General features: G+C 39.3%; 1 protein-coding gene across 1 annotated transcript; it reads right to left on the bottom strand.

Moving 5' to 3' along the window:
* Positions 1-52994: 52994 nt before the first annotated feature.
* LOC121381444 (gonadotropin-releasing hormone receptor-like) lies at positions 52995-134657 on the bottom strand. The gene is made up of 3 exons (XM_041510761.1): positions 133901-134657; positions 68891-69411; positions 52995-53992 (listed from the first exon to the last, which is right to left on the bottom strand). The coding sequence occupies exons 2-3, from the start codon at positions 69373-69375 to the stop codon at positions 53089-53091; spliced, it is 1389 nt and encodes a 462-aa protein (XP_041366695.1). The 5' UTR covers positions 69376-69411; positions 133901-134657; the 3' UTR covers positions 52995-53088.
* Between the last annotated feature and the right edge of the window lie 9522 nt (positions 134658-144179).

Here is a 144179-nt window from a genome sequence, read left to right as displayed (position 1 = left end):
GGCAGGATAGCACAAACCATGGCTTTTGTTGAACCAGTTATGGATCACTGGTCGGTGCAAGTGGTTTACACCTACCCATTGAGCCTTGCGGAGCACTCACTCAGGGTTTGGAGTCGGTATCTGGATTAAAAATCCCATGCCTCGACTAGGATCCGAGTACCTACCAGTACCTATCAGCCTGTAGACCGATGGTCTGCCACGACGCCACCGAGGCCGGTAGACTGGATTTGGTCTTCAAATAATTTTGAACGTACGAAAAAATATATATAAGGAAATAAAATGAAGTTGAACGTTGTACAAATACTAGCAAGACCAGACAAAACAATTAATATACAGCCACTAATATTTTATGTAGAACAGTATATTTAGTATTTAATTAAAGTTTCTGTTGGTTGACAACATCTTAAAATAACAATCGTCAAAAACTCAGGTTAAAGTCGCAGAACTACTTTCAACCCGTGAATATGGACACAAGCCTGTAACACATTTGAATACAGTTATAAAAGCGTGAAACAAGAATGTGTGTTGTTGAAACGGGGATATATCTTAAACGTAGACTAGAGCTTGTCTTCATAACCGTTACTTCTCAGAGTATTTACATTTTTTGAATAAGCAGAAACATTTCAGATGTACGAATATGGATAATGTAAACAAAAAATTATAAGTAATGTTTGATTTTAATAATAAAAAATGGCTCTAATTGTAAAAAAACCCAACCAAACCGCCGTAGTTTTTAAAAATTAAGATCTGTCACTTTAAGAGAATATTCATTTTGAAATGCGGTGTAAATAAAATTTCGTTAGTGACTGAAGAAACAGGTCAACTGGTAATTTGCATATGCCTAAGGGGTGTATACTACCAAATCAAATCCCATAGACGACAATAGTAACATATGTGGCTAAAACTCCTACCTGCAACGTATCAACCGACATAAACGCCACGGATATAAATACTACCACCCCTTACACTTAAAGTGAATCAGAAAAAAATGGGGGTCAAGCTGCTCGTTTCTGAGATAACGGGTAGCGTCTATGACTACCCTAGTTTCGCACAAAATTCGAGTACTTTTTTTTACAGGTACCCCATACATGTTTCAAGCACAAGGCTACTTGACACATTGGTACTAGATGAAATAAAATTGCACTTTTTCTTTACCCAGATGAAACTATTATTTTTTACAACCAACACACTCACATTTATAACCAATCACAGGACTTGTGGTGTTCACTTCTCTATCAAAAGTTGGGTGCACCTCGAACTTTGACCCAGCCGGAAGTTATTTGGTTTAGTACTACCTATACTGATAACATACATTTTTCAAAAAGTGTCCAGCTATGTGTCTTTATGACAACCAGGATCTGGTGTATTCTGACATAAACTGACAACCTCACTGAAACTGTTGTTTCTACAGTGCAACCTAATATAGTGTACACCTAAAAAAGCATATATATTGCATATAGTTTTGTACAAATGCAATATGTCATATTAAACAACAAAATGTTTTAAAATAAAACTCCTGAAGATATTTACTTTCAGTTGGGTGTGTGTACTCAGGTATATATGTAGAGACAACAAAGATAGTCAGAGTACCTCTACCCTTTAAAGAATTCCATTAAAACACATGCACTTGATTGACCCCTAGATTATGAAGACCTTAACAGGCATATCAAAGAAATATCAGTATTAAAAAAATACACTGCCTGAGGAAGGAAACACAAACATGACTGTACCTGTATGAAGTAATGACTTAATGTCCTGAACATTAGTGTTGGGAGGAAATCCTGTATGCTGGGTGTGGGTGTCTTCAAGTTACCAGGTGTGGGAAATTCAAATCCATCGACCATGCTGATTTTCATAATGAACCATCAAAACTATTGGCAGCCACCAATATTCCTGACTATATTTTATTTATAGCCTACTGTAGTTGGAGGTTTTAATAGTTGTGATATCTGGAATAATCATGCAGCTTTAACACATTTATTTAAGATTAATTACTGAAAAAAACTATTTTTAAATGACAAAATTACCCGAACATCTATTTTCTTGCATTATTTTCTAATCCGGATGAATACAATATGTACATTAGATGTATTCCTACAATCTGTAATCCAGCATTTTATTTAGCTAGTAACATTAGGTAATACAGCTTTAACAATAAAATAAATTATCAACTTAATCCAAGGCAGATAATCAAATCTGAAAAAATTGGTTCTGAATCTAGTATAATCTCAAAATGCTTTTCATGAGAGCTAACTAAGTGATTATTAAGAAGAAAAAAATGATCTGGAGATCTAAGGATATATTTAACAACATTATTGTTATGTACAAATAAGAACAGAAGGCACAATAGTGACAACAAATTTAATTATGTTTTTGGTAAAGTTTTTCTTCAAATTTACTTAAAATTTTGCATAAAACTACCCATTTGTCTAAAATATAACTCAGCACCCTATAAATATGTCAAAATGACAATAAAAATCAACTTCTTTACAAATTTGAGTTTTCAGAATTTCATACATAAAAAATTAACAATGTTAATGGAAACTAAAGACATTAACCCACTATTGGCACATGCTATTTTTAATATAAAAATAAATTGCTATTAAAATCTTAGTTCAGGTTGCCTATATATAATACCATATTTAAGAGCAGTTGTATATGGCAAGTCAAATACCATGTAAAAAGAAATTATTGAAATCTTTACAGTATGAATTATAGGCCAAAACCAACTTTTCTTCAGTGCTAACTTTGATTCAAACTCCATTCAGAGCCATGTACAGAGATTATTGTCAAGGTCAAGGTCATTGTGAACTTGCATGATCGAGTGATGGCTAATTAATCAACCAGTATAGTTTAATTAAATAAAATGACAAAATCATAATATTTTTTATTATGCACTGAATATGTGCTATAGGGTGTATACTACCAAATCAAATCCCATAGACGACAATAGTAACATATGTGGCTAAAACTCCTACCTGCAACGTATCAACCGACATAAACGCCACGGATATAAATACTACCACCCCTTACACTTAAAGTGAATCAGAAAAAAATGGGGGTCAAGCTGCTCGTTTCTGAGATAACGGGTAGCGTCTATGACTACCCTAGTTTCGCAAAACATTCGAGTACTTTTTTTTACAGGTACCCCATACATGTTTCAAGCACAAGGCTACTTGACACATTGGTACTAGATGAAATAAAATTGCACTTTTTTTTTTACCCAGATGAAACTATTATTTTTTACAACTAACACACTCACATTTATAACCAATCACAGGACTTGTGGTGTTCACTTCTCTATCAAAAGTTGGGTGCACCTCGAACTTTGACCCAGCCGGAAGTTATTTGGTTTAGTACTACCTAAGGCATTCAAGGGAAGCCAGTTTGACACGATGTTACAATTTCTCTGAAGACATTTAAAATACATCACGAACCTGTGGTTTGCCTAACCATGTTTTCAATACTGACCTCTGACTGTAACACAGTCAATATAGTAAGAATAACATACACAGGCGCGTCCAAGCTTCTAAGCGACTTTCCAAAAACGTACGATAGTTCACATTTTGTTACATTTTTTTTTTTTAAACATTAAAAAAGAGATAACATTCAGTAATTGTATCCCTGAAGTTTTAGAAGGATTTTTTTTCTGTTTCTTATTCACATTGCTTCCCTCCCTAATAGTTCCTAGATTCGCCGATCAACAGACAAAACCATTAGAGCAGAGCGATTTATTAATAATCGGCCATTGAATATCAAATATTTGGTAATTCTGAAACGTAGTCTCAAGAAGAAACCAACTGCATTTTGTTTTTCATTAGCAGACGGGGAAACACATACCACGGTATTTAATATACCAGCAATGGAGTACTGCTTGGGACAGGGAAAACCCATTAAGTCAGTCGAGGAGAATCGATCCTACGACCTAAATACCTAAGGCGAGCACTTTACCAACTAAACTGTCTCTCTTCTAAAAACATGGGACATACATGTGTGTGTGTGTGTGTGTGTGTGTATCGCACGTGTGTATATCTATGTATGAATGTGTGTGTGTGTGTGTGTGTGTGTGTGGTGTGTGTGTGTGTGTGTGTGTGTGTGTGTGTGGCGCTATTAACCGAGGTCCAGCACGTTAGTGACAATAAATGATCCTAACATTACTTCGTAATTTGCTCTGATGGGGTTCGCCTGCTACAGGCCCTTCTGAATGCAAAAAACGGCGAACTTGGACAAATATAGAAATAATGATTGATAATGGTCACAGAAGCCTCGAGCATGTAATTTAAATCTCACATACTGCATAGTGCATTCTGAGATATTGAAAGCACGTGGCATCGGAATGGCATAGAAAAAGTTAACAATGTATCAAAAGAAATTTAACTGACATTTAAACAGTTCGCTCATTACATTTACATGTATATTAAATATATAAATCGTTTTCCTATTTTATTTGGTTATCACTGGAACAACTACAGCAACACAAAAATGCGGAAATGATTTCCATTTTTGTCCTGTCTGTATTTAAAAGGAATGTAATAAATCCGTATTTCTATACTGCATTATAAATACTGTGGCGGTGTGGGTAAACCAATGTCCTGCTACCGACCACTGCACTGCTTGTGCTCCCTTGCACATACCGGCGCGGGTGCCCCCCCCCCCCCCGGTTTCCTGTCCTGAACGGAGGAGCCGTGAATGTCGACACCTGCGGCCATGACAGGCGTTTGCAACAACAGCTTGTTCTGAATCTGCACCTTAAAACCTATGACCTGACCTGACCTGGATAAGCCATGGTGTCAAAATGCATCTCCCTGTATTTTGTTTAAGAAAATTGACAATAATTTACGTTAATTCACTCATTAGTAACACATCAAAACAATAGCTTTTTTAAAAACTGAGTTCGATAGGTGACTTTAAAAGTTCTTGTCCTAGCTAGGGACCTGCTACCTTTCAAGGACGTTTCCTTAAGGTTCACGCACGTCTGCCAGCGGTGCTGCAGTGCTGAATCTCTGATGAAGAAGGATTGTGGAATGACTCCTCAGCAGTAAAAATTACATGGTCGGCAGCTGTGTAATGCCTGCCAGCTGGTAACTCCGTTTTTAGGTTAGGAACTAGGTGGAAGTCAGACGGTGCTAAATCTGTGCAATAAGGTGGGTGGTCGATATGCTGAAAGACACAGCCATGCAGTTCAGCCACAACGACCATCGACGTGTGAGCAGGTACATTGGCCTGGGTGTGCTGAATTAGTTCTTATATGTCGTTAAACATCTGTTCTATTCTATTATTCCATTCTATTCTATTCTATTTTATTCTATTATATGCTACTCTATTATATTAGTCTATTCTATTCTATTCTACTCTAGTCTATTCTATTCTACTCTATTATATTAGTCTATTCTACTCTATTATATTAGTCTATTCTACTCTATTATATTAGTATATTCTATTCTGTTTTACTCTAGTCTACTCTATTCTATTCTATTCTACTCTATTATATTAATCTATTCTACTCTATTATTTTAGTCTATTCTACTCTATTATATTAGTCTATTCTATTCTGTTCTACTCTACTCTATTCTATTCTATTCTATTCTACTCTATTATATTAGTCTATTCTACTCTATTATATTAGTCTATTCTACTCTATTCTATTCTACTCTATTCTATTCTACTCTATTCTATTCTACTCTATTATATTAGTCTATTCTATTCTATTCTTGTAAGATGCCATGACGACCACCGACGTGTGTGCACGTGCATTTCATGATGGAACTTCACACATTTCGTGACACCTTACTCGTGGACGGCATATTTGTCAGGATGTTCTGAATTATTTCTTGTAAGTGGAGTGGTGGAGTGTAATCATCTGAAGACAACGAGAAAAGATATACTTGGTAACAGAAATGTCGTACGATATTTTAAATTCCAAACATAATTAATTTCAAAGGTTTTAAAATACCGTTATTTCTATATAAAGTTTTAAAATAGACTTACCTTTATATTTGCATTGTATTATACTTTTCCCCACAACTCAGCTCTTTACAATGTGATTTTACACAATTATATACATTTTATTCTTACCTTTGCTGGACACCCAGTAGTCGATGCGTATTTTTTGTGCTGGGGTTTTGCTAAACTTTCATTCATTCATTCATTCATTCATTCTTGTAAGATGCCCACCTCACTAGCTATGCACGTACAAGGTGGATAACAGTCGGTCTTGCATAGACATGTCATGCACACGGTCCCTTCTTGGTTGGCCAATAATTTTCAATCATTCTACAAAATAGGAATCGCAATATACATATGAGGGTGGAACGTAGCCCCGTGGTAAAACGCTCGCCTGATGCGTGGTCAGTTTAGGATCGATCCCCTTCGGAAGCCCATTGGGCTATTTCTCGTATATCAAACGCCATGGTACTGGATGTCAAACATTTGGACATATAGTATTAGAAAGGAAACCTAATTGCATTTATTTCCATTAGTATCAAATTCATTTATTTACATTCACAGACAGGACATGACATACCACAACCTTTGATATATGAACAGGTATGTGTTATCCTGTTTGTGGGATGGTGTATATAAAAGATCCCTTTCTACTAATGAAAACTGTACTGGGTTCCTCTTCGAGACTATATGTCAAAATTACCAAATGGTTGACATCCAATAGCCGATTATTTATAATCAATGTCTTCTAGTGGTGTCGTTAAACAAAACATAAGTTTTTAACTTTAATAGGCATAGCAATAGTGAATCTGGCATTAGCATATTCAACACTGTATCACTGATAGATTCTTGGGGGTATGCATGTCTACAATAGTGAATCTGGCATTAGCATATTTAACACTGTATCACTGATAGATTCTTGGGGGTATGCATGTCTACAATAGTGAATCTGGCATTAGCATATTCAACACTGTATCACTGATAGATTCTTGGGGGTATGCATACACGACTCAATGTTTAATGCTTTGTCTACAAAAGCGAGTTGATCATGACTACGATATATGGTTCCAACGCCGTCTCTAAGAGGACTGCCACTTCTGTAGCATGTGTGTTTACGCACCAAAAGAAACTTTCTACAGCTTCCGGGAACTGATTTCTTTTTCACATACACATATATATGCGCGTGCGTGCGTACGTAGTTACATACATAGGTACTTACATACATACATACGTACTTACGTACATACTTACATAGATGTACATACATACATAGTTAGTTTAACTGACCTGGCTAAACGCTGAAGTCGACGGTGTTGTCTTCGTCAGGAAAGTAATACCTATACCTATAGTTCGCTTCCCGACGTCGTTGTGCTAGAAAATAAATCTTTAAGTGTTAAAGACAAAAGACTAGTTCACAGAAACAATGTAGAAAGAATAAACTGCATGGAATCCATACACATTAATTTAATATGTTCAACAGAACAAAGAAGAAAAACAAATTCCTAAAAATAAAGCATAATGCCCACAAAATAAATTAATTAATTAATTTATTAAATATTAAATAAATAAATAAATACATAAAATTACAAACAACTTAGTTCTTTTTGAATAAAAATGAAGAAATTAAAATTAGTTTGCAATATGTGCTATACCAGGAATCCACACTAATAACACAAAACCCAAATTGTGCAGATGAATCAAAACACGGCTTAGTAAATGCGATAAAATCTAATATTGGAAAGTTCAGAAACCTTTTCTGCTATTCTTATTCACTCATTGAACCAGGATAAACAATAATCTCTCATTGCTTCGACTACGAAAGAGAAATTCCAACCACCGGAAATAAAAGATCGGTTTCATCCCTTGATCTTTAGATATATCTGTCTGATGAAGCGGTCTGGTTCTATTCAAGACTACGTGATGAAAAGGGAACACATTTCATAGATTTACGGACTAGATGAAAAGTAAATGATCCGGCAGGCAGAGATGCATCGGTTTCATAACTTGGACTGTTTGTTCATGCAGAGTTAAGCAACACAGACATTTATTAGGTATTAGTGTTTCTGAAGTCGGGTTTCAAATTCGTATTCAACGTGAGCCTCCTTGACCTTGCCGACTGGCACAATCCACTTAGAGCAAGTCGTATGCAGGTTTCATTTCTCACGCACTTTATCTGCAAAAAATAAATTATAGGCAACTCGGAACAAAACCCTTAAAGTCACAGATCCTAGTGTCAACCTGTTAACATGGATTCATAATTTAATAAAAAATAAAAAATTGAGAGGGCGAATTTAGCTCAGTCGGTTGAGTGCTCGCCTGAGGTGCTTGCGTCGCAGGATCGAACCATCTCGACGGAACCATTCAACTGATTCGGGGGTTTTCTCGTTCCAACCAGTGCACCACAACTGATCAAAGGCTGTGGTATGTATCTTCCTGTATGTGGGGAAAGTGCATATAAAAGATTCCTTGCTGCATTAGAAAACATATAGCGGGTTTCCACTGATGACTACGAGTAATAATTACCAAATGTTTGACATCCAAATGCCGATGGTTAATTAATCAATGTGCTCTAGTGGTGTCGTTAAACAAACAAACCAACATAAATTTGGTTAATCTACACACCTGTAATACATCTTGATAAAGTTACAACAGCGTGAAACAAGTCTGTGAAGTTAACATAAGGTAAAAAAAAAAACCTAAAATAGACTAGACCTCATCCCCATAACCGTTACTTCTCAGATGTACGTGCGGTTTTTTTAAATTATGAAAAATGCATTTCGTGGTTTTACAAACATCAGGTTGACCGGAAATACCCCCAGATGTTCGGAAATGGATAATAAAAACAGTAAAATGTAAGCAATGTCTGATTAGAATTATTAAAAGTGACTCTAATAGTGAACAATACGCGGTAGTGTTTAGAAACTAGGGTCGGTCACTTTAACGTATTAAAAACTGTCTGTTTACAAGGCATGTTTTGTCAAAATCGTCATTGGTCCCATGGTCTAGTGGTGCAGGTGCTTCCTTGGGGAAGGAGGGACACGGTCTCCGATTCCAACAGCCATGACACAAGAAGTCAAATGATATATTTCTCAAAATGTTTCCAGCGACAAGTGAGTTGCACAGCTCCTCCACCTCCCCCACCCACCTCTCTATCTGGTTCCCTCGGGCATGATATACAAAATCGATATGCACGTATAATGATACACGAAACACACCGAAAGGACAGAAATGTTTGTTTTACAGAACCTTGGCACATCTTAAACTGTAGGTCGTTGATGTTTAACATAGTTATGTAATTGCAACATGAACATAAAGATGAGGATTTACTTAGAGAGAAGTGACGTGGAGACAGACATACAAAACAGAGATAGAGAGAGAGAGAGAGAGAGAGAGAGAGAGAGAGAGAGAGAGAGAGAGAGAGAGAGAGAGAGGGGGGGGAGAGGGACAGAGAGAGAGAGAGAGAGAGAGAGAGAGAGAGAGAGAGAGAGAGAGAGAGAGAGAGAGAGAGAGAGAGAGAGAGAGAGAGAGAGAGAGAGAGAGAGAGAGAGAGAGAGAGAGAGAGAGAGAGAGAGAGAGAGAGAGAGAGAGACGGAGACGGAGACAGACAGATAGACAGAGAGATAAACAGACAGACAGAGAGAGAGACAGAGAGAGACGTATAGAGAAAGAGAGATAAAGAGAGATATAGCTAGAGATGCGGATAGAGAGACATAGGAGAGGGGAGAGACAGACAAACAGAGAGCTATCTCTGCTTGACACCTAATAGCCGATCTTTATGTTTGTGCTGGGGTTGAGGAAAACAAATTAATCATCTTAAATGCACGTTTACATTCTTATACTAAATGGAATTTCTCAAACTCAAAATAATATGGCTTTTCACTAATCTTAACAAAAGAGCACATTGATTTATGCCAGACAGTTGAAATAGACAGGAAGTGTGACTCGGGACCGTGGCAAAAGAAAGTTAAAGTATATGTATTGATAAGGAAGATATGTCCAGGACAGGGATTGTCTTTAATGTGCAGTAATGCGTGAAATGTAGGTCGCGGTGACCTAATTGTAGTACACAACACACGGTCATCTCAAGTTCTACTTGCTTGCAAGGTTTGATGATTCTATATGTATTGACAAGGAGGATATTGCCAGTCAAGGATTGCCCCTAAATGTGCAGTAATGCGTGAACAATAGGTCGCAGAGACCTACTTATGGTAAACGACACACGGTCATCTCAAGTTGTACTTGCTTGCAAGGTTTGATGATTCTATATGTATTGACAAGGAGGATATTGCCAGTCAAGGATTGCCCCTAAATGTGCAGTAATGCGTGAACAATAGGTCGCAGAGACCTACTTATGGTAAACGACACACGGTCATCTCAAGTTCTACTTGCTTGCAAGGTTTGATGATTCTATATGTATTGATAAGGAGGATATTGCCAGTCAAGGATTGCCCCTAAATGTGCAGTAATGCGTGAACAATAGGTCGCAGAGACCTACTTATGGTAAACGACACACGGTCATCTCAAGTTGTACTTGCTTGCAAGGTTTGATGATTCTATATGTATTGATAAGGAGGATATTGCCAGTCAAGGATTGCCCCTAAATGTGCAGTAATGCGTGAACAATAGGTCGCAGAGACCTACTTATGGTAAACGACACACGGTCATCTCAAGTTCTACTTGCTTGCAAGGTTTGATGATTCTATATGTATTGATAAGGAGGATATTGCCAGTCAAGGATTGCCCCTAAATGTGCAGTAATGCGTGAACAATAGGTCGCAGAGACCTACTTATGGTAAACGACACACGGTCATCTCAAGTTCTACTTGCTTGCAAGGTTTGATGATTCTATATGTACTGATAAGGAGGATATTGCCAGTCAAGGATTGCCCCTAAATGTGCAGTAATGCGTGAACAATAGGTCGCAGAGACCTACTTATGGTAAACGACACACGGTCATCTCAAGTTGTACTTGCTTGCAAGGTTTGATGATTCTATATGTATTGATAAGGAGGATATTGCCAGTCAAGGATTGCCCCTAAATGTGCAGTAATGCGTGAAAAATAGGTCGCAGAGACCTACTTATGGTAAACGACACACGGTCATCTCAAGTTGTACTTGCTTGCAAGGTTTGATGATTCTATATGTATTGATAAGGAGGATATTGCCAGTCAAGGATTGCCCCTAAATGTGCAGTAATGCGTGAACAATAGGTCGCAGAGACCTACTTATGGTAAACGACACACGGTCATCTCAAGTTCTACTTGCTTGCAAGGTTTGATGATCCTATATGTATTGATAAGGAGGATGTGACCATGTCAAAGATTTCCTTTAATATGCAGTAATGTGTGGGAAGTAGGTCGCAGTGACCTAGTTATGGTATGCGACACACCGATATCCCGTAATTCTAATCAGGTGATTCATAAATACATGAACTGTATAAATGTGCTTTGTCACGTATTGTTGTCTATTAGTATATGAACAAACAGAACAATATGACAAACAGACGAACATTTGCGGAATGTTTTGACATGATTCGTAAACACACATTTTAGTTAACGAAAAGGTAAAACAAATACTAATGTAAATAGTACACAACCTGAATCATATCAATGTTGTTGTTTGTTTGTTTGTTTTTGATCAATGATTTTGCACAAGGAATCTGACAATGTGTTTTTATCCCATCGACTGACTTCCTTTTCAGTAAGTATTTAATATTTGAAAAAATGCGATATTTACACCTCGGATGCACGATGTTAACATTGTTATTATTACATTCTGGACCACCCCGTGTCCTAACGTTGATACTTGAATGATGTTTTTAAATTAACAACAGCTAATGCAACTAAAATGGGTTAACAATTGAACCATTATATATTTTGCTATCTAGTTTGCTTTAAAATTTGCGTTAATCACAAGTGACTATTTGAAGCAACACTAAATTACTAAACTAACGATGTAATAGAAAAAGAAAGAAGTTTTATAGTTGACGACAATACAATTTTACCGATCAAAATAAGTCTGACAAATTACACGAATTTCCTAATTGATCGCTGACATCAAATCTGACCACTATGTCTTGTCATTGTATTTCTATTGATTGTCAAAGTTCACAGATTGTGTTTATAAACAGTGGCGTAGCGTGGGTGGGGCCACAGGGGCGGTTGCCCTGAGCGCTAAGTTCGGGACTGGTGGAAGGGACTCAGTGTAGTGCCCTGAATTGTAATAAATTACCTGAATTGTAATACCTGTCTTGAAATGTAATAAAAACTTCCCTGAATTGTAATAAACTAGCTGACCTGAATTGTAACAAAGAATTGCCCTGATTAGAAATAACCAGAGCTGCCTTCAATTGTAATAAGATACCATCTTGAATTGTAATAACATCTTAAAAATCACAGCAGACTCAAGAATGTCCCTTTAATTTTAGTATCGTGGCACTTGGCACCTCAAGTGTAACCAGATAACATATTATTATGACTGTGATCTTTAGATTATTATTTCATAAGTATGTGTCATACGAAATGTTTGGAATGAACCACAAACCTATAAACATTAAATCCTGACATTGTCATGTTATCTTCTGGGGTAATAATAATAAGAAGAAAAATAAGAAGAATTCTTAAATTGCTTGACCAATTCTAACCAAATGTTGTGGGAAGCTTCTTTGGCAAATGGAGAAACGAATTTGTGATTTTGGGTATTTTGACCCCCAGGGGCCTGATGGGCAGGGCTCAAGAATGAAAAATTAAGTTAATTTTAAAAAAGCTTCTTCTCTACTTCAACCGACGCCTTATAACTGTAAATAAAATGTGTCGAGTGCGTCGTTAAATAAAACATTTAATTTCTCTACTTTAAAGCGACATTCCCTGGAATAGTTTTATTATTTAAGCATTTAGAACAGAAAATCCCAGTACGTTTGATGCATATAAGACGCCGCACTCCGAATTGGTTTCACTACACTGGCTTTTCCAAGTTAAAAATAAACCCAGTATTTTGAAAGTGGGACACTTTTGGTGGGCGCCCACTGGTCTAAAAATAGTACGGTTCGGCTATTGTTCAATTCAATTCAATTCTTTATTCACTCAGACCATATACAAGGTACATAAGGTAATATAATAATATAATATTTACAAAGTGAGCAAGTTACAAACAAACAGATAACATTTGGAGAACAAAGTATAATAAATAAATAATATAGTAAATACATGTACTCATTTTCCTTTCTAGATCACATTCTTGTTAAACCTTGTTTAATGTAATCACATAGTTTTATTAATACATGTTTTTTCTGCTTATTAAAAAGTATATTCATTTTGTTAACATTTGGCTGTATATAATAATAATTAGATAAATATAGTACTCTAATATCATTTAGTGCTTTACATTCAAATAAGAAGTGAAATTCGTCACCAATACAACCTCTATTACATATATTACATAATCTTTCTTCCTTTGGTAAATGAGTCCATCTTCCTATTTCAACGGGTAGTCTGTGGTTAGCAAGTCTAAATCTGATAAACAGAATTCTTCGTTTCAAAGGGAGTATGTTTAGATATGGTTCATATGAATGTTCATTTTTAAATAATCTATAAATGATACCTTTTGGTGAGTTTTCTAGAGAACTGTTCCATTCCTGTATATACATATCGCGATATATTCTTTCATTTTTTTGTGCTAAACATTTTCTATTGACATTAATATAAAAATTGGTTTAACCAAATATAGCTTAGACCAGCTAGATCTAAAATATTATTCACTTTACACAACCATCTAGATTTAAAAGTATCATTTTCATACAGACTGAACAGAAATTTGTATATAATTGTTGCATTACAAACACCGATCGGATTCTAGCAGTCAATTCCTAGCCACCAATTACGCTAGCAGCCAATTTCAGCAGACACTCATGTCGACGTTCTAAACATCGGACTTGTACGCCTTTCGATTGTTACCTGTATTTCACACTTTTAAACACACTGTTATGCTAATTTTTATTATTCACTACAACTTAAGAATTTTAGAGTTTTAAAGAGTATCTTTATATAAAAACAACACAAAAACAAAATAACAACCAAGACTAATTTTCACAGTCTTATATTCGTATAAATACAACTTAACCGTTTTATTAAGCACTTTTATAATATCTGAAGAATCACTTTAAAAATCCTTCTGCACTACGGTAATATAGAATGTCCAACTAGTTTCGTATATACCACACCACAACACACATTATAAAAGGCGTATGAGTCCGGTGTTTAGAACGTCGCCATGCGTGTCTGCTGAAATTGGCTGCTAGCGTAATTGGCTGCTAGGAAGTGGCTGCTAGAATCCGCTCGGTATTACAAAATATTGTTCTAACTGGCTAGTGAGCATTTGACGATATGCGTTAATGACGACAACTCGCGAGTGAATTAAAAGTGCAGTTATGCTTGTATTTGAACTTAGAACTTGATTGTATACGATTGAAACCAGACACTGCAGCTTTAAAAAATGCTATAAGCGAATAGTCTTTTTACGTGTATATGTAAATGTCAGTAGACGGCTTATCGAATTTGTGAATGTCTTTAATGTCTTTAATATAAAAATTAGGACAATTAAAAACAAAATCCTTCTCTTCTTCCAGAAATGCCATAACCAAATAATTTTCATATATGTAGAAGTCAATACATGGTTTATCTCATTTTGAATGTGTGTGTGTGTGTGTGCGCGCGCGTGTGTGTGTGTGTTGTATGCAGGCATGAATATATGCCACATGTAATCATGGTTGGTATCACAATACAGAGGAAAACAGCAACATGATCGATGTTGATAGTCGACCGATTAGTTGTTAATCTAGTCATAAGTCGTAAATCCGTCGTGACAGTTTTTGAAGAACAAAATATCGTATTAAGATGTTTTCTTGTTGAGAATAACACAGATGCACAGATCTTTTGGTACAAAATGTAACAAAATAAGAAAAACAAACAAAAACAAACACCCACCATCCGCAAAACAAAAACAAACCCCACTCCACTCCCGAAAAAACCCCGCCCCCCCCACCAAAAAAAAAAAAAAAAAAGAAAAAAAAAAAAAAAAAAAAAAAAAAATGTAGTCTTCTACCTTACACAGAGTAAAACTGAAAATAATCAATTTAAAATTAAAGAAAACTGAGAAATAGGGAGAAAAAACCCGCAAAAGACAAACGAGGTTAAATGACAAATAACTTGTTTTTTTCACAACGATCATAAAACCAGTGTTGAGTAAACACTTGCGTGTTTACCGGCAAATCATAAAACAACACTTGTTTCCTGGGGCCATACTCACGAGGTTTAGTCATTAACTGAGAACTGTTATCATAAACTGAAAGCTCTGTTGAAATACCATCTCGAAGCCCCGGGCGAAATATCTGGTGTCCTGACACACATAAGATACCTTAGTATATCATTAAGAGGAAGTAAGCAGCAATGCAAATACTTGGATCATGATAATTTACGTTTTAGGAACAATAAAGTAGCATTCACTGACCGGATTACAATTTGCAGGAAATTCCGAACACACGAACGTAAATTAGCTTTGTCATCCGTGGAATCTGATTTGGGATAATGCATCCTTCAAAACAGGGGGGGGGGGGGGGGGGGGGGGGGGGGGAAGAGAGAGGATTTAGCTCAGTCGCTTGAGGTGCTTGCGTCGCAGGATCGAATCACCTCAGTGGAACCATTCAATTGATTGTGGGGTTTGTTTTCTCACACCGACCGCGCATCGAGCGAGCGCTGTACCACTGTGCTACGTCGCTTGAGGTGCTTGCGTCGCAGGATCGAATCACCTCAGTGGAACCATTCAATTGATTGTGGGGTTTGTTTTCTCACACCGACCGCGCATCGAGCGAGCGCTGTACCACTGTGCTACGTCGCTTGAGGTGCTTGCGTCGCAGGATCGAATCACCTCGGTGAATCCATTCAACTTGATTAGGTTTTTTCTCGTTCCAACCAGTGCACCACAACTGGTCAATGGCCGCGGTATGTGCTTTCCTGTCTGCGGGAAAGTGCATGTAAAAATCCTTTGCTACTAATGGAAAAATGTAGCGGGCTTCCTCTGATGACTACGAGTCAGAATTAGCAAATGTCTGACATGCAATAGCCGATGATGAATAAATAAACGTGCTCTAGTGGTGCCGTTAAACAAAAAACCCTTTAATATCTAGACCTAGCTAAAGCTAATCACGGGTAAGTAAATAAGAACAAGAGCACATTAATAATAATAATAATAATAATAATAATAATAATAATAATAACAACAACAACATTGTTAACATTTGATCATTTTGACATATAGTCTTAGAGAGGAAACCGGCTACATTTTTCTTTAGTAGGACGGGATCAGTTATATGCACCATCCCACAGACAGGATATCACATACCATGACCTTTGATATACCAGTTGTGGTGCACTGGCTGGAACAAAAAGTAGGCAAATGGAACTCCGATCGCAGTCAATACTAGACCGACAGCGCATCGGGCGAGCACTTTACCACTGGTGTAGCCCCCCCCCCCCCCCCCCCCCCGCACCTAAACAAAAAAAGAAAAGAAAAAGAAAAAAGTAGAAGGCACATTTAAGCTACTTTTCTGAAGTGGAAATGGGTTAATGAATGAATGGATGAATGAATGAATTAATTAATTAATTAATTAATTAATGGATGGATGGATGGATGAAAGAATGAATGAATGAATGAATGAATGAATGTTTAAGAATACCCCAGCACGAAAATATACATCCGCTATTAGGTGCAGAATTGTTAGTAGAGACCTTTATTCCGTATAGTGTACTGTTTCAGGGTGTTTTTACCTTTGACGTCGCATGTTACAGCTATGATGCCACTTTGGGACGTCACTGTATTTGGAGGCGTGGCCACAAAAGCAAGGATGATTACAAAGGTACAACTATGGTATGATATTCCATAGTTAAGTTGTACCATTGCTAGATGAATCTGAAACATTTTAACTACACATTAGAGGTTTCGAAGTACAAAGAGCAACAAAACAAATTCTTACAAATGATAAGAGGTTTTTTTTTTAAATCAAAACTTAGAAAAGAAAGAAAAATTACAGGAAATGTTTTACTTAACAATGCACTCAACACATTTTATTTACGGTTATATGGCGTCGGACATATGGTTAAGGACCACACATATATTGGCAGAGGAAACCCGCTGTCGCCACTTCATGGGCTACTCTTTTCGATTAGCAGTAAGGGATCTTTTATATGCACCATCCCACAGACAGGATAGCACATACCATTGCCTTTGATATACCAGTCGTGATGCACTGGCTGAAACGAGAAATAGAAAAATTACAGAGACAATGTCTTTTCTTTTGCAACTGCACACTGTGTCTGATTAGTAAGATTAAAAGGTACTAAATATTAGCACACGTCTGAAAATATTTATCATGACAATTTATGTGTCCATAAATGAAACGGCTATATCGACCGCACGTTCAAATATCATCATCCATGAATTTATTATTACCATTATTTTTTCGGTGGATATTTTTACTCCGTCATTTTTCACTACTCTGGAGCATAATAATCGTAGTCTAAGTAACAATCGGGTTCTGCTTTTCATCACCATTAATACCCCAAAAGTGCAGATCGAACGAAATTCAATTTTAATAACAGACTGTTCAGTTTTACACGCATCCATGTTCCATATTAGAAACGATCTAAATTCGACTAGCGAGTTTCGTGAAGAGGCGCTATTCATGCGGATATCACTGCGCATGTACGTAGCTGTCACTTGTTAATTTGAGACACGTGACTTCGGGGAATCGCGAAGGATGTGCCCAATCAAGTCGTGTTTGAACCTTCGATGGATATAAGCACGAGTCGAATGTTTAATTGATTGAGAGGCGTGACTTCGTGATTGATGTGCTTAAGACAAAACGTTTGTTTTGTTTAACGAGAGCACTTGAGCACATTGATTTATTAATCATCGGCTATTTGGATGTCAAACATTTGGTAATTTTGATGTAATTATAGTCTTAGAGAGGAAACCCTCTATATTTTTCCATTACTAGCAAAGGATATTTTAAATGCACTGTGACGGTACATGCTCTTAATTTCTTTTCGCCTGTGGCGATATTAATTGTTTTAGAGGGCCGTGTGCAGTTCCAATATGCACTTAGCCCAGGTGGGCACATTGTTACGTAATACCTTCGCGCGACCGTGTATCCCAACATGCACTTAGTTCAGGTGTGGAGGCCATGTGGCCAGTAGTTACGTAATACCTCCGCGAGTGCGGCTTTTACAACCGTGATTTTGGCGACTAGGCGTCATTGAGTCTGGCGATCAAAGAGAAAGATATGCCGTCTTGGTCGCTGTGGAATATGACTTGATAGGGGGAGGACCGCCTTGTACCCCCAGGCGATATTTGGATTTTTTAATAAATAGCTAGGGTTTTATAGATATCTGGGAGAAACATATTGGAAGGCATCCAGGGGGAACGTTAGTCCGTTTGGACTTGGTAATTATATATTTTCTGCTCTGTTGTATAACCTTGATGTGATTGATGTGACTTTAAATATTTTAATACTGTATTATACCAATATTATTTAGACGGTGCTGCCGGTTATCTGACGCAGTAATACTGTAGGCTCACTGTTCTATATATATAAAGCTTATCCTGTCATCCTAGAGGACCTAGGTAAACTGTAGGTTATTGTCTTTATTGTGATAGGTACCAGTATTAATTCTGTGTTACAAGGTTACTGAATGAGTAGTTAAGTGTTAATTAAAAATTAACCAGTTAGGAATAGAGTTGTAATTCCTTTATTAATTAAGTTCTCCTGGAAGCGTTTCTCAATTATCACACGTTATTGAACGAGTAGTAAGGGTTAATTAAAAATTAACCAGTTAGGAATAGAGTTGTAATTCCTTTATTAATTAAGTTCTCCTGGAAGCGTTTCTTAATTATCACACGTGTGGGTGTTGTGTCACGGTGAAGTGATTAGCATATTGTGTAAACAAGACACCTAGATATTAACTAATTAAGTGATCAGTTCTGGGTTGTTATTATTTGTTGTTGTTAATTAACTACTGCGGCAGTACATTTGTCAGCGTAGGTTAATACAGATTCCAAAGTGTATTGTGTTTTTGTTGTGTTTTCTAGTGAACTAAACGTGCTATAATAATATATACTTTATATAAGATCTTATCTCTGATCATACCTAGACGAGCCAGCGGGGGTAACTGCCTGTTACAGAGAGATCTAATAGATATACAGTTAGGAGAGATATTTGGACAATCGTGTTACATTCAGTTACGGGTATTATAGGATCCCCGTGACATGCACCATCCCACAGACAGGATAGCACATACCACGGTCTTTAATATACCAGTCGTGGTGCACTGGCTGGAACGAGAAATAGCTCAGTGGGCCAACGGACGGGGATCAATCCCAGACCGACCGGGCATCAAGCGAGCGCTGTACTATTGAGTTACTGTCATGGTACAACACAGTTATATCGTAGTTTTTATTAATTCATTTATAATTATGGTCGTGTTTATGTCCAATTAGGTTCAACCGTGCTGTCCTGGGCAGACACGTCAGCTGTCTAGGATATTGGGTTACTTGTTAGTGGTTAGTCAGAAATAACTCGCTAGAGAATGGTTTTGATTCGTTAACTGTATACGCTGAGACAATCGACATCGCTTCATGCAACCATCTAAATACAGCTAACTCACCAAAACCATGCGATAACTATTACTTAAAACAGCGAACCGTCAAAGAAATGTTCAGTTTGTAAATAAACATATTTGCACTGAAGTCAGTCGGATGTTCGCAGAAGGTGTGAGTCCGCTTTGTAAGTAAGTACGAACGCGTCGTTGCTTTTTGCATGAATAGAAAATTGCAGAGACTGACGGAACAAACAAACAGTGAACAGAGACGACTTCAGTCCACGGCAAAACAATTACCATAGCTAATGGCGCTGTCATTTACAGAGAGGCTTCTGCCAGCGAGTAGTCCTAGATAAGGAAGTCTCACATGCGGGGGCAAACTGAGCATTTCCAGCAATCAGCCAAATGACTGGGGACACAATGCAACCTGTTAATTGAGAAATATTCATAACTAAATCTGGTCTAAACGTTAAGACTACACAATGGAAGTGTAAATTTGGAAGGATAGTTACTACCAAGTTCATGAATATTTTAGAGGCGCTATATAGCTTGGGAACTGAAGTTCGGTTAAAAAAGAAATATTTCTTTGACAAATAATGCCTTAGTATTCACCGGACTGTGCAGTACTTTTAGGTGACACAGTCATATTGCTTTAATGACAGTTTGAAGGAAAACAGAGAGAGAGAGAGAGAGAGAGAGAGAGAGAGAGAGAGAGAGAGAGAGAGAGAGAGAGAGAGAGAGAGAGAGAGAGAGAGAGAGACAGAGAGAGACAGAGACACACACACATAACAACACACACACATACGCGCACGCGCGCGCGCGCACGCACACACACACACACACACAATCGTGCTCTAGATCAATAGGTGCTATTCTTCAAAACTCGCACCACAACTCTGCAATCTGGATGCAGAGATCCCAGCCATCATTTCTTTCGCTAAGAATCTGATAATGTTGAAATATCGCGTAGTAGAAACATTATAGGTACTGATTTATAGTTTTCATATAAATGCTAATGATATCCAGGTGTTTTTCTCTCGCGGTTCCGATGTCTATTCGTATCAGATACGTTAATACGGATAAATATAATGCAATCATATCTGCGGAGAGGAAATGATTTCCAATCCGGGAGGTGTCTGCCGCTAGTATTGTAACAACCTACAGTTCTCTAGTGACTACACATCGGCAATAAAAACAATCCACTATGACGACGTCTCACATATGCCAACATTATAGGGATATACCAGCTATATATATATATATATATATATATATATATATATATATATATATATATATATATATATGTGTGTGTGTGTGTGTGTGTGTGTGTGTGTGTGTGTGTGTTTCACATGTGTCTACTTACATACACACAAGCATAACCACACACATGACACGCACGTATGTATGAATGTGAATGTATGTATGAATGTATATATATATGGATGGATACACGGATGGATGGATGGATGGATGGATGCACGGATGGATGGATGGCTGGCTGGATGGATGGATGGATGTATTGATATATCTATGTATGTGTGTATGGATGGATGGATGGATGGATGCATGCGTGTGTGTTTTCATGAGTCTTCCCCCTGTCTCGGTGTGTGTGTGTGTGTGTGTGTGTGTGTGTGTGTGTGTGTCTGTACGTGTGTGTCTGTACGTGTGTGTGTGTGTGTGTCTGTACGTGTGTGTGTGTGTGTGTGTGTATGTGTGTGTGTCTATGTGTGTGTGTGTGTCTGTACGTGTGTTTGTGTGTATGTGTGTATGTGTGTGTATGTGTGTGTATGTGTGTGTGTGTGTATATGTACGTGTGTGTATGTGTGTATGTGTGTGTGTATGTGTGTGTTTGTATCTGTACGCGTGTGTATGTTTGTGTGTGTGTGTGTGTGTGTTTGTATGTACGTGTGTGTGTATGTACGTGTGTGTGTATGTACGTGTATGTGTGTGTCTGTACGTGTGTGTGTGTCTGTACGTTTGTGTGTGTGTCTGTACGTGTGTGTGTGTCTGTACGTGTGTATGTGTGTCTGTACATGTGTATGTGTGTGTCTGTACGTGTGTGTGTATGTAAGTGTGTGTGTATATGTGTGTGTGTATGTATGTGTGTGTGTGTCTGTACGTGTGTGTGTGTATGTGTCTGTACGTGTGTGTATGTACGTGTGTGTATTTGTATGTACATGTGTGTCTGTACGTGTGTGTGTGTGTTTGTATGTCTGTACGTGTGTATGTGTGTCTGTACGTGTGTGTGTATGTCTGTACGTGTGTGTGTGTACGTATGTGTGTGTGTCTGTACGCGTGTGTGTGTATGTACGTGTGTGTGAGTGTGTGTCTGTACGTGTGTGTGTGTGTCTGTACGTGTGTGTGTGTGTACGTATGTGTGTGTGTCTGTACGTGTGTGTGTTGTACGTGTGTGTGAGTGTGTGTCTGTACGTGTATGTGTGTGTATGTACGTGTGTGTGTGTCTGTATGTACGTGTGTGTATGTGTGTCTGTACGTGTGTGTTTGTACGTGTGTGTATGTGTGTGTGTGTGTGTACGTGTGTGTTTGTGTGTGTGTCTGTACGTGTGTGTGTGTACGTGTGTGTGTGTGTGTGTCTGTACGTGTGTGTGTATGTGTGTGTGTCTGTACGTGTGTGTGTGTGTGTGTGTCTGTACGTGTGTGTATGTATGTGTGTCTGTACGTGTGTGTGTGTATGTATGTGTCTCTGTACGTGTGTGTGTCTGTACGTGTGTGTATGTGTGTGTCTGTACGTGTGTGTATGTATGTGTGTCTGTACGTGTGTGTGTGTGTGTGTATGTGTGTGTGTCTGTACGTTTGTGTATGTTTGTGTCTGTACGTGTGTGTATGTGTGTGTGTGTATGTGTGTGTGTGTCTGTACGTGTGTGTGTGTGTATGTGTGTGTGTACGTGTGTGTGTACGTGTGTGTGTACGTGTGTGTCTGTACGTGTGTGTGTGTGTGCCTGTACGTGTGTGTGTCTGTACGTGTGTGTATGTAATACATACATTATGTATTCACATACGTTTTGTTCTTTCCATTTCTGTTTTTCTTTGGGAATCACATCACAGTATTATTATGAGTTGTTTTGGTGATATAACGTTTTAATCCGTATACAAAATGTAGTAACATTGTACTGTCCAAAGATTTTTTGGTTAACATTGGGTCAACTGTGAGCACGTGCGAAGGTTTGAACAGTACACATTGAGTGCACAACATTTCATTTCAACACGATTGAAAAGCAAAATGTCGCAAATGTAACACGTTGATAGGGGTAGGGCTATTGCTCTAATTATGCAAGGGCAATCGCAACGTCGCGTCGCCCAGCAATTTGGGGTATATGAGTCAAAGGTAGGAAATGTTTTATATAACGACGCACTCAACACATTTTATTTACGGTTATATGGCGTCAGACATATGGTTAAGGACCACACAGACATTGAGAGAGGAAACACGCTGTCGCCACTTCATAGGCTACTCTTTTCGATTAGCAGCAAGGGATCTTTTATATTCACCATCACACAGACAGGGTAGTACATACCACGGCCTTTAATATGCCAGTCGTGGTGCAATGGCTGGAACGAGAAATAGCCCAATGGACCCACCGACGGGGATCAATCACAGACCGACCGCGCAACTTCCCACCCCTGTATTTGAAATATTTACCACCGAAAAACCCAACTTGCGTTTGTTTTTTCCTTGAGATATCAAAATATTGTTATTGAGGCTAAATCGGCATTTATAATTCGCGATTACGTAAAAAGGAAACTAAATGTAAAAACATTTTCTACTAATACAATAAAGCCTACTATAATACGTTCAACAGAAAACAATTTTATTTTATTTCGTTGTTTTTTTAAAGGTCAGTGATTTAACAAAATGCACATGACAACCTTTCAGAAGATAAAAAGAAGATTGTCACAAAGAGTGCCATGGACGATTCCATACTTGGAATTAATCCGAAAAGTAAAATCCGATGGGTTTTTTTCTTCCAACCAAAAACACATTTCGTTTAATAGGCCAGTATCCTGTCAACATGTCTTTACGTCATTAGTGATTATTTCTGCGCGTCAATTAAAAAGAGATATAACTTGCCTTTAGATGTAATTCTAGTCTGTAACCAAATCAAGAAAATAATATTAATAAAAAACAAAACAAAAACTTCATTAGCAGAATATATGAAGTGGCCTTTTAGACGATTCTTCTTCGCTAATTCTAAAATAGATACTTAATATGAAACAGTATGAAACATAGCCCAATCGTCACTCTAAAACAACCCCCAAAACAGTACAAACAAAAAGAACCATTTATCACCATCTTCGAAAAAACTAAATTACAAAAAATCCCCACCAAAAACACATCAATTCCCTCCTCAAAAAACTCTCCAAAACAAACAAACAAAACAAACAAAACAACCCCACAAACTCACCCCCCCCCCCCCCCCCCCCCCCCCCCCCATACACCAAACAAACAAAAACAAGACAGACAGATAGATAATTGATTAAAGTTTCATCTCATTACAATTACAATAAAATAAAGTGCAGCATATATATTCAATCAATATAAATAATAAAATTGTAATGAACCATTCTATACTGACTTATTAGTCACTATTCGCCAACAACTTAAAGGTTATCCCCCTAAAAAAATCCAAACCAATAAGCCCCATTCCTAAAAAACACACCCCAAAACCCCCAAACTAAACCACAAAAACAAAACAAAAAAACACGACATCGCCGAGGCCGATTATTTATTTTCGCTATATTCCTGTAACAGTAAGATGATCGTATTTACTCCTATGAACCATGAGGTGTGATGTGCGCGGATACATCCTATAGAAACACTAACACGATATGGTATTGCTGATGGACATCACGTGTAATATTTCCTAGGTGTCTGCTTCCATTCATACGTGCCAGCAGACGACAACGAAACGATTACAGTGCTCTGTAATGGATACGACCAATCACATCACGCCTTACGGAATGATTTGGTCCTACATCGCAAGTTGACTGGTGTTTCGTGATGAGAGAAAATTACACTGAAACAAAATTACACTGAATCAAAGAAAGTGCTACGGTATCAGCCATGGTCTGACAACAAGGAAAGAAAAAAGAAATCAAAGCTTATAAGTCGCATTTCTGTGCAAAAGAATCCTTTGAAGGTTAAGAAAACTTTGACCGTAAAGGGACATACCCTAGTTTTTAAGCACTACAGCATATTTTTGACTATTACAGCCGTTTGTAATCACTGAAATCAAACATTACTTAGATTTTATTGTCTAGATTATTCATTTCCGTACATTCGAAGCGTTTTTGGTTATCTTGGTGATTTTAATATCACAAAATGCATTTCTCATATTGTTATATGGAATCGAGTTTTAGTCTATTTTCGAGGGTATTTCACCATTTCAAAGTCACAAACTCATGTTTCAGACAATTGTAACTTTATCCAAATGTGTTACGTGTTTGTAGATTAACTAAACTTAATGTGCATTTTCATGGGCTGAATCTAGGGTCTGTCCGTTTACCTAGAGTCGGGGAGGGAGTGTACCCCGTCAACCACCGAACATACCGCCAAAAAGTTATTTTTAAATACAAAGTGATTGCCATTTGTTCTTTAATGCATTTTTAAATAGCAGTTAAGATACATATTCTGTCAAAAAAGAAACACATAGGTGATAGGGAAAGAAGAAAAGTGTTTGATTTTACAAAATATAGGGTTTTTTGTACAATGTTGCTGAATGACCATGTTTGTTAATGTTCCTGGAATGGGGAAGCATGCTCAAATGCACCCTAAAACAAATTTAACGCACGTTGTGGCATGCGTGAAATGGTCAGATTTTGGCGAATGCACGTAAAACTCGGGGAAAAGATTTGGGTAGTGATGGGTATTTAAAGCTGCAATGCTCGCAACTGCAGCACAAGATCGCTACATCCGGGTTCTGCACTTGCGTCACCGAACTGCCACAGCAACGAACACTGCTGGACACATACCTGGTTTGAGAAGGGTGTCTGCACAAACCATTCTGAGCCCACTTCGAGAAGCTGGTTTAAGGGTTAGGAGACCGTATGTTGGTCCCGTCCTGCGACATCAACATCGACATTTACGTGTTCGCTGGTGCACGAATGTACAGGGGTGGAACTTGGGAAACTGGCGGCGAGTATTGTTCAGCGACGAGTCACGTTTCCTTCTACAGCGACGTGATGGACGATAACCTGTTTACAGACGCCGCAATGAACGTTTTGCCAACAACTGCGTCGCCCAAGTTGACCGATTTGGTGGAGGGGGTGTCATGATGCGGGGAGCCATCTCATACACCGGCAGAAGTGAACTTGTGTTCGTATAAGGCAACCTGACAGCTATACGCTACCGGGATGAAATTCTTCGCCGTCACATGCTTCCCATTTTGGATCGACAGAGAGAACTCTTTCAGCAGGACAATGCCAGGCCGTGTACGGCACGTGTAACAATGGATTTCCTACAGAATGAGAACATTAATGTGCTGCCATGACCATCAAGATCGCCAAATCTCAACCCCACTGAACATCTATGGGACGAACTGGACAGACGTGTACGCCAGCGTGACTCGGAGCCTCAGACGCTTCCGCAACTGTCACATGCACTGCAGAAAGAATGGGCTAGGATTCCACGTGCCCGGATTCAGAGAATCATTCAGTCTATGCGAAGGAGATGTCGCGCAATGATTGCTGCTGCTGGTGGCCACACAAGGTACTGATTTCAGCGCCCTCGTGCAACGCCTCCACTGCCGTCAGTCTATAGCAAGAGAACATTGTCACATACTCATGTCAAATTTGATCATAGATAACGAAATTATGCCACTTTGTATTAAAGAGATAATTCCATGAATATTTCGCCTATGCGTTTCTTTTTTGTCAGAGTATATTTCGTCAGTTCTTCCATGCTCAAAAGTATGCTGTCAAAAGAAGACCTTATAGGAAGGAAATGTTTTATTTAACGACGCACTCAACATGTTTTATTTACGGTCATATGGCATCAGACATATGGTTAAGGACCACACAGATATTGAGAGAGGAAACCCGCTGTCGCCACTTCATGAGCTCTTTTTGATTAGCAGCAAGGGATCTTTTATATGCATCATCCCACAGACAGGATAGTGCATACCACAGCCTTTGTCACACCAGTTGTGGAGCACTGGCTAGAACGAGAAATAGCCCAATGGGTTCACCGACGGGGATCGATCCTAAACTGACCGCGCATCAAGCTGACGCTTTACCACTGGGCTACGTCCCGCCCCTAGACCTAATAGACACAGACCCTAGTTTCAAGCCTAGTTTTAAGTTTGGTCAATATACCAACCTGTAACAGATTTGGATAATGTTACAACATCGTAGTTCAAGCACGCTGTCCTGGGCACACCCACCTCAGCTGTCTGGGCTGTTTGTCCGGGACAGTGGGTTAGTTGTTAGTTGATTAGTGGTTAGTGAGAGAGAAGAGGGTGTAGTGGCCATGCACCTACTACTGAGCCCTTAAGAACCCGGTTGGAGCCGGTACCGGGCTGCGAACCCTGTACCTACCAGCCTGTAGTCCGATGGCTTGACCACGACGCCACCGAGGCCGGTTTTGCCTGTCTATAAGGTGCACGAGGGGAGTATTATTTATCAATTCCACTGAGCTACATTTATCAGGCGTATATTCGGGGGCGGGGGGGGGGGGGGGTAGGATTCGACACCCTGTTCAAGATTTGTTTTAAAACATATTTTTCAAGGAAGCATTACTTGATTTCCCCCCTTTAAACTTCGCTCGTCAACGTCTAGACCCTCCCCCCCCACCCCCCTCCTCTAAAATTTCTGCATACGCGCTTACAAATGTCTTTTAATTCAATGTTCAAATTGATCACGATAATAAATCGTCAATTTTCTCATACTGAAAATGCCGCAGTCTTGAAAAAAAAAAAAAAAACAGAAACAAAAACAAATCGAGGCTAGACATTGTCCTGAAGCAGTAATACATATTCATTAGGTCTGATCAAGGCTAACTAGATAAAAGTAAGACTTATCAGCGTTATTCGTTCGACTTATTGACAGGAAAATGGAATCTTCGATCAATTTTTAGATTTTTATTCTGATCATTAAAACAACCATTAGGCCTGATTGCTACTTTCCGCTACCTGTCGATTTTTTAAATGTATTTCCTAGACTGTTGTATTCACAACGGATCGCTGAAAATAGACGGAAAGAATTGTCAGAAGTGCGTCACTCTGCCACACGAATGCGTCAAAGAGTCGTATTAAGCATTCTTGATTGTCAGAAAGACATAACGAAACAATATGACAGTTAATCATTAACCGGTCCTTCAGTTTTTCTTTCAAACCAAGAGAATTAACGTGTTTATTATTTCTGAGCTGTCTTCTAGTGGTAAACAACTTCAAATAATTTGCCACTGGGATGTGGCGTAATAGTTTGTACAAGAGCACGTAGGAACCGGGGGTGGGGGTGGGATTGTGGTTTGTACCCCCACTTGAGGTTCATATCAAAATGTGTGATCCCACTAGAACGTCAAGCAGGACGCTGACCTAACACTTCGATAGTTTGTTTGCTAGTTAGCTCGTTTTGTTTAACGACACCACTAGAGCACATTGATTTATTAATCGTCTTCTATTGGATGTCAAATATTTGGTTTTTGATTGAAAACGTATTTTAGTGCTACAAAAAGGATTGGACACACGTGTGCCAACTTACTAGGCCCACTCCTATATACATACAATATAATGGCGACAAGTTATAATGTAATAGTAATGTATACATATAAAATTTGTATACAAATGTATTTTAATAACAATCAAATTGAGGAAAAGAGGATATTATGTACAACAGGATTTTGAAAGAAACTAGAAAAGAAACAAAAAAGTGCATGTGCCTTTAAACCATTCGACTGTTTGAATCAAAACGATGTGTTTGTTTCATAACATTTTGAACATACATAAATAGGGTTTTTTATTATAGAGATCACTTAAGGTATTTTGACCATATAAAAACAGTTGTAAATTTATGGTGCCTAATTCACAAAGGTCTCTTAGGCTCTGCTAGACAACAGAGCATACTCTTTGGAAATCTTTTAGCACTGCACTGCGAGATCGCAAAGTTGCGAGCGTTTAGTGAATTAGGCCCCTGCCTCTGTTGCTCATATCTTTTACATTGAAAAACCCAGTGAATATTGTTTTTTGTATAATATCCACAGTTACACGAAAGATGTGAATATTGTTTTCTGTATAATATCCACAGTTACACGAAGGATGTGAATATTGTTTTCTGTATAATATCCACAGTTACACGAAGGATGTGAATATTGTTTTCTTTATAATATCCACAGTTACACGAAGGATGTGAATATTGTTTTCTGTATAATATCCACAGTTACACGAAGGATGTGAATATTGTTTTCTGTATAATATCCACAGTTACACGAAGGATGTGAATATTGTTTTCTGTATAATATCCACAGTTACACGAAGGATGTGAATATTGTTTTCTGTATAATATCCACAGTTACACGAAGGATGTGAATATTGTTTTCTGTATAATATCCACAGTTGCACGAAAGATCTGTTGTAAGCCCATATTTATAAAGATCTGTATTTTAGGCACTACACCCATGTCGTAATCTTGAGTATAATATATTTTCTCTTCATTTCCCACACTACAAATATGATTGAACCACATCTACCGTTAGCATTACTGCTTTTTAAAGGATGATAGTGTTACAGAGTTTCTAATTACTGGATTAAAATTATACCAAAGATTAATTGTTGAATAAACTTGTTCTCGAAAACAGTGTTCTCGACATACAAGGAACTCTTTGTCCTACACTTTCTGGAATACAATCGGTCAAGAGATCGGGAGTCATTCTTTTCATTATTATAAACATAGTGCATAATGTTTATTTATTTTATTTTTTGCTTCGATAGTTTGTTTGTTTGCTAATTAGTTTGTTTTGTTTAACGACACCACTAGAGCACATTGATTTATTAATCGTCGGCTATTGGATGTCAAATATTTGTTAATTCTGACATATAGTCTTAGAAAGGAAACCCGCTACCTTTTTCCATTAGTAGCATGGGATATTTTATATACATTTGTACACCATCGCACAGACAGAATAGTACATACTACGGCCTTTGATATACATGTACCTGTGGGACGGGACGTAGCCCAAAGGTAAAGCGCACGACTGTTGCGCGGTTGGTCAACGATCGATCCCCATCGATGGGCCTATTAGGTTATTTCTCTTTCCAGCCAGTGCACCACGACTGGTATATCAAAGGCCGTGGTATTTACTATCCTGTCTGATGGATGGTGCATATAAAAGAACGCTTCCTACTAATGGAAAAATGTAGCAGGTTTTCTTTCTACTACTGTTTCAAAATGACCATGTGTTTGACATCCAATAGTGGTATTGTTAAACAAAACAAACTTTAACTTTTCGATATATGAGTCGGTTGTACTGGCTGGAACGAGAAATAGCCCAATGGGCTTACCGACGGAGATCGATCCTAGACCGATAGCGTACCAGGCTAGCGTTTTACCTCTGGGCTACATCCTACCTCCACCTAACACTTCGACGTCATCCGATTGTTGCACTCCGATCTTACAGGAATGTCAACCAAACGAGAACAGTGCTATAAATTAACACTTCGACGTCATCCGATTGTTGCACTCCGACCTTACAGGAATGTCAACCAAACGAGAACAGTGCTATAAATTAACACTTCGACGTCATCCGATTGTTGCACTCCGACCTTACAGGAATGTCAACCAAACGAGATCAGTGCTATAAATTAAACTCGATTATGGGTAATAAATAAGACATTAAAGAGACTTATGAGTTTTCTGCCATATGTTTCCAAATAATAAAATATTTGTACGACCAAAATTGCATACTAAATATGGTTTATTGTTTAGAATATCATTGTCTGTAGATACACACACGATTTCAATGAGGCTTGTTCACTTTTATTTAGTGCTTTAAAACCTAGGGAATAATCAAAACGTATGGTGAAGAAAATTAAATGTGAAACTGTTGGAGAATTAGAAAGTCCTCTAGGGGCGACTGCAAACTATAAGCCATACACACTTCAGCATAAACAACCGCCCCAAATAATCACTGGTTCCTCTACTACTTGTAACAAAACCAGGTGTACACTTTACTACTTACTGAAAACGCTGTCGACTTTCAAAAGTCAGCAGCCCAAAATTGCATATGAAATTCGGACAGACTTTAACTGTGATTATATCACCTGTAATTTATGTAAAAACAAAACCCCAGTATATAGGACAAACGCAAAACCAACTGAGAACTAGAGCAGTTTGTCACAAGCATGATATTCGGCATGAAGTCGTCATCCCTGTCGCCAATGACTTCCATCTACCTCATTAGATGAACATTTTGGAATAATTCCAAATGAATAACCCCTGATACTTGGTTTAAAAGACGAAACAGATCTCTTGAGACTTGAACGAGAGGCCTTTCGCATTCGTACATTACAGACACAAAAGTCATTTGGAATCAATGTAGAATCTGGTAAAGCCGTAGAAAGAGATAAAATAATGTTTCCAATAATTTACATTCGACGTAGCTTTGATATTGGAAAAAGTATGAAGGAGGAAGTTTTAAATCTGCATACAGAAAAAATCCAAGCCCCAAGGATATATTAGTCTCCACACGACTACCCTCCGCCTAACCCTCTTTGTAAGTCCCTAACCAAGTACATTTTTCAGCGGGTGGTTTGTTTGTTATTCCTTCTAACAATCTTCTAAAAATAAATACATCGTATTCAGCTAATACACACAACATAGTACTAGCCAAACAAATTAAAAACAAGACTGACCGCAAAACATATTTTGAATATCACAACGGTCAGTTTAAAATCAATTTCGAATCCCTGTGGCAAAATTAGGAAATAATAATGTTTTAGTTTTAAAAACAATTCGGAGCCAGTGCGTTCATTCATTCTTAAATATACACACACACACACACACGCACGCACATGCGCGCGCACGACCGTATATGTACGTACGCACACAATGAATGTACATACATACAGACATACCGACATACTTTAGGTTTTTCTCAAAACATGCTCTTGGTGATTTTCTCTAAAACCCAGACATGTTAATGTTCGTTTATATGTCGCAAATAAATTGTATAGCCAATCCAATGTCCCATCCTATGCCGATTTTTAGAGAATTTGTATATGACATGTGTCTGACAAGAAATGCTACCCCACAATCGCCTATGGTATCACAGTCTAGCTCCATCACACAAGAGGAGAAATCGAAAAACAATATTGTCCAGTCGGCACCATGCTGATTATGCCGTGATTGTTCAAATTGAAGTGTTGCAGCTCGGATCCGTTGTTCAAACACACACAAAGTGTGTTATGTCATTTATACAGAGTCGAAATACCCTCATTTACTTTTTGAAATGACTAGTATGTTTTTTTATTATTGTGAGATGGTCTTTATCCAGCAGGCAAAGCGGGTCGGGATAAACCAATTTCCTGCATATTGCCGTACACCTATTTATATTTATAAAATGCTATGTAATTCAGTGTTCTAATGGATTTCACAAACGAAACAGTGAAACACTCTAAATGTGAATAACAGTGAACTTAAAGATGAAGAAGAAGAAGAAAAAAAAGAAGAAAAAACCTTAGTCTCGACGGGGTTTTTTAATGCGGCTACAGACAATGATATTCTAAACAAGAAACTATGTTTAGTGATCGAATGGATTTCTTTTTCAAATTTGTGACACTACATACCATGGCCTTTGATGCACCAAAATGGAGCACTGGTTGGGATTGGATAAACCTGTTTCCATGAATTACGATCTTTCACACATTTCAGGCATGCCCATCACGGGTCCAGTCTCTGGCATGGCCATCACGGGTCCAGTCTCTGGCATGGCCATCACGGGTCCAGTCTCTGGCATGGCCATCACGGGTCCAGTCTCTGGCATGGCCATCACGGGTCCAGTCTCTGGCATGGCCATCACGGGTCCAGTCTCTGGCATGGCCATCACGGGTCCAGTCTCTGGCATGGCCATCACGGGTCCAGTCTCTGGCATGGCCATCACGGGCCCAGTCTCTGGCATGGCCATCACGGGTCCAGTCCCTGGCATGGCCATCACGGGTCCAGTCTCTGGCATGCCCATCACGGGTCCAGTCTCTGGCATGCCCATCACGGGTCCAGTCTCTGGCATGGCCATCACGGGTCCAGTCTCTGGCATGGCCATCACGGGTCCAGTCTCTGGCATGCCCATCACGGGTCCAGTCTCTGGCATGCCCATCACGGGTCCAGTCTCTGGCATGGCCATCACGGGTCCAGTCTCTGGCATGGCCATCACGGGTCCAGTCTCTGGCATGGCCATCACGGGTCCAGTCCCTGGCATGCCCATCACGGGTCCAGTCTCTGGCATGCCCATCACGGGTCCAGTCTCTGGCATGCCCATCACGGGTCCAGTCTCTGGCATGCCCATCACGGATCCAGTCTCTGGCATGCCCATCACGGGTCCAGTCCCTGGCATGCCCATCACGGGTCCAGTCCCTGGCATGCCCATCACGGGTCCAGTCCCTGGCATGGCCATCACGGGTCCAGTCTCTGGCATGGCCATCACGGGTCCAGTCTCTGGCATGGCCATCACGGGTCCAGTCTCTGGCATGGCCATCACGGGTCCAGTCCCTGGCATGGCCATCACGGGTCCAGTCTCTGGCATGCCCATCACGGGTCCAGTCTCTGGCATGGCCATCACGGGTCCAGTCTCTGGCATGGCCATCACGGGTCCAGTCTCTGGCATGGCCATCACGGGTCCAGTCTCTGGCATGGGTCCATCACGGGTCCAGTCTCTGGCATGGCCATCACGGGTCCAGTCTCTGGCATGGCCATCACGGGTCCAGTCTCTGGCATGCCCATCACGGGCCCACGGGTCCAGTCTCTGGCATGGCCATCACGGGTCCAGTCTCTGGCATGGCCATCACGGGTCCAGTCTCTGGCATGGCCATCACGGGTCCAGTCTCTGGCATGGCCATCACGGGTCCAGTCTCTGGCATGGCCATCACGGGTCCAGTCTCTGGCATGCCCATCACGGGTCCAGTCTCTGGCATGGCCATCACGGGTCCAGTCTCTGGCATGCCCATCACGGGTCCAGTCTCTGGCATGGCCATCACGGGTCCAGTCTCTGGCATGCCCATCACGGGTCCAGTCTCTGGCATGCCCATCACGGGTCCAGTCTCTGGCATGGCCATCACGGGTCCAGTCTCTGGCATGGCCATCACGGGTCCAGTCTCTGGCATGGCCATCACGGGTCCAGTCTCTGGCATGGGGTCCAGTCTCTGGCATGGCCATCACGGGTCCAGTCTCTGGCATGCCCATCACGGGTCCAGTCTCTGGCATGCCCATCACGGGTCCAGTCTCTGGCATGCCCATCACGGGTCCAGTCTCTGGCATGCCCATCACGGGTCCAGTCAGTGCCCATCACGGGTCCAGTCTCTGGCATGCCCATCACGGGTCCAGTCTCTGGCATGGGGTCCATCACGGGTCCAGTCTCTGGCATGGCCATCACGGGTCCAGTCTCTGGCATGCCCATCACGGGTCCAGTCTCTGGCATGCCCATCACGGGTCCAGTCTCTGGCATGCCCATCACGGGTCCAGTCTCTGGCATGCCCATCACGGGTCCAGTCTCTGGCATGCCCATCACGGGTCCAGTCTCTGGCATGCCCATCACGGGTCCAGTCTCTGGCATGCCCATCACGGGTCCAGTCTCTGGCATGGCCATCACGGGTCCAGTCTCTGGCATGCCCATCACGGGTCCAGTCTCTGGCATGGCCATCACGGGTCCAGTCTCTGGCATGCCCATCACGGGTCCAGTCTCTGGCATGCCCATCACGGGTCCAGTCTCTGGCATGCCCATCACGGGTCCAGTCTCTGGCATGGCCATCACGGGTCCAGTCTCTGGCATGCCCATCACGGGTCCAGTCTCTGGCATGGCCATCACGGGTCCAGTCTCTGGCATGCCCATCACGGGTCACAGTCTCTGGCATGCCCATCACGGGTCCAGTCTCTGGCATCCATCGGGTCCAGTCTCTGGCATGCCCATCACGGGTCCAGTCTCTGGCATGGCCATCACGGGCCCAGTCTCTGGCATGCCCATCACGGGTCCAGTCTCTGGCATGCCCATCACGGGTCCAGTCCCTGGCATGCCCATCACGGGTCCAGTCTCTGGCATGCCCATCACGGGTCCAGTCTCTGGCATGGCCATCACGGGTCCAGTCTCTGGCATGGCCAGTGGACTGACGGGACAGAAACTGTATCATAGAGCTACATGTCGCTCCTTTTATTTTGGGGCGGGACGTTTCCAAGTGGTAAAGCGCGGTCGGTCGTTGTTCGATCCCCGTCGGTGGGCCCACTGGACTAGTTTTAATTCCAGCCAGTGCTCCACAACTGGTATAACAAAGGCCATGGTATGTACGATAATGTCCGTGGGATGGTGCATATAAAAAGATCCCTAGCTGGTAATTGAAAAAAAAAACCTATTGCGTGGCGGCAGAGGATTTCCTCTCATTATCTGTATGGTCCTTAACCACATAACCATAATTGAAATGTGCTAATTGCGTCGATAAATAAAAATATTCCTTCTTTTTCTTCTCGAAGCCCAGTGGTAAACCGTTCGCTCGATGCGCGGTCGGTCTGTGATCGATCCCCGTCGGTGGGCCCATTGGGCTATTTCTCGTTCCAGCCAGTGCACCCACAACTGGTACATCAAAGGCCGTGGTTTATACTATCCTGTCTGTGGGATTGTGCATATAAAAGATCTATTGTTGCTGATCGAAAAGATTATCCCATGAAGTGGCGGCAGCGGGTTTCCTCTCTCAAACCGGCCTCGGTGGCGTCGTGGTTAGGTCATCGATCTACAGGCTGGTAGGTACTGGGTTCGGATCCCAGTCGAGGCATGGGATTTTTAATTCAGATACCGACTACAAACCCTGAGTGAGTGGCAAGGCTCAATGGGTAGCTGTAAACCACTTGCACCGACCAGTGATCCAAAACTGGTTCAACAAAGGCCATAGTTTGTGCTATCCTGCCTGTGGGAAGCGCAAATACATGATCCCTTGCTGCTGATCGGAAAGAGTAGCCCATGAAGTGGCGACAGCGGGTTTCCTCTCAAAATCTGTGTGGTCCTTAACCATATGTTTGACGCCATATAACCGTAAATAAAAAGTGTTGAGTGCGTCATTAAATAAAACATTTCTTTCTTTTTGTCTCTCAATATCTGTGTGGTCCTTAACCATATGTCTGACGCCATATAACCGTAAATAAAATGTGTTGAGTGCGTCGTTAAATAAAACATTTCTTTCTTTTTCTTCTTTTCATTTTAGAATTTCAACGTAGATTTTATCCACCTGATACCAGTACCCCGTGACTGGTATATCAAAGGCAGTGTCATGTGATGTCTTGTCTGGGAAAGTGCATTTAAAATAATCCTTTGCTGCTAATGTAGCGGGTTTCTTCAAAGAATATATATAAGAATTACCAAACGGTTGATATCCAATAGCCGATGATGAACAAACCAATGTGCTACAGCGGTCTTGTTAAAGAAACCCAACTTTTAACTTTGTAAATATAACCACCTGGTATTTCGTTATATACTTGTGTTGGAGTTTTACAAAAGTTCAAAACTCCATTTACAGAAATAATTGTTGAACTGCATAAATAAATATAACATTTACACTTCCTGTAACGTCAAATTACCTATTTTTCAGTTCTCCATTATTCGTTCTCATTCGAAAAGCCAGCGTTTTGAATTAAACATTTTGAAACAAAAATGCAATTAGCTTCCTGCAAAGAATGTTTAAATGGAATAGCGTCTGACTAGCAGCCAGTGATGTAGGTCTTCTTCATGTCACACAAATGTGAGCTTATTTTTACATAAACAAATTGAAATGTTCTGACACAACATACTTTGAAATCAAAGTAATCAAAGTATTTTATTTAAAATTTGGAAACACATAACTTTTAGGCTGGCTAGGCAATTCCCAAGATGCTTTCGGGCATCAGCTATTTTCCGACTTCCGGTAGTAGTTTCTACAGAAAACTAATACTTTCTATACCGCTTTTGACTGAAACATATTACAAAGATATAACTTAAAAGGGGTTGCATCAGGTTACTATGTTTCGATATTGTGGTTCTTTGGCGAGGTTTAGATAACAGTGTAACAGGCTAGCAGATGGGAAGCGGACTATGCTTCTGTAAGCTATCCAGATTAAAAAAAAGAAGAAGAAAAGTATGGTGAAGAAACACAAAAGACAAAAGAAAGAAAAAGAAACGAAGCGCGCCCGTTTATGTCAAATTACGCGCCTCGGTCTAAGACATGAATAATGTAGTGAACCGTAAACATTGCATTACAATTCTCTTAATAACAGGTATTTCAATGAGCCGAATCAAGACAAAATTGCTTCTGTTATCTTTTTGAAGAAACTAATCACGTTTAATACATATAATCAGCGTCCGTCTGGAAGTTGAGTACATGCCTTAAATACAACCTATCAAGTGATGGCCCTACAAAAATCAAACTTCCTTGTAACAGAAATACAGGTTTTTTAAAGTAAACATTTATTGGCTTTAAGAAAGCGTTCAGTTCTGTTAATAGAAATATATTGTGGAATATTCTTAGAAATAATGGAGTTCATGGTAATATGACAAATATGCTACGAGCTATTTATTCATCTGTTAAGGCTTGTGTTAGACATAACCCTAATATAGTTACAGATTTCTTTGACTGTCCGTCTGGTGTTAAACAGGGGTGTAAACCAAGTCCTCTCCTTTTTTATAAATGAATTGGCACATGAGGTAATAAATGGGGGTAAATTGTGGGTTCAGTGTTTGCCAAATTATATTAAACTTTAATGAGCTGTTTTTACTGTTATTCGCAGATGATATGGCTTTATTGTCACTTACTCCATCAAGTTTACAGGCACTAATTAATCATTGAAAGAGAGCTGCTGATAGGCTTTATGTGATAGTTCATTGGAATAAGACAAATATTGTTGTTTTTAGAAATGGTGGGTGCCAGTTAGATAAAAATGGAAATTTCGAAATTAAGGTGGTTAATAGTTATAGATATCTTGGTATGAATTTCACTACAAAGTTAAGTAAGCAATTTGTTTTGCATCATGTTGTGACAAAAGCAAAAGGTGCAGTTATTTTTATGTCTGCGTGTGTATACTGTACGCGTGTCTCAGTCTCTACCTCCATCACCTATCTATCTATCTATCTATCTATCTATCTATTTACCTACCTACCTAGATCTATCTATATATTTGAATGTCTGTCTGACTGTCTGCTGCCTGCCTGCCTGCCTGCCTGCCTGCCTCTCTATCTATATATCTATCTATCTATCTATCTATCTATCTATATCATCAATCTGTCTATCTATTTTATCAATCTGTCTATCTATTTTATCAATCTGTCTATCTATATTTTTGTGATCTCTGAGGTAAACTAGCAGTCTACAAAAGACACATAAGATCACGCGAATCAAGTTTTCCCTGCCTATTAAAACTGAACGATAACTCAAGCACCTACTGAACCTTCTCGCAAATGTGTACGGCGGGCTTAACTGAAAACGTCTATCACTAATGCCATATTCCGAAATGGCAATTAGTCCGCCGCGATTCTCGTATTGCAGGTTTGGCTGTGAGCGACATTTGGTGATCAAATTGCAATAAATTCTAATAGAGCTGAAGCCCGCTGAATATGCCGAAGATGCAGTAGGGTTTCCGGGTAATATGCTTTTGGAAAACCGTCAATAGTGCACGTTAGTTTTATTGACAACCTACTCATTTTCCCAGCTGTCTTAACAAACCATGTGTTGTTGAGGTTTGGTGTTTTTTTCGTTTCTTTGTGTGTAGGGGGAAACATGTTTTCACGTTTATTGCCTGGAGAGTGAAACATGTTTTTAATCAGTCTGTCAGTGACATACTTGTTTTTAAGGTTCGTGGTTTTTTGTGGGTTTTTTAAATGTTTGTAATGGAAAGCAATGTCGGTTTAATAGCACAACGGGACAGTGCATTCTTCCAGTGGTTTGCAGTTGTCAGACAAATTAGGAATAGTTCTTCCTTTTTTAAAGCATGAATTGAATTGGTAGTAATAAAACACAGCCGGTGGTTTACAGGCTGTTAAATCCTGAATAGCAACATGGAACGTTTCATATATTTTACAGACAATCTGATATAAAGTGTGTTTTGTTTAACGACACAACTAGAAAGCAGCTTTTATAAGCACTTTCTCACAGACAGAACAACACATACCACGGCCTTTGACATATTGATACACCAGTCATGGAGTACTGATTGGAAATGGACAAGTTCAGTGAATCCACCGAGAGGGTGAGGGCTCGATCCAAGCACCAAAGGCGATTTCTCTACCGACTAAACTAGATCCCGCTTCGTACACTCTGATCACAACGAACTTTAACCCCAAGTGACATTATTGTCTTCAAAACATAGCCCTGCACAAGACAGTTCAAAGGGACGGGACGTAGCCCTGTGGTAAATCGCTCGCCTGATGCGCGGTCGGTCTAGGATCGATCCCTGTCGGTGGGTCCATTGTACTAGTTCTCGTTCCAGCCAGTGCACCACGACTGGTATATCAAAGGCCGTGGTATGTGCTATTCTGTCTGTGGGATGGTGCATATAAAACATCCCTTCCTACTAAGGCCAAATAAAAAAAAGAGTTGGTGATCGTCCTTTTGATCACACAAATCAGGCTGTGTGTGTGTGGGGGGGTGGGGGGGGGGTGGGTGGGAAGGGTTTTGTTTGTTGTTTTTTTCTGTAAAAAACGTTATAAAACACTGGAGACCATTTTGTTTGCGGGAGTAGCAGCCAACAGCGCATGCGCCTGGATGTTGTAGTTCCTTCACTGGCTGCCAGATGGACCTGGTGGTGGTTTAACCCGTTACGGTGCTTACGAAAGTTGAATTGCTGCTATCTCGACGCATTTTTAACAGTTTTTAACCAAATAAAAAATAAAATTAATTCAGGGGCGGGCGCATTTTTCAGATACGGGCGGAGACCATCACCAACTCCTTTTTTTGTTTGGCCTAATGGGAAAATGTAGCACGTTTCCTCTCTAGGACTATTTGTAAAAATTACTAAATGTTTCACATCCAATAGCCGATGATTAATAAATCAATGTGCTGTTGTACTGTCGTTAAAAAAAAGAAGAGACAAAGGTAGTGCAAAGTGTGTAACAATCAGGTCGTGATTGTCCCTTTGTTAAGAGTATAGACATTTTTATTTTATTTAATTACATAACGGGGGTGGTGTGGTGGGGACGTAAACATGATTAAAATAATAGCCATTTTAATATTATCCTATTTATTACCCACGGAACCTATGTAGAATTATGTGAATCGTACCTGTTCACATTCGCAGCCAGGCCATGACATAATGATCGCCTTCTTGTGGGGGCGTTTCAATGTGATGCAGGTCACGATATTGCAAACCGCACGAGTAATAAATGATTTATCTCACATCAACAGCGGAGCTATCTTTAGTATTGAAGCACTCGCTCTATCTAGGACTAGACAAATTCAGGCCAGACATTTAAAAAATAAAATAAATAAATAACATCAGCTACGAATATTAACGTGGGTTGTAATTACCTTGGATATTTAACGTCAAAATTACAGAATACCTCGCTGCCCAGGGAATTAACTGGCATGTGAGACCACACCACTGTAACAGTAACTGAAGCCAATTACCGGATTTCGTTTCTGCAGTGAGAACTGATTTTAACTCTTACGCAATGCTGAAAGGGTAGCGTGGGGTGACTTATAATGAATTATGGTGAAAGCGGATGATTCCGGCATTAATGACAGACTATCAAATAACGAAATGTGTATTGTTTAATGAAATATGCCTCACTCTCGGCCACCCCAAGGATACACAGGCGCGTGTGCACAGATGTATGCAGGGGCAGGGGTGTCTAGACTGAAGGTTATTGAGTGTATGTGTGGGGGGGGGGGGGGGGGGGGTGTCCAATAATGCTCCTTTAGAAAATATTTTGATAAAAAAGGAGAAAATTTACTTGAGTAGGGATGTGTGTTTGTACGTATGTATGTACGTGTGTGTGGGGGTTGGGGGTGGGGTGGGGGGGGGGGGTCGGGGGTGGACCCCCAAATGTTTTACTTGCAGACGCGCCTGATAAGTCGTATTTTCATTCTCCGAGATAAAACATTAAGCATTGTATTCTGCTTCGATTTGTAAATAGGATACATAAAAAAGCAAAAACAAAACTAACAAACAAAACACAAAAGTGCTGAGACACCATATTAATGGACAACTAAACCGATTGTCGTTCAGTCGTACTAGAGAGCTCGCTCGAGGGGCCATTAAAAAACTTCGTATGCTAAAAAGCCGGGATTTATTGCTTCTTCACCTTTTGTACATTTCATTTTACCCCACCCACATGTACTGTTACGTTAATCATTCGCAATCTATATACATATATATATATATATTACCCCAGCGGTCACTCATAACAGAAACTATTTTCCATATTTACTCAGTGAGAAATATTCTGCATTGGTCTAATGAACAATACTATTGGACATTTTGACGCTTACAAACTAATCAAGTTGTCGGTACTAAATATGAAGTCATCACGATATGGCAAACACACAAAATTACGTCATGTAGTTTAAAGAGTTTGCGTTTACGGCTCTCTGTTTTTGGTGTTTATTTATAACAAAATATCATTTTAATGGAATTCCTTATAGATTTTATAGCAGAATAAAGAGAACGTTTGTTTTTGAAAATTATCTATGAACGTGATTAAATTACAAAGTTATATAAATTCTCAGAACAGTGCGTAGAGTGGTTTATATCGTTTCAATACAGGTTGGCCTTCGTGCATGTGCGTCGAATATAAAGGTGTTAAGAGAAAAATAGCTGAGATAATTAATAGAATAACAAACTCGGTACCAGATATTATCAAATTTATATCATATAATATCTTACATTTTCGTAAAGTATGTGATATTTTTCAGATCACATACTTTACGAATTTGATCACTTTGCAAATTAGATGTAAATTAATCGAGGTCACGGCACTAGGTTTATTGACATTTAAGCAAACGTACTGGATACTAGTTTGCAATTATGCATATTTTCCATCTGCTATGGAATTTAAGTTTATTGACAAAATGTTTTTAATTTTAAACAAATTTCATTTTAAATCTGTGATTCAGCAGACTCTTTTTATATAACACTGGTTGGTTTGTAGAAAAAAGAGAAAAAACCCTTTGCACTTTTGTCAGCAAATCTACCCTCGCCTTGCCTCGCCTCGACTCACCTGGCCTCGCCTCGTCTTGCCTTATTCGCTCTTAAATTTCAAATGATGATTACCTCGGTGGGAAAGTGCATATAAAATATCCCTTGCTGTATCAGGACAAATGTAGCGGGTTTCCTCTAAAGACTATGTGTCATAATGACCAAATGTTTGACTTCCAATAGCCGATGATTGATAAATCGTTAAACAAAACAAACTTTAACCAACTCTTTACATTGGGCCGAATTTACACGCGTATAAGGCATAAACAGGCTTTGTAAATTCGTTCCATTGTGTTTTAATTTAACCTTGCATTTTTAATTTATTGATCATCTTTTTTTCTTATACACTGTATATTATTTTACCTTTGTTTAGCAGCCAGTTGATGTTGGAGTGTCGTTAAATAATTCATTCATTCATTTACATATTCGTAGCTCCAGTCGTTATTGTCTGTAAATCAGTTTGGTAGAAAACTCGTATCTCTCTGTAAAACATGTGGGCTACGGATTTTAAATGGTAGACATTCTGCAGACATAAATGGAAATATCACGTTTTATAATGCAAATGGCACCATCCTTATAGATTACGTATTTGTAAACGATTCATGTTCCGACTTAATTCAAGAGTTTGAGTCGGGTAAATTTAATTGTTTTTCGGACCATTCACCTGTTGGCTTTACAATATGCTGCCCTGTTAAAGAAGACAATAACTATATATTTGAAGAACAGACACATACTATTAATGTAAAATGGAATGAAGAAAACAATCAGGATACAATCGTTGAAATTGCTGAACAGATGGACAACTTGATAAATATGTGTACGCTAAAAGAAACCAGCGAGGACAGCATATGTGTTGAAAAATTTACAAATGAATTAAATAACATTATTTTACCTTTTAGCTCCGTTAAAAGTAAAGGATTATCCAAGATTAAAGAATACAGAAAAGCTATTCGAATTTTCAACGCTAACAAAACAAATGCTAAATTTGCCGAACTTATCCGAGTGAAAAAATATATATAAAAATTGAATTTAAATTGAAAAGACAATATAAGAACCAACAGGGTAACATGTTGAATTATTTACGTAAATATAACCCAAAGCAATTTTACAAACATTTTAAGAAACGAAAACAAAATCACCGATCGGAGTTAAATAATGATGACTTTTTAAATAATTTTTGTAATCTTGCTACGAATAAACCTAACATCAGTCATGAAGTAGATGATTTTGTTTATCAAATTATGATGTACATACTAGTGACTCATCATTTAACGCATTAGACCAAGACATTACTGAAAAGGAAATTTCTGAGGCTATACACGGGTTAAAGACGATCAAAGCATGTGCATGTTGCAAATGAATATTGTATTAATTGTAAGAATATTCTAATGCCATGTCTACTCTTTTTGTTTAATAACGTTTTTCAATCTGGTCATTTCCCGTACGCTTGGCCATTTGGCTGTATAGTTCCTGTCTTTAAAAAGGGAAATACCAACGATACAGATAAGTACAGAGGTATTACTCTAGTTAGCTGTTTTGGAAAACGTCTATCTTAAATAATAGACTGATAGATTTTGACCAAAGAAATAACGTGATTACTGATGCAGTTTGGGTTTAGAAAACAGATGCCAATTATTGATGCTATTTTCATTTTACAGTACTTAATAGATAGAACACTAAAGTAAAGAAAACGTTTTTATTGTTGTTTTGTAGATTAAAAAAAAAAAGATTTTGTTAACAGGCAACACTTATGGTATAAGTTAATCGAACACGGTGTCGAGGGGGAAATGATTTCTATTATACCGTCTTTAGACAATGAGGGGCTGGACGTAACCCAGTGGCAAAGCGTTCGCTTGATGCGCGATCGGTCTAGGATCGATCCCTGTCAGTGGACCCATTGGGCTATTTCTCGTTCCAGCCAGCGCTTCACAACTGGTGTAACAAAGGCCGTGGTATGTACTATCCTGTCTGTTGGATGGTGCATATAAAAGATCCCTTGCTGCTAATCGAAAAGAGTAGCCCATGAAGTGGCGACAGCGGGTTTCCTCCCTCAATATCTGTGTTGTACTTAACCATATGTCTGACGCCATATAACCGTAAATAAAATGTGTTGAGTGCGTCGTTAAATAAAACATTTCTTTCCTTTACAGAACGATGTTAAATGTTGTGTCAAATATAATAGCATACTCTCAGATTTTTTTTTTATATGTAACAACGGTTTATTTCAGGGAGAAGTGTGTCAATGACTGTGAGATGCAATTACTATCAGATAATTGTCCTTATGTTGAAATACAAATGTTAAATATATTTTAATAAAGATTCCCGCACTAATACCGTACAACAATAATGCTCCCGTTCGGTATTAAACATTAAAGTGGTCACAACGTCTGTTGAATGACGTAACACCGTTTCTCTTGGTTGACAGCGAGGCTCCTCCTCTCTTCGTGATCACCAGTCTACGTTTCGTTCCACTCGACTCGTCAGATGCAAAACTTGCGAGTGCGAGTGTGAATAATTTGTACATGCTCATATACCACTAGAGTTTCGAGCATGTCCGTCCCGGGGCCTGTCTCTGGATAGCCAGGGGCTTGTCCCGGGACAGAAATAAAACAAGCGGACAATTTTGAAATTTACATCCAAAAATTAAATAGTGGGCCTTTAAAATTTTGATGCGCATCTCTAATATAATTAATAAAGAAAATTCTACTCATTAAATTTGGTCGTTAGATTAGATCGGGTGGTCAAAAACAAATTACATAAAATGGGGGGGGGGGGGGGGGGGGGGTAGAGTTGAAAATGGGCAGAATTTTGAAAATAGCAATTAGTAAAAAAGTTAATAGAATTAAAAAAAAAATAATAATAAAAAAAAATAAAAAATTACACGCCAAAAATAAAAAGAATTGACTGCTCGGTCGAATATTTATATAATTTGGAGCATTTTAGAAGGACAGTCCAAAACTAAATAAGAGAAAGAAGAGAGGATCGGACTATTTAATACTATTAAAAAAACGAAGAAGTAATTTCGACATAAACTTATGAACGAAGGTCTAAAAGTTTAAAGTCCGATATATATGTCCACGTGAGTGGCCTCGTTAAGGCCGTTAGGTTGGTTTCTACTTCGGAGAGGCTGGAGATTCCCGGAGTGTCGGCAGTTGGTCTTTTCGCTGACGTAGTGTCTGAACTACACTGGAGTAACCGGGGCCGCAGACTGCACTGATCATCTTGTGTATGGATCTGTTGTCGATCTTGGCGAACAAGATGCACTGTCTGTAGGTCTGGTCCCTCCGGTGCGTGACGACTACTCCACGTATTCCACTAAAGATCTCGTTGTGTAGCTCGTAGCTGCTGCCGTCATCCAGTGGTCTCCAGTCCGCGTTGAGATATCCTCCCCGAAGTCGTTGTGGATCCCGCGTGTCCCCCTGCATATACTGGTGCAGCTGGCGTCGAAGTCCGTTGATGGCAAGGACCCATTCGGCGTCGTCAGGGGGCGGGGCTACCGGCGGCGGCTTGGTCTTGGCTGGTTGGGTGGTCGGTGATGTCGCCTTCCGCTTCGCCGCCACAACAACAACATGTCGCTATGCCGACTCAACGGGAGCGGTCGGTATAACTGACCGCTGCACCGGAGTCGGCGTCCGGGGAGTGGAGGTCGGTGGTACCGCCCTTGGAGGCTGGCACATCGCGATGTCCAGGCTCGAATACGGCTGATCCGGGGATGCAGGCGCCGATGGCGATCGCGTCCTCTCCGGCGAACTCGGTAGGGGCGGCGACGCAGAAGGGACCGCCGCTGGCGGTTGAGCCGCCAGCTTTGTCCCCCCCCCCCCCTCCGAGCCGTCCCTGGCACGGGTTTCTTCTTCCTCCTTCCTCTTCCAGTCCCTCCGTTCCTCTTCTTTGGAGGCGGGTCACCGTATACCAAAGACACGGTCGCCCGTGTCCCGGTATAGGTAACCCGGAACTCCAGTAGAGCCCCAAAGCTGGCTATCAGTCCCCCCAGGTGGGGGGAGGGCAACTCGAGAGCGCACGTAGACACGTCTACTCGCATCGCGAAAACAGTTTGGAGTTCCGCAAAACTTGCACTGGATTGTGGATCACTCTCTTAGTGGTGTCAACGTTGGACTTTTCCTCTTGAACCTTTGAGAAGCACCTTGATTGGACGGCACAACAGTTGGACTCACCGGGGGTGTCTTGGGTGAGGGGTGAGCCATCCACGGGAAGTTTAGGAAATGGGTGCGTTATGATAGGCGGTTTTGGATGTAGGGAGTGCTAGGTCCCGTCCACCCTTTGGCTGGTCACACTGACGTTCCTTATAGCCTCTATTAGAAATTCGCGAGAAAAAATAGGCAGAGTTACGTCCCCTAACCACTTCCAGCGCGTTCCGCTTACTTCGGGTATAGCCGATGGTCACAGTTGTTTGTGAATCTTCATCTGAGATTTATGCATGCCAATCCCTGGCATCATAAATGTCCCCACCTATGCTTAAAAAATAAAGAATGATACAGGTAAAAAATTGCGTTTTGTTATAACTGAACATGTGTTAAATATAGGAGATGAATCTAGCGAGTTGTCACCCACCCTGATTGTTATGGTTTTCTTGCATGGGAATGTTTAATTTTCTGCTTCAAAGCTGCAATCTCGCCTCACATTAATTATCATAATTTCATTTAAACATACAAACACACCTGCAGTTTTAATTAATTGTGTGTGACAGTAACACCGTTGTAATGGATAATAGAAACATTATGTTTATAGTGCGTACGCATTTTTTCATACTATGGAATTTACAAGTTATTTATTTTTGAGCCGCTTGTTTTCTAAATTACACACAAAAATGGTATATTTTTGTTATTTCCAAAAAAAGTTTATTTTTATTTTTACGTTAAACCAAACTTAAATTATTTACAAAAGCAACTTTTTTGTAGGATGGGACGGACTATATGTAATATTCCGATCAGAACAGTCCCCTTCACCACGTGCTATATTATGGGTTTTTTTTTTTTTTCAGTGTATTTCTGGGGACGCATGATCCGACCCCTCCCCTCAAAACACCACTAGCCAGTAACACAATTTTCTGCACATGCGCCTGTTTGACTAAATATTTCGTTTGCTGTAAATTGATTAGGCCTATATACATTGCACTATAAAGTGTAAATTTTGCTGTAATAACAGCTAAATATATAGTTTAACCTAAAAACATCTACCTACAGTAACAGTACTTGTTTTGTTTACATCAAAATATCTGTGTAAACATATTTATGTTTGTCGTGCATGACGATTATTTAAGGTTAAATGTTAAAATGAAGACATTGTTCTATACATGATTATAAGCGTAAGTGGCAGGCAAAACAAAAAACCTAATATTTTTAAAATATCCTCCTCCTCAACAATTTTACCTCTCCCCTAACAAACAACAAAAAACCCCACAAAAAACCCCCAGTAACAACAACAAATCTGCCCCCAAATAAACAATAGCCTACAAAACAAGCCCACACACCAGTACACACGCACAACCAAAAACATAACCCAGACTAACACGCACATCTATGTACATATACCAGTGGCGTATGAATGTGGCAAGACGGGGGGATGTACGCACTCGCGAGCGCGCGCGCGCGCACACACACACACACACACACACACACACACACACACACACACCATTGAATGCTTAATGGTTGTGCATAATATTAATAATTGCAGGTAGATGAAATTGTCCGTCTGACAAAGACACGGGACTCGCTATTCCGATTTGTTTGCGAGTCAGACAGTAGAAACCTTATCGGTAAGGCGAGGAAGTGAATTTCTGTATCGTTAGTTTCATTATTAACTACTGCATAGATCGCAGTTAATAATGCAGCTAGCGGTACAGAAAATCGCAGCTAGTCATTTAGTCAAATTAATGTACTTCCATTCGTACACAGTACACAAACACATGCATATTACTTGCAAATATCAAAACTTTATTAAGGTGCCGTTTTAACGTGTTCGTAAGTATTTTTGTTCAGCACAAAACATATTGTACATTTTCTTTTCTGTAAAAGAAGGAGATTGCTCCACAATTCAGTAGTAACAAAGGGTCTTTGTTGCAAACGACTGGAGCGTAACGCGCCGGAAATAATTTAGTGGCTAATTGGGGCCGCTTGGCACGATGAAAATCAAGGGCAGATAAGTATATTTCTAATAGAGGCTATATGAATAAGGCGTCTCTTAACCACTACTAAATAGTTTCCTGTGGAGCCTAAGTTTAACCCCTCCACCCCCCCCCCCACCCCCTAAAGTTTAACCTCGTAAGGGCTAATAAGATATTAATAAACAAAATTAAACAAATAGAACATAATTAAAAATAATTAATTTTAGGTTGCCAGCTCGAAATTATGCGACTAATTACAATTACAATTACATTAATCAATCTAGGATCGATCCCCGTCAGTGGGCCTATTTCAAATGCCGTGGTATGTGCTATCCTGTCTGTGGGATGGTGCTTACATCAACAACAACACACACACCATTAACGTTTGATCTTTTCGGTGTATTGTGATGAACATCCATAGATGCAACTGTAAACCAAGATTCATTGATTTAGGAGTTATAATATTTTAGGTACGGATCTAAACGTGAAACTTTAATGCAAAAGTTGACGCCATCTCCGCCGTCGGAAAAGTAATATCTCACCGTTTTTACTTCGTAAAGACGAGACAGAAATAGGTAAATACTGAAACAAATATATACACCAGATTGCAGTTTTAACTGAACTGAGCCTGGTTCCCATAAAATCTCTAACAAGTTGCAGATCGTCGCAGATAATCACAGACCACGTCCCGTGCTTATAAACTGTTACAATCTTGACTCAAGACTAACAGCGTCCTCAATACTAAAAGTGCACGTGACGTCACTAAATGTTTTAGATTAGACTCTAAAGTTTATGCAGTAATCACTGTATACATTGGAAAGATATGATGACTAGATAAATCTCTATATAAATATAGGTCTCGTGACATAAGCCCGACTCGACTCGAGTATTTTCAGCAGAGCCTAGCTGCATTCGCAGGATAAAGCCGATATCTTAAGTACCAGTTATTACATATATAATGTTATGCTCCTGGACCCAGCAGGCGCACGTTCAGAGGGTGTGTGGTGCAGGTCGAAACCTCCTGCTCCAAGCAAATTTTCTTCTTTTTTCCCCAATGTATTTTGCGTCGCTCCCCACAATGTAGACCCCCCTATCCCCGCACAATTTCCTACACTCGCGCCTGCCCAGGTGTAAGGTTACTACCCACCAGCAACTCATCATTAACCCACTGTCATGCACAGTACCTGAGATGTGTGCCCAGAAGAGCGTGCTTGTAGATTAACTGAATATAAAATCATGAAAATCAAGCTGAAATGAACCATTGACGCGCACGCCTGACCTTTTAGGATAAACGTGTGTGTGTGTGTTGTGGTGTGGTGTGTGTTTGTGTGTGTGTGTGTGTGGTGTGTGTGTGGTGTGGTGTGTGTGTGTGTTAGTGTGTGTGTGTGTGTCTGGTGTGGTGTGGTGTGGTGTGGTGTGATGTGATGTGGTGTGTGTGTGTGTGTGTGGTGTGTGTGTGGTGTATGTGGTGTGTTTGTGTGTGTGTGGTGTGTGTGTGGTGCGTGTGTGTTTGTGTGTGTATGTCTATGGTGTGTGTGTGTGGTGTGGTGTGGTGTGTGTGTGTGTGGGTGGTGGGTGTATGTGCGTGTGTGATATGCGTCTGTGGATGTGTGTTTGTGTGGTGTGTGTGTGGTGTGGTGTGTGTGTGTGTGGTGTGTGTGTGTGTATTTGTGTATGTGTGTGTTTGTGTGTGTGTGTTTTTGTGTATATGTGTGTGGTAAGTATGTGTGCGTGTGTATGTGTGTGGTGTTTTTTGTGTGTATGTGTGGTGTTTGTTTGTGTGTGTGTATGTGTGTGTGTGTTTTTTGTATATGTGTGTGTTTGTGCGTGTGGTGGTTGTGTGTTTGATGTTTCTGCATGTGCGTGTGTGTGTGGTGTGATGTGTGTGTGGTGTGTGTATGTGTGGTGTGTGTGTGTTCGTATGTGTGTGTGTGGTGTATGTGGTATGTGTGTGTGGTGTGTGTGTGGTGTGTATGTGTGGTGTGTGTGTATGGGTTTCGTGTGTGTGGTATGTGTGGTGTGTGTGTGTGTGGTGTGTGTGTGTGTGGTGTGTGTGTGTGTTTGTGTGTGTGTGTTTGTGTGTGTGTGTGTTTGTGTGTGTTTGTGTGTGTGTGTGTGTTTGTGTTTGTTTGTATGTGTTTGTGTGGGGTTTTTTTATATGTGTGTGTTTGTGCGTGTGCGTGTGGTGGTTGTGTGTTTGATGTTTCTGCATGTGCGCGTGTGTGTATGTGTAGTGTTTGTGTGTGTGTCTGTGGGGTCTGTCTGTCTGTTTGTGTATTGATGTGTATTTTAAATGAATTCTGATATAAGTGTTCAATTATTTTGAGACTGAATCTTGAGCTGCTTTTCTAATGTTGTTCTGTATATTATGGATTTGTTTTGAAATGTCACAAGACGTGTACCGAAATGTGCCGTGTTCACAGGTCATACGAGCGTGACGAGATGCTTCACAGAGTCCAGCAGTACTATCGCATACAGCGGTACACGCGTGCAACAAACGCAGTTAGAAAATACAAATTATTGCCTGAAGTGTCGAAGAGAACTATAGTATAGCTGCATTTTAGTCAGTTAAATAAAATGAAAACTATTTTAGTGGAAAATAATGGATTGAAGGCAATATTTCTTCTGACTAGAATGTATTACTAACTTTGTAAAATAGACATGTTTGAGTGATCAATGTTTTGTGGAAAATAATCAAAGAAAACCTCAGAATAATACAATGCCGAGGAGGAGATTCTTCACAGGGGACACGCCGCACACGATAAAAAGTTGGTTGAGACTTTTTTGCTCAGCCGATAGCTCTCGCGTGCAGGCGGAATTGTCGAATATTTCGTCTTGCGTGGTCGTGAGAAAAAATACATATTGTGACCTGTCTTGTACACATCCGTCTATAACAGACGTGTTTGAACCTTCGGTAGATGGAAGCACGTATGGAATGGCTGATTGATTGAACTATCGTGTTTCGTATATGTAAGCACGTTTGGTGAAAATGTCACGGTGTGACATTTAAATTTGGAAAAATACTTTATTGAATTACCCGAAATTCAAAACATGTAATCAATAGTTTCCCATAGAAACAGAAGCATCCCAGCCGAAAAAAAGAGTATGTACATTGTGCGAACAACATTATATTGGACACGAATGTCACTACTTATTTAAAATGTAATTATTTTATGAACACATGCAAAAGGCTTATAAAGGCTTATTATAAATCAAACCTAGCACATTTAAATTGAAAAAAACCCTGTTTAATTGTAATAGTATAGCACCCTCCGTAAAATGTCAAAATTTATTTCTGAAATTACAAGTAAATTCAGTAAACCAGACAGATATATCCAATATCATTTGATACTTAAAAAAAAAGAAAAAAAAAAGTATTTATGCTATATTTGATTGTATTGTCACCACGTGTCTTCATTTTTAAAGGGACATTCCTGAGTTTGCTGCATTGTAAGATGTTTCCGACTAATAAAATATTTCTACGATTAAACCTACATATTAAATATATTTTCTTGTTTAGAATATCAGTGTCTTTACATTCAATGTGTTTCTGGTCGTCTTAATATTTGAAAGAAGCGCAAACTGGATTTTGTCTTCAAATAAATTCGTACGGACGAAAAGATGAAAGAAATAAAAAGTACCTTTTGTCAAATATATTATATCAAAAGATTACCATTGGATATGTTTTATTTATTGTGTACGAAGCCAAACCAAGGGTACGAAAAGTGACTGTCGTCGACCTTAAACCCTGCTTGGCTTGGTTGGCGCCGTCTTTGCAGCCAATCATAACCAAGCAAAACTTCAGTGTCACTAAACGCATAGAATAGCAGTCCTTTCTAATGAAGAATTGGCTAAACTGACCGAGGCTTTTTAAATGCAAACATTAACATGGTTACCTATGGTATTTTATTTGGTATAGTACAACCTGTAAAAAGCAGCCCGTGTGTGTAATTTAATATTTACAAGCCATCGCATAAATTCGCCTTTCAACTTAGGGAGATGCGTATGCAATTTCAATTTAATTTCGTTCTCATCTCCAGTTAACGGTCAAGCACCCTGTTGTGGTCACATCTCATCCGAGTGGTAATTCTAGGACACAGGGTGGTGGTCAACTGAGATAAGTTGATATTGTGTTCATACACCTCCCCATAGAGTTGTAGAATGACATGTAGCTGGAACGGGCACCGTGATACGAACCAAGGGGTTACCACAGAGGAGGATGCACTATTTATGTAAGGATGGGAGCAACGTTTTAAAGGGCACCTCCAGTATTCACGGAGGGGATGCAACGTTCAAAAACGGGCACCTAAAATATTCAACATTAAAAGTACAGCGACATGTATTGTATTATATTATAAGGTAAATTTTAACAGATATATCAAACGGACGGTACATGTTTCCCAATGAAAAACAACAAACACATTGTATTCATCTGTGAATGCAATTTAGATTTCGGGATAGTGTAGTAGGTACGCAGTCCCAGTTCACACAGGCCTTTTGGGACGATATCTGGAGTAGGGGTTGGGCACAAACTGTAGTGTTGGGGCGGGGGGGGGGGGGGGGGGGGTCTGTATTGATTGCCACTTAAACAAATATATATAGAGTAGGACAAAACAAATCTACACTTTCGTTAACAAGGGTGGGTGGGTGAGTGATTACCTGCTGACACGTTCCTTGGATCCGCGCCTGTACCAGTTTATACAAATATGTCTTGACTACGGCCACTAGTAAATAGTTTTAGTAATCGATAACTTATAATACAAGACTACGAAACGATAACAAATTATATAAACACGGGCCATTACCCTACATTTTTCAGTAAATACGCTGGTAAATACGTTAAACAAGAGTGTGTTTTTTTGACACAAATAAGGTAATGCAACTTATGATAAAGGAAACTCAAAACAAACTAAATACACCATTGGCATTATCATTTATACCGATAACAAGATCATCAACGAAAAACATCACATATAATGAGCATTGATCAACAACTAATGGCAATCACATACAAGACGACTTAATGTGATAATCGTCCCCAGAACGATAGTCGACCGCGTCGGACACCGAGCTTTTGTCGCTCCTGGAAACGTCTTTGGAAGCGAAGCGCACCCTCAAGCGAAATCCATTCTGGTTCTCTTCCGTGATTATCATCGACTTCCCCCTTTCGTGGTGCGACCCGCTGCTCGAGTTCGACACGGACTCTCTGAACCGGTGTACGTTCTGTTTGTTCACCCTGTGAAGAATGTTGTACTCCTCCGTGGCGGAGAGACACTCCGAGGCGCCGCCACTTCGCATGCTCATCTTGCGCGCCACAAGTCTGTGGGGACAGAACACTTCCATGAGTCCTCTCTTGAGCTTTATGCTGAAGAATCCGTAAAGAAGGGGATTAAGGGCGCTCTGTAGAAGGGCAACGGTCTCTGCGAACACCATTACCGTCTGTGGAATCTTGTACTTGTAATCACTGTAAATGCGAATCAACGTCGTCACAAAATATGGAGTCCAACAGGCAACGAAGCTGGCGATAATGCTAAAGGTCATTTTGATGGTTTTAATTTTCGCCCGAGGAATGGCTTTCTTGTCGACCATGGCTCTCCTCAGAGTGCCGTTATCTCTGTGGGACGATGCTATCATCTTGCCCTGCCGCCACACCACGAGCACGACGTTGACGTAGCAGTAGGATATGAGAATGGCGGGGATGACGAGGATGTAGGCGGTCATGAAAGTGAAGTATAACTTGCGCTGCCAGGCTGCCGTGTATCCCCGGCTTTTGCAAGCGTAGTGGACACGGGTACCAGTCATTTCTTGGTCCACCACTTGGACAAATATAAACAGTTGTGGAATGGCGAAGACAAATGCCATGATCCATGAAATCAGTATCATCTGTTTTGCACGAGATGTTGTAGCCCTGAAAAAAAATAAAAAAATAAACAGACGATGAATGAAAGAAAGGTAAAAGTTAAAGTTTGTTTTGTTTAAAGACACAACTAGATCACATTGATGTATTTAACTTCGGCTATAGGATGTCAAAAGGTTGGTAATTCCGAAACCCACTACATTTGTCCATTAGTAGCAAAGGATATTTTATATGCATCGCAGACGGGATAGCACATACAGCGGCCTTCGATATACCAGTTGTGGTGCACTGGCTGGATCCAGAAATAGCCCATTGGGGATCGATTCTAGACCGACCACGCATCAGGCAAGCGCTTTACCACTAAGCTACGTTTTTGACATTAATTTTAACTTTAAACATTCTATTTCAGTCGGTAGAGCGCTCGCAGGACCCAACCACCTCAGTGGACCCATTCTCTGGTTTGCTTTCCCTGTCCCGATATCACGATTGGTATATCACAGCTCCTGGTATGTGCTGTCCTGTCTATAGGAAAGTGCATACAAAAGATCCCTTTCTGCTAATGGAAAAATGAAGCGGGTTTTCTTTAAGAATATAAGTAAAAAATTATCAAATGTTTGACATTCAATAGCCAATAGCTCTAGTGGTGCCGTTGAACAAAACAACCAAAATTTGACATTTTATACACGTGTACATGGGGTATATCGACGTGTTGGTTACCTGCGGTTATAGAGAATTTAGTGAAGTGACCGATGATATAATCAACAACGGCAGCATCGTGATGCGAATGGATCACGAGCTAATGATAATCAAACAAAATACGACTTGATGTGATAAACCTCTTCATTATGAGTACCGCATCAGCAATCGATTTAATTATTTATTTCCCGATGGTGATAAAGTACTGAAAACGCACTGACAACACCATTGTTAGTGTTATTCTGGTGATAATCAGTAGACCTGTCAAGCGACAGTTATGTGGCGGGAAATAATCTAACTCTCTATCTTCTCTCTCTCTCTCTCTCTCTCTCTCTCTCTCTCTCTCTCTCTCTCTCTCTCTCTCTCTCTCCAGCAGACCGTTTCTACACTTAGCAAAGGTATGCTCTATTTGATGTATACCACCAAATTAAATGCTATAGACGACAGTAGTAACATATGTGGCTAAAACTCCTACCTGTAGCATTACCACCCCTCACCTTTAAAGTTAATCAGAAACAATTGGGGGTCAGGCTGCTCATTTCAGAGATACTGGATAACGTCTATGTCTACCGCAGAAAAAGTGTCACGCTATTTTTAGTCGGACCTCGCACATAAAATTGCATACATGTTTTGCCCAGATGAAGCTAATTTTGTTTTACAACAAAAACTGTCATATTTATCACCAATGACAGGACTTGTGGTATTAACTGCTCTATCAAAAGTAAGGTGCACCTCGAACTTTGACCCAGCCGGTTGTTACCTGGTTTAATACTACCTATAACAAGCTAGATTTCATTTTTTTTTTGTTTATATACATATTTTAAAGAGAATAATTAAATCTTTATTATGTTATTAATATGTAAGCTATGCTCGGTTCTAAATTTTGGTCTCTTTAGTTGTAAATTCTCTCCTATATATCTATCTACATAACATTTGTCAACAGTAAATTTTAATAACAGCTCACATCTATATATTGTACTCCCACGCATACCTAGTAAAGTAACGCTTAAAGGGACATTCTTGAGTTTGCTGCAATTTTTAAGATGTTATCGACTAACAGATACTTTTTAACGATTGTAATTACATATCAAATACATTTTTTCTGCATAAAATATTAATGTCTGTATATTAAACGTGTTTCTGATCGTTCTAATATTGTACTAGGTTAAATTTAATTTTATTTCCTAAAATAATTTGTTTTCGTACGTACGAAATTATTTGAAGACAAAATCCAGCTTGGGCTTCTTACAAATATTAAGACGACCAGAAACACATTGAATATACAGACACTGATATTCTAAACAATTTTTTTAATTTAATATGTAAGTTTAATCGTAGAAATATTTTATTAGTCAGAAACGTCTCACAATGCAGCAAACTCAGGAATGTCCCTTTAACACTTCATCTGTGCTACTTCATTGTTTAATTTAAAGAAAACGTCGTTGCGAGCTGCGTTGTAGCCATTTTGTTTCGGCATCGGTGGCGCAGTGGTTAAGTCATCGGAATACAGGCTGGTATGTACAGGGATCGCAGCCCGGTACCTGCTCCCATCCAGAGCGAGTTCTTAAGGGCTCATTGGGTAGGTGTAAGGCCACTACATCCTCTTCTCTCTCACTAACCGCTAACCACTAACAACTAACTCACTGTCCTGGACAGACAGCCCAGATAGCTTGAACCTTAATTGGATATAAGCACGAAAATAAGTTGAAATGAAATGAATGTAGCCATGCAGTATGAATGGATAGACTACAATTAGCGCCTCTCACACGGATCCACAGTGAAGTAGGCCTATTAAAGCAATGATCGCATGCAACGTAACACCAGAGTCCACACCATCAGTAAACGTTCGCAGGTGTTTAGACAAAATCTTAAGGTTCCTATTATTTGAGACCACATCAAGTGGTTTGTCCGTTACATGCCGAAACGTAAGTTCCTAATTACATCACTTGTTTTTTCTTCCATAACGTCCCCAGCCTATTTTGTTTCTATAGCGAGAAACCACGTGGCAAGATGGTGGAAGGTTGAAGAAAATTAGCTCCGGTGTTTTAAATGTTTTTATCTCTTTGTGTGTGTGTGTGTGTTTAATACAATTATGGTGTAAATTAATTGTATATACGTGGTATCTGACAAGATATTCTCATGCCAGTAACGAAACAAGGGAATAAGAAGAAGAGGGAGAAGCAGAAAGAAAATAACGACGAGCCGAAGCAAACAAAGGACAACATGGCGTCAATTTCTCAGACCAGCTCATCCAACACACAGTCGCAAGGTTTCTTTAATCCTTCGTTGACGCTCTCACCGGAATATGGTAACCCAGTTTACCAAGTTCAGCCTGTGTTACTGGGACAAGCGTTACAACAGCACCCCCAGATTCCACCATGGACTAATCAGGTATTTCAGAAACTTAACGAAATATCGAATACACTTCTTGTCATCTCACAAAAGACAGACAAAATAGAAGGCATTGAGCAACGGTTACAAGCTATTGAACTTAATGTCAGTGATTTTAAAACTCAGTTGCATGACAGTAACAAGAAAATATTGGAGTTAGAAACATCGATAAACTTTGTAAATGCTAGCTTTGAGGAAGCCCGTACGGAAAGAAAGAAAATGGCGGATGTTGTTGATACTATGAAGGAAGAGGTAAGCCAGGTTCGGAAAGTTTTGACGATATGGGCAGCTTTCGCCATGACTGTGAAGAGTTTTATGAGAGTGTGTTAGACATTCAGACACGATCGATGAGAGACAATCCGATTTTTAATGGGATTGAAGAAAAAGACGACGAGGATACAGAGCAGGTGTTGCATACATTTCACAAGGATGAGATGAAACATGAAAATACTTTTCAGTTTGATCGTGTGCACCGTCTCGGTAGGAAAACAACAAACCCAGCTAGACCGCGACCCATTGTTGCCAAATTTTAACGATATAAAGACCGCAAAACTGTTAGAAGAAGCTTTAAAGTTTTGAAAAGGACTCATTTCGGCGTCAGTGAACAGTTTCCTCGCGAGATCGTCGAACGCAGAAAGTGTTTGTGGCCTAAGTTTAGTGAGGCTAAACGAAGAGGACTCCGTGCATCGCTAGTGGCTGATAAACTTTTCATCGAAGGCAGGCGATGGTACCCAGACAGTGAACCACGTGATGGACACAACACTTCGAACACTCGCAGCCCTCCACCTGTCAATCCTAACAATCCCAACAAGCGAGCTCGCAACTACTCCTCCCCGAGGGAACAGCCTGCCTAGGACAGCCAGGGGATCGACGCTGGCGATGACCAAACTACATCGAGTGAGGAATCAAAACTACGTCGTGACACAAACATGGTGAACGTTTGTGACTGTGTAAATATTGTATATTTAAATGTCTGTGGTTTAAAAACTAGATTGTGTATACCAGAATTTTTTAACTTTATTAACCACTATGATATTTCATGTTTAGCTGAAACCAAACTCGATGATATTGATAATATAGATATACCTGGTTACACGGTATATATACAAATAACAGAAAACTAAAATCATGTGTAAAATCCGGTGGTATATGCATAGCTGTTAGAAATAATTTAACTACGCATGTACATGTTTATCAAAATACATCTGAGTATGTATTATGGTTTGACCTTAAAAACACCATATTATCTAGAAATTCATCTAATATCATTATACCGCCTGAAAGATCTCCTTATTTTAATAATGATACTTTTAATGTGTTACATGGAGAACTTAACAACTTATCTAATGAAAACAACATTCTTCTCATTGGCGATTTTAATGCTAGAACGCAGTCACTCCCAGATTATGTAGTTTGTGACACCGAAACAAATAACACAGTAGAATTTTCAACTGAATTATCTGATTTTCTGAATGAACCCAACAACTTGTTAAACATAGGAATTTCCCTAGAAAGAAAAAATCAAGATAATTGGAGACCAAATAGTCATGGATATAAACTTATTGAAGTTTGCAAAAATAATAATATGTACATTGTTAATGGAAGAATTGGTGATGATAAATATACTGGTAAAACTACTTGTAAGGGAACCAGTGTTGTTAGTTATGCTATAGCCTCGTTATGTGTATTAGAGAACATTATAAACTTTAAAGTTCTTGATTTTGAATCGTTATATTCGGACATTCACAGCCCACTAATTATTTCAACAAGAAGACGATCTTGAAGAAACTGAAATAAAGTCACGAAAATGGAATAATCGTTTAGCTGAAAACTACAGTGAAAACGTAAACAGAGAAACTATCAGAACTATCATCTCAGACCTAGATCAGCTAAGTGAACACTTTTCAAAGGAACAGCTTAACGTCACAGTGGACACTATCAGTAATTTATTCAAGGATACGGCAGTGAACACCTTTGGCTACAAACGAAGTAGTATTAGACCCAAGCGCGGGAGTAACAAGGCATGGTTCGGCAATCAATGTAGATTACTTAGAAGAAAATACATGAGTCCAGAACAGCTTACAAGAACTCGAATACAATGGATAACAAACAACGACTTTTAAATGCCAGTAAACGATACAAGAATGTAATATTAAAACATTTAAGAAGACATGACTGGAAAACAGAACAGAAACTCACAGATCTCAACCGTCACGACACGCGAGCTTTTTGGAAACTTTTAAAAGAAAAACAAAGTGACTGTAATTTGCCACCATCAGAAACACTTTATCAATACTTTAAAGAAGTAAAAAGCATATGTTGACACAACTCTCGAACCAGACTTTATTAAAGATTTAGAAAGTAACTGTATCTTAGATAGCCCTATATTACAAGAAGAAATACTTACAGTTGTTAAAAAAACTTAAGAATAACAAAGCTTCGGGTCTCGACAACATAATTAATGAATATATTAAGCAAACTATTGACTGTATGATTCCTGTATATGTCAAACATTTTAATTTAGTATTTGAAAACGGCAATCTAATTAAAATTAGCTCCACTATTACATGTGGATCTAACACCAGCCAGTTGGAGCTCATGTCCACCAATCAAAACCTTACTTGCAGAATCTTGCCAGTGATTTAAAAATAATTTGAAAACATTCCGAATTATCCTGAAGGTATACGATATGTTTCATGTCAATTACGAATGCCTTATCTAGACCAGTGGAACTAATTTTAATCGGATTGCTAACAACATTGCGTTGTATCCAATGTCCAGGTAACATTTCATCTGTAAATAATAATTTAAATATTTCCCAATAACACTTCGCCTTTTATAACGTTATTTGGGAGCATACAAATTCTAAAAATATCGGGCGAGTCTATTTTAGTGGCCGCAGTACAGCGAACCATACCAATACGTACGGGGTGGGTTATCAGTCTTCAGTTTTACATTACAAATTATTTATTTTATAAAATAAAACATGTTTTAAGGCATTCTTAATTTACATGAAACATATCGTATACCCTCAGGATAATTCGGAATGTTTTCAAATTATTTTTAAATCACTGGCAAGATTCTGCAAGTAAGGTTTTGATTGGTGGACATGAGCTCCAACTGGCTGGTGTTAGATCCACATGTAATAGTGGAGCTAATTTTAATTAGATTGTGAATACGGTATCTTCCCTGACTCATGGTAGTGGTATAATCAAGCCAATTTATAAAAGTGGAGATGAAGATAATCCTGAAAATTATAGACCTATTACACTACACAGTTGTCTTGGAAAATTGTTTACTGCCGTGTTAAATAATGGACTAAAAGTGTATCTAGAAACGAATGATACATTATCTGAAGTTCAAGCAGGATTCAGGAAAGATTATTCAACAAATGATCATGTCTTTACACTATATGGATTAATAGAACTGACGAAAGCACGGAAGAAAACACTTTTTTGTACTTTTATAGATTTTAACAAAGCTTTTGATTCAGTTTGGAGAATTGGACTTTGGGATAAATTACTTAAAAATTGTATAAATGGTAAATGTTTTCAAGTAATTTATAACATGTACCAGAATATCAAATCTTGTGTCAGCGCACATAATTCTATGACAGATTTTATTCCCTGCTGTGTTGGTGTAAGACAAGGTGAAAATGTATCCCCTTTGTTATTTTCTTTGTTTCTTAATGATATTGAAGATACATTTAAAATGAATGACTGCCATGGTATAGGCATAGGCGAATTATTCAGTGATTCTTTAATCCATACGTCAATTGTTCTTTTTGTTTTACTCTATACTGATGACCCTGTACTCCTTGCAGATAATTACCAAGATATGCAAAACTCTCTGAATATATTTGATTCGTATTGCACGAAATGGAAACTAACAGTAAATTTTAACAAGACAAAGGTCTTATTCTTTAGTGGGAACAAGAAAGATTACAAAAAGGTGTTTTACCTTGGAAAATCAAAGCTTGATAACGTAGAAAGTTATAAATATCTTGGTATTATATTTCACAAATCGAATAGATTTACTAAGGCAAGAAACATGTTATATACACAAGCACAAAAGGCTATGTTTTTTATTCTACGACAAGGCAGATGTCATAATATTTCTATCCAGTGCCAACTAAAATTATTTGATTGCATGGTTTTACCAGTCCTATTATATGGCAGCGAAATATGGGGTTTTGAAAATTTGTCATTAACTGAAATATTATGTAACCAGTTTATAAAATTGTTATTACCTGTAAGAAAATCTACACCATTGTATATATTATATGGAGAACTTGGACGTTACCCGGTATATATTACCGTAAAAATAAGAATGATAATTTTCTGGTATCGACTAATTACTAGAAAACAGTCCAAGTTGTCATTATTGGTGTACACATTATTACTGAATGATGTTAATAATAACTTATAATAACAAATGGATTATGTATGTTAAATCTGTTTTAGATGATATTGGTTGTACATATATATGGTTATCACAATGCAATGCTATTACTAGTGATTCCATGTTGAAAACGTATATTAATACAAAGCTTACGGATCAATACTTACAATCATGGTATACTTATATTGATAACTCATCCAAAGCTTCAAATTATAAATTATTTTAAAATACGGTTGAATTTGAGACATACATCACAATTATAGAGAGAAAACATTGGTGTCCATTATTACGCTTCAGATTATCAAACCATAATCTTCCAATTGAAACGGGCAGATGGAAAAATGTACCACTACAAAATAGAATATGTCCATTGTGTAATAATTACGATATCGGAGATGAGTTTCATTATATATTTACATGTTTGTTTTTTAAGAATGAAAGAAAGCGTTACTTACCATCTTTTTGTCAGTCTAAACCAAATATATATAAATTTTATAAATTATTCAACTCTAAGAAAGCTGGTGTCCTTAGAAAACTTTCTATATTTTGTAATCTAATTATGAATACTTTCAAATCCTCTGGCTGATATTCTGTGTATTTTTTGTATTTATTAATATGTATTTATTGTATTTATGTACACCCACCATCTTGTTACAGTTATATTGACTGCTGTATGTATATATATCCTCATATGCCGTAGACTACGGCCTGAGTGTAAATAAAGTTTAGTTCAGTTCAGTTCAGACATGTTATATAATTATGATAATTATGCAACGTCTATACCTTTAGGAAGTAATTATGTATGCACTTTTAGGTTCTTGCTAGCAATACTTATTTCTGAACATCTAATGTTATTTAACCTTAATTAAATACTAGCCCGAGTACTCTGCCGTTTCAGAACAAGACGAGCATTAGGACGGTCATAATCGCTCTTTGAGATAACTCTGTAATGAAAACACTGGATGTTTGCCTACTACCGTGTATGCCCAGTAATAAAGATATCCGCTCTAATACACCAATCATTCTAAGTTTGATGTTAAATACCAATACATTGATCATTCTAGAGTTCACCGATAACAAATAGTTCATATATTAACCACTAATACACACATTATAGGAAGAAACCCGATAGAACACCCTTTCTACACTGTTTCGGTTAACTACTACAGGAAGAAACCCGACAGCACCCCCTTTCTACACTGTTTCGGTTAACTACTACAGGGAGAAACCCGACAGCACACCCTTTCTACACTGTTTCGGTTAACTACTACAGGAAGAAACCCGACAGCACCTCCTTTCTACACTGTTTCGATTGACTACTACAGGAAGAAACCCGACAGCACACCCTTTCTACACTGTTTCGGTTAACTACTACAGGAAGAAACCCGACAGCACCTCCTTTCTACACTGTTTCGATTGACTACTACAGGAAGAAACCCGACAGCACCCCCATTTCAACAAGGTTCCGGTTAAATACGTAGGTGCTGACGTGTTTCTTCCTGTAGTGTGTGTATTATTGATTAGTATGTGAAATATTTGTTATCAGTGAACTGGGAAATTATCGATGTAAAGGTATTTAACGTCAAACATGTAGGATTATTGATGTATTAAAGCGGGAGTCTTTGCCTAATCGGTCGTAGGCGGAAATTCCTAATTTTAGTTATAGTGCAGCTTTGGTTAAACACATGAAACTTTGGCACATGGATACCATAGATACAAATGTCCCCTACCTCATTTAGTGGGGCAGCTAACAAAAACATTTGGCCCTTTTGGCTAAAAGAATTGAACTTGACATATATACACTGACCTATTACGAACATTTTCAGATATGGACCCAAGTTAGCAGCGCACCCTGGTGGCCAGGGAGAATCTACAGATGTTTTTCACCCCCTTTTAGTGGAAGTGCTAACAAAACAATTGCGTACGTTTGGTTAATAACTTGCACCCATTGTTAATGCTACATCAGTTCCAAATTTAATGTAATTGGGAATAGGTGAGATGGATGCAGGTGCAGATTTGGGGTGTGGGAGTGCAGGATGAGCAATGGTTTTGGTGTGGAGGATTTGTACTTTCATGCCATGAAGCAATCATATGTAATATGCACATCAAATATATTGTATATATCATGAAATGTGTAAACATAGATACCATGTCGCATTACAAACACTCAGCAATAGTCCCTGGTAACTGTGGGAGGATAAGACAAATGGCCCCACCCTTCCACGGAGGCAGTTCTGTTCAAAATATCACTAGATGAATCTTTATAAAATTGACATGGACATAAATTATGGAGACAAGATACAAAGTGGAAAAGCTGCAACATTTAGTGTGAGTCTTACCAGCTGTTTGCTTTGATGTCATTCTGTTCTAGACAAGGCAAAGTTTCCTTTGAATATAGGGTAGTGTAGTTACGATCACGAATTGCAATATATAGTGCTCATTTCATATTCATGCATGCAGTGTCTATGGAATATTTCAGTTCAGCGCATTTCAAATGGAGCTTTTTAGCATGCACATCTGGTGACACATCCTTTCAGAATCTTAAAACCACACGTATCCAAATCACAGCAACCTTTTGGTGCCACATGTACAGTATACAGGACTGGCTGTTTTTAATAAACGTCCATCCCACCCTTCAGGAGTAGATGCATTGTGTTCACTCTGTTAATTGCTGGACCATATGCCAGCTTGGTATGCAACTCATTTTGAATACTGCAATAAGGCATCCTCGGTTGGTGGAATGGTTTCCATTGTCTTCCCCTTTTGGCAATACACCACCTTCCTTGCTTTGTCAACATATTTTAGGTCGCTATTCCAGTAGCTGGAAATATGGAACATCTTTATCTACGGTGTAAGGGTTGAGCACCATGTAGATGAAGGTACTGGTTATATCAGGTAAGCAGTTTCGTACACCTCAGACCGTAATTTCACTGTTTCTAAGGAAAGCAGAGGTAGTGTCACATCCTCAGAGGTAGGGACAGGAATGTCTTTACCCGAGACGTCATACAGGTCTGTACCAAAGGCAACCCAATTATTCACATTTTCATTGAAGGTAATCAAATAACAGAACTTGCCAATTAAGATGACAAGCATACATATGTTAACAGCGCACACAAGACAGTTGAATTAAAAGCCTAGTGTCTGCTTCCTCGTGGTTACGTGGTGACATTGAACGCTCAGTTCCTTGACGAAAAGCTATGCCATCATGTGTGATGATAATTTCCCTGTCTTCAGGTCAGTCTATAGTGAAATTTTTTGTAGTGATGAATTCAAAACGTTCCTGCTTGATGGTTGGATAATGTAAAACGCCTGCCTACTGTCCTGGAATCTTGTTCCTATCAGCAACCTGCTATATGATCAGAATGTCAACAGTATATTTGCTACATACATCATTACACAGTTAGAACATTCTAAAATAGTTGACGTAATATGGGACACATATCACGAGCAGCAACGAAGAATTCAAAAGAAAAGTGAGGAAAGGTGTTCGAGAAAGCAGACACTATGGTATATAAATTATGATGTCCTCGGTAAAAGAGAAATCACTGACCCTACCTCTGTACCACAGCTTCACAGGATGTGACAATATTTGTGCTTCCTTTTGAAATGTAAAACGAGTCAGGGGTGGGATTTAGACCAGTAACCTGGAACGTGATGACCGAGCAAAGAAGGTGTTGTAGGCCTACTGCCAAAAGGGTAAGACAGTGGAAACCATTCCACCCACCCAGGATGCCCTAATCATAACAAGTTGCCGTTTAATCTGGAATCTGTATAATACGCAAAGTCTTTTTAACAAGTTCTATCTTTGTCATCGCTTCTTCTTTTTTAATCTGCACTGCCAATCGCCTTCTTTGCACTTTGCAAGGATCTTTCTGTGCTCAGGTTTAGTCGATTACAGTACACACATCGTCAGATATTGATACTAATGGTTTCCTTCCATCAAAAATATGTCTAACCCTTGTATCACCCCCATCTCTCCCTATATGTATCTCATCTATTCAAGTGCATTGAAATTTTAGAATTGATGTAACTTTAACAATGAATGACAATCATACATTTGATTGCAAGTACATGAAAGTTATTACGAAATGCCTACAATGAAAGGGGTAGGTCATGTGTAGATCATCCTTGGCCAACAGGGGCGCTGACGAATTGGGTCCATATCTGAATATGTTTGTAATGGGTCAAGGTGTGTATGTGCCAAGTTTCATGCTTTTAACCAACAGTGCACACTTTGTATTTAGCCACCCAACTAAAAGCGCTTGGGGAACAACTGTAGATCCTCCCTGGCCACCAGGGGGCGCTGCTGACTTGAGTTCATATTTGAAAATGTTTGTAACGGGTCAAGGTATATATGTGCAAAGTTTCATGTGTTTAACCAAAAATGCACACTTATTGTGTTATCTTCCCCACTATATCTCTCGAATGGTAGAGTACTCGGAAGAATTTAATACAAGCACGGAATTCAAGTTAAAAATCAACGACTGGATATTGCGCTACCGGTCTCTGTGGTGCGGTGGTACAACCATGGGTTTTGGGGCCGAATTTAGTTATCGGTTGAGCGCTCGTCATGGGTAACCAGGCTATAGCAACTGATTGGATTTTCTGCTGTTCCAGTGTCTCATGGCTGGTAATACCAAATGCTGTCCTGTCTGTAGGAAAGGGCATATACTATTTTTAAAAAACATAAAGTGTCAGTTGGCAGGATTCGAACCTACTGCCCCGATTCGCATGACATTTGACAGCCGGCGACATCGACAATTCGGCCAACCAACGCTGAGTTCAGCCAGACCGAACAGAAAAACGTCCGCTAGAATGGCTTAAGCGCTTCGCAGTAAACCAAATGGCCACATCGGGAACTAATCAAATAGTTCGGGAACGTTAGCGAAACGTTTGCTTACTGAACGTGGTACTGGTCTTCCATAAAATTAGAAGCCCAGTTAACCGTAATGTAACAGTTTATATTAAAGGGACATTCCTGTATTTGCTGCAATTTTTACGATGTTATCAACTAACAGAGACTTTTTAACGATTGTAATTTCATATCAAATATATTTTACTGCATAAAATATTAGTGGCAGTATATTAAACGTGTTTCTGATCTTTCTAATATTTGTACTAGGTTAAATTTCATTTTATTTCCTAAAAAAAAAAAATATCGTACTTCGTACGTACGAAATTAATTGAAGACAAAATCCAGCTTGGGCTTCTTACAAATATTAAGACGGCCAGTAAAACATTGAATATACAGACACTGATATTCTAAACAAGAAAATCTATTTAATATGTAAAATTAATCGTAGAAATATTCTACTGGTCGGAAACACCTTACAAAGCAGCAAACTCAGGGATGTCCCTTTAATATACAGCACTTTTTAAATTGCAACCAGGTTAATGACGCACTCGGGGACTAACAGCCCACCAGCAGAAACGTCGACCCTGTAGACCTATATATAATATTTAATAACACAAATTGTCAATCGTCAGTTGACATGATTGAAACCGACTGTACTGATTCGTATGGCATTTCTCCCCATGGGAAATAATGTTTCCGCTGAGAATTGTCTGACATTCAGTAGTCGATGATTAATTAATTAAGGTGCTCTAGTGGTGTCGTTAAACTTTAGACATCGATTTTATGACTCGGGCTTGGATTCGTTTGGTAATACCGGCTGATATGAAGCCTGGAATGAGTTCCGGTGAGAGGGTTTTACACAGTCGGACAATTTCATCACTGTAGAACTTTTAATTGTGCCAAAAATGTCAACCATTTTACGAAAGTGTAATATACATGAAACTCTCGTGTCCAAACATACAATCTGATGGTTTTCTATAATACAATTTCAAGACATGTAAGGTTTCGTTTGGACGTCAGTATAATATTAAACCTTAACAATGCGTTAAATGTGAATAGCTTAATCCATATTATCTTGACTTTAAGGTGCCAGTAATATTGCTGCACATAGAAGAGTTTTTAAACTTGATTAAAACTTAATTTCAGAAATACATTTTTTGTTCATTATTTAGCTTAGAGCATATACAACGACGATAAAAGCAACAACAACAAACAACAACACCCCTAACACTACACCAGCCAAACCCCACTCCCCAGTTACAAAAAACAAAAAACGATAAAAACAAAATCAACACCACCCTCCTCAAAAACCCCACAAAACCACCCAACTCCCCAAAACACACACATAAAAATCCTAAACAAAACAACTAACACACACACCAAAGAAAAACCCAAACAACAAGAACAACAACACCTATTAGCATTTTTTTTAATTAGCCAAATTGCTAACACGTTTGCATATTATGCTGAGCACCTATTTCATCAATCTGTTAGACACGAAACAACCTTTGTTTTGATGCTCAAAGGTATCGTTAAAAAAAACATTTTTCTTTAGCAATGCAGCATCAATTGATATAGAATGTTGTTGGAAAACCCCCACAAATTCACATCTATGCACAGTACACGACGAATATTATTATTTCTCCACATAACAATAGCAGTTAATTAAGTAGAGCATTGTATATTGATGGACTAAAGCGGGTTTACGTCAGATAATCGATATTCTTTCTGTAGGTCGATAATCAGAGGTGTTTCTTTTATATGAAATGCATAATGGTGGGCAGAGGATGCACCAAACACGTCATTTCCTGTCTCGTTATGAATGATTTATTTAGCAATGCGGAGTAAATGCCACTAGTTAAAACATGCGTGCGAGTGTTTATCGTTTATCTTCTTTTTTTTCTTGTTTTAAAAAAAACAAACAATTATTATCATACATGTCACATCCTGTTAGGTGAACAACAGAGTATCTTCCTTTATATGAATCACACACATACATACACATATACTCAGATACATCAAACAGTCGCAGACATAATTTCACACACACACACACACACACACACACACACAATGTCACACACACAATCACACACACACAGCACACACACATACAGTGTCACACACACACACGCACAGACACTCATTTTCACACACATAACAATAAACAAACAGACCACACGTATACATATTCTCTCTTTCTTCTCTCTCTCTCTCTCTCTCTCTCTCTCTTTCTTTCTGTCTCTCTCATATACTCAGATAACCATACACACACAAACACCTACACACACAACACATGCATATATACATGCTCTCTCTCTCTCTCTCTCTCTCTCTCTCTCTCTCTCTCTCTCTCTCTCTCTCTCTCTCTCTCTCGGACAACCATAAACCATAAACACATACCACATATACATACTATCGCTGTCTGTCTGTCAGTCTGTCTCTCCCCGCCCCCCTCTCTCTGTTTCTCTCTCTCTCTCTCACACACACACACATACAGACACACACACACATACACACACACACACATACAGACACACAAACACACACACACACATACACACACACACACACACACACACACACACACACACATCACAACTCACCTGTATATCAATGGCTGACAGATCGCCATGAATCTATCGAAACTCATCGCTGTCATGATAAAGGTGGTGCTGGCTAGTGTGACTATTTGTAAATACGTCAACAGTTTACACGCTACGGGGCCCAGCACCCACTCCCCGAACGCCACGAACAATATCTCTGTGGTCATCGTGCAGAAACACACAGTCAGGTCACCGATGGCCAGGTTTATTATAAACACGTTCACCCTGCTGTTCCGCTTTCTGTACCTGCTGCAGGTAAGAACGATGATTATTATGGTATTTCCCACAAGGGTCAAGACCATTATGAACACCAACGACGTCACTCGTTGAATCACTTCCGGTGTCCAAATCACGATCTCATTGGATGCCGTGGTCTGGATTCGTTCACCGCTCGAACAATTTCGCCCATCCGAATCCGGAATGCATTCCGTCTTTTTAACTTGAGCCAGGTAAGCCATGAATTCGTGGTGGGTCTCGTTTTCCATCCCGTGGATCACTATGGAATTTTGATCGGACTTTACCTGTAAATATAAACAAGTTTGTTATTGATAGTCGGATTTGGGAGATGATGGACTGGCTATAGTTGCTATGGGTCTGTCTCTGTCTCTCTGTCTCTCTCTCTCTCTCTCTCTCTCTCTCTCTCTCTCTCTCTCTCTCTCTCTCTCTCTCTCTCTCTCTCTCTCGCCTCATGAGCTGTCGCTCTGGGATTGAGCTATTTCTCGAATTTCTCCAACCAGTAAATCATGACTAATATGTCAAAATATAGCGGGCTATTTCTCGTTCCAGCCAGTGAACCACAACTGGTATGTACTATCCTGTCTGTGGGATAGTACACATAAAATATCACTCACTTCTTATGGAAAAATATAGCCGGTGTCCTCTCTAAAACTGTAGGGGCGGGACGTAGCCCAGTAGTAAAACGCTCGCTCGATGCGTGGTCGGTCTAGGATCAATACCCGTCGGTGGGCCTATTGAGCTATTTCTCGTTCCAGCCAGTGCACCACTACTGGTATATCAAAGGCCGTAGTATGTGGGATGGTGCATATAAAAGATCCCTTGCTGCTAATCAAAAAAGAGTAGCGCATGAAGTGGCGACAGCGGGTTTCTTCTTTCAATATCTGTGTGGTCCTTAACCATATGTCTGACGCCATATAACCGTAAATAAAATGTGTTGAGTGCGTCGTTAAATAAAACATTTCTTTCTTTCTTTAAAACTATGTCAAAATTATCAAATGTTTGACACCCAATAGCTGTTGATCAATAAATCAATTTTCTCTAGAGGTGTCGGTGAACAAATCGATGTTTTAACTTTTAAAGCAACAGCTCCTATCTGTCAGCCAGCCATACCAGCAGACAAACATTTACAAATTTTAACACTTCGCAGTCCAGTCTTCTATAAAATAGTCTAAACTGTCAGGCGTTTTTTCTTCTATCACGAAGTGAATGAGCTATAACAAAGATCAGTTTGACAGCAAATAAAACAGCACGCACATATAAATCACACACAGAATTGCTCCTCTGCAGAAATCGCTTCTTGTATGCTCCAGATATTTAAACTGTCACAAAGGAATTTTAGTGTTAAATGTGCGAAATGCCAAACGAAACGTTATATTACATCTTTTATGTGGACGTGGAGGGGAGGGGGGAGGGGGGCCTGGGAGGTCTGAATTTGTAAGCAACCACAAGCCAAAAAAGCTCGAAAATTGCCAGAGAAGCTTTAGACAATGATTTGTCCTAATCGATAAAAAATATCCTTCACGAAGAAAAATTCACAAAGGATCATGTTGTTAAATTGCGAAAGTGATAAATCGTATGGAATGGGTGGACGAGGAATTCAAGTTGGTTTATTAGCTGAACATCAAAGGGAATTTTAACCTAATCGTGCGAGAAAGCTGACAGAGTAATGACGAAAGTGCCAACGTATGAGAACACTTAATTATTTTCTCTATAATAAAAAGAGACACCTGGATACAAAAGGCGCTCAACAAAAAACCCAAGCTTTATCACGTGGCAGCAGCAGTGACGTAATAACACACAAACGCACTGGTTTATTCGTAGCGTGTTCGCGGAATGACAAAATCGCTTTAAATGGCAGCTATTCCGTTTTGCATTACCAATGTGTTTTGTGTATGTGCGTGAATGTGTATGCTTGCGTGCGTATATACCATGCACAAGTATAATTTGACGACTATGCAGGTGGCTGCGTAAACAAACAATTAGTAAAAGTAAAGTTTGTTTTATTTAACGACGCCACTAGAGCACATTGATTTTTTATCTTATCATCGGCTATTGGACGTCAAACATATGGTCATTCTGACACTGTTTTTTAAAAGAAACCCGCTGTCGCTACATAGGCTACTCTTTTACGACAGGCAGCAAGGGATCTTTTATTTGCGCTTCCCACAGGCAGGATAGCACAAACCATGGCCTTTGTTGAACCAGTTATGGATCACTGGTCGGTGCAAGTGGTTTACACCTACCCATTGAGCCTTGCGAAGCACTCACTCAGGGTTTGGAGTCGGTATATGGATTAAAAAACACATGCCTCAACTGGGATCCGAACCCCGTACCTACAAGCCTGTAGACCGATGGCCTAACCACAACGCCACCGAGGCCGGTCAAACAAACAATCAGAGACAAATTAAAGTGATTGTATTGAGTTTTCGGCGATTGTTAAGATGATGTCGACCAACAGATATGTTTTAAGAACTGTAATTACATAATTAGTCTGTCCCATACTCCAATAGAATTTTTTTTTTTTTTTTTTTTGTAAATAATTTTGGTTTGGTTTAACGTAAGAAGAAAAGTAAACGGTTTTGGGAATAACAAAAAACTACAATTTTTGTGCGCAATTAAAACAATATTTGGCTTAGAAAAAAATAATTCTGCAATACAAACCATAGTAAGAAAACGACGCTTACAGCGTATGTTGAAATAATTTCTCAAAGTACATGAAATAAAGTGCATGAAATAACAGTCAATGTCACAAATGCAAACAAAATTCACAATTCAATATGTTCTCAAAATACACATACATTTATGTGGAATCGTCAGAGCGAAAAGTTTTACTAGGTCACATCGGTTAATACAAAAGTTTAATTGTTCAGTTTTTCCGGAAAAAGTCTGTAAGTGTTTGTTTTTTTTGCATTTTGTCCAGAAAGTTCAATTTTTATAAAAAAAATCTAAAATCTTTGATAAAGCCTGGAAGTGTTCATCGGTTGTCGTAGTACATGATTGAAGAAACATTGAAGAGGTTTGGCAACACTGTTTTACTTCATCCATTGTGGGTGGAATTTTACCTGTGGGAGTAGATTCATCATCGGGATCACTATCACACGTTTCGACACAATCATTTTTATTCAACACTGAATTTATAATGTCATCTTCTGTAGTTGGCGCATTGATTACTACATCTTCATCGATGCTTGCATACTGTGCAACACTAACACCCGAAACCGCCACAGTTGGGCCAGTGGGATGCTTGCATACTGTGCAACACTAACACCCGAATCACGACACAGTTGGGCCAGTGGGATGCTTGCATACTGTGCAACACTAACACCCGAATCACGACACAGTTGGGCCAGTGGGATGCTTGCATACTGTGCAACACTAACACCCGAATCACCCGACGTGATTGATGTGACTTTAAATGGGCCAGTGGGATGCTTGCATACTGTGCAACACTAACACCCGAATCACGACACAGTTGGGCCAGTGGGATGCTTGCATACTGTGCAACACTAACACCCGAATCACGACACAGTTGGGCCAGTGGGATGCTTGCATACTGTGCAACACTAACACCCGAATCACGACACAGTTGGGCCAGTGGGATGCTTGCATACTGTGCAACACTAACACCCGAATCACGACACAGTTGGGCCAGTGGGATGCATTACATACTGTGCAACACTAACACCCGAATCACGACACAGTTGGGCCAGTGGGATGCTTGCATACTGTGCAACACTAACACCCGAATCACGACACAGTTGGGCCAGTGGGATGCTTGCATACTGTGCAACACTAACACCCGAATCACGACACAGTTGGGCCAGTGGGATGCTTGCATACTGTGCAACACTAACACCCGAATCACAGACACAGTTGGGCCAGTGGGATGCTTGCATACTGTGCAACACTAAAGGACCCGAACATCACGACACAGTTGGGCCAGTGGGATGCTTGCATACTGTGCAACACTAACACCCGAATCACGACACAGTTGGGCCAGTGGGATGCTTGAATACTGTGCAACACTAACACCCGAATTCACGACACAGTTGGGCCAGTGCGATGCTTGCATACTGTGCAACACTAACACCCGAATTCACGACACAGTTGGGCCAGTGGGATGCTGTCATAATCATCTTCTTCACTTTCACTCTCATTAGTTACTTCAGTGCATGTCACAACAAATCCAGCATGTCTGAAACAATTTTCTATTGTGCGTGGCTTTACTTGATCCCACGCACGTCATAAGAAACTTAAAGTGTCAAGAACAGAAATCACAACTTCCTGGTCTAACGCTTGCAGCCATAAATCTAACAACAAATTCCGATAGTGGGTTTTCAAATTATAAATCACACCTTGGTCCATTGGTTGGGTCTTTGAAGTAGTGTTTGGTGGAAGAAAAATCAGTTTAATACAATGCAGACCTTTCACGTGGGGATGAGTGGGGCAGTTGTCAACAATGAGTGCTATTTTTTTCTTTTGTCGTTTCAATTTTTTGTCCAGAGCCAAACACTAATCAGTAAACATGGCCGACGTCCTTCCAGGCAGTTTTGTTATTTTGATACTCGCATGGCAAGGCTTTCACATGTTTAAAACACCTTGGTTTAGCTGACTTCTCAATTATCAGTAGCGGCAACTTATTGGTTCCGGTCTGGTTACTGCAAACGAGGGCTGTTAATTGTTCCTTGCTCTTTTTGCTACCAAGACAATTCACACCTTTGAACTCCAGTGTGCGTTCTGGCATGATTCGATAAAATATAGCAGTTTCGCAGGGGACAATATTTAAAAATCTTACATAACCGGAAGTCAGTTCACATGAGTTTTACTTAGGTAACCGATGAGTTAGGCCAACATAATCCTAAAACACCTGAACTATGGTTCTGTGCTACATTGGAGGTTGAAATGTATTTAAAAACAAACTGATTTTCACTTTCATTACTGATATATGATACTTTTAAGTTTAGAATGTAATTGTTCACCACATAACCGATTCTCGTGATTTTAAAGTTGCATAACCGACACGCGAACAGAACAACGGTTCTTGTGAAATATTGTGCCCTGGTTTCGTCGGCATTGTTTATCTGATCTGGTTCAAACTCTTCTAGGACATTTTCTAGCGTTTTTTTCCAGTCACTCATATCTGTTGATGACGTGTCAACAGAGTTAGCCTCGCCACAAACGTTTCTAAAGACGATGCCATGACGCTCTTTAAATCTATTACGCCACCCACTGCTAGCATTGAACTCTGTGTGGCCTAATCGCTGTGCTAACTCAGATGCTTTTCGGCAAATTACAGGACCATTTACTGCCAAGTTTGCATTTCTAACAGTTTTAAACCACTTCAATACCGCCTCATCAACATTGGCAAACTTAGCATTTCGCATTTTCTGACGTTTTGCATTTGAATTCAAAGCCACTGCCTTAATTTTATCAGCTGATTTTATCCAAGTTCATAAGGTGCTTAATGGAATATCAAACTCCTTTGCAATTTGGATCTTAGGTCTGAGTTCAACTGCCTTGATTGCCTCATGTTTCTTCTCAACAGAATGTACTGTTAACTTTCTCTTGCGTGTCAGAGTTAAAGCACTGGATCCAGCTAACCCCCCAGTGCTCAGACTGGGTCCTTCACTGGATTGCTCGCAGCGTTCGTTCTCCGACATATTGCAAGATGAATGCATAACAAGTGTACACTCTTATATTTTTAACGTTTGTTTCGCGTGTGCACACTGCACGTGCTGTCGTGTGCTCGACTTGGGGGTCCTTTTCATTTTTTTGTGCGAAATTTTTATCAGCGAAATGCTGCCATTGGAACTGATTGAACGCTGGAACGCTTCTCGTTTCGACAGCCTGCACCACCAGGTTGGATTCTTTTTTAGCGAGATTCCTTGCCTCCACGTCATTTCTCCGTCTGACTGTCGACTTGGTTTTTTTCGTGACTCGTATGACGGCAATTCTGCAGAACGCCACGGTTGTTCGCGTTTAGTCTCTACATGTCCGAGCCTGTCCTAGCAGCACTGGAATATTGACCGCCCCACTCTAAGAAGAAATAGGAAGAGGGGTCGTCCCCTACTACTCTTTTTCTAGACTTTACCTTGCTTTATAGTGATACCATCTCGTATCCTCCGGAGTCGGGCCCGTCCGCACCACTATACCAAACCATGACGACTGGACTATACCCTAGTCTGATACTCTCTCTCGTTCAGACGGATCCGGCTTCTCAAGATCTGTATTTCAGCACAGCACTACACCTTCAACGTCTATCGACTGTCAATCTAGGGGTTTTCTTGACGGGATGCAACCCATCTCGTCCCTTTAAGCTGTGCACCCAAACGGCCTTAACGAGGCCACTCGTGTGGACATATCGATCGGACTTTAAACTTTTAGATCTGCGTTCAAAATTTTATGTCGAAATTACTTCTTTTTTTTTTTTTAAATATTATTAAATAGTTCGATCCTCTCTTCTTTATCTTATTTAATTTTGGACTGTCCTTCTAAAATGCTCCAAATTATATAAATATTCGGCCGAGCAGTCCATTCTTTTTATTTTTGGCTTGTAACCTTTTTCTTTTTTTATTTATTCTATTAACTTTTTTACTAATGGCTATTTTCAAAATTCGGCCGATTTTCAACCCCCCTTCCATCCCGAGTCAGGCCACCGATCTTATCGGAGGTCGGACTCGGGGTGGGCGTGTTCGAAACCCTAGTGGTATATGGGCACGTTAAACTAGTTATCATTATTATCATCAGCGACCGGATTAAATAAATACTAATTAGGCATACTTGGCAATAACAACAAGTTAATCCACTGGCCTCTAATGATCGAACACAAACATAATAAATTAAAAGGAGGCCCTTGGCTTGGTTTACTGCATTTATCGAAATAATTTTATGAAATAATTATTATTTTAATTTATGGAAAAATACGATTAACTAATTATGTGATCAGTTCTGGGTTGTTATTATTGTTGTTATTAATTAACTACTGCGGCAGTACATTTGTCAGCGTAGGTTAATACAGATTCCAAAGTGTATTGTGTTTTTGTTGTGTTTTCTAGTGAACTAAACGTGCTATAATAATATATACTTTATATAAGATCTTATCTCTGATCATACCTAGACGAGCCACATTAGGGTACAACCGCCCGTTACAGAGAGATCTAATAGATATACAGTTAGGAGAGATATTTGGACAATCGTGTTTTATTCAGTTACGGGTATTATAGAATCCCCGTGACAGGAGTAGAAAATTGGGGCGCTCGTCCCGGATCTGAAACGGGACATGCATATTTAAAGAAGTATTGTTTGTAAATGGGGGCTTTATAATTTAATTTAACAAATAACTAGAAGTAGCAACGTTGTTCACTAGAAAATTAATTAATAATAAGTGCGTCATATCTAAACATGGATAAGAATTTGCTGGATAGGCCTACGCTCAGTGTAGTGGAGATTAAGCGAGCACGTAAAGCCGAGTTAGTTGAAATCGCAGGTGAGCGGGAAATTGATTTAACATCAGCTAAAACCTTAGGAGATATAAGGACAATTATTATCCAGGAAGTTTTTGGTGATAGTCCTGTTATGGAAGAAAGTGAGATTGTTCTAGAGACAGAGATAAATGAGTTAAGTGTGGAACAACAATTAGCTTTTAAAAAGATTGAGTACGAAAGAGAAGAACGTGCATTAGATAGAGAGAGGGATAGAGAGAAAGAAGATAGGGATAGAGAAGATAGAGAGAGGGAGAGAGACACATAGAGAAGATAGACATAGGGAGAGAGAGAGAGAGAGAGAGAGAGAGAGAGAGAGAGAGAGAGAGAGAGAGAGAGAGAGAGAGAGAGAGAGAGAGAGAGAGAGAGAGAGAGAGAGAGAAGAGATGGGATAGAGAAGATAGAGATAGAGATAGAGAATTCCAGTTAGCAAAATTAAAGGTGGAACATGAGTTAAAGTTGAATACTGAAGAAGTCAGACGAGAAGCCGGAAATGGGTTTAACATATCGGAGGCTTATAGATAAGTACCTGTATTTGATGACCAGGAGGTAGATGTGTTCTTCCAACTTTTTGAACGGGCCGCTAAGCAGCTAAATTGGCCGCAGTCTAAGTGGACATTGTTAGCCGTGTCTAAGTTTAAGGGGAAGGCTAGTGTAGCTTATAATTCAATGAGTGATGAGCGAGCAAGTCAGTACGACCTAGTTAAGGCGGCAGTGTTGAGGGCGTATGAATTACGACCTGAGGATTATCGTAGCGAGTTGAGAAAAACGCAGGGTCAGTCTTATAGTGAGTTTGTGGCTAAGAAGGCAGGGATGTTCGATAAATGGGTGGTGTCTCATCAGGTAGAGTCATATACCGAGTTACGGGAGTTGTTGATCTTACAGGACATTAAAAATGGATTACCAGTTAGCTTACGTATTCATTTAGAGGATCGTGATGTCAAAAGGATAGAGGAGGCAGGCATAGTGGCAGATGATTACGTGTTAATACACAAAGCTCAGGTAGTACAGGGTAGTTCTATACAACAGGGTGATAAGAAGAAATTTCAGCCAGGTTTTTCCCGGGAAAGTAACTATCGGGGAGAGTCATCTAGTTGGTCAGCTAGTCAGGCAAGGAATGCACCTGGTTGGCAAAGTAAGGATAAGCCTGCATTATCAGCCAATGCACGAACTTTTCGTTCACATTGCAGTTACTGTAAAAAGGATAACCATCTTGTCGGGGACTGTTTTAAAAGGAAACGCGATAATGCGCAAGTGGTCGGTTTAGTGAGGTCGGCTCCGTTAGCGAGAGAGCTAATGGTCAGTCCCTTGGCAGAGAAAGTAAACCCATATGTGTCCACTGGTATGGTTTGTGATGTGAAACAAGAATTGAGTCCTAAGGCAATATCAATCTATCGAGACACCGGCTGTAGTCACTCGCTGATAACGCAAGAGTGTTTAGCTGGTATTGAAAATTCAGATACAGGACGTAGTTTGGCTTTAACCTCAGTTACTGGAGAAAAAATGGTTGTCCGGTTACATAACGTTTACTTGTGTTCGAAGTTTGTGACGGGACCAGTCATTATGGGTGTTGTGAAGGACTTGCCCGTTGAAAACATAGGAGTTTTGTTGGGTAATGATTTGACTAGTCAGTGTTGTCAGCCGAAATGTGACCAATTGTTAATTAAAGACAGCACTTTACCAATAGAAGAGAGTGAGGTTGATGAGATTAGATATCCTGCGTGTGTAAAGACTAGGACTATGGCCAGTAGGGTAACACGATACCCAGAGGATATTTGTGATTTGTCTGATACGTGTGTGAGCCATGAAATTGGAGTGGATGAGGTTATCAGTAAAATGGTAGATAAGTCAACTGAGGAATTAAATGTGGTGGAACCTGTTGATCTCCCGCAGAGGGGAAATAAACCAGTTGTGTTTGATAGGGGGGACTTACCTTGTAATAGACAAGAGTTAATCCTAGAGCAGGCGGCTGATCCAAGTTTGTTGGCAGCTCGCACTACATTGTTAACTGAGTACAAGGGAGTATTAATGAATAAGAGAGTTATAGATAGGAAGGCTAGGAAGCAACTGAGCCATGCTCAGAGCAAAATAAAATCAGTGTTTGATAGGAAGGCTAAGAGTCGGGAATTTAAACCAGGGGATAAGGTGCTGCTGTACCTTCCCATTAAACGGGGTTCATTGCAGAACAGGTATTTCGGGCCCTATGTTGTGCACAAACGGGTTAATGAGACCGGGTATGTGATAAACACTCCTGATAGGGTTAGGAAAAGTAGGTATTGTCACATCAATTTGCTAAAAGGTTATTTTGACAGACTGCCGATAGTTCCAGAGTTACCGGTCCAAATTGAGAGTCACTCAATTTCCTGTGATGACGTCAAGACTGCAGAGATCAAGTTGGCCAACGGCCAGATTCTAGCAGACTTGAGGCCCCAGCGAGCAAAGTTGACTACGCTGATACAAGACAATGTTTCCATTTGTCAGGACCTTCCAACGGTTACTAATACCTTAAGCCAGGATGTGCGCGTGAAACCCAACGCTACACCGATTCGACAGCATGCCTATCGGAGAAAACCTGGAAAACGTGCGACACTGAAAAAGAAAGAAACGAAGTTCCATTGGCCAGATGAATGCGAGAAGTCATTCAACCGTCTCAAGCAGATGCTCTCCTCGTCTCCCGTGATGGCAGCACGAGAGTACCGAAGGCTTTTCAAGCTAGCTGTGGGTGCCAGTGACGTGGGTGCTGGAGCTGTGCTGTTCCAAGAAGACGAAGACGGACTGGACCATCCTAATGAAAGCCTCCAACCAGAGAGTTTGAGAAAGAGTCTTCTTCTGCAAGAATACCCAATTACCATTGAACATATCAAGGGCACATCCAATGTAATCGCTGATGCCCTGTCCCGAAGTTGAACGTTATGATAATGTGTTGACATTCTTGATTTCTGTTTTGTTTATATATATTTTATGTTTATACCAGGGACTCAGAGACTCAGTGTGATTACTGGTAGTCACCTTATTATTACATGTGTTATAAATGCCCGGATGCGTCGGTTAACGCACTTTTGTTTTAATGTAGTATATTTCCCTATTCCTAGAGTAGAGGAAATAACCTTTTTCAGGTGGGGGTGTGTGACGGTACATGCTCTTAATTTCTTTTCGCCTGTGGCGATATTAATTGTTTTAGAAGGCCGTGTGCAGTTCCAAATGCACTTAGCCCAGATGGGCAACTTGTTACGTGATACCTTTGCGCGACGGTCGCCTAATACACACCCAGCCCAGGTGCGGAGCCCAGGTGGCCAGTAGTTACGTAATACCTCCGCGAGTGCGGTTTTTACAACCGTGATTTCTGGCGAACTGGCGACAGCCAGTCTGACGATCAGAGAAAAATATGCCGGCGTGGTGGTTGTGGAAAATCCACATGATACGTGAGGTACCGCCTTGTACCCCCAGGCGATATTCGCTGTCTCTGAGAGTTTTGAATAAATAGCTAGGGTTTTAGAGATATCGAGGAGAAACATTTGGAAGTATCCAGGGGCACGGACGTCGTCCACTGAACGATCTATATTAGTTCAGACGGGACTTTGGTAAATATATATTTTCTGCTCTGTGTATAACCTTGATGTGTTTGATGTGACTTTAAATATTTTAATACTGTATTATACCAATATTATTTAGACGGTGCTGCCGGTCATCTGACGCAGTATTCTGTAGGCTCACCGTTCTGATATATATATATATATATATATATATATATATATATATATATATATATATATATATATATATATAAAGCTTAGCCAGTCATCCTACAGGACCTAGGTAAACTGTAGGTTATTGTCTTTATTGTGATAGGTACCAGTATTAATTCTGTATTACAAGGTTATTGAATGAGTAGTTAGGGTTAATTAAAAATTAACCAGTTAGGAATAGTGTTGTAATTCCTTTATTAATTAAGTTCCCCTGGAAGCGTTTCTCCATTATCGCACGTGTGTGTGTTAGCGTTTCTCAATTATCACACGTGTGGGTGTTGTGTCACGGTGAAGTGATTAGCATATTGTGTAAACTAGACACCTAGAGATTAACTAATTAAGTGATCAGTTCTGGGTTGTTATTATTGTTGTTATTAATTAACTACTGCGGCAGTACATTTGTCAGCGAAGGTTAATACAGATTCCAAAGTGTATTGTGTTTTTGTTGTGTTTTCTAGTGAACTAAACGTGCTATAATAATATATACTTTATATAAGATCTTATCTCTGATCATACCTAGACGAGCCACATTAGGGTACAACCGCCCGTTACAGAGAGATCTAATAGATATACAGTTAGGAGAGATATTTGGACAATCGTGTTTTATTCAGTTACGGGTATTATAGAATCCCCGTGACAATCATTAAACACCCACTCCCGCAAAACGCCTGGACATGATGGAATTGAGTGAATTTTAAAATTGTTAAGAAACAAATAATCTGAATTCTGAATAATTTAATTGTCCCCATTGGTGGCCCCATTGCGATATTTCTCGTTCCAGCAGTGCACCACGACTGGTATATCAAAGGTATGTACCGTGGTATGTACTACCCTATCTGTGGGATGGTGCATATAAAAGATTCCTTGTTGCTAATCGAAAAGAGTAGCCCATGAAGTGACGACAGCGGGTTTCCTTCCTTAACCATATGTCTGACGCCATATAACCGTAAATAAAATGTGTTGAGTGCGTCGTTAAATAAAACATTTCTTTCTTTCTTTCATTTAATTGCTAACACGAATAATGTCTAGCATTCAAGTTGTTGGTGACTGCAAAAGTATGGTTATTACCAGAAAAAAAGCAAAACATAATAACCTATACACCTATGCACCCAATTACAAGCAACCAGACCTTAATAATGTCATTATGATGTTTTGCCGCAAGTAATAAACAGTGTTACAATCAAGGCTGGTAATGTATTTCTAAATGCCTTTTCTAGATGGTTACAGAAGCAATAACCCTGATTAAAAACAAAATCGAAAATTCTGTGAAAGTAAAAAAAAAGATAATGAACAAAGGAACATGCACAGACAAAGGTAGTTTAGCACGCTACAGAATCATGGTATCATTTATGTGAAAAGATAAATGAGAAATTATTTTTAGAAAAAAAAGAAGCGCCCAAGGCTATAGAGTAATGAATGAATGAATGAACGAATGTTTAACGACACTAAAGAACAAAAGAAAATCGGTCGTTCGGTATCAAATCAAATGTGAATGAACCAGTGAACATCGAAATAGTATATGAAGCTGCGGTGAATCATGGAAGGATATTTCAAATGAATTTGTATTAATTTTGTTTTTTTAAATTGTATCATTAAAAACGGTCGTTTAACTAACAGTCATCTAGAAGAAGGTTACTATCAAAGAAACAATACACATAAAATGAAGAAGGACATTATTTGAACAATCAAACTATATACACCTGGAAATTAATTAAGTACCATCATTTCATTCCAACTTATTTTCGTGCTTATATCCAATTAAGGTTCCAAGCACGCTACACACCTCAGCTATCTGGGCTGTCTGTCCAGGACAGTGGGTTAGTTGTTAGTTGGTTAGTGGTTAGCGAGAGAGAAGTGGGTGTAGTGGTCTTGAGCCCTTAAGAACTCGCTCTGGGTTGGAGCCGGTACCGGGCTGCGAACCCTGTACCTACCAGCATGTAGTCTTATGGCTTAACCACTTAGGCACCACATAGTTTTGATCGTGTCATTTATACATCGTAAGTAACTGTTAACATTCCATGTACACACAACTCTGTAATTAAAGGTGCAGGCCCTAGTTTCAGCCCGTGACAATGGAAACTAAGTTTATTTAATCTACAAACCTGCAACACATTTCGATAAGATTATAACAGAGAGAAACTAAAGTTTGTTATGTTTAAACTGGGAAATACCATTCACAAATAGACTACAGCATGTCCCAATAACCGTTACTTGTCAGACGAACATGCGTTTTTACGAGAGACTGTGATAGATGCATTTGGGGCATTATAAAAACCTGGATGACCAGGATGATTCACTAAACTCTCGCAACTTTGAGATATCGCAGTGCAATGCTAAAAGACTTAAAAAGAGGATGCTTTGTTTTTTAGCAGAAACTAAGAGAGTTTTATGAACTAGGCCCCAGAATCACTTCAGGTGTATGAACATTAACATTATAAATAATAAAATGTAAGTACTTCGAATTTAAATTATGAAAAACGACTTTAATAGTTAAAAACACGTCACTGTGTTTAAAAACTAGGGTCTGTCCCTTTAATGTCCTGTGTGTAGAGATGGTGTTGGAACAGATTGACGGTGACGCTGTCGTTACACCAACATTTAATGTTCTGTGTGTAGAGATGGTGTTGGAACAGATTGACGGTGACGCTGTCGTTACACCAACATTTAATGTCCTGTGTGTAGAGATGGTGTTGGAACAGATTGACGGTGACGCTGTCGTTACACCAACATTTAATGTCCTGTGTGTAGAGATGGTGTTGGAACAGATTGACGGTGACGCTGTCTTTACACCAACATTTAATGTCCTGTGTGTAGAGATGGTGTTGGAACAGATTGACGGTGACGCTGTCGTTACACCAACATTTAATGTCCTGTGTGTAGAGATGGTGTTGGAACAGATTGACGGTGACGCCGTCGTTACACCAACATTTAATGTCCTGTGTGTAGAGATGGTGTTGGAACAGATTGACGGTGACGCCGTCGTTACACCAACATTTAATGCCCTGTGTGTAGAGATGGTGTTGGAACAGATTGACGGTGACGCTGTCGTTACACCAACATTTAATGTTCTGTGTACAGAGATGGTGTTGGAACAGATTGACGGTGACGCTGGCGTTACACCAACATTTAATGTATTCCAGAGAAAAGATCAAACCGTAAATATGCGTGAACATGTATGGTAATTATCTATGGTACTGGAATCACACTGATGTGCTTTTGATGTGCTTGTCACTCTATTTCGGTAAAGTAAAGTTTGTTTTATTTAACGACGACACTAGAATACATTGATTTTTAATCTTTTCATCGGCTATTGGACGTCAAACATATGGTCATTCTGACACTGTTTTTTAGAGGAAACCCGCTGTCACCACATAGGCTACTCTTTTACGACAGGCAGCAAGGGATCTTTTATTTGCGCTTCCCACAGGCAGGATAGCACAAACCATGGCCTTTGTTGAACCAATTATGGATCACTGGTTGGTGCAAGTGGTTTACACCTACCCATTGAGCCTTGCGGAGCACTCACTCAGGGTTTGGAGTCAGTATCGGGATTAAAAATCCCATGCCTCGACTGGGATCCGAACCCAGTACCTACCAGCCTGTAGACCGATGGCCTAACCACGACGCCAACGAGGCCGGTCTATTTCGGTAAATATCCAGTGAATATATAATATGTAAAAATTCTTTAGCATCAGGTTTAAACTTGGTCGGTACGGACAATTGTTACTAGACTCCTTTTTGGCTGCAGTACAATTCAGGTGGTGATTAATTAATTTTCAGGGGTACAAGTTTAAATCTTTAAAACAAAAACAAGGCATAGAGCTACCATGTTCAAATAATTAAGCTATGCTCACACCAAGAACAAAACCTATATAGAAAGGAACAAAGATTAATATATGTATAAATAGTACAAATCAATGTTTATACTGAACTTGTGTTAAAACGTTTAAACGACACATATGCTTGTGTGCTGCATTCGTCATTGTCAGGGGTGGGGAGTAGCCCAGTGGTAAAGCGCTCTCTTGATGCGCGGTCGGTCGGAGATCGATCCCCGTCAGTGAGCCTGTTGGGTTATTTCTCGCTCCAGCCACTCCATCACGACTGGTACATCAAAGGCCGTGGTATGTGCTATCATGTCTATGGGATGGTGCATACATAAAGATCCCTTGCTATATCAGAGAAATGTAGCGGGTTTTCTCTCTAAGACTATATCAAATTATCAAATGTTTGACATCCTATAGCCGATGATTGATAAATCAATATGCTCTAGTGGTGTCATTCAACAAAACAAACTTCTTTTTTGTCATTACCATGGAAGCACTCCACTACCTCTGCACCACAGTGAGGAGCAGCACTTAAAGGGTCAAGGTTAACCTGTAAGCAATACCGGCCTCGGTGGTATCGTGGTTAAGCTAACGGATATAGGACTTGTAGGTACAGAATTCTCAGCCCGGTACCGGCTCTTCCACCGAGAGCGAGTTTTAACGACTCGATTGGTAGGTGTAAGACCACTACACCTCTTGTCTCTCATTAACCACTAACAACTAACCCACTGTAATTGGATATAAGCATGAGAATTAGTTGAAATGAAATCAAATGAAATTTAAGCAACGACTCGATAATTCTCGTACTATATCACCGAATATCATGACAGATCTCTAGGTGAAATTGTTTAACATACATTTTGATTTTTATAAAAAAAAAAACCCAAAACAAAACAACAAAACAAAACACAAAAAAACAAACAAAAAACAACAACACCCTGTTAGTCAGTCACAGAACGTAACATATTGGAGACTTCTCCAAAACGGGAAACACACGTGGCATTACAAAGAGCAGAAACGTTTTACAAACAGCTCCACGGTGTTATGACAGAGATGAGACGTGCTGTCTGACATATTAATACTATACTTGAGTCGGGGACAACATAGACAATGTTGGTTGAATGCTTCTGAGATGTACGTCTTTGTGGTTTTCATTTTATGTTTGGTGCTAATTTCCTGGACATACACCTTATTCATGTGAACTATCATCAACACCTGTGCACTGTAGGTTGGAGTCGGCACTTGGATGCGAAACCAGCACCTAGCACTACTAAGCAGTTTTAAAATCGACAGCGTAACCACAACGCGAGCATGGTTGTTAACTATCCTATTGCAATCGCATGTATCCATTTATAGTCATGTGGTTTAGTGACACCAGCTAATCGCAACTGAATAAGATTCCTCGCCATTAGAAGAATAGTTTCACGGATTTCAAGGTTCGTGGTGAATACCGGATTGTATATATAAATGGAAAATATATTCACTTGGACACTAATCTTCACTACCGAACATGGGCAAAACAAAAGCAAAAAAAAAAAAAAAAAAAAAAAACCAACACAGGCAAAACAACAACACAGAGACGCTCGCACGCACGCACGTACGCACACACACGAATCGCTCTAAAGTTGGTTTTAAAAAAATGATTGCAATTGCGCCTGTAGAGCTCCCATTGTCGGGCTTCGTCAAAACTGTTTTTATAGCCATTTCTAGATAGCCTTCCCTCCACTAACACTTTCATGATCAGTCGTAAAGGTCTGATGAAAATGAAATATCAACAATCAATGGTCACAATTTAAGCCTTTCTCGAATGATAAAGTGCTGTGCAATGAATAACCAGACAGACCCAATGGCAAGTGTTAATATGTTGGGTCTGATTAATTCGGGTCTAAAATGTTGCGGATGATTAAACATTAAATGGGACTATATATATTTTTGGAAACACGACGGAAACTGTCGAGCTGACAAAACTGTTCTATCGGAATGAATTATGGCAATGGGTGTGATGCTATCGAATAACACTGTCGAATTCAAAAGCTTCTAAAGAAAGGGACGCACCATCAGACAGTCCATTCAATTAGACAGCCAGAAGCATTAACAAGTTTATAGAGGTTGTGATATCTATAACAAAACTGGACATGCGAGACACGATTCCCTTAGGCCAAGAGGTAGTGCGCTCACGTCAACTGAACGCAAATATCTTCAACCATATCTTACGCAGAATCTAATTTCAAACCCGCTCAGTTTCCCAACTTGCGATATTTGATATGGAATTAAACACCAGACTCCCAAATCTTTGAAGTTTTATATCCGTAAAAGAACACAAAAGAGCGATCTTTGTTAGCCATCATGGAGTTTAATAATGGCAGCGATTCAATATTTGAATGTGACCTAAAGTAAACACTTGACTGATCTCTGGCACTGAAGTCCTAATCCTCAGAGTTACAGCAGGCAAAGTGAGTAGCTATGTCAAAGCGGTGTGTCCACGCCGCCTTCAGACGCGGGGATGTCCTGGAGACTCTTGAAACATCGACCCACCAATGTTTAGATACCGGCCACAATGATACAGAACCAACCTCGGTAAATATCGGCTACACAAACTCAGCTTCATATACTGGGTTCGTGTTCTAGTATCCGCTCCCACCTAGAATATGTTTTAAAGTTAAACATGTTATTTTGTTTAACGGAACCACTAGAGAACAAAATCAGCTACATGTACTGGGTTCGTGTTGTAGTATCCGCTCCCATCTAGAATATATTTTAAAGTTAAACATGTTATTTTGTTTAACGGAACCACTAGAGAACATTGATTGATTTATCATCGAGGGTCGATCTCAAACCGACCGCGCATCAAGCGAGAGCTTTACCACTGGGCTACGTCCCGCCCATTCCCATTTGTATGACAATGTTAGGAACGCCAGAACAAACATTGATACCTTTTTGATATAAATATTGGATTAACCCAATAAGTCTCAATATAGCACAGGAATAATGAAAAAAATTGACTGTTTACCTACTCTTTGTGTTGGTTTGGTATATTTCAGATTACATAAAGATTACATCACACAAAAATCAATATACGTCCTTATCTTAACATCTTCACAAAGGATCATTTCAATTTACTCTCGTCCGCATTTTTGTCATAACACACAAATGAAATCTTTGATATTTAAGGTAAAAAAAATTAAAGCCCATTATAACTTTCCTTGCTTCATGCATCGTAATGCAAATGCTACTATTGATTTCAGATACATAAAATGCCTCTATTGAACATTCCAAAGCGTTATCAATAAAGTAATTTTATTCCAACAATATGCCTGGTTTCCAATTGATCATATCTTTTATTATCCTTGGCAGAAATCGATAAGAAGTAAAGCTCATACTGATATATACGAGGGTGGTGTTCCGATGAGGCATATAAATGCAACGAAAATAACCGGGCACTGGGACAAGGAAGTAAATCAGCGTTTTGAATTGATATTCAACTTATTTGATCTAAAAGTCATAAATGTAGTTCAAATTAATGTTCTTATAACTCGGACGCCCGCCAGGGAATATTCGTATAATGTAAAAAGTCCACAGGGAATGCATTTTGTGTAACGCACACGCTACGAAGGAAACGTATTCAACACTTCATTAACAACTATACATAATTTAGTGGAAATGGTCGGTTAACCACATCCCACAGAACATTGAAAAAATATTAGGAGTCTCTAAGCATCTACTACAGTAATTCTGACAAACTGAGAAACGACCTGCTACCACTATATTCGTTATTTTTTTCGATTAACTTTATACAGCGTTAATTGTTGAACAGAGAGGAGTGTATATACCACGGCCATTGATGTACCACGTTTTGAGCACCGATTGCAAAACAAAAGTCTTCAATGAGTACAACATGTAAAAGCTAATATTTAGGACCAGGGAATATAACCGGAAGAAGGGGCTGTGTTGTGCAATGACAAAAAAATACGACAATAGACATTTTCCTACTTTATACTGTATGCAAAGTTAAACTTTGTTCTCTTTAACAACACCATTAAAACACATTTATTTATGTTATGTTACATGAAACAAAACAAAACTATCTATTTATGAAGTGAAACAGTACGAGTTGGAGAAGAAAGAAAACAATGCCTGTTTAAAATTTGTTTTGTTTAACGACACCACTGGAGCACATTGATTAATTAATCATCGGCTATTGGATGTCAAACACCTGATAATTCTGACACGTAGTCTTCCAAGAAAACACTCTACATTCTTTTCGTTAGCAGCAAGGAATCTTTTATATACATTTTCTCACAGACAGGGCAGCACATACTACGGTCTTTGATATATCAGTCATGGAGGGCCCGGGATTATTTTAGTCATAGTGCACTCGCCGTATAAGCGATATAGTGTTGGATCGATCCCCGCCTGTGGATCCAAACATTTGTTGCCTACCCCCACCCACCCACCCCGTCCCATTAAAGGGACATTCCTGACTTTGATGCAATTTTTAAGATGTTATCGACCAACAAGACTTAGTAACGATTGTAATTACATATCAAATATATTTTCCTGCATAACATATTAGTAGCTGTATATTAAACGTGTTTATACTAGCGTAAATTTCAGTTTATTTCCTAAAATATTTTTATTTGAAGACAACATCCAGTTTGGGCTTCTTACAAATATTAAGACGACCAGAAACACATTGAATATACAGACACTGATATTCTAAACAAGAAAATATATTTAATATGTAGGTTTAATCGTAGAAATATTTTACTAGTAGGAAACATTTTACAATGCAGCCAACTCAGGAATGTCCCTTTAAGGATCCAATGACTGGTATTTAAAAGGTCGTGAAATGCACTTAACAGATTAATCCATGTACAGGCCTCGGTGGTGCAGTGTTTAAGCCATCGGACTACAGGCTGGTAGGTACAGGGTTCGCAATCCGATACCGGCTCCATCCCAGAGCTAGTTCTTAAGGGCTCAATGGGTAGGTGTAAGGCTACTACACCCTCTTCTCTCTCACTAACCAACTAACAACCCACTGTCCTGGACAGACAGCCCATATAGATGAGATGTGTGCCCAGGACAGCGTGCTTGAACCTTAATTGGATATAAGCACGGAAACAAGTTGAAATGAATGAATTAATCTTTGGTGGGTGTGATAAGCGTACTAACGAAACCTTGGTCTATATGTCAGGGTCCAAACAGACTGATGTTTGTGATCTACCAACTACTACAGACAGTACTAGACCAAATAACATCCGGCTGGGTCAAAGTTCGTGGTGCATCTAACTTTTGATAGAGCTGTTAATACCTCAGGTCCTGTCATTGATGATAAATGCGAGTTCAAAGTTTGTTTTGTTTAACGACCTCACTGGAGCACATTGATCAATTAATCATCGGCTATTGGATGTCACAGATTTGGTAATTCTGACTCACCAGAGGAAAACCGCTATATTTGTCCTAATGCAGTGATAAATGTGAGTGTTTTTGGGAGAGAAAAAAAGAGTTTCATCTGGGCAATAAATTTATGCAATTTTATTTTATCTAGTACCACTGTGCTAAGTAGCCTTGTGTCTGAAATGGAGTACCTGTAAAACAAAGTACTAGAATTTGGTGCGAAACTAGGGGTGTTGTAAAAATATCTGGTTATATCGAAAATGAGTCATGAAATGTGTCACTTTCTTCAGTTAATACTTTGTGGGAAGGGTTGTAGTACCGATATTTATGGGTCATAGTTTGGTTGATATATTGCTTATAGTGGTTTTAACCACAATCGTTAATATTGTCGCCTATATGATTTTATTTAGTATAGATAACCTATAACCAAATTGTCCCAGAATCCGCAAAGGTCACTAGAACGATACTCGCCATCTATTGGGAAAACATGCCAGTTCCCTATTTATTAAAGCATCTCACGCTGGTTATTAGATATTGTAGACTATTTTCGGCTCTTATTTACCGTTAACTTGCACATTATTCACAGCATTTTCCTTGATTTGTCAACTGCGGCAAATTCTGGTCGCCCTAGTAATAGCTGAAAGAAATTTCAAGCGAACATACCCCAACATATTAAAAAAAAAATAAAAAAGATTACACTCATTAAAAAGTCTCTGTTAGTCGATAACATGTTAAAACTTGCAGCAGACTCGGGAATGTCCTTTTAAGCAGTCACCTTTCTTAATAGGTAGGGACAGGACGTAGCCCTGTGGTAAAGCGCATGTCCGATGCACGATCGGTCTAGGATCGATACCCGTCGGTGAGCCGATTGGTCTATTTCTCGTTCCAGCCAGTGCACCACGACTGGGATATCAAAGGCCATTCTGTCTGTGGGATGGTGCATATAAAAAATCCCTTACTACTAATGGTTTCCTCTCTATGACTGTGTCAAAAAGACCATATATTTGACATCCAACAGCCGATGATTGAAGGGACATTCCTGAGTTTTCTGCAATTTGTAAGATGTTAACGACTAAAAGAGACTTTTTAACAACTGTAATTACATATCAAATATATTTTTCTGCATAAAATATTAGAGGCTGTATATTAAACAGTTTTTCTGATTGTTCTAATATTTGTACTAGGTTAAATTTCATTTTAGTTCCCAAAATATTGTTTTTCGTACGTACGAAATTATTTGAAGACAAAATCCAGTTTGGGCTTCTTACAAATATTAAGACGACCAGAAACACATTGAATGTACAGGCACTGATATTCTAAACAAGAAAATATAAGTTTTATCGTAGACATATTTTATTAGTTGGAAACATCTTACAATGCAGCAAACTCAGGAATGTCCCTTTAATAAATCAATGTGCTCAAGTGGTGTCGTTAAACTCCCTTTGGTGGCTGCTTAACCAGGTTAGACTGTATAGGCCCAATTTATGTCTTACACACGTGTAACTACGTACATCTACAATGCTTAAACACCTGTCTATGTCGTACACGCTTGTAACTACGTACATCTGCAATGCTTACACACCTGTCTATGTCTTACGCGCGTGTAACTACGTACATCTACAATGCTTAAACACCTGTCTATGACTTACGCACGTGTAACTACGTACATCTACAATGCTTAAACACCTGTCTATGACTTACGCACGTGTAACTACGTACATCTACAATGCTTAAACACCTGTCTATGACTTACACACGTGTAACTACATACATTTACAATGTTTAAACACCTGCGGTTAAGAAAAACAGGCTTTGTAAATTCGGCCCTATATCATGTTTTCTTTACGTGTGCATGGAAACAAACCCAGATACAAGCAGAGTTTATATATTGTTAATCGTCTCAACGATTTCTTGTGTGTTTTCAATAGGGTTTTTTGTGTTCCTTAAAGCCGCACACCCTAGTTCCATCCAGCGAAAATAAATTATAATTTGGTTAATCTACAAACCTGTAACACACTTAGATCACGTTTTTATCAAATGGAGTGAAAAAGCAGGTTTTATATCGATAAATACCATGGGAATCCCAATGTCCCAATTGCTTGAAATAATTTTGAAAGTTAGTATTCTGATGTCACCGGTAGATGTCGCTCGAAGCACAACAATGCCTACGTCACGACAAATTTCACAGACTTGGGGTGCGTTCGTTTCACTTCTCCTGGACATGTTCCAACTGTTCTGTCCTGGTTGTATCCCCTCTCCAGATATCGTAAGACTTAGCAAAATTATTGGTTTTAAGGGTTTGTAACGTTTTGTATTGAGACACTTACTTGTCTGAACTTTATTGTTACTGAAAATGTTCACGAATTGTGAAGAAAAATCTCACAAATGAACAACAACAAATTGGATGTTGATTCCGCGAACCGTGCACGAGAAAACAAACCGAACCAAAATGATAACGGTCACGTGATATACCAACGTCTGTGACATTAAAATGGAAATATCCCCTCTAAAAATAGATTGGACCTCGCTTGCTTAACGGTTTTTTCTCGACAACACGTCTTGTGAAAAAAATGCATTTCGTGGTTTTACAAACATCAGGATTACCAAAAAGCACTTCAGGTGAATGGAAATGTGTATTCTAAATAATAAAATGTAAGTAAAGTGCAATTTTATTTGTGAAAAATATAGTTTAATAGCGAAAAACAACGCCGTAATGGTTAACAAATAAACGTAACTAGGGTGTGTCCCTTTAAATAAAGCTGAAGGTTTTATTTTCCGGAGCGATGTAATACTGTTCACGGTGAACCTGTCTGTTCCACTAAAAATAGTCTGCTAAGTTACACTAAGTCACAGATCTTGTGCGAAAGGCGATTGTCCTGTGATTTAATGTAACTGTAGCTAGCCTCATACAAGACACCCACGTAATCTTGTGACTCACATATATCAATTTCCATCTTCAGCCAGACAAAGTTCAAGAAAATCAGGTGGCAAAGTTAGAGACGTGCGTGCTTGAACCGTTCACTGGTAGAACATACCAAATCGTTTCAGCTTTGACCTTTTTTTTAATGTTCAAACCATATGTGCATACATACGTGTGTGTGTGTGTGTGTGTGTGTGTGTGTGTGTATATATTGTTTTGTTTAACGACACCACTAGGGCACAATGATCCATTAATTATCGCCTATTGGATGTCAAACATTTGACAATTTTGACATATAGTCTTAGAGAGGAAACCCGCTACATTTTTTCCTTAGTAGCAAGGGATCTTTTATATGCACCATCCCATAGACAGAATAGCACATACCACGGTTTTTGATGTACCAGTCGTGGTGCACTGGCTGGAGCGAGCATCAGCGCAATGAGCCCACCGACGGGGATCGATCCCAGACCGACCGCGCATAAAGCGAACGCTTTACCACTAGGCTATGTCCCGCCCCCAGATATATAGATACTAGATACCTATAGTATAATATAATGACCGAGGCCACGCTTTAACACTTTCCATGTTGCTAGTTTCAGACTACCAAACTGTCACGACGGAGTTAGCCAACAAGCCGATCTCATAACTTCAAAGACTGTCCAGCTGGGGGAAATTACAACGTAACCAACGAGTTGGCCAACGTCGTCATGACTGTCGGTCGTCTGATCCTACCATAGGTATTGTAGTTTAAGCGCATTTATTACTAGACTGAGAACATTCGCAATGTGACGCCATTACTGGGTTTTCTGTTCGGGGAAAAGACGATCGCAGCTAAACAATTGCTTCTCTAGATGACAGCTTGCAACTATTCCTTGAGAAAAGCACCGTTTACGCCCAGTGCCACCACATTACAAATTTGATATTCTTTAATGAATTTGTAAAGTCTCGCGAAAACATCGTACACCCCTTAGCTTTGAAAAGCAACGCGAAGTAATATCACATTACAGCGGTATAGCCTATTCTAATTAGATTTATCAAAGTAATGAAAATGGCAAAATATCACGACCTGATATGACCAGTTATCAGGCTGTGTATACAAGGAACCTTTGTGCTGGTTTCTATCCTTCATACTCGACATACACCAAGCCTTCATGTACGCGCCAGCAGTCTATACTGATCTGACACGGATCCTGTACATAATAATAATGCACATGCTAACTCCGTCACGTAGAAAATATCCAGCACACTGAATCTTATTCACTTATCTCAACTAGACAGAAATGTGCAAGGAGCCACCGCAAGGGCGTAGCGTAGTCTAGACCTGGGGGATGGTGTCAATTCTGCACCTAGCGGACCCTTTTGTCTACCTGTTCCTTGTAAACCTACAGGAAGTAGTGCTTTAGCCGCAGTGAAGTAGCTTGTAGGTGGGTTTGTGCTCGTCCCATCCTCACACCATTTCTCCCGGAGCCTATACCTCTGCAAAATTTATACTTATAGTGCGTCCCATCATTGTATTAAAATGTTGATTTTTTGTAAATAATTTCAGTTTGGTTTGACGTAAGAAGAAACGTAAACGTGTTTTGGAAATAACTAAGAAATACCATTTGCGTGTGCAATTTACAAATCAATCGGCTCGGAAATAATTAACTTGTAGTAAATTAAATAGTATGAAAAAATGCGATCCCCGTGGGACGGACTGTAGTTTATTAGGATACTCATTGGTTTTCAGACGAAACAAACTTTGAAGATAGATATGCGTAGGCCAAAGTCAAAGATGCAATCTGACGAATAGTTTTATTAGTACTGTCGAACTCCGTTCCTTGAGGGGCGGGACGTAGCCCAGTGGTTAAGTGTTCGCTCGATGCGTGGTCTGTCTACGATCGAACCCTAATAGTATACCCATTGGGCTATTCGTCGATCCTGCCGATGCACCACAACTGGTATATCAAAGGCCGTGGTATGTGTTATCCTGTCTGTGGAATTGTGCAAATACAATATTCTTTGCTACTAATGTAGCGGGTTTCTACTTTAAGACTATATGTCAAAATTACCAAATGTTTCAGATCCAATAGCAGATGCTTAGTAAATCAATATGCTCAAGTGGTGTCGTTAAAAAGACTTTAACTTTTGAATAATGTATTATTCTCTATTTCAAAACCGAAAGGTGAGCAGCTATTTCACTGGGTTACGTTAGGGTAATACAAATATATTGACAAACTTGTTTCAAGGTTTGTTTTTGTCTTAATAAATAATGTTCCATCCAGTGCGCCACGGCAGCTATATCAAAGGCCGTAATATATTTGCTATCCTGAGTGTGGTATGGTGCATATAAAAGATACCTTCCTACTATTGTAGCGAGTTTCCACTCTGTATGTCAGACTTGCAAAACATACAAGAATCACTTCATCTCCGCAAGCTAAGGTACCATTTCATCAGAATTACGAAATGTTTGACATCTAGTGGCCGATTATTAATAAATCAATGTGCTCTAGTGGTGCCGTTAACCAAACCTTAACTTTAATAAATAATGTTATAATATGGTGTGGCGTGTTTGTAATTTTACAAATATCACGGCTCGAAGAATAAAAAGCACTCTAAGTTTACGCTCAACACCATTTTGATGATTGATATAGCCAGATAAACCTAAACAATCAAACGACGAGGCAGTTAAATACAACTCGACATTAAAAATATCAACAACAAATACCTAACCATTTTTCTCTAGGGCAAACAGTGGTCATTATACCGCCGTTAATAGTAGAAAATGACAACATAGAAGTAATAATGTCACTTGACATTGTCAGTAAAAGTTAATGCCAGGATTTATAAGGTATGTCCAAGTCAGACCCAGATAGAAAACAGAAAGAAAGAAAGAAATGTTTTATTTAACGACGCACTCAACACATTTTATTTACGGTTATATGGCGTCAGACATATGGTTAAGGACCACAGAGATTTTGAGATGAAACCCGCTGTCGCCACTACATGGGCTACTCTTTCCAATTAGCAGCAAGGGATCTTTTATTTGCGCTTCCCACAGGCAGGATAGCACAACCCATGGCCTACTACTCAAAAGAATTTAAGGGTCACAAATTTATAACCAAATAAGTTTCAGAGTGTATTAGATTGATGATGTAAACTACACCAAAAATTTAATTTATTGTTCCATATTTAAAAAAACCCACAAATAAACGTCACTGTATACAAGAAAGTCACATGACATGCTGTCAAAGTTGAAGGTTGTCAAACATGGATTTTACACATTAGAACATTCGTTTAATAGTGTGTGAATCCACCCCTGGCGCGAATACACTCGACACATTGTTGCCTCATGCTGTTGATCAGACGTCTGAAGAACTCTTGGGGAATGGCCTGCCACTCAGCCATAAGAAGTTGACCCAGATCATGAAGGTTGGCCGGAGGGGCATGGTTATCCCGAACTCTCCTGCCTAATTCGTCCCAGGCGTGCTCTATTGGGGCCAAGTCAGTCTAATATGCTGGCCAATCCATCCTGGCGATACCTTGTCTGAGAAAGTCCGTTACCACCCTGGCGCGGTGGGGTCTGGCATTGTCATCCTGCAGAACTGCCCCGCCGCCAATCTGCTGAAGGTCTGGGAGAACCAACGGCCGGATAATCTCATTCAGATAGCGGATTCCATTCAGATTGCCATCCACCACATAGAGGGGGGTCCTGTGGTGGATAGAGATGCCGCCCCACACCATGGCGCTGCCACCACCGAACCGGTGACGTTGTCTAACGTTAACATCAGCGAAGCGCTCCCCAGGACGTCTGTAGACACGAACCCGACCGTCGTTGAACTGGAGACTAAACCTGGACTCATCAGTGAACATCACTCGACCCCACTGAACACGTTGCCACCGCAGATGATGCGTGCACCAGTGACGTCTGGCCGTTCTGTGACATGGTAGGAGTGGTGGTCGAACAGCCTGGCGACGGCAGCGTAGATTATTGGCTCTCAGACGATTGCGTATGGTTTGATCAGACACTCGAGTTCCAGTCACAGTCCGCAGATTGTCACGTAATCGGCGTGCAGTGGTTGTGCGTTGACGTAGAGCCATATTGGTGATGTAGCGGTCCTCTCTATTTGTAGTGCTTCGGGGTCTTCCCGAACGTGGACGATTTCGAACAGAATTCGTTGCTTGGTACCGTTGCCAAAGTCGGCCAACGATACTCTGACTGACACCAAGTCTCAGAGCAATATTTCTTTGCGTATTGCCATCCTGAAGCCAAGCAATAGCCCTTCCTCGATCTTCGATAGTCAGTTGACGTCGTACCATTGTCGAATTTGGAGTGTGCACCGTACACGAACGCAAGCTCCAATTATACAGAAATTCAGCATTGGGAACATGGAATACACATGCAAAGCGTGCAAATGAAGCGCTTTGTGAAAAAGCAAGTTGTGGGCACTTAGCAGACCTTTCGCTTTCGCCCTAATTTACGTGCAAATGTAAGAATGTTTTTGCCATTAGAACTAGTCGACAGTGTCAATGACAGTGGATTTTAATTCATTTATGGGTTGCTTAGACCCACTTTCGTGAAAATGGAACAATACCATGCGTGACATTATGGTCTAGCTAATATAATTGACATTCAGAAAATAATGTCGAAAATATCGTCTGACCCTTAAATTCTTTTGAGTAGTATATATAAAAAGTGCTTCACCCTCAAAATAATGTGATCAACATTGCTAGAAAGTATATTGCTTGAAATATTATTCCATGCGTAATGGTGTGTGCAGAAACTGTACAAATGTTTTTGGCGCCTATGTGGAAAAACTATAAAGTGGCAGTCCTCCTACAAACGGAGATGGAACCGTATATCGTGGTCAACATCAACTCTCATCTGTTGCATGTATATACACTCACGACTCTGTCAAAACGTCTTTTGGAATTAGTCTAGTGAACACACTAACGACTAGTTTATAATCATCATCATAATTATATGTTACGGCTTCTATTAAAGGGACATTCCTGAGTTTTCTGCAAGTTTTAAGATGTTATCGACTAAAAGAGGCTTTTTCACGACTGTAATTAAATTTTTCTGTATAAAATATTAGTGGCTGTATATTAAACGTGTTTCTGATCGTTCTAATATTTGTAAAAGGTTAAATTTCATTTTATTTCCTAAAAACTATTTTTTCGTACGTACGAAATTATTTGAAGACAAAATCCAGTTTGGGCTTCTTACAAATATTAAGACGAACAGAAACACATTGAATATACAGATATTGATATTCTAAACAAGAAAATATATTTAATATGTAAATTTAATCGTAGAAATATTTTATTTGTCGGAAACATCTTACAATGGAGAAAACTCGGGAATGTCCCTTTAAAAATATTTTTAAAAGTTACAATTGTTTTGTTGTAGAGAGTAGATTATGATTGTCAATATTTAAGAAGGGGACGATATCAATAAACCCATCCGTTCGTTGGAAAGAGGAAGTGTGTGTGTGTGTGTGTGTCAGAGAGAGAGAGAGAGAGAGAGAGAGAGAGAGAGAGAGAGAGAGAGAGAGAGAGAGTATACAACGTGTTTATTAATAACGTCAGCGATGATTGACCATGCGTTATGTAGCACCTAGAACGCTCTATTGTTAGACAACGTGTTACACTTTACTGTATTAGATATTTTCAAAACAAGTATATTCAGAACCAGTGATCATACTATTTAGCCTATTGCTACACCATGTATTACAAACATCTTATATTCTTTACCTTTATCACCGTTTGGCTGCAAGGGGTCTTTTCTCTACACCTTCCCATACATAAATACAATATGTCAAAACCATGACCTTCGGTATGCAAGTCGCAGAATGCTGGTCGGAAAATGAAATCGACTCGACACGATGCTAAATCCGGCTTTGTAATGTCAGAACATTCTTTCTCGGAGCACGGAATTTCGCTATTTCAGATGGATCGCAAGTCGACAAAAGAAAACCAAAAGCCATTAGCTTGATTATATGTAGGCTCGTACTATAGTCTTGTTCTTTTAAGAATTCCTGCTGGAATTATGTTTAACTGGATTAATGTTGAAAGGACACACGGCCCCATTCTAACACAATTTCATTAATAGCTCGATGCATTATGATACAATAGTATGAACCGATTCGAACTCTTATTAGTAGTTTGAAGAATACAAAACACATTTTGCTTAGTCAGTGAAAAACGTCCCTGTCTTGGACAGAACCCTGTGCGTGCTGGAATACTTCTGTGATGGAAACATGTCAGACATGACTCACATCCAGTAGTGAAAACATTCTACCGAGACACACAAAGGCATTTGTTTACAGTAGATGCGGCGCGTATGTGCGGTGCGCCTAAACAAATTAAATGTCACTGTTTCCCTTGAAAGCATTTAGACTGGATACTTTCGGTCAGACGCAATGGAATAACAGACATATTGCGTATGTGATATATTTAGATTTTATTTAATTTCACCTATAGCATTTCATCTTTAACATAAACTCTTTTAAAAAATGGTATAATCTTTGTAAATGGTATACGCGCATAATACAAAAAAAAAATTGAAACTACAAATGAAAAAGAAATATAATATATAAAACAATAATAGATTGCACGCTTTTTGCAATTTTTGACAAAATAATATTATTACTCTAATTTATATACAAGGGGATTAAAAAACAAAATAGAACCTTGCAGTTTCTGAAATGATAGCCGACATTTGTGTGCATAGTAAGAGGTATCAGTGTTTGTAGATATGGTGTGCTTAGTGCTCTTAATGTTATGCTTTCAGGTGTAATGCTTAAGAATTTGGCCACAAGGTATTCTACAACATTCAGAGAAATGGAAACAAAGAGAGAGAGAGAGAGAGAGAGAGAGAGAGAGAGAGAGAGAGAGAGAGAGAGAGAGAGAGAGAGAGAGAGAGAGAGAGCATCTTCCCAGGAAAATGTTGACAAAGTGCATCAAATGGTTCTGGGAAAACAGACGAATATCAACTGCGGAGATAGAAGAGAGAACTAGCTTGCCACATGCATTCATACCTCCCCCCAAAAACGCCAACATCATCCATGTTCACTGTCTACTGGGATAGTCAAGCCATCATTCATGTTCACTGTCTACTGGGATAGTCAAGCCATCATTCATGTTCCCCGTCTACTGGCATAGTCAAGTTATCATTCATGTTCACTGTTTACTGGGATAGTCAAGTAATCATTCATGTTCACTGTCTACTGAGATAGTTAAGTAATCATTCATGTTCCCCGTCTAGCCATCATTCACTCTCTACTGGGACAGTTAAGCCACCATTCATGTTGACTGTCTACCACGTGGTACAATGAATTATGTACTATGGTGATCTTCTATGCCACTTGCGCCCGTCTATCAAAGGTCGCATAGAGGCAAGGTCCGTCACCCAGAAAATGCTAATCTCAAGAAGAACTAAATGCATGGATCTAAATGGAAATTATATAGTAAAATGACGTATGAAATAAAACCTTTATGTGTACTCTGTCATTATGGGCTCACTGTCCTTTTACGAACTTATCAGAGCATTACTTCATACGCAGAAAGCACATGAAGGTACATAAAAATCTCTCTCTCTCTCTCTCTCTCTCTCTCTCTCTCTCTCTCTCTCTCTCTCTCTCTCTCTCTCTCTCTCTCTCTCTCTCTCTCTCTCAAGGATCGATTTACGTTATACCTGCAAATTCCTTGGCTGTGACTGCACCAGGCCACATGGCATAAGACAAGAATATAACACACGTCATGTATCGATTAGCATGACCGTTGTCAATAGAGCTGCCAGTCACCGACAGATTAACTTATTAATAATATTCAGTATACACTGAAAATGTCACGTACAAATGATGCACACAGATGAAGCATACAAAACGAATTATGTTATTTGCAACAGTCATGATTATCTGTCTCAGTAATTAGGACCCAGATATAGATCACTTGTTCGAGGTTTGATGGGTCGTACGACAGATTGAGATGGTTTGTGTTCCAATGCTCAACGACTTGCATATTAAATATAGTGAGTTGTACTATCCTGTCCGTGAGGAGGACGAGGAGGGGGGGGGGGGGGGGGGGGGGGGGGAAGAAGAAGAAGAAGAAGAAGAAGAAGAAGAAGAAGAAGAAGTAGAAGTAGAAGAAGAAGAAGAAAAAAGCAAAAGCAGAAGTGAAAAATAAGGAAAGACAATAACAAAAAACAAAAACAGTTGCTGTGAATTCATGAAGTATCTTCTTTTAGTATTGGGGCGGGATTTAGCTCAGTCGGTTGAGTGCTCGCTTGAGGTGCTTGCGTCGCAGGATTGAACCACCTCGGTATATCCATTCAGCTGATTGGGTTTTTTCTCGTTCCAACCAGTGGACCACAACTGGATAAAGTCCGTGGTATGTGCTTTCCTGTCTGTGAAAGTACATATAAAAGATCACTTGCTGCATTAGAAAAAAATGTAGTGGGTTTCCTCTGATGACGACGAGTCAGAATTACCAAATGTTTGACATCCAGTAGCCGATGATTAATTAATCAATGTGCTCCAGTGGTGTCGTTAAAACAAAACAAACAAATCGTTTAGTATTTGATATAATATACGCATTTTCAGCATACAATAGCAGAAATCTGAAAGCTTTAACACTTTTCATAATTTGAGGCAATGCAAATAGAACTAGATCAATTTCGGCATCCAAGCTATCCACTTTTTGGTATGTTTATGCTCACTTGTGAGCGGTGCCACACATAACTGAGGTTGTTCTGTTATATGTTACCTGAAAAACAAATGATCATCAATACCCAATAGTATGCATGCCTTGAACATAACGTCATAGATGCAGTGGACTGTTCTTGCAAAACGGCAAAGGGGATAGCACGTGGAGTGCAATGAATGAATGAATGAATGAATGTTTAAAGGGACATTCCTGAGTTGGTTGCATTGTAAGATGTTTCCGACTAATAAAATATTTCTACGATTAAACTTACATATTAAATACATTTTCTTGTTTAGAATATCAGTGCCTATATATTCAATGTGTTTCTGGTCGTCTTAATATTTGTAAGAAACCCAAACTAGATTTTGTCTTCTTATAATTTCGTACGTACGAAGAAAAATATTTTAGGAAATAAAATTCAATTTAACCTAGTACAAATATGAGAACGATCAGAAACACAATTAATATACTGCCCGAAAATACATCGGCTACTGGATGTCAAACTAAGGTAATTGGGAAAACGAAGTGATGATCAACATCAATTAAAAAAATCCGAAAGTTAAATAAAAACACAGGTAAATAAATTTTAAAAATTAGGATAAAATTCAAAATCTCTTTTAAAATTTCAATACAAGTTCAAGATGGAATCGAATTGATTTCATAACATTTCTTCTACCAAATATATCGCTTCAGGTTTCCTGAAGATGATTGCTCTCTACCACAGTGTAATGTCAGTTAAAGTTTGTTTTGTTTAACGATACCACTAGAGTATATTGATTTATTAATCATCGTCTATCGGATATCAAACATTTAGTAATTCTGACATAGTCTTAGAGAGGAAACCCGCTACAGTTTTCTATTAGTAGCAAGATATATTTGATATACAACATCCCACAGACAGGATAACACATACCACGGCATTTAATATACCAGTTGTGGTGCACTGCTTAGAACGAAAAACAGCCCAAAAGGCTCATCGACGGTGATCGATCCTAGACCGTCCGCGCATCAAGTGAGCGCTTTACCACTTGTACGTCCCACCCTTAGAGTACAATGACAGTGCTCACATTGAGGTGGAACGTGTTGTGGAATTAACAAAGGTAATAGATTTTACTGTCGCGGCGTGTGGCGAAATGCACCACGCGATAGATCTAGAAAACCGCACCGCGAACGGCATGAAATGCCAGACACAATCAAATGAGCGTATTCTAGAGGCACGTGTATTTATTAGCAGTTGAACGATTTGGCGGGTACAAACATCTGGCATGCATTTCAAAGTAGCTTAATGCAAGTCTATTGCATATTGTAGTCATATCAGAAATATGCACTACAGAGCAAAACTGAAAATCAGTGTTATTTATTCCTACCTACAATGGTTTATTAACATGACATTGGAACAGCTGTTGAACTGGTAAACTCAGATTCATTCTTCCTGCACAACACATGGTAATGATATTTTCATTAGTGGGGATAAAACTCAATTTATTTATGCGACCCACATGGCTGCATCTATATTCAGAAATATAATTCAAGATAAATTTATATTTACAAATGCATGGAATTATTGTAGTTTGATTCAGAATATTTCTGAATGCAAATTCAAAATGTCGTCAAAACGCACACAGTGTGCAATGGGTCGTAAAATCGATTGTCCTTGATGGATTTATTTCACCGCGCCCCACTTAGAGGGTGTATACCACCAAATCAAATCCCATAGACGACAAGAGTAACATGTGGCCAAAACTCCTAACTGCTCTATGAAACATTCGGTGCTCCTCGAACTTTGACCCAGCCGGAAGTTATTCGGTTTAGTACTACCTATAGTCACACGTCTGGGACATGAAAAACCGTGGTATATACGACCTGTCTTTGGGAAATAGTATTATAAAACAACTCTTGCTACAATAGAGGGATTTCCGTGCTCTGTCTATCGACCAAGTGTGGAAATAACCATATGTTAGACACCAAACAGCCGTTGTTGCCGCGCTTTTACAGAGTAAAAAGGCGAGGTATATAGAGAATAATACATGAGTGGCCGTTGGATAGCATTTATTACTCAACGAATTGTTTTAAAATGCATCTAACGAGCGAAAGCGAGTTTGATACGTTTTTAAACAAGTTGTGAGATAAATGGTATCTAACGGACACGAAATATTATTATATTTCTTACATATCCTCAAAAACCAGGTTTTAAACAAATTTCAAGATATTTTTTCGACTAAAAGATATTTAAAACCCTTTGAACTTGTAGCAGACTTACACGTCACAGAAACAGTATTGTCAGGTTAACTATACGTCACAGTGTAATCGATTTCCATCATGTTGTTTTTCATTGGATATATGGCATTGGTGACCTGGGCATCATCTAGGAGCAGCCAGTCGTATGTCTTGAAATTGTTAATACACGTACATGTGTTAACAAGTATGTGTTATCATAAACAACGCTAGAAATATAGGTATTACTTTTCCGACGGCGGCAGCGGCAGAGACGATGGCGTCAATATTTGTGTTAATGTTTACATGTATGTCCAAAGTCAATGAAACTTGCTTTATAGTTATGGCTGATCATAGTACACCGAAAAAGGTTATGGTAGGCGGGTCAGTTAATTCCGCGGAATTCTGGTTTCAAATTTGCTAAAATGTTATTAAATATTTCTTTTCTTTAAAACGTGTATTTTTGTCACATATATAATAATCATTTTACTGTTGTGATATACAATATATATATATGTCATATATATATAGAGAGAATAATACATGAGTGGCCGTTGGTTACCATTTATCTCACAACGAGTTGTTTTAAAATGTATCTAACGAGCGAAAGCAAGTTTGATACGTTTTTAAACAACGAATTGTGAGATAAATGATATTAACGGACACGGAAGTATTATTCTATTTCTTACATGTCCTCAAAAACCGGGTTTTAACATCTTTTTCGACTAAAAGTTATTTACAGTTGTTGCACTTGTAGCTAACCTACGCGTCACAGACACATGACTGCCAGGTTAACTATACGTAACTGTGTAATTGATTTCCACCATGTTGTTTTTCATTGGCTGTATGGCACTGGTGACCTGGTCATCACCTAGGAGCAGCCAGTCATATGTCTTGAAATTGTTAACACACGTACATGTGTTAACAACCATGTGTTATCAAAAATAACGCACGGTGTTCCCACCAACGGATATGTAAGAAATATAGTTAAGGGCTGGCAGAGAAAAAATTTAACCAATTTCGTTCTTAACCGACATTTGTCTCTTTGCCGTGTAAGGTCGGCGGGTAAATGGAGAATGTGGATCAATGGACTATCATGAGTTCTTGTTTGTCCTCCAGATTAATCCTTCAACTTAGTACAACTTGCAATAAATGCGTAATTTTCTAACTGAAAAGAAAAAAAAAGAGAGAGAAAAAAAGCCCAATCAAAAAACCGACAAACACTCGCTCGCATGTTTTAACTAGTGACATTTACTCCGTATTGCTGAATAAATCGACCATAACGAGAAAGGAAATGAAGTGTTCCGTGGATCTTCTACCCACTTTTTTTGTATTTCGTAGAAAGAAAAAGAGATTATCGATCCACGGAAAGAATTCGATTATTTCACGCAAGCCAGGTTTATTTAATCAATATGCAATGTTCAACTTAATTAAGTGCGATATTATATGGAGAAATAATAATATTTGTCCTGTGGTGTACATAAAAATGTATTTGTGGGTTTTATCCAGAAACATCCTGTATTAACTGATGTTGCATTGCTAAAGACAAATTTTTTTAATGATACCTTTGCGCATTTTGAACTATAAAATATAAGGCTATTTTGTGTCTAACATTTAGTTATTTGTACAAATGGTCTACACAGATTGGGGAATCTTACTGTCATCATAATATGCTCACCATACCAACTAGTAGTACTGTATCTTTTATATATGCACTTTGTTCGTCTACCAGATGCTGAGATCTGACTATAACGGGACGAAACCCGAAAGGTCCACAGAGTGGTTCATTTCTACGACCCATTACCAGAGCTCTACTACTAAAGCCATGTTCAAATGGACCCCCCAAAATGTGTACAAAATTACAACGATGCAAATTTACATATACACATGTATAAGTAATTGTATATTTGCAATTCTTTCGTATGGACTATATTATAGCTTTAAAAGGGTATCATAATAATGCCATATTGATCAAAATCTTTTTCGTTTCGAACTGGGCCATCAGCATGAACGCATTACTTGCATTCAGAAAAAAAAAAATCGACAATATCCTTATATGCTACCAGCTGCGCCAGATTTCAGTTTGAGCATGAATAGCGACTGCATACACAATATTTCCTGCATACACAATATTTCCGGACAAAACTGCGTATATTACATAAATAGTAATCTGTGTAAAAATACATTCTCTATGCACGTCCATTTTACAAGAAATTTTTCTAACAAGATATGTAAAAATACATTTACTAATAATTTCTGGCACGAGTCCTTTTGAAGAAGTTTTTCTGACAAGAGTCTAAGAAAATCAATCCTTTGAGCGAGCTTTAGCGAGGTGAAATGATTGATTTTATTGAGACGAGTCTAAGACAATCAATCCTTGGAGCGAGCTTTAGCGAGGTGAAATGATTGATTTTCTTGAGACGAGTCTAAGACAATCAATCCTTGGAGCGAGCTATAGCGAGGTGAAATGATTGGTTTTATTGAGACGAGTGTCAGAAAATCAATCCTTGGAGCGAGCTTTAGCGAGGTGAAATGACTGGTTTTATTGAGACGTGTGTCAGAAAATCCATCTACAAAAGGACGAGTGCCAGAAATATTTTCTAGTTCAATAATTCTTATCATTTTAGTATAATTATTATGAGATTCACTGCATTTTATTTTTGTACCGTCACGTCTTTCCGTCTCTTAGCTGATACATGTTATGTCACTAAAAGGAATGCATTCAGCATTATATATCATGGGGACGTGTGCTAGACGGCTTATGTCGTACGGCTTTCTGGCACTTTTCTACTGGTTGACTGAACTAGAAATTACCTTCTGACTTGAAGTAAATTTACATACAAACCTAATTACGTATGTGTGTATTTGTGTTCATAGTAAATATTTGTGTAAAATTGCATACCAATGTGAAAATCCATATATGTGTAATATGGTCCATATGAACGTACGTACGTGCGTACAGCTGTAAAGTGATACATCAACGCTGAACTTACTATGTTTTCTACGTCTGTGGAACATACTTCACTGCAGTTCACTGACATGAGGATAACATAAACGAATGATCGATTATAGACAAGTGGTGTGTCTGGCATCACACAAGCTACTGATTGGCATGCGATTCAACACTTGAAATATTTGTCTAGCAATTTTTCACTTACGTGTTTTTCAAGTTGTCACTCACCTCGAGACGCAATGGTTCGCAGGTTCGATCATCTTCGAAGGAGTCTTTTTTTTTTTGTCTTCGCAAATGAGGATTACGTTCACACAAGGATAGAGTTTCAATCACACCAACTGAAACACCAAACTGTTGCGGTTTGAAACAAGTTTCCCTTTAAGCATCTTTCACCAACTATTAACGCTAGCGGCGTCTGATAAGTATGATGAAAAGAGAGAAGAATACAGATATATTCTAGCCATCTCCAATGTGTCCATTTCTAGAAGTGACAGTAAACTCATAATCCCATCAGTAATGTAATAATTAAAAATACCAGTACAATTAGGGCTCTAGTTTTAAGAGTGTTACACGGGGTTGTTGAACCTTAAGAGCCGTACTCTTTGGGCTAATTAGTGATTAAAAAAATCTAAGAAAGTGGTTGTGTGTGTGTGTGTGTGTGTGTGTGTGTGTGTGTGTGTGTGTGTGTGTGTGTGTGTGTGTGTGCTATTATTGTTTGTTTGGCAACTCTTTAAAGGACATGTTACGGCGCGATTTCACCTCACCGGTACAGGGGCGGGACATAGCCCAGTGGTAAAGCGCTCGCTTGATGCGCGGCCGGTCTGGGATCGATCCCCGTCAGAGGACCCATTGGGTTATTTCTCGCTTCATCCAGTACACCACGACAGGTACATCAAAGGCCGTGGCTGATCCCAGACCGACCGCACATCAAGTGAGCATTTTACCACTGGGCTACATCCCGTCCCGGTACCACCTGGAATGCTATTCTGGATCTCGCCTGTCATACGTAACTTTTGTTAACTAACACATTTTAATATTATTGTAAACATATTCAGTTTATAAATATATAATCTTCTGTTAATGTTAATGACCGTGTAGGTTGAGACTGTAACTACAGCACTTCTTTGTGTTACAGAATTAACCTTTATCAGCTCATAAATGGACATCCGTTTAAATCATCATTTCCATTAGTGAGTCTTATGTCGTTCGTAAAGTTCAATTAAGTGAATCACGTCGAAAAGCGACGAAATCAGTGTCTTCAGAATTGGTCATTAGTCGGAATAACTCTATCACTAAGAGGTAAAAAAACATGTCTAATAAAATAGGTTAAGTCTTAATGAGTGACATTTATTCTTCATGACACAGACATTTAGATATTAACTGGTACACAAAGTACGTCACGATGTTCTTAAAGTTCATGATGGCCTAGTTTATGCAATTTGAAATGATAAAAAGGAAAACAAACATAACCATTATGTTCAAAAATCTACTCTGTGTGTGTATATATATACACACACTCACACACACACACACACACACACACAGACACACACACACAGAGACAGACACACACACACACAGAGACACACACACAGACACTCACACACACACACACACACACACACATATATATATATATATATATATATATATATATATATATATATATATATATATATACATATATATATATATATATATATATATATATATATATATATATACATATATACATACATACATACATACATACATACATACATACATACATACATATATATATATATATATATATATATATGCACAGTCAAACTTCAATAACTCTACCTTCGATCTCTCGACCTGAAGCGACGCTCCAGGCCCAATTGCTATACTAGTAATAACAGCCTTCGAAAACTCAAACTTCGAACCCTCGATAAACTCAATCTCAGGACCTAATTATATAAATATTTAATAGTTTATATCAATCGAAAGCATCCAGTTGACTTGAACTCTTATATATTAATTTCGAAAACTCGAATTCCCTGAAACTCGAACTATTTCCTGGTCCCCTACCGACCTTGGTCGGGCTGCTGGTGCTCCCTTGCACCTGCCAGTGCAGGCGGTCCCTCCTCCCCCCACACCTTTCCTGTCTTGTGCCCAAGACAGGCGTGCGCTACAACAGCTTGTTCTGAATGTGCACGTAAAACCCTATGACATGACCTGACCTGCCAATTAACAAACAACATGACAAGTATGGTAAAGAAAGGATTGCATGGCTATTGTTGTGATTCTCCGATTCATCTGTAGCTCGTTCCACCTAAATAATTAATCCGAAGGTTGTAATAACCAACTGCGCAAGCGCAGCAATTGTTGGTTCTTTTCCGTGGTTTTGGATATTTGATGGATCACCAGTTCGAGGGATATATATATATATATATATATATATATATATATATATATATATATATATATATATATATATATATATACACATTCAAATCTCGATAACTCGATCTTGTAGGGGACCAGGAAATAGTTAGTTTCAAAGCGTCGACCGATGCTTCGAACACTTTCTCGAGTACCGACAGGGTTCGAACCAACGGGATTCAACTGTGTGTGTGTGTGTGTGTGTATATTGACATTTCAAATTAAATTTTCTTTGCCTCTATACACTGATTGTCAAGGCGGCATGGAATTGTATGCGTTCATATCTGAATGACCACCCCTATACCACAATATGGCATGCCTTCTCCCATCTCCCCACTGGTATTACTTTTTTTGCAAGTTGTCGGGTGATTCAGGCAACTATGTTTAGTCTAAAGTCGACGAGAGTACTATTGGTTTGGCTTCGTATACAACAAATAGCACACATTTTGTCATGATGTTTTGTTTATTAAAAATTCCCACCACACATTTCTTTTTTATGCCAAGCCAATGTAGAATTTCTGTTTTAGGAAAAAAAAAGTAATAAAAAAGAAAGAAAAAAAGAAGAAATAAAAATGAAGAAGAAAAGGAAAAAGGAGAGCCCCCCCCCCCCCCCATTAATTTTAGTGTTTTACTGGAGGCAGGGACGGACATAAACATTTTCAATTCCAGAGAAACGTATTCGATAACTTTGATGTTCGACATTTGTGCTAATGTTAATTCTTTTTATTAATAAGTAGGCTAATAATTTGATTGTTTCTTACTGACGTTGTTTAATTTATATAACATTTAACTGACAATAATATAATCAAAGGGACTATACTCAGTTTACAGCAATTGTTAAGATGATGACGACCAACAAAGACTATTTAACGACTGTAATTATATATTAAAGAAAAAGAAGTTTGTTTTGTGAACATTTCTATTCCGACGTGAGACAAATATCAATAAAGATTACGTAAACAATACCATAAACTTGTTCAGTGCTAAAAATAATGTTATGTTCAACTGCATTGTATTCCTGAAATATGAAATAACGTATAATTTAATTGCTGTTAATTCAAATGTGATCCGAGAAAACCATATCGGCATTTTAATATGTGCTTCTACATGATTCATCCAGTGTCATATCGGTTTCTTTTTGGTTTATACCTGCATGAACCGAAAAATAATTGCGATCAGTTTAAAAAAAAAGCTAATGCCTACATCACGTCATAAGATAATAGACCGGAATAGAGCGATATAAATAATTAATCATAATAGGATGTATATAGATGGAAAAAGATAATTATTATTAGATACAGACACAAAGCATTTGTTATCGACTTATTTGTGTATGAATTACAGCGCTGTTGCCATAACTCGCTATTTATTTTCTTTATCTAAAGTTAACGTTTAAAAATGTTTGCAGACTGGTTTATGATAGCGAACGTTAGCTGTAAACAAACATTAAAAGATATATATTTTCTCAGTTAAACCTAGTTATATGAACATGTCCTATGTTCGACCACAAACACTCCTGAATTACATGCCAAACAAAACAAAACTTTAACTCGTTCTCATCGTTTATCCTCTTTTGATTTCTACCATCAGCGGCCATTTTTGTAATCGTAAGGATTTATTTTTTTTGCTCTAAGGTCAAATATACACATCAGCCTAAATATCGGCGGTGGGTGGGCGGGGGGGGGGGGGGGGGGGGGGGGAAACCCTGTGTAAAGCTACAACACCTCAGCTTACACTAGTTTCATGACGTAGCCCAGTGGTAAAGCACCCGCCAGATGCTCGGTCTGTCTAGATCGATCGATCCCCGTCAGTAGACCCATTAGGTTATTTCTCGTTCCAGTCAGTGCATCACGACTGGCATATGAAAAACCGTGGTATATGCTATCTTGTTTGTGGCATGCTGCATATAAAAGATCCCTTGCTACTACAAAATAGCGAAGTATCATACTCGCAACTGCCTTTAGTTATAAATAATGTGGCTGGATGCATACTCGTCGGAAGTGGGAGAGGTGGAGGTTAGGGTACATTACGACTTGCTCAAAATCTTAAGATAAGACACACTGGCAAGCCCCCAAAATCTGAAAATAATGCACACTGCTCCCCAGTGGGAAGATGAATTGATATATAAATGCCTCCTCCAGTTGCTGATGTCTTCCGACACCCATGGGATGTCAGTTCGTAATTCGAGGTATATACTCCATAATATACGTTTTGCACACCATGTGAGTGACAGAGACTTGGCTACTTTAGTGAAAAGCGTATGCGCTGTCACAAACATGGCGTGCTAAGGAATTTCAGTAATGCCACGATCCTAATCTAATCAATCTCGTCCTCGAGAAAGGACATCACCATGTGTACAACTGACCTCAACACTGGCACTGAACATGAGTAAATGCCAATAATAATGCTCCATAATAAACAAGATTTTATTACCATTTCACATGAGGTATTTTGTCGCGAGCACTCCTTCCAAATAAAACCTGCTGTCCCGGATACATTTTTATTCTTTTAGCAATTTCAAGTAGACCATCAATTGTCATTTTCTTACTGTCAAGCACCATTCTTCGATTTGTTTTGGACTATACTTGTACTTGCTATCTCCGTGACACGAAACAAATGTATTATTCTCCATTTCAACACGGTGAAGCTGGATAAAATAAGTAACAAAACATGGTACATGTTTACCGTTGATAAAAACGTTTATAAAAACTGTACGTGTGTTTGTATTTTGCATCAGCAAGTTGTGTTCTAACTAGTTTTCTAACAAGTTGTTTTCTAATGCAGCAAGGGATCTTTTATATGCACTTTCCAATATACAGGATAGCACATACCACGGCCTTTGATATACCAGTCGTGGTGCCCTGGCTGGAACGAAATATAGCTCAATGGGCCCATTGACGGGGATCGATCCCAAATTGACGGCGCATCAAGCGAGCGCTTTACCACTGGGCTACTATAACGTATATAGTAGACCATCAGGAAATTGTAGCGTCCATCGAATGCGACTACTTGCATGCACGTGGTTGTACTGTGAGCCTGAGGCTACCCAGTTATGATCAGTAAAGGAATTTAGTATTGTTTAAAGTTACTTATTCGTTTATTGTTAGTTGATTGGTTTTAATTTAAAAAATAAGAACTAAATTGTTGTTATTAAGAACTTTTTTTTTTAGTGTATAGGTATTGTAGGCGACAAGGCATTCGATTGTGGTGACAATCATAGTACTCTATCTATCTATCTATATATCTCGTCTGTCTGTCTATCTATCTATCTATCTATCTATCTATCTATCTATCTATCTATCTATCTATCTATCTATCTATCTATCTATATATATATATGTCAGTCTGTCTATCTATCTATCTGTATATGCGAAGGTAACTAATAGCCGGCAAGTATTGATTGCTGTTCCTGCTGCGGTCGTTTTGATCTATATGAACTTTATTCTGGGGTTGTTTCAATGTTTTATTTATTACTGCCTTTCACACAACAAAGCCCACGTATGTTTATCACACTGCTGTATTTTCCCTGTCTTTCTTATTTCTCGAGTGAGGCTGGGCATAGATGTTTAATGTTCGCCTCGCGTGTAATGGGTCGCTGGGTCGATAGCCGCCTGTGTCCCATTCGAACTAATGCACCACGAATGGTACATCAAAGGACGTGGCATGTACTGTCCTGATAATGCAAAAGTGCATATAGATTTCGTGTAGCTTTATCGGTAGTGGTGGCCTGTATGGCGCCAGAGAGTTTCAATCTCTCTATCTGTCGGCAATGTGCTGAAATTGCCATATGTTATACACCAAATTGCCGTAGTTATAAAATGTTCAAGGTTTCATTGAACAATTACTTATTTCCTTTCCTAGCCCAAAAGAAAAGCTCTCGCCCGATGCGCAGTCTGTCTGCGATCGATTCCCATCGGCGGGCCTATTGGGCTATTTCTATTTATGTCCCAGCCAATGCACCGCGACTGGTATATCGAAGTGGTTCCGCGATGGACATTCCATGGCGTAACACGCCAACGCAAACTAACCGTGACCCCCCATAATGCGTCGCTATCCATGCTGACAGCTGTATAAAGTAATGTTATCCTCAGACGTCTCAACGTTAAGTAAAAGTCAATTATAGAGTTTCCGAGAGCACCGTATCACGCAGACGCCCCTTTGAGGTACGACTAAGATGCGTCAAGACCACTAGCCAACAATCACTCCCCCGCAAAACGTGTAATTGGGCAAACGAAATGATTCAGCGGTCAAGGCAATGCCAGTTCTTCTTTTACTTAGACTAGGGTTAAAAGTTCCCTAGTTTAGGGCAGGCGCTGTTTTAATCTTATGTTAATGATGAAAGCACGACTGTGTAAATTCCCACGAGAGAAAGGATCAAACTGTGAAATAGCCGAAGTAAATACCGCATATACTACTATGTTTAAAAAGCCATGGTCAACTTAATCGCTTTCACACAGGTCCATGTCAGAGGCAGTATCCAGGAGGGATTTGCTGAACCTTGAACGGATGCACTGTGTGATTATGACAAAACTGTTTGGAGTTGAAGTAATTGTTCCCAAAATATTCCATACAAATATCTAAATTTACTTTGTCCAGTAATGCACTTTTTTCCCAGTCAGAAACTTTATTATGTCATCCATCTTGTTGTGGAATATAATTTATTTATGGCTCCGTAATCATACGTTAGAAACCAATAACGCTAGTTGTTTGAAATATTTGTAATATGGCTGCTGATAACAAGCGGAATCTGAAAAACAACGTACACACAGTATATACGGTATACCGTACTTTATGTCAGATAAGCCGTATGACGTCACCTGCAGTAGGTCAACTACCGTACTACCCTGACAATAAGATGACAGAGTAAAAGTCATGTCTAAGTTTGGTGGGGTATTGTCTAGTCAATCTGTTATTCTGTACTATGCGACATAAATAAAACTGCAAATGAGGTATGCACTTAATTTTTTGTGTTTAACGACACCACTAGAGCACATTGATTGATCAGTTATCGACTATTGGATGCCAAACATTTGGTAATTTTGGCATATAGTCTTAAAGATGAAACCCGCTACATTTTAACATTAGTAACAAGGGATCTTTTATGTGCACCATCAAATATAGAGGATAGCACATATTACGGCATTTAATACACCTGTCGTGGTGCACTGACTGGAACGAGAAATAGCCCAATGGGCATATCATTGGGGATCGATCTCAAACTGACCGCGCATTAAGCGAGCGCTTTACCACTGGGCTACGCCCCAAATACCGTATTGCCCTGACTATAAGGCGCCAGATTGGAAGTCATGTCTAAGTTTGGTGTGTGTTTTTTCTAATCAGTCTATTATTGTTTACTATGCGACATAAATAAGACTGCAAATGAGGTATGCACTTAAAGTTTGTTTTGTTTACACGACACCACTGGAGCACATTGATTTATAAGACATCGGCTATTTGGTGTCAAACATTTGGTAATTCTAAAAGCGTTGGAGAGAAAACCCGCTACGTTTTCCCATTAGTATCATAGCAAAGAATCTGTTATATTCACCATCCAACAGACAGGATAGGAACCATCAAACAGACAGGATATGACATAGCACGATTTGATATTCCAGTCATGGTGCACTGGCAGAAACGAGAAATAGACCAATGGGCACACCGACGGGAATCGATCCTAGTAAAAAAATAAGACTGCAAATGAGATCTGCACTTAACGTTAAGGGACCATACCACTATTTGAGCCACTGAGTATAGTTGTATTGTAAAGAGTGGCCCTTTTGTTTAGTTAATTTTGATGGAATTAAAATTATTTGACTGTTAGGTTATGCAATGTTGAAAGGATGTGTGTGTGTGTGTGTGTATGTGCGTGCGTGAGTGTGCGTGTGTGCAACTACCATACTTAGGGTATAAAACGTTTGATTCCTGAAAGCTAAATGTTTTTTTAACGACACCACTAGAGCACATTGATTAATTAATCATCGGCTATTGTATGTCAAACATTTAATACTTTGTGTTGATCGCGAAGCACGTGACGTGACGTTACACATGCGAAGGGTGTGACTTTAAATTGAACACTTAGTTTGTGTGTACGTTGTTTACACACTGTCGCAATATTCTTTCTTGCTTGTTACTGGAAAACTAAATCATAACACTGCTGTCACATTCTTTACAACATTGTGTAACTTTTCAACACTGCGACGTCTCCAACACCAGTAACGTCTCAGGGCTGTAGGCATGCTCCAAGTTGGCACTATCCAGCGAATTGTGGCCCTGTTGCCTATCTGTGTCTCCTCCGGACCTACATCACTATCCTGGCTGTAATATTTAATGCCAATCCCTTGTCACAGGAGTGCTTGTGTTTTACCATTAATTAATATTGCAATAAATGCAGTTAATATATCTCTATTATTATTGTGTTATATTTGAATATTCCTTACTTATTTTGAACATTATATATATCCAGCATTACTTGCTCACGTTGTATCGTATAACCACAGGTACCATGTATTTGGTCTCAGTCAAATAAAGAACTTTAATTGAATTTGGACAAGACCAAGTAGATGGAACATGATTACAAATGTATCGCAGCTTGCGCTCGGAAATCGCTATCAGACAGGTACATGCACGACATTCACCCCACGTGTCTTAACAGCTTTCCATCATTTTTATTAGTTGCTGGCACGACTTCAGCATTCTCCTGTTGCACTCACAAGTATGTCCAACCTAACACAATATCAGTGCGGGAAAGTGAGTACCTTGGCCTGTTCCTCATTCCGTATTGCCAGTAACAATATATAACAGCTGTTATAATTACCTCCTAACAAGATCAATGGGTTAGTACGAGGAAACCCACTCTGGATAACCCACACCATTCCATTGGCTGGTATTGGCTGTCTTGGTCCGAGATAGATACCGGCCTCGGTCGCGTCATGTTTAGGCCATCGGTCTACAGGCTGGTAGGTACTGGGTTCGGATCCTAGTCGAGGCATGGGATTTTTAATCCAGATACCGACTCCAAACCCTGAGTGAGTGCTCCGCAAAGTTCAGTGGGTAGGTATAAACCACTTGCACCGACCAGTGATCCATAACTGGTTCAAGGCCATGGTTTGTGCTATCCTGCCTGTGGGAAGCGCAAATAAAAGATCCCTCGCTGCCTGTTGTAAGAGAGTAGCCTATGTGGCGACAGCGGGTTTCCTCTAAAAACAGTGTCAGAATGACAGTGTGTTTGACGTCCAATAGTTCTAGTGGCGTCGTTAAATAAAACAAACGTTTGGTTCGAGATACGATTTCTAGTGCGATAACTGCTATAATGTGCATGATACCAAAGAAGAGAGCTCCGTTTCAAAGTTCGAGGTGCAAATATTTACGGAGTAAATACAGCTGTAGCTGTGGTTGGTAGTACTATGTGACACTGATTATTTGTGCAAATACTATTATCCAAAGGCATAATTTATACACTTTTATTTGTTATACAGTTGTTATGCAGTATACACCAGAGGTTGAAACTAATGCAAGGTACCCCCCAAAATTAAACTGCAATTTTCTTTGCAAAAATGACGGTTGCTAATCAATAATCAGTAATTAAATATCTTAAATGGTGTGTGACATCTCCCCCACCTTTTTTTTGCAGGTAGATTAGATGTGAGGTGCCACACTTTATATTGGTGTACTGCTTGGGTGTGTGTTGATACGCTTCTTGTAAACATTAACATTATCGGCAATAGGAATTGATTTGGTCAATTAGAACCTTTATCGTTGCCTCGGCTCCTTGGTCCCTTAGCATTGGTAGCAGTATACTGCTAACTCCCTTGTGTACCCGGGCGCACAAATAGTTCGCTTGTTGTTTATGCACAGATCAACCTTTGAAGGCTAATTATTTGGAATAGAAAGCAAATTCTTAAGCTTAGTGATAACCAAGGAGTTTAAAAAAGACAATTGGTTGTTAACCAGCAATGCAAATGGTTTAGCTGTAATGAGGCTTGGTATTCATACACCGGGTTTTCCTTGTGACAAAAGTGGGGCGCGATAATTTTGGGTAATTTTCAAACAAGCTGATTTTGTGAAAAATTTAATCTCTAAACCTTTATTCAAACGAGTGTTTATCTAAGGTTTGATAAGCAAAGTTTCCATAAATATATGTGTGATATCAGCCAACTCCCGCTTGGGTATGGTTTGTATGGCTGTGAACACTGTGAACACTGTGAAAACTGCACAAACAATCATGCAGTTTCGACACATTATGATGAAAGTAGCACAACTATTTAAATAAAAATATTTTAAATAAGTCCTCTTTATAATTATGAACTTTTTTGTAATTTCCGTGAGACTAAAAAATATCTGTATCTTTCTTTATTTTTAAACCATAGGTGGGCATTTAGGATGCCATGGGCTGGTATGCATACATCTCAGCTGAAGATTCACAAATACCTGTGGTCTGCTACCATTAGATCAGACCTGTCGCTTTGCACGGTCCATCTTGTTAGGCTTCGTTTTAGGGTTAAGGTTAGGCTTCATAACGACATCATAATGTTGCCTTGCCACAATCGGTTATTCGTCGAAGGGCCCATTGGGCTATTTCTCGTTCCAGCCAGTGCACCACGACTGCTATATGAAAGGCCGTGATATGTGCTATCCTGTCTGGGGAATGGTGCATATAAAAGACCCATTGTTTCTAATGTAAAAATTTAGCGGGTTTCCTCTCTAAGACTGTGACGGTACATGCTCTTAATTCCTTTTCGCCTGTGGCGATACTAATTATTTTAGAGGCCGTGTGCAGTTCCAAATGCACTTAGACCAGGTGGGCAACATTGTTAGGTAATACCTTTGCGCGACCGTGAATTCCAATATGCACTTAGTCCAGCTGTGGAGGCCATGTGGCCAGTAGTTACGTAATAACTCCGCTAGTGCTGTTTATGACCAGGGGATTGCTCGCGGAATGGCGACAGCCAGTCTGACGATCAGAGAAAAATATGCCGGCATGGTGGCTGTGGAAAATCCACATGATACGTGAGGTACCGCCTTGTACCCCCAGGCGATATTCGCTGTCTCTGGGAGTTTTGAATAAATAGCTAGGGTTTTAGAGATATCGAGGAGAAACATAGGAAGGCTCCAGGGGATCGCTGTCCGTCCACTGAACGATCTATATTAGTTCAGATGGGACTTTGGTAAATATATATTTTCTGCTCTGTGTATAACCTTGATGTGATTGATGTGACTTTAAATATTTTAATACTGTATTATACCAATATTATTTAGACGGTGCTGCCGGTCATCTGACGCAGTAATCTGTAGGCTCACTGTCCTAAATAATTATAAAAAGCTTAACCAGTCATCCTAGAGGACCTAGGTAAACTGTAGGTTATTGTCTTTATTGTGATAGGTACCAGTATTAATTCTGTATTACAAGGTTATTGAACGAGTAGTAAGGGTTAATTAAAAATTAACCAGTTAGGAATAGAGTGTAATTCCTTTATTAATTAAGTTCTCCTGGAAGCGTTTCTCCATTATCACACGTGTGTGTGTTAGCGTTTCTCAATTATCACACGTTATTGAACGAGTAGTAAGGGTTAATTAAAAATTAACGTTTCTCAATTATCACACGTGTGGGTGTTGTGTCACGGTGAAGTGATTAGCATATTGTGTAAACTAGACACCTAGAGATTAACTAATTAAGTGATCAGTTCTGGGTTGTTATTATTTGTTGTTGTTAATTAACTACTGCGGCAGTACATTTATCAGCGTAGGTTAATACAGATTCCAAAGTGAACTAAACGTGCTATAATAATATATACTTTATATAAGATCTTATCTCTGATCATACCTAGACGCGCCAGCGGGTATAACTGCCTGTTACAGAGAGATCTAATAGATATACAGTTAGGAGAGATATTTGGACAATCGTGTTTCATTCAGTTACGGGTATTATAGGATCCCCGTGACAGGAGTAGAAAATTGGGGCGCTCGTCCCGGATCTGAAACGCGACATGCACATTTAAAAAAGTATTGTTTGTAAATGGGGGCTTTATAAATTGTTTTTACAAATTAACCAGAAGTAGCAACGTTGTTCACTAGAAAATTAATTAATAATAAGTGCGTCATATCTAAACATGGATAAGAATTTGCTGGATAGGCTTACGCTCAGTGTAGTGGAGATTAAGCGAGCACGTAAGGCCGAGTTAGTTGAAATCGCAAGTGAGCGAGAAATTGATTTAACATCAGCTAAAACCTTAGGTGATATAAAGACAATTATTATCCAGGATTTGGTGATAGGCCTGTTATGGAAGAAAGTGAGATTGTTCCAGAGATAGAGATAAGTGACTTGAGTATGGAACAACAGTTAGCTTTTAAAAAGCTTGAGTACGAAAGAGAAGAACGTGCATTAGATAGAGAGAGAGAGAGAGAGAGAGAGAGAGAAAGAGAAGAGAGGGATAGAGAAAGAGAAGAGAGGGATAGAGAGAGAGAGAGAGAGAGAGAGAGAGAGAGAGAGAGAGAGAGAGAGAGAGAGAGAGAGAGAGAGAGAGAGAGAGAGAGAGAGAGAGAGAGAAAGAGAAGAGAGGGATAGAGAGAAAGAAAATAGAAATAGAGAAGATAGAGATAGAAGATATAGAAGATAGAGAGAGGCATAGAGGAACATGAGTTAAAGTTGAATACTGCAGAAGTTAGACGAGAGGCAGGAAATGGTTTTAACATGTCGGAGGCTTATAGATCAGTGCCTGTATTTGATGACCAGGAGGTAGATATGTTTTTTCAACTTTTTGAACGGGCCGCTAAGCAGCCAAATTGGCCGCAGTCTAAGTGGACATTGTTAGCCGTGTCTAAGTTTAAGGGGAAGGCTAGTGTAGCTTATAATTCAACGAGTGATGAGCGAGCAAGTCAGTACGACCTAGTTAAGACTGCAGTGTTGAGGGCTTATGAATTACGACCTGAGGATTATCGTTTACGGTATAGCGAGTTGAGAAAAACGCAGGGTCAGTCTTATAGTGAGTGTGTGGCTAAGAAGGCAGGGATCTTTGATAAATGGGTGGTGTCTCATCAGGTAGAGTCATATACCGAGTTACGGGAGTTGTTGATCTTACAGGACATTAAAAATGGATTACCAGTTAGCTTACGTATTCATTTAGAGGATCGTGATGTCAAAAAGATAGAGGAGGCAGGCATAGTGGCAGATGATTACGTGTTAATACACAAAGCTCAGGCAGTACAGGGTAGCTCTTTACAACAGGGTGATAAGAAGAAATTTCAGCCAGGTTTTTCCCGGGAAAGTAACTATCGGGGAGAGTCATCTAGTTGGTCAGCTAGTCAGGCAAGGAATGCACCTGGTGGGCAAAGTAAGGATAAGCCTGCATTATCAGCCAATGCACGAACTTTTCGTCCACATTGCAGTTACTGTAAAAAGGATAACCACCTTGTCGGGGACTGTTTTAAAAGGAAACGCGATAATGCGCAAGTGGTCGGTTTAGTGAGGTCAGCTCCGTCAGCGAGAGAGTTAATGGTTAGTCCCTTGGCAGAGAAAGTAAACCCGTATGTGTCCACTGGTATGGTTTGTGATGTGATACAAGAATTGAGTCCTAAGGCAATATCAATCTATCGAGATACAGGCTGTAGTCAGTCGCTGATCACGTCGGAGTGTTTAGCTGGTATTAAGAATTCAGATACAGGACGTAGTTTGGCTTTGACCTCAGTTACTGGAGAAAAAATGGTTGTCCGGTTACATAACGTTTTCTTGTGTTCGAAGTTTGTAACGGGACAAGTCATTATGGGTGTTGTAAAGGACTTGCCTGTTGAAAACATAGGAGTTTTGTTGGGTAATGATTTGACTAGTCAGTGTTGTCAGCCGAAATGTGACCAATTGTTAATTAAAGACAGCACTTTACCAATAGAAGAGTGTGAGGTTGATGAGATTAAATATCCTGCGTGTATAAAAAAGACTAGGGCTATGGCCAGAAGGGTAAAACGAGACCCAGAGGATATTTGTGATTTGTCTGATACGTGTGTGAGCCATGAAATTGGAGTGGATGAAGTTATCAGTAAAATCGTAGATAAGTCAACTGACGAACTAAATATGGTGGAACCTGTTGATCTCCCGCAGAGGGTAAATGAACTAGTTGTGTTTTATAGAGGGGATTTACCTTGTAATAGACAAGAGTTAATTCTAGAGCAGGGGGCTGATCCAAAATTGTTGGCAGCTCGCACTACATTGTTAACAGAGGGTGAGATGGAGAATCAGATGTCAGGTTATGATATGGACAAGGGAGTATTAATGAATAAGAGAGTTAGAGATAGGAAGGCTAGGAAGCAACTGAGCCATGCTCAGAGCAAAATAAAATCAGTGTTTGATAGGAAGGCTAGCAAGCAACTGAGCCATGCTCAGAGCAAAATAAAATCAGTGTTTGATAGGAAGGCTAGCAAGCAACTGAGCCATGCTCAGAGCAAAATAAAATCAGTGTTTGATAGGAAGGCTAGGAGTCGGGAATTTAAACCAGGGGATAAGGTGCTGCTGTACCTTCCCATTAAACGGGGTTCATTGCAGAACAGGTATTTCGGGCCCTATGTTGTGCTCAAACGGGTTAATGAGACAGGGTATGTGATAAACACTCCTGATAGGGTTAGAAAAAGTAGGTATTGTCACATCAATTTGCTGAAAGGTTATTTTGACAGACTGCCGATAGTTCCAGAGCTACCGGTCCAAATTGAGAGACACTCAATTTCCTGTGATGACGTCAAGACTGCAGAGATCAAATTAACCAACGGTCAGATTCTAGCAGACTTGAACCCCCAGTGAGAAAAGTTGACTACGCTGATACAAGACAATGTTTCCATTTGTCAGGACCTTCCAACGGTTACCAATACCTTAAGCCAGGATGTGCGCTTGGAACCGAACGCTACACCGATTCGACAGCATGCCTATCGGAGAAAACCTGGAAAACGTGCGACACTGAAAAAGAAAGAAACGAAGTTCCAGTGGTCAGGTGAATGCGAGAAGTCATTCAACCGTCTCAAGCAGATGCGCTACTCGTCTCCCGTGATGGCAGCACCAGACTACCGAATGCCGTTCAAGCTAGCTGTGGATGCCAGTGACGTGGGAGCTGGAGCTGTGCTGTTCCAGGAAGACGAAAATGGACTGGACCATCCTGTAAGCTTCTTCTCCAAAAAGTTTGACAAACACCAGGTGAACTATTCCACTATAGAGAAGGAAGCTTTGGCCATGGTACAAGCTCTGAAGCATTTTCAGGTCTACGTCGATTAATAAATCAATGTGTTCTAGTGGTGTCGTTAAATAAAACAATTTTGTTGAACTTTCAATCGGCTATTCTCGTGCGAGGAACTCGGATCACGTGACGTCGCCTTTTCACAGATTAGGATTGGTAATGGAAGGAAATGTTTTATTTAACGACGCACTCAACACATTTTATTTACGATTATATTGCGTTAGACATTTTGTTAAGGACCACACAGATATTGAGAGAGGAAACCCGCTGTCGGCACTTCATGGGCTACTCTTTTTAATTAGCAGCAAGAGATATTTTATATGCACCATCCCACAGACATGGTAGTACGGCCTTTGTTACACCAGTTGTGGAGCACTGGCTGGAACGAGAAATAGGCCAATAGGTCCACCGACGGGGATCTATCATAGACCGACCGCACATCAAGCGAACGCTTCATCACTGGGCTACGTCCCGCCCCCTTTTACCGATTAGGGTTGGAAATCACCCCCACCGAATCAGTGGATGTGAACTGACAAAACAAGATAATATACAATCATAATTTATAGAGTGGAAACGGGATAACTGCTTTGTCATTCATACACAGATATACCGAAGGTCATGAGGCACCCACTCCCCCATCCCCGATAATATTAATGTCCAATTACCATATCAGTTAACTATTATATGGATTAAAAAGGTACCATTTGGTTAACATTTAATGCCACAATTTAAATCAAACTGTTCTGATATGTGAGTGCTGGTACAAAACTTGAAGTGACTGTCATCAGTGTATCTCTAATAACATTTTGAAGTTGTGCCGCTCCGTTTCACATTTTAGTAAAATAAAACTGGGAAATGTAACCACAAATGTAAATCTATTTGATTCCTATCATACTCGTTTTCTATATAAAAAAAACACACACACACATACCCAACCCCCCCCCCCCCCCCCCCGCCCGACAACCCCCCCCTCCCCCAAACAAAACAAAAACAAACAACAACAAAAACGAAACAAAAGCCAAACAAAACATTTAACGGAAATCTGTTATTGTTATTCGAAATTTAAAATATGTCTCTGAATTGTTATTTATCACAGCTCTAAACACTATATTAATTGAAGAATTGAAGAACATTTTTGTATGACATATCCCCCATTCATTGTATCCTCTGTGATTTACGCTTCCTTCATACTGAAGTACCGTGAGATAATATATATCCATTTATTCATCCATCCATCCATCTGTTTCTTTAGTCCAGGTTTGAGCAGCTGATGCTTTACGACTACCGTAACTCAGACCGGCGCCCTACATTGACGTCTTCCTTCCTCTACGTTACTGAACTATTTCGGTTAATTGAGTGTATATATTTGTTTGTGACTAGGAAGTTAAAGCAACATTTAGGTGCAGCAATATGGACTACTGCCAGTCTACACACTGACTTTTCATTATGTCTGTGTCGCTGGATCTACCTCAGTGTTAAGAGTGCTCGTGTTATGATACCAGAAGTTTGTTTTGTTTAACGACACGACTAGAGCACAACAAAGCCCATCTATGTTTATCACACTGCTGTATTTTCCCCGTCTTTCTTATTTCTCGAGTGAGGCTGGGCATAGATGTTTAATGTTAGAGCGTTCGCCTCGCGTGTAATGGATCGCTGGATCGATTGTCCCCTGTGTCCCATTCGAACCAAATCACCACGACTGGTATATCGAAGTGGTTCCGCAAAAGGACATTCCATGGCGTAACACGCCAACGCGAACTGACCGTGACTCCTCATAATGCGTCGCTGTCCATGCAGACAAGCTGTATGAAAGACTATTATCCTCAGACGTCTCAAAGTGAAAAAATTTGTAATTTTTACAAACAGTTTCAGAGCAGAAAACCGCTACATCTGTTTCATTAGTAGCAAGGGGTGTTTTATTTGCACCATCCCACAGACAGGATAACACATATATTCCAATCATTGTGCACTGGCTGGAACGAGAAATAGCCCAATGGGCCACCGACGGGGATCGATCGCAGACAGACTGCGCATCAAGTGAGCGTTTTACCACTGGGCTACGTCCCTCCTCTATTGTGTTATGGTAGATAACAAAAAGAGTTCACCGTCTATCATTGGTCTCTTTATCAGTTGGGTTTCTTCTCTTCAAAGAGGTCTATTTTCATCTCCTTTCTCTAGAACTAATTATCGTCCCTCCTTTTTTCTTTCTAATTCTCGAATCTCTAGTTGAATCTATAATTTTAGTAGCGACATTGCCCGCGTTTTCCCACTAACACGGTCTTCAGTGGAATAACAATGTCATTTATTTGTTCATCAACGGAGATTACTCCAATCTCTAAGTATTTGATTATCTTCTTGTTTTTTCTTATTTCGTGTACATTAATTTAGTTTTTCTTTTTGCTTTTGTTTTTTTCTAGAATCTCGTATACTTTAATTTGGTTTTTCGTATGTTTTTCTCAGTAACATTCCCATGTGTATTTTCGTTTTTGCCGGTCCCTTAAAGGGACATTCCCGAGTTTGCTGCATTGTAAGATGTTTCCCACTAATAAAATATTTCTACGATTAAACTTACATATGAAATATATTTTCTGGTTTAGAATATCAGTGTCTGTATATTTAATGTGTTTCTGGTAGTCTTAATTTTTGTAAGAAGCCCAAACTGGATTTTTTTCTTTAAATAATTTCATACGTACGAAAAAATTACATTTTTGGAAATAAAATGAAATTTAACCTAGTACACATATTAGAACGATCAGAAACACGATTAATATACGGCCACTAATATTTTATGCAGAAAGATATATTTGATATGCAATTACAATCGTTAAAAAGTCTCTGTTGGTCGATAACATCTTAAAAATTGCAGCAAACTCAGGAATGTCCCTTTAATATATTTGAAATCATCTTGGTTAATGATCTTTTCCCCCGTGTGGTTACTTATAACATAGTGTAAAATGCATTTACTTTTTTCTAACTTCATGGGTATCTTGAACACAGCGTGTTATAGATGTACCGAGCTAGAACGGAGGAAGCTGGCCGAGTACCGCCAGTGTAAGATATAGACAAGAATCATAACGTGCCTTCAAATGAGTAAAATAATAGACCCAGAAAACAAAACAACTATAAAAAATAATAATAAAAAACCAAAAGAAAAGCAACCCAAGAACCGTACAAGAACAACCAGAAACCCCAAACCATCAGAAATCACCACAAAAGCAACAATAAAAATGTAAAATTATTGTTGAATGCGAACTGTTCACACATCTTCGATTTTAGATATTATTATCAATGATCGTTGTACCTTTCTTTTTGTAGGCTTACGCACCTAGATCGAGAACTTTTCTTCGCAGTTATCTACAATTCTGGAGAATCGACTTAGGAATAACCACGCATCAAAATAGGACTCTACTCGTCTCCATTTCCAGGGGATCGACCTACGATTTACCACACCTCAAACGAGGACTACTTGTGTCGAATTCAGGGGATGAACCTACGATTTACCACACCTCAAACGAGCACTAGTTGTGTCGAATCCAGGGGATGAACCTACGATTTACCGCACCTCAAACGAGGACTACTTGTGTCGAATTCAGGGGATGAACCTACGATTTACCGCACCTCAAACGAGGACTACTTGTGTCGAATCCAGGGGATGAACCTACGATTTACGTCACCTCAAACGAGGACTACTTGTGTCGAATCCAGGGGATGAACCTACGATTTATCACACCTCAAACGAGCACTACTTGTGTCGAATCCAGGGGATGAACCTACGATTTATCACACCTCAAACGAGCACTACTTGTGTCGAATCCAGGGGATGAACCTACAATTTACCACACCTCAAACGAGCACTACTTGTGTCGAATCCAGGGGATGAACCTACGATTTACCGCACCTCAAACGAGGACTACTTGTGTCGAATTCAGGGGATGAACCTACGATTTACCGCACCTCAAACGAGGACTACTTGTGTCGAATTCAGGGGATGAACCTACGATTATCGTCACCTCAAACGAGGACTACTTGTGTCGAATCCAGGGGATGAACCTACGATTTACGTCACCTCAAACGAGGACTACTTGTGTCGAATCCAGGGGATGAACCTACGATTTATCACACCTCAAACGAGCACTACTTGTGTCGAATCCAGGGGATGAACCTACAATTTACCACACCTCAAACGAGCACTACTTGTGTCGAATCCAGGGGATGAACCTACGATTTACCACACCTCAAACGAGCACTAGTTGTGTCGAATCCAGGGGATGAACCTACGATTTACCGCACCTCAAACGAGGACTACATGTATCGAATCCAGGGGATGAACCTACGATCTGCCGCACCTCAAACGTGGACTACTCGTTTCAAGTTCCAGAGCATCGACCTACGATTCACCGCACCTCAAACGAGGACTACTCGTCTCCATGTCCAGGGGACCAACCTACGATTTACCTCATGTTAAACGAGGACTCTACTCGTCTTCAATTCTAGAAGATCGTCTAAAGGATTTACCGCATCTCAAACGGGGATTCTAATTAGCAGTTATCTCCAATTTTAAAGGATCGACCTACGAGGACTTTACATAGAAAACCCCAATCCACTATGTTCCTGGAATACGTCGATTAATTAGGTATTTGTTTTGGTGATTGACAGGTCACGCCGGTGAGTTCATTAGTACAGAATCACCCAAACCCGCCAATTTCATTACAATTGTACACGTTTCTAGTAGTCAATAAACGTTAGCTATTCTCACAGCTTCTCCCGCTTGAGTGAAAAATTACCGAGTCGATCTCGTCACAAACCAACGATTGGTTTGTTCTTAGGATACAGAGATCAATGTTTTTTTGTTAGTTACTCTGTGAAACGTATCACTAGCTTGAGGTCTTTGATGAAGACAGAAATATTAGCTATATCGGAACTATACTGTTACCCCAGTTAACCGGTTACCCCTGCACCTATCTCCTGTCTGTCATAAGCCAAATACTGTTTAATTTTCAAGCGAGACAAACATATATAAAAGAATCCCACACAAATAATAATAATAATAATAATAATAACAACGAAAACAAAACACATATAAAAAAACCCCACAAAATTAAAGTTTGGTTTGTTTAACGACACCACTAGAACACTATTAGATGCCAAACATTTGGTATTTTTTGACTCATAGTCTTTTGAGGAAACCCGTTACATTTTCCCATTAGTAACGAAGGATTTTTTATATAGTGTACCATACCACAGACCCCAAAACCCCCCAACACATACCACGGTCTTTGATATACCAACCGTGGTGTAGTATCTGAGACGAGACATAGCCCAATGGGCTCACCGACGAGGATCGATCCCAGACCGATCGCGTATCAGGCGAGTGCTTTATCCATTTGGCTACGTTCAGCCCAATACTAAGAATAAAAACAGATAAAAAGACATATAAATTGTATCGTCTATCAGAAACAGTTGGTGTAGAAAAAAAAAAAAAAAATACATTTTGTAATATCATTTCATTTTTGTTTACGCATGTGAAGTTAAATTTCAGTTGTTCTCAGACTTGGTTGAGCTGGTGAGACAACGACATGTACACAGCAGTGAACACCAATGTACAAAGAGCAAAAACACAAAAACAAACAACTACAGAAAAACCAAAGCATTTTGACCGAATTCGGTTTACTTTAGAATTATAAACATTATAAAAATCACACAATTTCATATGATATAGCAACAAATAAATAAATATATAAATAAAAATGCGGAAACATTAATATTGGTATTAATATTGGTATTAATATCAGCCGGAGACGAAAAATATAGAACATTTTGGATAAAAAGCAAAAACCCGAAAAAACCCAACAAGTAAAGTTTGTTTTATTTAACGACGCCACTGAAGCACATTGATTTTTCATCTTATCATCGGCTATTGGACGTCAAACATATGGTCATTCTGACACTGGGTTTTTTAGAGGAAACACGCTGTCGCCACATAGGCTACTCTTTTACGACGGCAGCAAGGGATCTTTTATTTGCACAAACCATGGCCTTTGTTGAACCAGTTATGGATCACTGGTCGGTGCAAGTGGTTTACACCTACCCATTGAGCCTTGCGGAACACTCACTCAGGGTTTGGAGTCAGTATCTGGATTAAAAATCCCATGCCTCGACTGGGATCCGAACCCAGTACCTATCAGCCTGTAGACCGATTGCCTAACCACGACGCCACCGAGGCCGGTAAAACCCAACAAAAGCTACACACAAAAACCTGCAAAACACACAATAACAACAGAACAAAGAACACCCACAACCCACCCACCCACAACCCCACCCCACACACATACACACCACCCCCCCCCCCACCCAACACATACACACCACAACCCCCAACCCCCAACAACACATACACACACCAAAAAAACCCCACACACACCGAAAACCCCACCCCACCCCCGCCAAAAAAAATAAAAAAATAAAATATAAATCAACAAACCCACAAAAGAAAACAGGAAACACTGTACAGGTGATTAAAAATCCGTAATTCCGAAAAAATCAGAAGACTTTCATCTCTGATATTACAAGTTAAGCATTTAGCAAAACATGGAAAGAAGAAACCTGTTTGTCAACACATGTTTTACTTACGGTGTAAAATAAGTTTACACCCTTAACTTGCATTTTAATCATTATAACGTTTTGTTAACGTATGAACAATTTTATCCAATCGTACTGGTGTTTTAGGAACTGAAACATATCACGGACGTAGGAAAGGGCCAACATGGGGGGGGGGGGGGGAGTCGGCACACACACACACACACACACACACACACACACACACATATATATATATATATATATATATATATATAATATCCATCGCTGCTGCTACAAAGTGAGGTGGGGGCACTTCCTACGCCAGTGCATATTTATTTTACAGTGTAATATTAGGATATTCCTCTAGTGTAATATTAGGCTATTCATATTCGAACAACCCACTCCCACACGTCCAGACCATGCAATGCCTCAGGGCACTTCAAATTCTTCATTCTTCATTTTAAGCAATATTACGGTTCGAACATATTTCCGAACACCTCTTATGGAAGATCATATAGTTTCTAAGTGCTTTGCAAATATTTTCTCAGTTGTAATAATTTGAAAAACAAAGATGTCGTTTTCAAATGTAATATTTATGGCTTTCTCAACCATTAAAAACGACGTAAGGGCAAGCAACTCTGTGTAAACATTTGTCCTGATATGGATGAAACAAAGTTAAAGTTTCTTTAATATACCAGTCATGGTGCACTGAGACAAAATTAAAGTTTCTTTGATACACCAGTCATGGTGCACTGAGACAAAGTTGAAGTTTCTTTGATACACCAGTCATGGTGCACTGGAGCGGGAAATAGTCCCAAGGTCCCACTGATGGCAATCGACCCTAGATGACCGCAAATCAGGCGAGTACTTTATCACCGGGTTACGTCCTACCCCGGGCAGTTGAAATGTGTTTTGAAATGAAGATAATTGACATATTTACCGGAAAGGTCCACAAACCAAGCACATAGAATCCCAATTAGTGTTTGATAAGTGAAAATTCTTCCGGAATTCATAGCGCAACTGATGGTTATGGGTTCCATTCACTGAACTTGCGTGTGGTTTAATTTGCATCAATACATTGGAATCTGTCTCATTCAATTATTACAAGTTCCGAAGCGTTAAAATGAGAAACAAAATTAATATATCAATGCAAAATGAATGTAGGAAAAAAACGTTTGTTTTGTTTAACGACACCACTAGAGCAACTTGATTTATTAATCGGCTATTGGATGTCAAACATATGTTAATTTTGACAGTCAGAGATGAAACCCGCTACATTTTTTGTTCCATTAGTAGCAAGGGATCTTTTATATCACCATCCCACAGACAGGATAACACATACCATGACCTTTGATATACCAGTCGTGGTGCACTGGCTAGAGTGAGAAATAGCCCAATAGGCCCACCGACAGGGATCGATCCTAGACCGACCGCGCAGCGAGCGTTTTCCCACTGGGCTACGTCCCGCCCTATAAATGTAGGACACCGATAGTATTTTATTCTGTTCCAGCAAATGAATGAATGAATAAATGAATGTTGAAGGACAACCCAGGACGAATAATTAATCGGCTACTGGGTGTCAAACTACGGTAAATGCAAAAATGAAGTCTGTTCCCACGAAGCGTTATATTAATGTTGAAATACTCAACTCAAAAACTTTACAAAAGAGGCTATATACTGATGCACAGTATTGTATAGTACGTTCGTGTCCGTAGTTTAAGGCATGGATATAAGTTAGGCTAAAATAACTTATTAGTAACATATTTATGGCTGGATTTTCGACCCAAGCTAACGTTTTGACATTTTCTGATATCATGTTGAACGGATGGGAGTAAATATTCTATAAATAGTAAATACACACAGAATCTGTGATGAAAATTATAAGCAAAAATTTTGAAAATATTTCAGGGGTCTTGAAAAGTTGGGGGCTGTTGTAACCGTATCACTTGCAGTCAACCTCACTCCACTGTCATTACTTATCACATTTTAGCTCAAACGGTAGAACGCTCGTCTAAGATGCTTGGATCGCTGGATCGAAGGCTGTTACAAAAGGCCGTGGTAATGGAAAACATTTAGCAGGTTTTCACTACAGACTACGAGTCAGAATTACGATAAACATGTCTTTGACATCCCATAGACACTGATTAATTAATGCGCTCTAGTAGTGTCGTTAAACAAAGCAAAAAAACAAAAAGCAACAACAAAAAACAAAAACAAAAACGAAAAAACGACAAATCAGAATTACTATATATTTGACAGCCCATTATCACCATAACCAATGATTAATTCGTGTGCTCTAGACTAAATGGTGTCGTTTAACAACCAAAACACCCATCTCCATTCTCACGTTACTTCACTGTATTTGTATACAGACATTACGACGCCAATAGTGAATTGAAGTTACCAAATGCTACTTGTTCTCTTTCTCTCTCAGTAGGTATGTATTTAATGATCTTAACTGCGTTGCAGATAGATTTATATGTATTGCCCACAATGAAAGAGAGATATTAGAGTTAATGGAGACGTTTCACAACCACGTCATTACTATACCGGATACAGATAGCTTATCGTATAGCGGACAGTTCTAATCGTATAGCAGGTCGGTAGTTACAGACGGAAGCATTCTCAGAAATGTTATTTATCATTGCTATTATTTCAAAATCATACCGTTATATATTAACCACAAAATGTATTACACAAACGAATCCCATAAATAAATTCAATAACCCCCAAAACCACATAAAAACAAACAAGAACCCCACAAAACTCCCCCCAAAAACCCCCAAGAACAAACAAACAACAAAAAAACCCACCGACCAACCCAACAACAACAACAACAATCAAACAAACAAATACTTTTTTTAAAAAACATCTAAAAAGGCCGTTTTGATACTCATGGTTATCCCCAATAAATTACTTGGAATGGCTTTTTTAATATAAATTGTAAAATTCTAACCTGATGCGTGGGGGGTTGGGGTGGTTGTGGAGTGGAACTCCTTACAATAATCCTGGACCCGCTAGAAGATCAAATCACGGTTAGGTAAATAGCTTGATGCGCGATCGGTCTAGGATCGATCCCCGTCGGTGGGCCCATTGGGCTATTTCTCCTTCCAGCCAGTGCACCACGACTGGTATATGAAAGGTTGTAGTATGTGCTATCCTGTCTATGGGATGGTGCATATAACAGATTCCTAGCTGCTAATCGAAAAGGAGTACCGGTAGCCAATGAAGTGGCGACAGCGGGTTTCCTCTCAATATCTGTGTGGTCCTGAACTATATAACGCCATATAACCGTAAATAAAATGTTTTGAATGCGTCGTTAAATACCTCATTTCCTTCCTTCATTAAGAGCAGGAAGCAACTTGTGTCTCATTTGCCAATTACACCCAAAATGGCAACGTAACCCTATCCGTAACAGTAACTGAGTGGCAGCGAAACCTCACTAATACCGTAAATATTTTATTACAAGGAGGGGACCTCTTTTAACCCAGATATAATGTTCACCCCAGTACGATTCATGACATGGTGTCTATTATTCTACTGTACTGATGTGCACTACATATTTCAGGAGCGCAGGATCGAACCACCTCGGTGGATCCATTCAACTGAATGGTTTTTTTTTTATTGTTCCAAGCAGTGCGCCACAACTGGATAAAGACCGTGGTATGTGTTGGAAAGTGCTGTATTAGGAAAAAAGTAGTGGGTTTTCTCTGATGACTACTTGTCAGAATTACCAAATGTTTGACACCCGATAGCCAGTGATTAATTAATCAATGCGTCGTTAAAGAAAACAAACTTTTGATTACAAGGCGGGAACGTTTTTTTCAGATGCATGGTTGACCCCAGTACGATTCATGATATGGTTTCTATTATTGTACTGTATCGATGTGAATTTCATATCACAGAAAACAGGCTCCGATTTGAATATAACAGTAAACAGGCTCTGGTTTGAATATAACAGTGAACAGGCTTTGACTGGAATATAACAGTAAACAGGCTCTGATTTGAATATAACAGTAAAAATGACTGTCGTAAAATTTAAGGAGGGCCACTGCTTTTCAGTTTATGCAATTTACATAAAGGAATGAAATTTGAATTGTTTTAATTTCTTTTTAACGGCCTCGGTGGCGTAGTGGTTAGGCCATCGGTCTACAGGCTGGTAGGTACTGGGTTCGGATCCCAGTCGAAGCATGGGATTTTTAATCCAGATACCGACTCCAAACCCTGAGTGAGTGCTCCGCAAGGCTCAGTGGGTCGATGTAAACCACTTGCACCGACCAGTGATCCATAACTGGTTCAACAAAGGCCATGGTTTGTGCTATCCTGCCTCTGGGAAGCGCACATAAAAGATCCCTTGCTGCAAATCGGAAAGAGTAGCCCATGTAGTGGCGACAGCGGGTTTACTCTTAAAAATCTGTGTGGTCCTTAACCATGTCTGACGCCATATAACCGTAAATAAAATGTGTTGAGTGCGTCGTTAAATAAAACATTTCTTTCTTTCTTTCTAATTTCGTTTTCGGTTACTTCACGACCATCGTAAGAGATGGGCCAAATAGACTAGTGTACAGCTTGGATGGTCCCTTCCAACATATCCTGGCTAAGCCAATGCTTTTTTACCACATAACATATAACATATTAGAGTTGAACTGAATAAACTAATATTATAGGTACAACAAAGCATTGTGAAAAGAGTAATATTTCTTATAGCTAATTTTACTTGTATTCAAGACACCGGTTCTATTCGAAAACTGGGTCCAATGTTGTTGTTTTTTCAAATAGAACTACAGAATGGTACTATTCAAGACCTTGGCAGCGAGCAATTATTTACGGTACACCAAAGTCCCCAGTCGTATATATCAAGAGCACAAGTATTTATCACCATGGTGAAACGTAGACAATTTCCGAAACAGCTAAATTCAGCAGACCTACCAGATACAAAACTAATTTAAACACATACACACGCACACACACGCACGCACACTGAGAGAGAGAGAGAGAGAGAGAGAGAGAGAGAGAGAGAGAGAGAGAGAGAGAGAGAGAGAGAGAGAGAGAGAGACAGACAGACACATACACACACACTCACACACACACACACAAACGTGCGCACCGATATCATTTGTGGAATGAGTCGTAGCTTTAACTCAAGCTGTAGGTGTTTTATAATATATGGTGTCCTAATATACACTAAATAAACAGTCAGGGCATTATGGTCATCTGGGCGCGATAACTTATATCTAATATGGATACCCAATACATAATGTTTCATACTCTTGGGAGACAAGAGTCCCCTCAATATATATTCTGTGTCGTTAACGTCGGTCAAAACTGAACGTATGCAAATAACTCCGCATTACCTTGTAAAAGCTCCAAACTTCAGTACTGTCCAGATAACTTCAAAGTATATGACGCCAAGTTTGTAACGTATACTAATATATCCATAACTCGAAAACATATATATATAATATATATCCTCTGGATTTTCAGGACTTCATATACAAGGTGCTATCGCAAGACAGACCATACGTCAAGTTGTATCTATCACTCCTAGATACACTGCTATAATGGACCAACAACAGTTTCAGTATTGTAACGCATTGAACGCTCCATTCCTCGGGTTGTTAACTCCCTTTTTGGAATTAGTACAAATCAAGGCCATCAATCTTCTGGTCAATCGAAGCTGTCCGTGTCATTTTACTGGACGTACATCCGTATGTAGAAGAGGGCCTAGTAAGCTGGCAAACGTTTTTCCAATCCTTTTGTTGTTTATACAATAAAATGTCTTCAATGAAAAGTATCCATATATCACTGATTAATTATTAAGACTTGACAAAAGCGTTTGCTTTAAAAAACCACAAACAGCAACCCTATCCAAACTGTCTTCATCGACCCATAGACAGAAGTGTGTTTTTAACTTAATACAATATACTGCACAAAGCATATATCATATATCATGTTACAAGTGAAAGCGGCGAGCATCAGGCGGAGATATGGTGTGTTAAAAAACATAAACCATCCACGTGGTAGAATCCGTCTGAGTTGGAGAGGTATATAAAACGTGTTGGGATTCAAAACGTAAGTATTTCCATACGGCGAGAAGAGAGCTGATGTTGGCAACAGCCGATAAGTTTTGCAATCGATGAAAGACACTCCTCCGCCGTGCCAGACGAGCAATAGTAGCCCATAACGAGAACTCGCGGGTTTGACCGCCTTTCATAATCACGTGCAAAGGGCCAGGATGGCGCATTTGTAAGGACACCCAGCTACATTGTGAAATGCGGCTTTGTGGTACGAGAGAGAGAGAGAGAGAGAGAGAGAGAGAGAGAGAGAGAGAGAGAGAGAGAGAGAGAGAGAGAGAGAGAGAGAGAGAGACGCACACACAGCCAGACAGACAGAGATACAGAGCGAGAGCTATATATTTAGAGAGAGAGAGAGAGAGAGAGAGAGAGAGAGAGAGAGAGAGAGAGAGAGAGAGAGAGGGAGAGAGAGAGAGGCGCTACACTTTTTTTTTTAAAGTTGCTTATTATTTTCCTTAACATATGCAGCACAGGACAATGGACATATCATCGCAGTTGCACCTTTTTAATTAATTTGTTCATGTCTATGAAGTTGTCGGGTATGTCTCCTGGTTGACACCTGCACGATATTTGTCTCGTTCAACCGACTTTTATGTCTTATTATTAGGTATGGCCATTGCTTGCTTCGACAGAATGAACGGATGAATGTTTAACGACACCCCATCACAAAACATATATCGGCTATTGGGTGTCAAACTACGGTAAATACGTAAATCAAATAATGATCAACATCAATATAAATATTCAAGAGTTAAATTCAAAGAATATAAATATCATAGGTAGATAAAATTAAAATTTAGAATAAAAGGCAGTATGTCTTAAAAATTTCAACACAAATTTAGGATGGAATCGAAATGATGCCATATTTTTCCTACCAAATACATATTTCCGAGATTGCATCAAAAATTAAAGTATGTTTTGTTTAACGACACCACTAGTGCACATTGGTTTATTAACCATCGGCTATTGGATGTCAAACAACTGGTAAATCTGTAAAATACATGTAGTCGTAGTAGCCAAAGATCGTTGTATTTACCATTCCACAGACAGGATAGCACATACCACGGCCTTGGATATACCAGTCGTGGTGCAATGACTCAAAAGAGAAATAGCCTAATGAGCCCACCTACTGGGATCGACCCCAAACCCACTGCGCATCAGCCGAGCGCTATATCACTGGGATACGTCACACCTATGCTTCGACAGAATCACACATAGGAGGGCGCTGGCATTCGTGGACTACGCGGAAGTTCGTGTGTAGACACATATAAGAGAGACAGATAGAATCACACACACACACACACAGACATGATAACCAAAAACGAAGGAAGATAATACCACCGCCACCCCCCCCCCCCCCCAAAAAAAAAAAAAAAAAAAAAAAAAAGTGTTTTGTTTAACGACACCACTAGAGCACATTGATTTATTCATCATCGGCTATTGAATGTCCGACATTTAGTCATTTTGATATATAGTCTTAGATTTAGTTTGTTTTGTTCAAAGACAACACTGGAGCACATTGATTAACTAATCGTCGGCTATTGGATGTCAAACATATGGTTATTGTGACCCGCTATATTTTTCGTAATGCAGCAAGGGATCTTTTACATGCACCTTCCCACAGACAGAAAAACACATACCACGGCCTTTGATATACTAGTACGTTTTGTAGTGCACTGGTTGACACGAGAAATAGCCCAATGGGACCACGACGGGGATCAATCCCATATATATATATATATATATATATATATATATATATATATATATATATATATATATATAGTAATAACACACTGTAAAGAGGTTAGAAGAATGCATTCATCAACACTCAATTCCTTGTGGATTCTAATATGGACGACAAAGTCTGTTACCACAAGATATATTACTGATGTGAGAGCGATAAAGACATTTTCATCATTCCTGGACTGCCAGTATTTGTGAAACAACTTATCGTTCCTAGGCTTCCAGTCTCTCAGGACCAACTCGGTAATGTGTCATATCCGTCATAGTAATGGAACTCAAAATTATAAATGGATATAGCTATAAGTACATTTTTCGCAATAGTAATAATATACACGTTAGGTACTCGAACTTATAAATGTGTATAAGTACATTTTTCTTCATGGTAATCATACACGGTAGGCACTCGAAGTTAGAAAAGTATATATTTATCAATTAATATTTCGTCATAGTAATAATACAGTAATATACAGTAATATATAAATATATATATATATATATATATATATATATATATATATATATATATATAGAAAAACTTCAATAACTCCACCTTCGATCTTGAAGTTAATTTGATACACTGTTGGTATTCGAACATATAAATGTGTTGAAGTACATTCTTCGTCATAGTAATCATACATGGTAGGCACTGCAATATGTCGTAATAATAATATTACTCGAACTTGTAAATCTATATACAATCAAACGTCGTTACAACGACTGTCGTTACCACAACATTTACACCATCCGATCACAAATTGTCGAGAACAAACGTACATCAGTGTTATTCTGTTCATTACACCGGATTTCTCACCCACCGACACCGACAGCGCAAATTCGGAAAAACGTGCATCCGACATCTGAAAACACTTCTTTACAACGTCTGTCATTACTTTATCACAGATGCCGTAGCATGTTGGCAGTATACACAGTCCTAATGGCATACTTGATCTCGTCGCGAGCCGACAGTGTCACATGATGTCCGAGTGACTGAAGTCGGCTAAATCTGTAGACGTGTATTGCTTTTGAAAATTTTGGAAAGATTAAAATGACAGTGATTAATACTAATATATTTACTAATGGTCTGTGGTCGATTCCCGTCCGTGGACCCATTGGGCTATTTCTTGTTCCAGCCAGGGTTCCATGACTGGTATATCTAATGCCGTGGTATGTGCTATCCTGTCTGTGAGATGGTGCGTATAAAAGTTCCCTTGCTATTAATGGACAAATGTTGCGGGTTTCCTCTAAGATTGTATGTCAAAACTACAAAATGTTTCACACCCAATAGCCGATGATTAATACATCAATGTGTTCTAGTGGTGTCGTTAAACAAAGCACATTTTTATAACGGCAATTTTGATAGAATTATAATTATGATATAACGACAAATTTACCCAGGGAGAAACGTGGTCGTTGTAACGAGGTCTGACTGTATATATATATATATATATATATATATATATATATATATATATATATATATATATATATATATCTAATTAAAACATTACATACAAAGATATATATAATTAAAAAATGTTCGTCAAAGTAATGCTACACTGTAGTACATGAAGTTATATTTGTGTATATAAGTAAATGTTTCGTCATAGTAATGATATATTGTAACTATAATGTGTATATCTATTATATTTTGTTCGTCTTAAATTGTACTCTTTCCATCCCCGAGGAGATGGTGATTCAATTAATGATAATGATGGGGTACTCCTCGGTTATGGAATGACAGAGCAAGACCATGTAAGTGGGTGTTATACAGCACATAGTGCACCTTTGATAGAGATAGAATTGTCAATTAATTTATTGAAAAGGGGTAAACCTGCAGGTTTTGATAAATTGATTGGAGAAATGTTTATATTCAAAAAAGATTATTTTTGTTAATATATGGTAAAATTATTTAATAAAATTTTCGATAGTGGTATATTCCAAAATATGTGGACAAAAGGAGTAATAGTTCCTATTTATAAGCATCATCGAAAGGATAATACGGGAAATTATCGAGGAATTACTTTATTACCTATAGCTAGTAAAGCTTACATATCTATTATTAACAAAATAATTACAGATTGGGTAAATGACAACAAAATAACTGAAGGACAAGCAGGTTTCTGGGCTACTCTACAATAGATAATGTGTTTACATTATATATGCAAGCGTACAGAAATATATTTCTAAGAGGAATGGAACGATATATGTAGCCCTTATTGATTTAAAAAATAACATTTGATTCTGTAGACTATGTTGGACTATGTAGTAAACATGTAATCAGTGGCAAAGCTATCTATAGAACTTTTATATCATGTATTAGAACAAATTATGGATTAACATACTTTTTTGAGTGCCCAGTCGGCTTTAGGCAGGGCCGTGTTTTAAGCTCGATATTATTTTCTCTGTATATAAATGAGCTTCACAATGATATGGTCAAATACTTTGATAGAGGAATACAAATGACACCTGATCTTACTGAAATTATGATGTTGTTATTTGCAGATGACATTGTTTTGCTTTCAGCAAGAATGGGCCTGCAAAAGCAACTGAATAGTTTATACAATTATTGTCAAAAATGGAAGCTTATTGCTAAAAACTAAGGTGGTGGTATTTAGACGAGGTGGAAAATTAGGTTCTAATGAAAAATGGTTTTATGGTAAGGAACAATTAAATGAAGTTCCACAGTATATTTATATTATTATCTTGGATTATGTTTCCACAGTCAAACCAGTTTAGCACAAATAACTCGACATATAGCAATCGAAGGTAAAAGGGCATTAATAGAGGTCTTAAAAACAAGGTTATATTACAGAATATTTCCATTTCCCCCTGCGTGTACTGTAACCTCACCGTGGTGCAGGGGTGAAACATTCTCCTTGAGAATGGCTAATACAGTACAACTCCCCTTTTGGGGCGCCTTGTTTGCCGTGAGGTGCGACCCGTGAAAATGGATGATGGGATCCTGGTGATTGAGTTGGGGCATACCTGCGGGTATGACTCCTGGCAATACATCACTTTGGCCCGGAGTTCAAATAGACGGGCGGTCAGGTAGGCCCGACCTGATCAATCGGCTGGTCACGCCAAGCTCGAGAGCACACAATCTTTGTTTTGTTTACATTTAGTCAAGAGCAAACATTGTTTTATATACCATATGTATTTGTTACTCTTGGGGCGGTGGCTAGGGTCAATTGGGTGATTTTGTTTTCTTAATGCCCAAGTATATCAACCATGTATCCCTGGCATGGCTGTCTGCTGGTTATCCGCAGCACCATGTTCCCTTGTTGGACTCGGTGGTGGGTGGGGGGCATGGTTGATGAACCTTTTATTCATTAAATATGGATTTAACCAAAAACATTAATTACAAATTCTGATGGGACCCTGAAAAGGGTCCACACCGAAGTTTCGGACTTCTTGTCTTCGGACGAGGAGTCCATGAAATCAAAGAAAAGTGTGAAGAAATCCAAAGTGATTTCTTCACAAAATTGGCCAAGGTTTCTTGTCATCAGTTCTACTGATGATGGGGCCTTGAACAAATTATCCCCGTTTGCCATTCAAAAGGCAATTGTTGGCTTGGCTGGTGAGCCAAAATCAGTTAAAAAAATTAAAAATGGGCTGTTGGTTGAATGTTCAACCGACAAGCATTCAACTTGCCTCCTCAAGTCGACAGTTTTTTGTAACGTGCCGATTAAGGTAACTCCGCATACCTCCCTCAACTCGTCAAAGGGAGTGATCAGATGCAGAGATTTGGAAGGTGTTACTGAAGAAGAAATCTGCGAAAATTTAAGTTCTCAGGGTGTTACTGCGGTGAGGAGGATAAAGGTTCGTCGAAACAATGACTTGTTACCGACGAATACTTGTATCCTCACCTTTAACGTCCCTACCCTTCCTCAATCTGTCAAAGCCGGTTACCTTAATATTCCTGTTGAACCCTTTATTCCAAACCCCTTGCGTTGCTTCAAATGCCAGCGGTTTGGCCATGGTCAGAACACATGTCGTGGAAAACTTACATGCGCTCGTTGTGGTCTATTTGACCATGACAGCAAGACATGTAAGAACGATACACTTTGTATCAACTGCAAGGGAAACCACTGTGCATACTCGCGAGAGTGTCCGCGGTGGAAGTTGGAAAAAAGAGTTCAACAGGTGAAGGTACAAAATAAACTGTCCTTCACTGATGCCAGGAGGTTGGTGGAGACAGCAACACCTACAGTCGGTGACAAGTCATATGCAGCTGCAGCTGCTGCCAAAGTCGCCACTAAAAGTGTTGCGGTCAACACAGACCTCACTTGGCATTGTGATGAAGCCAAGTACAAGAAACTGTCTGATATTGAGAAGACGCAAAAACAGGTGCAAAAAGCAGCACAAAAAAAAAAAAATCACACCCCAGAAAAAGGAAATTGAAACTCAAGTGTCATTGGATTTTAAAAATCCACCAAATAGGTCGAGCACTAGTCTCCCTAAGACAGGCAATGACACAAAGAAATCTCCAAAGAAAGCTACAGAAGTACTCTCTGGTAGGCTGAAAAAGATCGAATTACGTTCGGTCCCGATCAGCAATATGTATGATACTTTGGCTGATATCGGTGATGATGATATGGAGATTTCATCTCCAGATCATTGCCGATCACAAAGACCACCAGCAAAGCCAAAGATAAAACCCATACTTCCTCCCGATGGAAAATAAAGTTATCCAGTGGAACTGTCGTGGGCTTAGGCCCAATTTTGATGAATTAAGTCTTCTAATTCAAAAGTATAATCCTCTTGCAGTGTGTCTTCAGGAAACTTTCCTGAAGGATACTGACAGTATTAACATCAGAGGATTTAATCTCTACCATAAATGTCAACAGAGTGAAAACAGAGCGTCTGGGGGCGTTTCCATTATTGTAAATGAAAACATTCCCCAGAGTGAAGTCATATTAAAGTCGACTTTACAAGCTGTGGCCGTAAAGGTCACGGCTCATAAAACTATTACTCTCTGTTCAGTTTATTTACCCCCTCGAAACAATTACAATTTTAGCACTAGGGACTTTCAAGGTCTTCTTGATCAACTCCCTACTCCCTTTATTATCATGGGAGATTTTAATGCACACCACACTTTGTGGGGATGCGATGACATAAACACTAGAGGTAAACAATTAGAAGACTTAATTCTCAAAAATGACTTAATATTACTTAATGATAAAAGTCATACATACTTTCATCCTGCAAGTGGTTCTTTCACATCCATTGATTTAACCCTTTGTAGTCCATCACTTTGTCTTGATTTCTCATGGAAAGTTTGTCCAGACCCTTGTGGTAGTGACCACTTTCCAGTTATTTTGGAGAATGATGGACCTCCATCACTTGAAAGAGTTCAGAGATGGAGGTTGACGGGGGCAAACTGGGATCAATTTCGGCATCTGTGCAGCACTCGACTGCAACAAACTGCCATGACTGGTGCCGATGATCCCATGTCTTTGTTCACCTCCATCTTGAAAGATATTGCAGAGGAAACTATTCCTAAGACTTCGGCAGTACCGAAGCGTTTCAATAAACCATGGTTCAATGAGACATGCAAAGATGCAATCAAAGAGCGAAACAGGACCCTCGAGAGGTTCAAACGCGAACCTACCGGGGATAACCTGAATAGTTATCGCATTGCTCGGGCAAAGGCTCGTAAAACTATCAGACAGAGTAAGAAATCATCTTGGAGAAATTATGTCTCCAAGTTGACTTCTCAAACATCTGTGAAATCTGTCTGGAATAGGATACGTAAAATCAAGGGAAAAGAATCCAATAATACAGTTCGCCATTTGTCTGTCAATGACACGGATGTTACGTCTCATCGTGACATTGCCAATGCATTGGCAGACAGTTTCTCCCATAACTCCTCTTCTTCTTTCAGTACAGATGCTTTTACGTCTGTCAGAAATAGAGCTGAAAAGCAACCTATTAACTTTTCATCTGAAAATGTTGAAGTATACAACAGGCACTTCTCTTTGGAGGAGTTGCAGGACGCTCTACGTAGAGCCCATGATACTTCGGTAGGACCAGATGAAATACATTATCAACTCTTAAAACACTTACCTGAATCATCCTTAATGGTTCTATTAAATATCTTTAACAAAATCTGGATTTCGGGTGACTTTCCTTCTGATTGGAGAAAAGCCATTGTCATTCCTATTCCTAAGCCTGGTAAGGATCCAACAAATCCTACCAGTTATCGGCCTATTGCTTTGACAAGTTGCATTTGTAAAACCATGGAAAGAATGATCAACCGTAGACTTGTCTGGTATCTTGAGTCCCACAAATTGCTTACTAACGTGCAATGTGGGTTCAGGCCTAGACGTAGCACGGTCGATCATCTTGTTAGATTTGAAACGTTCTGTAGGGATGCTTTTATCCATAACCAGCATTTGGTATCGGTCTTTTTTGACCTCGAGAAAGCTTATGATACCACGTGGAAGTATGGGATTTTGAAAGACCTCCATGGCATGGGCCTAAGAGGCCGTATGCCTGGCTTTATCTCAAATTTCTTACAGAATAGGTCTTTCAAGGTACGAGTGGGATCTACGTTATCCGATTCTCACTCCCAAGAGATGGGTGTGCCTCAAGGTAGCATCCTGTCAGTAACTTTATTTTCCGTGAAAATTAACAGCATCATCCAGTGTTTAAAACCTGGCATTGATAGCTCGTTATATGTCGACGATTTTCAGATTTGCTACAGGTCGTCCAGTATGAGTATCATTGAACGTCAGTTGCAGCTTTGTTTGAATAAACTTCAACAATGGGCAACTGACAATGGATTTCGATTCTCAAAGTCAAAAACAGTCTGTATGCATATCTGCCAGAAAAGAGGTCACCATTTAGATCCACAGCTGTTTCTGGACAAAACTCCGGTTCCAGTTGTGGAGGAGACCAAATTTCTGGGGGTTATTTTTGACAGGAGGCTATCTTTTGTTCCTCATTTACAGTATGTAAAAAAGAAGGGCTTAAAGGCCCTCAATATCTTAAAGGTTATTGGTAAGACTGAATGGGGAGCAGATCGAAAGGTTATGCTCCGACTTTATAGATCTTTAGTTCGGTCTAAACTTGATTATGGGTGCATTGTGTATGGGTCAGCACGTAAGTCTTACTTGCAAATGCTAGATCCTATACACAACCAGGGACTTAGGCTTTGTCTTGGTGCTTTCAAAACATCTCCTGTGGAGAGCTTGTACGTCGATGCACACGAACCTAGTTTGGGTGCTAGACGTGCAAAGCTTTCTCTGCAGTATGCTACAAAGATTAAATCAATGCCAAAACATCCTGCACACAATGCGGTGTTTGATAATAAATATATGAAGTTATTTGATGCGAAACCGAATGCGATTCGAACATTTGGTCTTCGCATTAAGCAGTTTTTATCAGTTTCCAACATTGATTTAACAGACATTTTGGAAACGCCTTCATATTTTATTTTGCCACCTTGGTGTATCAAACCACCAAAAATTGTATTCGATCTTGTGCATCTAAAAAAGATCGCACAGATGCAGTTATTTATAAACAATATTTCATGGAAATCCAAGAGCGGTACTGTGATTACATTCCTGTTTACACAGACGGATCACGGGATGGGAATTCGGTGGCTTGTGCTACAGTGTTTCCATCAGACACAATAATTTCCATAAGATTGCCCGATTCAGCATCAATCTTTACTGCTGAAATTTGGGCAATCATTAAAGCCCTGGAACAGATTAAGGATTCATATGCATCCAAGTATATTATTTTTACAGACTCACTTTCCTGTCTTCAAGCTCTACAGTACATGAAATTGGAGCACCCCTTAGTTGGG

The sequence above is a fragment of the Gigantopelta aegis genome, chromosome 9, assembly GCF_016097555.1.
Source record: "Gigantopelta aegis isolate Gae_Host chromosome 9, Gae_host_genome, whole genome shotgun sequence".
Taxonomy (NCBI): Eukaryota; Metazoa; Mollusca; class Gastropoda; order Neomphalida; family Peltospiridae; genus Gigantopelta; species Gigantopelta aegis.
The sequence above is the reverse complement of the archived record's forward strand: the minus strand, read 5'-3'. Positions and strand labels throughout refer to the sequence as shown.

Excerpts from the sequence above, each read along its gene's own strand:
- LOC121381444 (XM_041510761.1), bottom strand. The coding sequence starts at position 69,375 with ATGGAAAACGAGACCCACCACGAATTCATGGCTTACCTGGCTCAAGTT. Across the intron at positions 53,993-68,890 it reads TGTCAGCCATTGATATACAG|GGCTACAACATCTCGTGCAA; the intron begins GTGAGTTGTGAT and ends ATTTTTTTTCAG.